This window comes from Pinus tabuliformis, chromosome 6 (genome assembly GCF_031772625.1).
Source record: "Pinus tabuliformis cultivar Carrire ecotype Pingquan chromosome 6, CPIR1, whole genome shotgun sequence".
Lineage (NCBI taxonomy): Eukaryota > Viridiplantae > Streptophyta > Pinopsida > Pinales > Pinaceae > Pinus > Pinus tabuliformis.
Window position 1 is genome coordinate 2,019,757,846 of NC_142292.1, and position 144,179 is coordinate 2,019,902,024.

The window sequence follows — 144,179 nt, forward strand, 5'->3', positions numbered from 1 at the left end:
GAATCTGTTTTATCGATAGTGTTGTGATCGGGATAAGTTTAGTTGCAATATCTGCGAAGCTATCCGGGAGATTTCACATGGCTTAAATTAGTTCTGATTTTATATTTTTACTTTTCTCAGTCAATCAGTTGTAACCATTTTTCATTTGTTGAACTCTTTAAAAAGCCTGATATTTTTTATGTAAAATTTACAAATGCATAGCCTTTTATAAGGAGATACGCTCAAGCTGAACTGGTGATTGTGGCGCAACTTCTTGATTATGCTCTATTAAGGTCGAACTTCTAAAATGATGTTTTATTGAAAATTTAATATAATTATTGTCTCAACTTCTATTTTCATGTAATTGTTATGTCTTTCAATTCATAAGGTATTGAATTAGCTTAAGACTTTCTCTAGGTAGTGGCAAGGGCCCACCACGACCTGGAATCGAGTCTTGTAACCATTATAGTATTTAGGAAGTGTGTTTTTCTTCAGTAACTAGATTCACATTTCATTTCCAAATTATTTTGTTAAATAGTTCTCATAATTTCAGTACTTCATTTCGTACTTAAGCTATTACTCTATTTTCATAAATCTGGAAAAGAACAAAAAGTATATTATTGCTGAGTCTTTGCAAGCTGGGGAACATTGTTATGAATACCTCGTGTACATGATAAATTTTCTGATTACAATTTTATAGTCATGAATGGTTAGCAAAGAGAACTTTTCAACTTAAAACGAATTCTTAAGAGAAGCAATTGTCTTGTTTCGAATTTAATCTCTAGTTTTAAACTGAAATGGGCCTTCATTGTTTATGATCATATATGTGTACCAGTGACACACGGCTCCTATAGCATTTTTCTCTACATGGAATATCCACAATCAATAGAGACAAAGTGTTATTTGTTAATGTAGGTTGCGTGTTAATATCTTCGGAATTGTGTGGAATTTACAACATCGTCATTCAATTTCCTGTGTGAGATTTATTTGAAGTATAGTGTAACTTGTTAACACCCAGGTTGTTCCCTATGACTCCCAAGGGAATACGGCCGGGGTAACCACTAACCAATCTTTTAATCACTGTTTCTAGCCAAACTGTGATCAGAGAGGGCTCTCTCTTTATGATTTTGTATCTACAATGATAGTATTTCAGGCTAGGTATTGAGCACAGGTTATGTTTATGTTTTGGTTGATGAAACTCCTTTTAGATTTCAGTGATGTAGTTTTCAAAGAGGTTGAATACCATTGGGCAATGGAGTCTGTGGCTATATGTGTTTGAAACTTTGAGATGAAAGGTGGAACTTACAGGGCCATTTGAGTGTTTAATAGAACAGTTTTTTGATTAAATAACTGGAAACAGGTAACACAAACAGTGAAAGCATTCAAGAATTTTCACTTATTGTTTAAATATTTCCAACAAACAGTTTTGAAAGAAAGGGACAGATGTCTCAGGGGCAAACTTGAATCCCTGGGAATGTCTATCACAGCAAAAGACACAGTTTTGAAATGCAGCAATTAAGAATTACAATTCTGTTACTGTATCTGAGGAAAACATGTATAATAGCTCAGTTTGAGTTCAGGGTAATCATAGATTAAGTCCTGGAACCATTCTTTCACCTTGCTATTAAGTGTAAAACGTTTAAACAACAAAAGAGAACAAAAGACTCGAAAACATATAACAAAGAGATTTGAGAATACTTATTGTTTTATGCAACACCCTGGAATCCTGTAACATTCATCATTCACCACAATACATCAAAGTACACCAAGCCTTGGAAATTCCATTCTTCCTTTGTATTACTTCTCTGAAAATATTACAGCAAGTGAGAGTTCTCAAAAGAAAATTACAACAACCCCTTCAGCGTCTGTGAAGGGTGTATATATACTTGCGGTGGTTTACAAAATATCTGAGTTCTGAGTTATCTCAGATTTAACATTCTCACCAACTTCTTAAGATATTATGACCAAAATTCAATACAGCATTGATTACAAAGTAAAGGCCTTTAATGTTCTGTCAGAAGATATTTTAGCCTTTGGGATCAGCTGAGTCGGTTGAGATACTCTGAGTAAATGCTGGAGAACCTGACTTTATGGCTTGTACGCTGTATTTTTTGGGCTCGTCACCTGTGATTGTGACTGCTGCTGTGATGAGTCAATGGTTCTGCTGAGTTGGCTCAGCATCTGCCTCTTCCTTGTAGATTTTGTTCATCAAAATTGTGCCTGCGCATGTCTGCTTATTTACTGGAGAAAATTAGCGCTACGGGTTCTGGCCTGACAAAATTATCTGTGTCAAATTCCTCCAGACATCCTGTGTGGGCAGTTGGTGTGCTAAGATTGCCCCTAAAGTTTCATCTGCTTCTGTGAACTTGAAGAAGTTAGGTGGTGTATCAAACAGATGCTCAATTTCATTCATAATGAAAAATAGGTTATCCACCCTATCATACATAGTCTGCCCTGTGGCTGGCCCTGCGTCTGCTGAAGTACTGGGCGGTTTTGCAATCTCTGCTCCTGCATGGGCATCAATCCTTTTATTGTAATTGTCTAGGGTGAGCAGTCTTCCTACACTGCTTAAAATGCTGGGGAGGCCTCTGTTCTGTAGTGCCAAAAATCTCTCCAGGAACTTGTTGACCTCTGTCTGCATATCCTGTGTCCTCCTTTCCAGTGTTCCAACCAGGTTCCTCAATGTTAAGACTCTTTTGACTACAGCGATTGTTTCAGTCCTGTTGGTGATTCCCATGACAGCTAATTGAGAGCTAGTCTTATGGTTCAGAATATTGATCATCCTGGTAGCAGCTTCTGGCATGTGTCCAAGGCTTGCCCTGGCTCTCTGTACTTCTCTGTTTGCCTTGGTGATGAGCACTATTTGCTCATCCATAGTCTCAATATATTGCCATTGGTTGGCAATGGACCGCCCAATGTTACTCCAGAGCACTGCTTTCATTTGAGCTGTCACCTTTTCTAGTGCAAGCTCTTTTTCTAGTTCAGCAATTCTCCTTTTAAGAGCTCTTACCTCTCTTTCCTTGGCTGCCTCATTCTGTTTGCTCTTGTCAAACTTTTCATTTACCTTAGCCAAGGTTTTCTTGACTTCATCCAGCTCTTTCATTTGAGATTCCATGACTTGGATCTCAGCTTGCAGCTTTTGCATGTCTAAACTAGGAGCCTGTTCCGATGTTGTAGTTGGTGCTGTGGATGGCGCTGTAGTTGGTGCTGTAACTTCTGTTTGCTGAGGAGGAGGAGTAGTTGTTGGAGGGACTTCCTCAAGATTTATTATCATAGGAGGAGGCTGGGAGGATTGACCCTCTTCTCTTTGCTTCAGGGCTGCTTCTAGTGATGCCTTTGCAGCTTCAGTTTGTCCTAGCTGGTCTTGGATCCTGACCAGCTCCTTGTATAGGGATACCAGTAGGTCTGTAGCATCCTTTTCTTGCCTCTGCTTGGCAACCTCATCTGTTTGTGGATGGATGGTGGCTGGTAGCTTGATTTTCTTCCTTAGGGCTGTCATGTCTGCATCCCTTATCTTCAGGAGTTCTTGGATGCCTTTGACATTTTGAGGATCATGCCCTATTTCTATAATCACATCCTCCAAGGACTTGATCCTGTTGTCCTTGGCTTGTGATGATGCTCGTTCCAATTCCAGCTGAGAGGCTGTGTTGTCCAGGCTGCTCTTTAACTTATAGTTCTCTAATGTCTCATCTGCCAGGGAGGCATACACCATTTCACCAGTTTGCTTATGTAATTCAATCTTATCCATAGGGTGTATGTCTTTGGCAAGAACCTCCATGTTGGTTCTTAGATAGTCCGAGGTGGACTGAGGATGCAGAGTTGTGGGCATGAAGTGGCTCATTATCATTTTGCCTTCACTCACATCGAAAGCAGACATGAGTCTCTGCTGGTTGCTAGGAGCCAGGTTTAACAAGTGATTATACAGCTGCACTTTAATGGGATCACTCCTCCTTTTGATGTCAATGAATTGCTGTTTTATACTTGACTGCCCTTCTCTATGTTGACCGGAGGAGCTGACCTCTCCTCCTATAGTCATGTCATGTTCACGCTGAGATGAGCTAGCCGAAACTTCTCCACTGGGTGGGCCCATGCCCATGGCTTGCCTTACTGCTATATCCTCCTCTTGGGAGTCATTCAGTCTTTGTCTCTTCTCTCCTCGATTGAAGGATGAGGTCTGGGGGGTCTCTCTCTCCCTTTTCCTGGTCAAATCCTCCTTCTGTGGTGTTTGGAGGACTGAGGTGTCAACACTGGTTTCTGTCCTGGGAGGCACCACTGTTTGAGGCTGCTGCTCAGTGGAGCTTGGTAAATCAGTCCCCTTTTCTTGCTGCAAGGGCTGCTGTTCACTAGACTGTGCCTGTTCTTGTTGCTGCCCAAGTTCTTGCTGTTCCATTTCTTCTTGCTGCTGTAGCAAGGTGTCCACTTGTTCTTCTGTCAATGTAGGTGGCTGTTCCACCTGTTTTCCTTTGTCTTTGCTTGCTGCCTGTGGTGTCTTTTCGGCACTTTGTTGCTGTGCTGCTGAGGATGTAGTGGCTGCTCCAATTTGCTTTCTGTAGGAGATGGGCACCTGTCCACAAGTTTCCAAGTCAGCTTCCTTTTGCACATTCCTAGCCTCTTTCTCAAGTAATTCTTCATTAGTGACTTGTTCTACTAGTGTACCCTCTTCCCAATCTGGTGCATTGGCATACTTTTCAATTTCAGGTTGTCTTTTATGTGCATAGTTGCCCAATTTGTATCTAATCCTCCTGAGGGAGATAGAGTGATTGGGGTCATAGGGAATCCACTCAAAACTGGTTTGCAATTTAAGTCCTTCCAGGATCCTGTCTGCCTCTTTCCACCCTTCCTCTTTCCTGTTATATAGGAAGGAACCTAGCTGGTTTCTTACCTTCAATTGTGACTTCTTGTTTCTACTCTGAAAGTGAAGGTAATCTGAGTTCCCAAACTGCCTGAAATATTCTAAGGCAAAAAGCCTCATGGGAACATACCTTGGCAACCTAAATGGGTCCAATTCACAGCCATATATCCTAATGACTGTATGGTTCTGGTAGAAGTACCAATTGCCAATGTTGTAAGACTTGTTCAAATGCAGAACTCTCTTCATATCATCGTTTAATCTAGGAGGAGGGGCACCTTGCAGCACTGTCAGGGCTGGATGAACAAATAGATCAATGAACTCGCAGTATGTATAGGGTGATACTGCAGTATGATGAAACAAGGGGGTCCAGAAAACAACTGATCTTGGACTTCCTTGGGCATTGAGTGGCCTCAAAGGAACAGAGAAGGTAGCTGGCTGGTTGAAAAGGAATAAATGGTATATATAGGAGGTGTACCTGAACAGTCTCTCCCTCCTCAAATTCATGAACTGCTCATGGATTTTCTCTGCTATGTAAGTTGCATAATCATACTGCACAGCTGGAGGCTTACCAGGGGCAAATATAGACAGCATTGCCATTATGCTGTCATCTACATCTTCCATCCCTTGAATCCTAGGACATAGCCAATCAGATCCACCAACATTCTGCCCAACTCATTTAGATATTGGTACCCAATAGGAGGGGTTCTGACTGTTTCAGAGCCTGGTGTGACAAACAATTGGTTGATTTTGATAACCTGGTCACTTGACAGTTTGCTCCCTCTGTTTATCAGATTCTGCATGGATAGAGGGGTCAATTTCTTGGCTGTATTGAAGCGCAGCATTTGATTTATGCTTTCTGGGGTAATCTGGAACAGGACTAGGCCTGTGGGGCTAATGACTGCTCTTTGGATGGGGTCATAGCATTCTTGGCAGCTATAAATGAGTTCTGGCATAGGATTGACTTGGGGAAGGTTGTATATGGGCAAATTTGACTCCCAAATCCCCAAGATATCTGCCCCACTCAGGTGCTGGGCTCTCAATTCATTCATCATTTGGATATTGTATTTGGTTCCCATGGGGAACCAGTCCATCATTTGGTAGTCCATGTCTCCCAGGGCTTTCCATGCTAATTCCTGGTGAGGAGCATTGAGGGGCTTAATGTTGAGAGCAATAGGGGTCTCCATAGTTCTTCAAGTTGCAAGAATTGCAGGTGAACAGGTAAAATGGTAGAAACACAGACTGGAGGTGGTTCTCTGTGGAAACAGTTGATGTTTTGAGTATCAAAGGGGAATTCACCAAATAGCAATTGAAATACTACTGGTGTTTAGTGACAGAACTTCTCTATGGTCTAACTGAACTCTTTGAGCGGGTGAATTGTGTCTACCAGGAAATCTGCCGGGAAACGCAGAATTACAGTGGTTTTACGTGAATTACAGGTTTTTAAAGCTCGGCAGGTACTTGTTGGCTTTCACAACTACAATGGTGGACGAGTAACTGGAAATGAACGGTGCAAATGTCGTTTTTACGGTTCCATTATCCCTCTGAGCAATTGCAAGCTTAATGACAGTGGTTTGGAGGGCGGAACAGTGTAAATACCTGTAATTCGATGAGCAGAGGTTGAACAGAGGTGCACAGTTGCTGCTGAGGAGGTCGCCCGGGCTAAATCAACAGGTTGGCGAAAATTCGGGTGCAAACGGTCATGCAGAGCGACCAATAGCAACAATGGTAAAAGTGAGAAAAAACACGGGATTTTTGGTAAATATGGGTTTTTTACCAACTTGGCGCTTTTTTGTGATGACGTCAGCATGACGTCATTGGTGGGTCACGGTGAGGTGACGTCAGCTGACGTCATCGGGCGACGTGGCAGTAGATAACTGGTCAAAGGGGCGGTGAGGTGGCAACCATGTCAGCGGTGAGGTGGACGAATCACGGAGGCAGGTACGAGCGGACTAGGACGTGGCGGTGGGTCAGCGGCAAACAGGTGGCAGTCAAACCGTAGCGGTCACGGTTAAAGCCTTAACCGCCACGGTTTCTCGGGGCGGTTTGGGTACGGCGCAGAGGCTGTCAGGCCCGGCTCCGAGATAGGTGAGCGCCCGACGCGTGGAGGAGGCGTGACATGCCGCAACGTCATCTTCTCGGGAGTTAACGTACCGCCACAGGATGCGCTCCGATATTGACGTGGACCGTCGGATCTGAGGAGCTTGATCCGACGGCAGGCGGAGTAGGAAGATGCGCGTTTGATATGCGGGCGGAAAATATTACAGTTTGTGGGTTTTGTATGGGTTTTTTCAAATGTTTTTATTCAACCAATCATGTGGTAGCATTTGGGAATGTGCCAGAGGCGGGTATTGACCTTAGTGACTTTTGCAAAGGATTTTATAGGCCAAAGGGGTTTTGATAGGGGTTTTATCAATGCAGAGGTGGTTTGAGGGGTGAATTAATCTTGCAGCAAAGGGGAAATGGGGTGGAATAGGTTCACCAAGGTGGCCAGATGCCATTTGGGTCCCTTCTGAAAATATATGGCTATTATGCCAAGGGGAGGGGATATATATAAGATTTGGGGCTTTATACACCTTAGTGTTAGTATTATTAGGGGAAAGGGTAAAATAGGGGGCTATATAGTAGAATTAGGAGTTAATATGAGTGAAGGAGGGGGATTTAAGAGTAGATCAAAATGAAAAGACTTCAGACCAAAAATGTGCATTCTGAATGAACTAGAACCACCATACAACCATGATCATTCTTCATAAATATCATCTAACAGAAAGGGGGTGTTAGTAATGGACTAGAGAGGGAAAAGAGAAGTTAGTGATGCTCTTTGCTGTGATTTCATGGAATTAACCACTTTGTTTGCTGATAGATTTTTTGCCTTGGCAAGACACCTCTTGATACCTGTGTAATGGTGATCATACCCTTTCTGCAACCACAACTGCCTACCCAACTATTTTGCCTAGCATTTTTTGTTTCTTCTTGGAGGGGCACTTGGACTTGCAACCCTCAATTGCCTTTTCTTTTCTTTGGCTTTTTCCTTTTTCTTTCTATCTACATCTACCCTTATCTCTTCCAAGGTCCCAGATTAAACTTTTGGGAACCTTTGCTTCTCTACCTGAACTACTTGTCTGCCAAGATTAAGCTGTTTGGACAGACTTGTTTCTCTATTCTATAACTCAAAATTGAAACATGGCATGATCCAGTTTAGACTGTTGAATCATCCACAAAATTTGAAATAAGGTCCTCAACATTTGGAACACTTCACACACCTCTGATTTCCTGGGAAATATGGGATCTTTGTAGTACCAAAGCAGAGCATATTTGGATTTTCTATAGTCAATCATGAAATATGAAACCTATTACTATAGGTATCCAACATAACTATTCCTTGAATAAATAACTAGTTATTGACTCCTTTCCATAGAAAGTTATTTACTTAGATTAAAGTTGTCTGAATTCATTTTGATTAGCTCTAAGTTAGAAAAACAAGCTCTATCTTTTGAAGTTGAGTGTGTTGAACCAGGTAGCATATAGGGATTGGTTTGAGTTATCATTGAATTTCCTTTGATTCATAGAACCCCGGGGATTATCTTGTGCAATGATTTTGAATTAGGTTACTGTTAGTTTGGTTTGAAAACATCAGTAATGATAACTATCTGTTTCATTTATGAATTAGTTCTTGAGTTAAATAAGCCATTATTAAAATAGAATAGTGATTTGAATCTTGAATGAAATAGATTAGATTATGGTAAATAGGTTTCTTCACTACAACTTTTCTAGATTAGATCATTAGATATAGGAATTGAGCATTTCATACTAGAACTGTTTAGGGCCTGAATCGGATTACAGTGCAATTCAAATTTTACGAACTCTAAATGGAAATTTAATTTAGGGAACCCAATGACATATAAAATCCCTAACATTTTTGTGCCATTGTCGGGGAGTTGCAAACTAGTACATGTAAAATTTTCTTTAAAGTATATATGTGGTGAGAATTTTGCGGGACAATCATAGGGCGGAGAATGTATAGTAAGATGTCATTGAAGAACCACACATCCACTATGGTGGGTTTTCTCCAAAGTCTGGTTGTCTTTAGTGAATTTTTGTTCTTAAGCGCAAAAGTAAAGGTAGGCCTAGGGATAGTGAGGGTAGATTTATTTCAAGAAAAAAATAATTGTTAGAATTATTTGGTCCCACAATGATCCAGGTGGATCTTCAGACACCATCGCATGGAAACGCTCGAAAATCAAAGTGTTTGGAATGATGTCGACACAGGACCAGATCGAAGACCTCGTCATCCTAATCATGGTGGTGCAAACGGTTCATCAAACCGAGCTCGTATCCGAAAGATAGAGCTCTTCAAAGTTTGACATGACAAGGGAAAAGTGGGGCCCACAACATTCCACATGGCATCCCAGTAAGCAAGTGGGACCCACGAGGCAACCCATCAACCATTGACACTTGGCATTTTCTCATTTGTCTCCTAAACTAGCATAAGAGACACAAAATCATGGAAAATGGTTAAATAAATAACCATATAACAAAATGTTGTTTAATATATATAGTTAAAAATAACTATATAAAAACAATCGAAGACATGGTTTCGGGATCGGCGGCAACAAACCCTGTCGAACCCTTTTAAACAACCTTATCGCATATATCACAACCATATTATAAATATATATAATGGGATTGGCGGCCACAACCTCCGCCAAACCCTCCCCAATGGTCGCACCCATATGTATATCGCATAACCATGTTATATGCCGCACATATCGCTGATTATATCACCGATAACAATATTGGCGAAAACCCCGATAAGGGCGCCAATACCTCCACCATGTCGACCACCAATAAGTGATGATCGCCGATATGGATATCGGCGAAGTCCCGACAGAAGCGCCAATATATATGCAACAGCTATAACCGATCGCCGATATTGGATAAGCGTTGATCTTTAAGGCGCCGACAGCAGTGGCACCGATATATATTTATGCCGACAGCGGTTTAAGTGATAAAGTGTTTGGTGCAGGGTTTAAGGGGCGGGCCGCCCAATGCGGACCTGACCCCCATTTATGCATCATTTTGGTTTAAAAGGATATATATATATATATATATATATATATATATATATATATATATATATATATATATATATATATATTATATATATATATATATTTGGAGAAGGCGGGATTTGATCCCCTGACCTCTCCTTAACCATATGCCGATATTAACCATTAGGCCAACGACCTATTTGTTGGTAAATCCGTCGATGAGATTTTATATAAACTTAGATTTTCACCTCTGCACGCAGTTCGAGGAGGAGGAGAGAGACTGTAGGCACAAATTTTGAGGCAGAATGCAGGCACGAATTTCAAGGCAGCAGATTAATTAATATTTTAATGCAGGAACCATGAATTTTGCAGGAGGGCAAAATTCTCACTTTGTCAGAATTTGACAAGTTTTATATGGTTTTTACACCTCTCATCGCCACAAACACAATGGTGTTGTTTGTTTCTTCATCAGAGGTCTGCATTTTCCAGTCAGTTCCAGAATGCACGTGGAACCATGATTTCAGCAAAAACAGGGAGCGAAACCATGAGCCATGAAATTTTCCCAAGGAGGTAAAATTTTGACATTTCAGAATATAGTCAAGTTTATACTTGTTTTTCATGGTTTTCCGCAAGGATCGCAATGGAGCAATCGGATTCGACATCTGGGTTGCAGATTTTCAGTGCATCCACGGAACAGAATCTTTGAGGAATCTCGGGGGAATCTAGAAGATTCCTTGAGCCCAGAATTCTCAACTTCTCAGAACTTGGATTTTGGATAGTCGATTCAGCACTACTCGACGCCACAAAACTGATCGTGGCTTCAGATTTCTTATTCTCTCATTTCTTCTTCTCTTCACTTTTCCAAGTGCTAGTGCGGATGTCCACATTCATGTGCGAGCAACCATCTTCATGAGATCGATGCCTTGAGAGCAATGGTCTGAGCAACTTCAGTAGTGAGACATCCACTTCTTCAGATGGCCCTTGGTTGTGAGGTATATGATGTGTTCATGTACTTCTTCTTTCTGCATTATGTTGTATAGATCCATGATTGATGTTGATGTAGGATCTTCTTTATTACATGTTGTCATGATTTCTTGCTTCATGTTATGCAGAATCTTTTATGTGATGTACTTTCTGTCATAACTTATCATGTTATTCTTTGAGATCCCTTGTTGTATGTTGTTGGGATACTCTTGTTGTCATCATGCATGTGTTTTTCTTTGACATCCCTTTTGTGCCATGTTGGCAAGATTCGCACCTTGTTTGTTTTTGTGTCATACTGATAGGAGTCTTTTGATTGAGAGTTCTAGCTGTGGAACATCTCTTAGAGCCATTCCTGCATGAGGGAATTCTTCCTTGTATGATTGAGACATCATCTCTATGTACATCATAATTATTGAGAACACATAATGAAGCGGCCTACACCATCTTGACATCGGGGCCTGGAGACGTAGTCCCTACTGGACGAACTTCGTTATCAACGACTTTTGTTTTCATGTGATGATGATTGTTATGTTCCTCCTCTTTACAGTCTGCAGCTGTATTTGTTAATGTTCTTTTAAAATGCAATTTTAACACATCACAAAAGTAAAAGGTCTTGGAAAGGTCCTTCTTCACACCCGGACCTGGATCAAGTGGTATCAGAGTAGGTCTTTACGTTGATGTGAATTGCAGTGAACAATGACAGAGGATGAAAGAGAAATGTACGAGACCATGCTCAACATTTCCAAAAAAATGGAAATTGTGTATGAAACTCTACAGAAAGAAACATAGGAAAAGGAGCGGTTACGGCTTCAGTTGAAAGCCACAGAAGAGGCCATGGAGGAACTGAAGCAAAACAAACATAATCTTCAAACAGAGAATGATGAATTGAAGATGCGCTCACATGAAGAGAAAGAGGAGAAGCAGAGTTTTCTACTAAAACTGCAAGCAAAGGACGAGGCCTTGGAAAAGCTGTAGCGAGACCCATGTGAGGTAAAAATTAGTTCTCCATCTTCATGTATGCTTCCTGATGATGATTTCGCCATGTTTGAAAATCACACCACAGGAATTGGCTCCAAACTATTGAAAAGGATGGGATATGAAGGGAACGACTTGGGCGTTAATGGCCAAGGCATTTTCAACCCCATCAAAGTAGAGGAATTACCCTGTCAGGTAGGACTTGGGTATGTCAGGAAAGAAGTTGGGGAATGCACTAAGACAGCAAGCGAACCACCAACGACGGACAGTGATCAACCCTCTTCGGGTCTTTCCAAATTTAAAGAGAAGGTAAAACATGTTGATTTCCTTTCAATTTCATCTTCTCATAGTATAATGTCTGTTGGAGATTTGGAGATCCCAATTACAGGGACAAACATGAGGCTCCTTACAAAGACAAGGCATGAGGAGAAAGAACTTGGTGTTAATAACCAAAGCATCACTCAAACTTTGGAGGTTGTGCATGAACATCCATTTGCAGGCTCAAGATACACTAAAGGAGAGTGCTCAAAGGTGTTAGATTCGTCCGAGACATCTTCAAGGAAAGAGAATGATGGGAAAACATTCCCATCATCCCATGGCAGTTTCCATTGCAGGGAGAGAGAGGAGGCAAGCTCTTATCACCATACTGACATCAGAAACAACAAAGGAAGGTATAACCATTTTCGATCTTTGAATGTTCCTTTTGATTATGATCATGTTGTTAATAATGAAGAAGGTCAAGGCATCGAAAACATGTACCTTTTGTGGTTTACCTAACCATATCTTTTCTAAGTGTTGGAAAAGAATCGCAACACTCGTGAGGCATGAAAGACCCTCTCAAAAGCATGAAAAGAAATAGGTTAGGCAGATATGGAGGAAGAAAGCCTACTACAGTCATTGCGACAGAAATGGCCATCAAAGAGCCACTTGCTGGAAGCTCCATCCAGAGTAGCACCTTAAAGACAAAGCGTTGGTGCGTGAACCAGGAAGAGCAGTTGTTCGACAAGTAAAACCACCTCAAGAGAGGATCTTGGATGAATGATTGGTAACCCCTTAAATGATTTGGGATGATTTTTAGGATGGGGATGGAAACCAAAGATGAAGGCTTTGTTAATCTGGGAAGTGGAGTACCCATTAGACTTAAAAGCTTTGGAGAGATGGGATTTTTCTTTGGGAAAGGCTTGGGAGGAGGAGATTTGAATGGTTCGGTTGATAAGGGTCTTGAGAAAGACATATTTTTTAGTAGGATGGTGGTGGGATTTAGCATGAAGGTACCTAGCGGTATGAGTATTCTTTTAGTAGACTTGGTGAGTTAGGGAACCATTTGAGAGGCGTGAGACAAGGACATCTAGAAAGGGAAGGGAATGGTTCTCTTCAAGCTCCATAGTGAATTGGATTTGGGGGGTGATGTTATTGAGATGGGAAAGAAAATCTTGGAGTGCAGGTATACCATGGGACCAAATGACAAAGGTTTCATCAAAAAAATGCTTCCAACATTTAGGTTTAAGGTGGAAGGTGTCAAGGGCCATGAATTCAAAGTGTTCCATAAAAATATTAGTGACAATAAGGGAAATGGATGAGCCCATGGCTATGCCCTCAATTTGTTCATAACAAACCTAGTCAAAGGTGAAAAAGGTTGTGGTAAGACAAATTTTGATAAGGTTGAGAGTAATATGAGGATCAACAAGTTTGGAAATGATATTAATGGCTTCGGGGACTGCAATTATGCTAAATAGGGAAGTGACATCAAAGTTGACCATGATGTCATTCTCATAAAGCTTTAGGTTTTGGATTTGTAGGATGAAATAATAGGAGTCTTTAATGAAGCAGGAAGAATGGCCAGAATAGGGAAGAAGCTTTTTAGCTAGGAATTTGGAATGGGCATGGGTGGGACCTCCTATAGTGCTGACAATAGGTCTAAGGGGGATATCTTGCTTATGAATTTTAGGTTGACCATAAATTCTAGGGTTAATGGAGTTAAGGGGGATAAGAATTTTTTGGATGGCAGGGTCAAGGGATGAGGTTTTAATGGCTTTGGTGACCCTGTTGGTAACAGATTGGAGGGTGTTCTTAGTTAAAGGTATGTAAGAAGAGTAGGAAATGAGATCAAGCATATTAGGATGTTAGTCCAAGGAATTCATGACAACTGATGCATTACTTTTATCATCTTTAAGAATGAGAATGTTGGGGTTGGAGTTGAGTTGACGAAGGGCTAAAAACTCTTCCTTAGTAAGGTTAGGTTTAGGGAGCTTGGAGTTTCGAAGAATGCAACCACATTCTTGCCAAAGCTCTTTCGTTGCATGGGAGGGAAGGCAGTGGGAGATGACTAGGGCTCTATTTAGAATAATAATTTGACTTTAGAATAGAAATAATATGGGTGAAGTGTTCACCCGAAACGTTCGGATCTTCAAACAATACACATAGGATTCCAGAAGTTCTCAACAACATTATGTTACTGACTGTGGAAACATACATGCTATAATTGAACTTAAGTTGTTTAGTATGTAGAATTCAAGTGTCCCGGGGTTTTTTTATGGTGTTGAATCCATTTATGCATTCAAAAATGCATTTTAAACAACAAAAAATCACATTCTTTATTGAAATTGTTTCTCCAGAATATAGTGAAAAAATCTATTTCCTCTATCAGTTAGACTACGTCATTATTTAATAATGATGTAAACATTAAGAATTCTATTAAAAATTAGACAAAATTATTATTAATAATTAAATTAAAAGAGAATAATGTAAAAAAAATATTATTAATTATTAAAATATAGGAGATTAATATGATGGAATTAATAAAATTTAGTTAAAATCTTTGATTATTTAAAATTATAAATATGAATTTTGAGTAAAATTTTGCAAAATAAAATTTCCAGTTAATTAAGTTAAAATACAAATGTGATGTGAAGAAATTAACTATAAAACATTTTATGTTTGAGGGTAGTAGGACAATTGGAAAAAAGCATGTTGGCAAACCCTTATATATATATATATATATATATATATATATATATATATATATATATATATATATATATATATATATATAATTTTATTTTATTTTTTAACTAAAATGTTAATTTTGCATTTATATGCAAGTTACTCCTAGATTATAGAAAATGCATCTAGTGGTACGTTGATATATCTTCAAAAAAAATTACAGAGACATCTTATGCAACAAATCTACAATTTTTTTGAGAGTGAGTCCACACTAGACAGCGAAAGACGATATTTTGTAGGTATATTCCTCACAAAACAAACACACCAAAGAAAAAAATTTGCATGTCATACTATAACTCATTAATAATGCAGTTCTTCATAATTATGTAATTCTAATCCATTTAGCAAGGAATAGTAAAGGACTTGATTCCACCATTGATTTTTAAATCTCTCCATCATAATTTACACTCTTCATTAGAACATAAATCTATACCTTTATTAAGATCACAGAGAACATGTAAATATGCTAATGAAGAAAAAAATTCATTATTTTCCTAATTCCCTTCATAAGACTTTTTAATGCTTTGTCCCTCAAAGAGGAGCCTTTCTCGAAACAATGAATGAAAAGGAGTAAGTCTCGCAAAACAATGATAGAAGTTACCTATTTTTCTTTGGCTAATTGAATTCCTTGGTAAAGGGCATGAACTAGAGCTTGGTTGTTTGTCATGCATCATGAACCCCATAAATACTCCACAACGTTAAATTTCTCAAGGTCATAAAGCACATGCACCCCTAATTAAAAACATTATTATGGATAATTTGATATAATGAATTATGTAATGTTAAGGATTATTAAGTGATTATTTGTGGAGCTTTGGGGTGGAGGGAGGAGAGAATTTAAAATCATTTAATGTATTAAAGGGATGAAAATTAGAAGGAAAGCATTAAAATGTTAGATTAAGAAAGAAAATAGGGTAGAAAATAAGAGGGCGAGAAGGGGAATGAGGTTTAAAAGCAATCAATGGAGTGAAGGTAGGGTCAAAGGAGGTAAAGGAAATTAAACAAGGATAAGATAACAAGGGTTAGAAGTTGTGGGGACACTAAGATTACTAGAGAGAAAATGGATAATCGATTTCTAGGATTGATTAAGCTTATTAGTTATCTTCTTATTTGAAAATGCTTGGTTGTTTTTCTATTTCAAGGGCTTCTTTAATGATCCGATGAGGGTAGAAGGGAGATGAAGCCAAAATTTGGAACTTATCAAAATTGATGAGGTGTTTAGTGTTGTGGGAATGCTCATATATAGTTGATTTTGAGTTTCGATTATGTTGGTTGTCAACTATATAATCTTTTAGTTCGGAATTAAAGACACTTCTTCTTTGGCCAATGTATGTTTTTCCATAGGTGCAGGAAATTTGATAAACCCTTGGGTTGAGTGTGGGATCTAACTTGTCTTTAGTGGATCTAAACAATTATTTAAGAGTGGTGTGGGGTTTAAATAAAGTTACAATATTCATTTTTGCTAAAATCTTGAGGATGTGATCAGTGATTCCTTGTATGTATGGGAAGGAGACCCTAGTGATGGGGTTAGATGTAGGGTATTTTTGAATTTGGGTTGGATTTCATAACAAAAAGATCTTTTGATATGAGGGAGGGAGTAACCATTGGAAAGGAGAGCTTTTGTAAGGCGGATTTTCTCATTTTTAAGGAATTGAGAGGTTGAGTTTCGAAAGGCGTGAATGGCTAAAGTATTGAGAATTGCCAACTTTTGGGCAAGTTGGTCATGACAATTGGCATGAAGGTATAGTATATCGGTGTGAGTTATCTTTCTATAGATCTGGTGGGAGGTGGCGTTACCAACCTGGATATGAGAAGAACATCAAGAAAAGGGAGTGAATTGGATTGCTAGATTTCTATAATTAACTGGATTTGGGGAAGGATGTTGTTGAGACATACTAGAAAGGACTCTAGGGCAAGAAGTCCATGGGGCAATATTACAAAGGTGTCATCAACAAACAAAAAGCAACATTTGGACTTTATTCCTAATTTTAATGAATTTATTGAATTTATCTTTACCTCACAATCTATTTATTCAAATCTTACACGCATTACTTTCATGAAAAATTTTAAGTGTCTATAATGATGAATAAAGCATCCACTCAAAACATCAAATATTTCATATAATCAACACAATTATTTAGAGATTAAGATTACTCAACCAAATAAACTTCAATTATAAAAATCTTCATATTTTGATTTATTCACTCTCATTTATTCTAATTCCTCGCACGGATATTACCTGTTCATCGTTAAAACATGATTAACCATTCACTAAACTAAAAAGAAAATGATGGAAGAATCTACATTTTGTTAAAACATGATAATGATTACCCGTTCCTAAAACATGAAAACGGTTACCCATTCCCTTTTCTAAAATTATAGAAAAATTAAAATATAAAAGAAAATGATGGAAGAATCTATGTTAATGAATGTTTTAGCACTAACCGACGATTCCTGCAATAAATCATCAATGTCGTTCTCTTGCCAATGCCAAAGACGATGCGGCAATTTTGAATCTTTGGCAAGCTCTCTTCCCAAGTCCCTAAGCTGATCATGCATTTTTATTTTATTCTCATCATTTACCTCTATAAGACATTTGTTCTCTATATTTTGAAGCCCACACAAATCATTATCCCATATCCCTCTCTGATCTAGTGAAAAAACAGGCAATATGTAAGAAGAGTGTTTGTTCGGTCACATCCAGTGCATCGTAGCTAATTTGAAGTCTTTGTTTTATCTCACTGGGAAGTGTTCTCCGAAGTTTATTCAATTGGGCTTCCCAGTAAGATGTGCTTTTTCCCTTCAGCAGTGCCCCAAACACTTTTAAAGATAATGATAACCCACCACAGGCTTCTACGAACTTTTGTACCAATGATTCAAGCGCTGAGGATGGATGTGGCCGATTGAAGGAATGCAGACAGAAGAGCTCAAGAGAATGTTGTGTAGGGAGGACAGTTAGGATATATATTGAGGACTCTTCAACTCCTGAGCCTATGAGAACATCTCTGTTCTGGGATGTAATGAGTACTAAGCTATCAGGGTGAAGTACAGTTTGATCCGGCAAAAGTTCATAAATTTGGTCTGCCTTATCTACATCATCTAAGATTAATAAAAGGTTAGGAGATGAAATATGCTCCTTCAAAATCCCTATTCCTTCATGGACGTTGGCTATTGGCTTATCCCATCTGCACAAGCTCTTAAGAAGTTCTGTCTGCAGCAAATTTAAAGAGCCCTTATCTGCATTATATCTAACATCATATAAAAATCATGATTTACTATAATGGGATCTGTTCCTATTATAGAATTCTTTGTTGAAATGATAATTTCAACTGCAGCAAAAATTAAACAGCGACAGCAAACTGTTTTTCTTTTCCTTTGCGATGTGATCTTATCGCATATCGCAAATCGCTGCATGCCCTATTGTTTTTTGTTACGACCTGTGTTTTCTGCGATTGCGATCTTGCGATGCGATCACATATCGCAACTTTCGCCCATTGAGCGTTAAGCCCTCCGCTTTTGTATCCGCTGATTGCGATACTGCGATGCGATATCATCGCACATCGCATATCGCCGCTTCTCACCTCACCTCATCCCCCGATAACATTTTCTTTTGCGATGAGATCCCGCTGTTCATCTGTAGATCTGACGACTGAGATGTGTTCTGGCTTGTGTTCGCCACCGCCATGCCTTATTTATGTTTTAACCTATTTTTTGTGTTCCCGAAGAAGAAAGGCGGCTTTGCACCATAACTGCTCACCAACAGCATTAAATAAGAGAATGGCTGAGAACAAGAGGGACGAGCCTCGAGTAGCCAAATGCATTGAAAGGTTATGGGTTTCAGTTACTTTTTACTTCGTCTACCCTAGAAGGACAACAGTGCACCAGAAAGTGCCGATTTGTATCAGAGGCCCATGTTTGATTGTAAATGTGGTTGGTGGTCCATTATGACACCTCCACGCATAACCTAGAAGAGATATTTTTTGTTATACAGACTACATATATACCCAGAACAACAATGTAAAAAAAAAAAAAGTTAGTGTGTTAGTGGTGAGTTGATGAGAGTTAGAGCACAGCAGTGCAGAACGCAGCAGCGTAAAGAAAAGTGTTACACTGTAGTGTTGTTGTAATTCCTCTGATAGAGGAAGACAAATCTTCTGTAACAGCAGTCTTTTAATGAATACAAGTTTTTATGTGTGTTGTTGAAAACTTTGTTCTCCAGCAAAACAATTTTTTTTGTTCCGCTGTGTTAAGATCCTGTGTTTAAAACAGAGCTTTTTGTTTTGTTCTCTGTTCAGTCATTTTGTTTTGGAATTTACCAGAAAATTCCCAACAGTGGTATCAGAGCTTGTCCAGGCTCTTTGAAGGTGTCAAAGAAGCTGAAGGAAGGATTCTTGCTGCAGCAGCTTCTCCAGCAGAGTGAAGACTCAGTCAAAAATCCAAGGTATTCCTCAAGCCAGTTATTTAAATACTTGACTGTATTTGAAGCCTAGTTTAGAGTGCAAGAATGGCCAGCACCAGCACTAGCATGGGTATCTTTAATACTCAGCTCCCACAATTTGATGGCAAAAATTATGACTATTGGGCAATAACAATGAAAGCCTTGTTTGCTTCCCAAGACTTATGGGAAATAGTTGAAGATGGTTTTAAAGAACCAGCAGATGAAAATGAGTTTAATAATCTAACTCAGGCAGAGAAGGATCTGTTGAAGAGCTACAAGAAGAAGGATTCAAAATCCCTCTTCTTCTTGTATCAAGCAGTGCATGGAAGCGTGTTTCCGAGGTTAGCAGCAGCTAAGACATCCAAAGAAGCATGGAAAACTCTCAAGACAGCCTATCAAGGCATGGAGAAAGTGAAGACAGCAAAACTACAGTTGCTAAGAAGAGATTTTGAGAATCTACACATGAAGGAGTTTGATAATATTGACTCATTCTTCACACATGTGATTGGTCTGGTCACACAGATAAGGTTTCATGGAGAGATTCTTGAAGAAAGGATGATTGTGGAGAAATTGTTGAGGATCCTACCCTCAAAGTTCGATGTGATTGTCACCACCATAGAAGAGACAAAGGATCTCTCAAATTTTTCAGTTGATGAACTACATGCATCACTGATAACACATGAGCAGAGGTTGAGTAGAAATGAAAACTCATCTCGGGAGCATGCCTTAAAGACCCAGATGTCCTTTGGAAGAGGAAGAGGTCAAGGCAGAGGAAACAAGAGAGGAAGAGGCAGAAGCCAAAACAGATGTGGAAGGAACAGTCGAGCAAATGCTCAAGGAAGAGGCAGCAATCCAAATTAGAACCAAGGCCAAGGCAGCAGCCAATAAAGTGGACAACATCATGCTGAAGGACAAAGGTATGAAAAATCCAATGTCCAATGTTATTATTGTAAAAAATATGGGCACTATGCAAATGAATGTAAGAAAAAACAGCATGATATGAACAATAGATCTAGTGCAAATATCACTAGAGAAAATATCGGCCAAGATAATGTGTTGTTATCTTGTAATATGGCTGAAACAAACAGTGAAGATATATGGTTTCTAGACTCCGGTTGCAGCAACCATATGACAGGAAACATAGCCCTGTTTTCTACTTTAGATCAGAGTGTGAAGTCACAAGTCACACTTGGGACTGATAGTAAAGTTTCTGTTATGGCTAAAGGAGAAGTTAAAATATTTACAAAGAAAGGAGAAAAGAAAACCATAACAGATGTCTATTATGTTCCTGGAATGAAGTGTAACCTCTTAAGTATTGGACAGCTTGTTTAAAAGGGTCACAATGTTTTCTTTGAAAATGATGTATGCACCATCATGGATAGAGCACCCAGCAAATGATGTATTGTTGAAGTGAAGATGACGAGGAACAGGATGTTCCCTCTCAGAATAAGGGCAGATTTGAAAAATAAAGAAGTAATTGCAACAGTTACACCAAGAGGCTTTCCAAAGTGTACCAAAGGATGAAAATTGGTTGTGGCACTTGAGATTTGGACATCTCAACTTTGGAGGTCTTAATTTGTTGAGTAGAAAAGGAATGGCAAGAGGATTACAATTGATAGAGAAACTGGACAGCCTTTGTGAAGGTTGTATCTTGGGGAAACAACACAGAGAAAGTTTTCTATCAGGGAAAAGCATAAGGGCAAAAGCACCCTTAGAAATTGTCCACTCAGATTTATGTGGACCAATGCAAACTCCATCACTTGCAGGCAGCCTTTATGTACTAACTTTTATTGATGATTTTACTAGAAAGACTTGGGCTTATTTCTTGAAGAACAAAAGTGAAGTGTTTGAAAAATTTCGAAATTTCAAAGCACTTGTGGAAATCAAAGTGGGTTGCGCATCAAAGTTTTGAGAACTGATAGAGGAGGTGAGTATATCTCCAAATAATTCCTACGGTTTTGTAGAGAAAATGGAATACATAAGCAATTTACAGCAAGGTACACTCCGCAGCAAAATGGAGTTGCCGAGAGGAAGAATAGGACCATCATGGATATGGCGAGGAGCATGCTAAAGGCAAAGCATTTGCCAAATGATTATTGGGCTGAAGCTGTACATTGTGCAGCGTACATTTTGAATAGATGCCCTACAAAAGCAGTGATGAAAAAAGTGTCAGAAGAAGCATGGAGTGGGAGAAAGCAAGGAGTCACCCACATGAAAGTTTTTGGATGTGTAGCTTATGCACACATTCTAGATTAGCTAAGAAAGAAGTTGGACAGCAAAGGGGAGAAATGTATTTTCTTTGGATACAGTGAGGAATCCAAAGCTTACAGGTTGTATATCCCATCTACCAAGAAGTTTTTTGTGAGCAGAGATGTTCAATTCATTGAGGAGGAAGCTTGGGATGGAAGTATAGAGAAAACAATGAATGTTAAAAACTATTTGTCTCATGATGAAGATGATGAGGAGATGGCTAAAATACATCCCCAAACAACAGTGCCAACACAAGGGAAGCAAGAGACACCCTTGAGGAGAAATGAGAGTGCTTCTCCAAGCAAACCACAAGGAGGAAATTCAAGTGCGTCTTCAAGCACTTGCACACCGAATGAAAGAGTTAAGAAATTCAAAAATTTAAGTGATATTTATGATGAAGGAATGAATTCCTTGTTTGCTTTGTATTGTCATGTTGATGACCCTATTCATTTCGAAGATGCAATTAAAGAGAATAAATGGATAGAAGCTATGGATGAGGAGATAAATGCCATAGAAAGAAACAAGACATGGGATTTGGTTGAACTACCAAAAGGAAAAGAAGTCATTGGAGTTAAATGGGTCTACAAGACCAAGAGTAATGCTGAAGGAAAAATAGAAAGACACAAGGCAAGACGTGTTCTCAAGGGATACAAGTAGAAGTATGGGAGAGACTATGAAGAAACTTTCGCACCGGTTGCAAGGATGGAGACAGTGAGAGAAGTGTTGTCCATAGCAGCACAAAACAAGTAGAAATTTTACCTAATGGACGTGAAGTCAGCATTCCTAAATGGAGTGTTAATGGAAGAGGTTTACATTGAACAACCTCTAGGCTATGAAAAGAAAGGCCAAGAGCACAAAGTATGCAGATTGAAGAAAGCTCTTTATGGGCTGAAGCAAGCACCAAGAGCATGGTACAGTAGGATAGATTCCTATCTACTGGAAAATGAATTTGCAAAGTGTGAGGGAGAACCCACCGTCTACATCAAAGAAAAGGATGGTAAAATTTTAATTGTAGTGTTGTATGTTGATGATGTGATTTTTACAGGTAATGATGACTACCTCATTAAAAATTTCAAATCAGTCATGAAAGAAGAATTTGAGATGACTGACATGGGTTTGCTGAGATACTTCTTAGGAATAGAAGTAGATCAAAATGAAAATGGAATTTTTATTTCGCAGGCAAAATATGTAAATGAAGTGTTGGGCAGATTTAATATGCAGGACAACAAGGCAACAATCACTCCCACGGTAATGGGATTAAAACTCAGCAAAGAGGAATGGAAAATCAAGACCTGATATTTCACATGCAGTTGGAGTTGTCAACAGGGTCATGGAAAATCAAGGAGAAGAACATTGATGAGCAGTGAAATGAGTGCTTTAGTATTTGAGAGGTAGAAGTGACCATTATATCATTTTTAATGGTGGTGAAGGTTTCGTCTGCAGATATGTGGATGTTGATTATGCAGGTGATTTGGACAAGAGGAGATCTACTATAAGATATGTCTTTACTCTTGTAGGTGGAGAAATAAGTTGGACGTCAAAGGTTCAAGAAACAGATGCATTTTCCACTACTGAGGCAAAGTATATAGCTGCTTCAGATACTTGTAAAGAGGCAATGTGGTTGAAAGGTCTACTTGATGAGATTGGAAGGACGTAGGAGAAAGTGAATGTATTTTGTGATAGTCATAGTGTTATTCATTTCGCTATAAATCTAGCTCATCACAACAAGACTAAGCACATTGATTTAAGGTAACATTTTGTAAGACAATGTGATTGATGGTGGCAAAATAGCTCTCAAGAAGGTCCACACACAAGAGAATCATACAAACATGTTCACGAAGCTAGTTTTAATAGAGAAGTTGCGATGGTGTTTTGCTTCTCTCGGCTTACAAAAGAGATGATGATTGGTCATGGGAAAGGGATTAGGAAAATTGTTGTCAAGGTGGAGATTGTTAGAAATGACAATAAATTATCATTAAATGTATTGATGTAATTAGTAAAACTAAGTTACCATTCAATCAATTTTGTTACTATAGGAAGTTATGTAATGAAATAGTCCATATTAATTGGTGATTACCCAAGAGGCTTGATGTAATGTTTTGCAAAGTCATTTCTAACATAGAAGTGGTGGGGGCACTGAGATTACTAGAGAGAAAATGGATAATGGGTTTCTAGGATTAACTGAGCTTATTAGCTATCTTCTTAGTTGAAATTGCTTGCATGTTTTTGTATTTCAAGGGCTTCTTTGATTATCTGATGAGGGTAGAAGGGAGATGAAGCCAAAATTTTGAACTCATCAAAATTGATGAGGTGTTTAGTATTGTGGGAATGCTCAAATATAGTTGATTTTAAGATTCGATTATGCTAGTTGTCAACTATATAATCTTTTAGTTCAGAATTAAAGGCACTTCTTGTTTGGCCAATGTATGCTTTTCCACAAGTGCAGGAAATTTGATAAACCCTTGGGTTGAGCATGGGATCTAACTTGTCTTTAGTGGATCTAAACAATTGTTTAAGAGTGGTGTGGGGTTTAAATAAAGTCATGATATTAATTTTTTCTAAAATCTCGGGGATGTGATGAATGATTCCTTGGATGTATGGGAAGGAGACCTAGTGATGGGGATATATGTAGGGCATTTTTGGATTTGGGTTGGACTGTGGAACAAAAACCTCTTTTGATCTAAGGGAGGGAGTAACCATTGGAAAGGAGAGCTTTTGTAAGGTGGATTTTCTCACTTTTAGGGAATTGGGGGGCTAAGTTTTGAAAGGCGTGAATGGCTAAAGTATTGAGAATTGCAAACTTTTGGGCAAGGTGGTCATGACAATTGGCATGAAGGTATGGTACCTATTAGTGTGAGTTTTCTTTCTATAGATCTGGTGGGAGGGGCGTTATCAAGCTGGATATGAGAAGAACATCAAGAAAATGGAGTGAATTGGATTGCTAAATTTCTATAATAAATTGGATTTGGGGAAAGATGTTGTTGAAACATACTGGAAAGGACTCTACAACGGGAAGTCCATGGGGCAAGATTACAAAGGTGTCATCAACAAATATAAAGATTACAAAGGTGTCATCAACGGGAAGTCCATGGGGCAAGATTACAAAGATTACATATCCAAATAAATATATTATATAATAAATGTTTTTTTAAGCCTTCAATATATCTCTTACCTTTTTAATAAAATATTTTAATTTTTTAATAATTAAATAAAAGCATAAATATAATTTTAATACCAAGTTACTTTATAACTCTTATCGTTACAGCTGTGAAACAAAGAAGAGCCATAAACTGTAACAATGCAACCAGCCATTGAAACGCTTTACATTTATTTATAATGGGTTGCGTTAAAATGCTTTACATTTATCTATAATAACAATCAAATGAACAACAGCCCTTCCCTAAATTATCGTTTATTATTAAACGCCCTACCCTTTAACTTCAAACCCTGTATTTGGCGCAATTGAACCACTACTCCCGCACTGCCCTGCAGTTTCGGACATTCTCGGGCATCAACGTGCTTCAACGACATACAATTCTGGATGCCTTCCAGCTCTTCTAACGCCGAGCACCTTCTCACATCTACTTCTCGAAGTTTTGTCAGCTGCCCCAATCCCCGTATGCTCTTCAATTGCAATCAAATTCTGTAACGACATACAATTTTGGATGCCTTCCAGCTCTTCAAACTCGGAACACCGTCGAACATCGAGCACGTGAAGATTTGTAAGCTGCCTTAATTCCCGTATGCTCTTCAACTTCACACATCCACTTACATCCAGCCGGCTCAAAGATTCCATTGCTTCAATTAGTGGCATCTTCTTCAATTCTCTGCAATTTATAAAGCTCAGCCTCTGAAGTTTTGCAAAACCATAAAGCTTTTTTATTTTCCTCAACTTATCACAACCCATAAATGATAAATTTATGATTGTATTTGGCAATGTTCCAACCTCCACCAAATTAGCACAGTTGCTGAAATACAGATTTCGAAGGGTCAAGCAAACACCTTCACCAAATGATACCTCTGATACTCCTGTTTGATAGATCCATAATGATTGTAGCCGCGGAAGTATGCAGTTCTCCAAATCACTAAATGCTTCTTTTTCTCCTTTAACCTCCTTTTTAAAAGGTAGTTCGCGTATCAAAGGAGAACCAGATACCCTCAACTCACTCAACTGTGTCAACCGTCCAAGGGAAGCCGGCAAACATTTCAATGCCTTGCTGCCCAAAATGTTCAATTTCTTCAAGTTCTTTAAGTCACCTAGAGAAGCCGGCAAACATTTCAACTCCTTACATGCGACGAAATGCAATTCTTTCAAATTCTTTAAGTCACCTACTGAATCCGGAAGTTTGTCCAGCAAAGGGCTTCCTATCTCTAGAACTTCCAAGTCGCTTAGCTCTCCAATTGCACCCGACAATTCTTTTAAACTTGTATCTTCCAAAATTAACAGTTTAAGCGACCTCTGATGCCCCACTTGGAGAGGGAATATTTCAATTTTCGTACAGCCAGCCAGATTTATGTACTCAAGCGTACTGATATTTCCTAGTGTTTCCTTTGACATGGTTATATTATTGCACGCTTTCAAATGAAGATATTGCAGTTTAACTAATTTACAGAAAGAATCTGGCAGCCTCTCCAAAGCGCTACAATCCTCCAGAGTGATCCGTTGCAGCTTGGTTAAATTGGCGCAGGAATCTGGCAGCCTCTTCAAACCCTGGCAGGAAAGCACGTTGATCCCTTGGAGGTTGCTTAAATTACCCAAGGAATCTGGCAGCCTCTCCAAGGCGTTGCAACTAATCAGAGAGATCTCTTGGAGGTTGGTTAAATTACCAAAGGAGTATGGCAGCCTCTCCAAGGATTTGCACCGATACAGCCGAATGTATCGGAGGTTTCTTAACTTACCAAAGCACTCCGGCAGTGACTTCAACTCCGAGCAGCTTATTAAGACCAAGGCCTTTAGTGACTGTAGAAAACAAAATTGTTCTGGCAATTTTGTGAATGAAGATTGTAATCCTTGGAATTTACGACCAATTACAATCCGTTCTAGCTGCTTCAACTTCCCTATAGACTTTGGAATGCTGGAAAGGGGTGCATTAACTTCCAACTCTCGCAACTGTAAAGGTGCCTGCAAAAAGTTCACGTTTTCAACTCTAAGAAAAATATAAATGGATTATTATTCTCTTCAAACGAAACCCTTAGAACATTTTGGAAACCCTTGTTGAAATCTAATTTCAACGCAACTGCCAGAAACCGGTCAGCTAATCCGCCGGAAAGCTCTCGGGTTGATTTCAGGCAGAAGGGATTTTCCGATGATCGAGCCCGAGAAATTTTGGAGCTGACACGTGGTTCAGCCCTGACGTAACGCAACGTAAGAATCTCGGGGGTTAATTTTCAGCACTTGTTGGCCTTCCGATATCATTTTCGCCGTTCGATCTGCTCCACTCCTTTCAACCGTTGATTGCCCAAACCTGCATACGAACATACATTAATGCTATTGCGTGGAGTAAATTAAAAGCATGGTTGACCGCAGTAAAATAATTATGGAATTAATTGTTACCGTAGAAGTATTGGTAAGGGTTTAAATTTTAATGTTTTTTTTATATATCGGGGGTCGACCATTTTGAGAAACGTGCGGCAGTAAAAAACCAATAGGCTGTAATGTTTTAGATATATGTTGGCCATCAAAAGAAACTGTGGTGCAGCGAAAACCATGTGTGGTATGTATTGAACACACAGCAGTGTGTAAAAAGATAAGAACCAGGTGATGTAATTTTTGGAGTTGTAAGAAAACCATGTGTGGTTTTTGCACAAGCAGTGCATAAAGAAAATGGTGAAGTTTTTTTTGTAAGTCTGTGTGAATTTTGTTTACAGCAGTAAACTTATGTAAACTTTTATTACAGCAGTAAGTTGTTTTCACTGCAGTGAATGTAAAAAGGGATTTACAGCAGTTAACCCAGTAATTTCTCAGAAATCTTTTATGGTGTTGAAATACTCTGTCTCTCAGTGATTTTTTTAAGTCTTCTGTGCACAAAAGGATCCTGGAGAAAAGTAAAAACAGAGCATTGCCTCTGTGTGTTTGAATGTTTGGTTTTTGGTATTTTCCCCATCAAAAATACCCAACAGTGGTATCAGAGCAGGCTTAGGCTCTTTGAAGGTGACAAAGAAGCTGAAGGGAGAAGGTTTGTAGCTGCAGCAAAACTTCTCAGGCAGACAGAAGACTCAGACATCAAAGGATTCAGGTATTTCAAAAGTTTTTTTTGTGTTGCTGAAGAAACAGTCAGTTGTTTTAAACACACAGTCAAGGATTTAGAGACATAGATCAGAATACAAGGAATGGCTAGCACAAGCACTGGTATGGGTTTGTTTAACACCCAGCTCCCACAGTTTAATGGGAAGAACTATGACTACTGGTCAATAACTATGACAGCCCTGCTTGCTTCCCAAGATTTATGGGAAATAGTTGAAGAAGGTTTTGAAGAACCAGTAGATGAAACTAAGTTCAATGCATTAACTCAGGGAGAGAAGGATCTGCTGAAGAACAATAGGAAGAAGGACTCAAAAGCCCGTGCGTTGTTGTATCTAGCAGTAGACCAGAGTATGTTTCCAAGGTTAGCAGCAGCTAAGACAGCCAATGAAGCATGGCAAACCCTCAAGACAGCCTATCAAGGCATGGAGAGAGTGAAGACAACAAAACTACAATTGCTGAGAAAGGATTTTGAGAACTTGAACATGAAGGAGTCAGATAACATTGACTCATTCTTCACTCATGTGATTGGTGTAATCACACAAATGAGAACTCATGGAGAAACCATTGAAGACAGAAGAATTGTGGAGAAAATATTGAGGGTCTTACCCTCAAGGTTTGATGCCATAGTCACCACCATTGAAGAGACAAAGGATCTCTCAAGCTATTCAGTTGATGAGCTACATGCATCACTGATAACACATGAGCAGAGGTTGAGTAGGAATGAAAACTCATCTCTTGAGCAAGCCTTCAAGACCCAGATGTCATTTGGAAGAGGCAGAGGTCAAGGCAGAGGAAACAAAAGAGGAAGAGGCAGAAGCCAGAATAGAGGTGGAAGGAACAACTCATCAAATGCACAAGGAAGAGGCAACAATCCAAATCAGAACCAAGGCCAAGGCAGCAGCCAACAAGGAGGACAACATCATGCTCAAGGACAAAGGTATGATAAATCTAATGTTCAATGCTATTATTGCAAAAAGTATGGACATTATGCTAGTGATTGTAGAAAGAAACAACATGATATGAACAGCAGACAAAATGCAAATGTTACAAGAGAAAACAGCAGTCAAGAAAATGTCCTGTTAGCTTGTAACATGGCTGAAACACATAGTGAGGACATATGGTTTTTAGACTCAGGTTGCAGCAACCATATGACCGGAAACATAGCCTTCTTTTCTGCCCTAGATAAAAATGTGAAATCAGAAGTCACACTAGGAACTGATAGTAAAGTGTCTGTTATGGGAAGAGGAGAAATAAAAATACTTTCAAAGCAAGGAGAAAGGAAAACCATAGCAGATGTATACTATGTCCCCGGAATGAGATGTAATCTCTTGAGTATTGGACAACTTGTCCATAAGGGCTACAATGTTTTCTTTAAAAATGATGTGTGCACCATCATGGATATACCACCCAGCAAAAGATGCATTGCTGAAGTGAAGATGACAAGGAACAGGATGTTCCCTCTCCGGATCAGGGCAGACATGAAGAACAAAAGGGAAATGGCAGCAGTCACCGAAGAGGCCTTCCAAAGCGTGCCAAAGGATGAGAACTGGTTATGGCACTTGAGATTTGGGCATCTAAATTTTGGAGGTCTAAACTTATTGAGCAGAAAAGGAATGGTAAGAGGATTACCATTGATAGAGAAACCGGACAGCCTATGTGAAGGCTGCATTTTGGGAAAACAACATAGAGAAAGTTTTCCATCAGGGAAGAGTATAAGGGCAAAGACACCCTTAGAGATTATCCACTCAGATTTGTGTGGACCAATGCAAGCTCCATCATTAGCAGGCAGCCTATATTTCTTGACATTCATTGATGATTTTACAAGAAAGACTTGGATATATTTCCTCAAGAACAAAAGTGAAGTCTTTGAGAAATTCCAAAACTTCAAAGCATTTGTTGAAAACCAAAGCGGGCTGCACATTAAAGTTTTGAGAACTGATAGAGGAGGTGAATATATCTCCAAGGAATTCCTAAGATTTTGTAGAGAAAATGGAATACATAAACAGTTTACAGCAAGGTACACTCCACAGCAAAATGGAGTTGCTGAAAGGAAGAACAGAACCATCATGGAGATGGCAAGGAGCATGTTGAAGGCAAAGCATTTGCCAAATGAGTATTGGGCTGAAGCTGTACATTGTGCAGTTTATATATTGAACAGGTGTCCTACAAAAGCAGTCATGAACAAAGTGCCAGAAGAGGCATGGAGTGGGAGAAAGCAAGGAGTCACCCACATGAGAGTTTTTGGATGTGTGGCCTATGCACACATTCCAGATCAGCTAAGGAGGAAGTTGGACAGCAAAGGGGAGAAATGCATCTTCATTGGATACAGTGATGAATCCAAAGCCTACAGGCTGTACATTCCATCTACCAAGAAGTTCTTTGTCAGCAGGGATGTTCAATTCATTGAAGAGGAAGCTTGGGATGGAAGCATAGAGAAAACAGTGAATGTTAAAAATTGTTTGTCTCATGATGAAGATGATGAGGAGGTGGTTGAGATACATCCCCAAACAGCAGCGCCAACACAAGGACAACAAGGGACACCATTGAGGACAACACAAGGACAGCAAGGTACACCATTGAGGATCAATGAGAGTGCTTCTCCAAGCACACCACAAGGAGGAAATTCAAGTGCATCCTCAAGCACTTGCACACCAAGTGAACGAGGTAAGAAGTTTAGAAATCTAAGTGAAATTTATGATGAAGGAATGAATTCCTTATTTGCCTTGTATTGTCATGTTGATGATCCCATTCATTTCGAGGATGCAATCAAAGATAGGAAATGGATAGAAGCTATGGATGAGGAGATGAATGCCATAGAGAGAAACAAAACATGGGATTTGGTTGAGCTACCGAAAGGCAAAGAAGTCATTGGTGTGAAATGGGTCTACAAGACCAAGAGCAATGCTGAAGGCAAGATTGAAAGGCATAAGGCAAGGCTGGTTGTCAAAGGGTACAAGCAGCAGTATGGGAGAGATTATGGGGGGACTTTCGCCCCGGTTGCAAGAATGGAAACCGTGAGAGCAGTGTTGTCCATGGCAGCACAAAACAAATGGAAAGTCTACCAAATGGATGTGAAATCAGCATTCCTAAATGGAGTGTTAATGGAAGAGGTCTATGTGGAACAGCCTCTCGGATATGAGAAGAAAGGTGAAGAGCACAAAGTGTGCAAATTGAAGAAAGCTCTTTATGGGCTGAAGCAAGCGCCAAGAGCATGGTACAGCCGGATAGATTCATATCTATTAGATAATGAATTTGACAAATGTGAAGGAGAACCCACAGTCTACATCAAAGAAAAGGATGGTAAAATTTTAATTGTTGTCTTGTATGTAGATGATGTTATTTTCACAGGTAATGATGATCAGCTTATTGAGAATTTTAAATCAGTCATGAAGAGTGAATTTGAAATGACTGACATGGGTTTCTTAAGATACTTCTTAGGCATAGAAGTAGATCAAAATGAAAAAGGAACTTTTATATCTCAAGCAAGATATGTAAATCAAGTTTTGGGCAGATTTAAGATGGAAGAATGCAAGGCAGCAATCACTCCCACAGTGATGGGATTAAAGCTCAGCAGAGAGGACAGCAGCAAGGATTTTGATCCTAGCCTGTACAAAAGCATTGTGGGCAGCCTTATGTATTTAACAGCAACTAGGCCTGATTTAATGTATGCTGTTAGTTTAATTTCCAGGTTCATGGAGAGGCCAAAGGAGGCACATTGGCAGGCAACAAAGAGAATTTTGAGGTATGTCAAAGGTACCAAAATGTTTGGAATTCTATATCATGCCTCAGAACATTCAGATTTGGTTGGGTACACAGATAGCGATTGGGCTGGAAGTGTAGATGATCGAAAGAGCACTTCCGGTTATGTATTTCATATGGGTTCAGGAGCCATTTCATGGGCTTCTAAGAAGCAGTCCATTGTAGCATTGTCTACAGCAGAGGCTGAATATGTGGCAGCTACAGCAGCAGCATGTCAAGCAGTGTGGATGAGAAGAATGTTGAGAAGCTTAGGCCAAGAGCAGGCAAAAGCGACAGTGATTTTTTGTGACAATAGCTCAGCTATTGCTTTGTCAAAGAATTCAGTGTTTCATAAGAGAACGAAACACATTGATACAAGGTTTCACTACATCAGAGAATTAGTGAACAATGGAGAAATTGTCCTAGAACATTGCAGGACTCAAGAACAGGTAGCAGACATCTTGACAAAGCCACTTGATCAGAAGAGCTTTGAATTTTTGAGAAAGTGTCTCGGTATGACCGAATGCCCAGCTGTTGAAATTAAAGGGGAGTGTTGAAATCTAATTTCAACGCAGCTGCCAGAAACCGGTCAGCTAATCCGCCGGAAAGCTCTCGGGTTGATTTCAGGCAGAAGGGATTTTCCGATGATCGAGCCCGAGAAATTTTGGAGCTGACACGTGGTTCAGCCCTGACGTAACGCAACGTAAGAATCTCGGGGGTTAATGTTCAGCACTTGTTGGCCTTCCGATATCATTTTCGCCGTTCGATCTGCTCCACTCCTTTCAACCGTTGATTGCCCAAACCTGCATACGAACATACATTAATGCTATTGCGTGGAGTAAATTAAAAGCATGGTTGACCGCAGTAAAATAATTATGGAATTAATTGTTACCGTAGAAGTATTGGTAAGGGTTTAAATTTTAATGTTTTTTTATATATCGGGGGTATGGGCGTATATGCTTATTACATAAATTTTGTATGGGATATGTGTATGTAATTTTTTTTAAGTGTTGACCATTTTGAGAAACGTGCGGCAGTAAAAAACCAATAGGCTGTAATGTTTTAGATATATGTTGGCCATCAAAAGAAACTGTGGTGCAGCGAAAACCATGTGTGGTATGTATTGAACACACAGCAGTGTGTAAAAAGATAAGAACCAGGTGATGTAATTTTTGGAGTTGTAAGAAAACCATGTGTGGTTTTTGCACAAGCAGTGCATAAAGAAAATGGTGAAGTTTTTTTTTGTAAGTCTGTGTGAATTTTGTTTACAGCAGTAAACTTATGTAAACTTTTATTACAGCAGTAAGTTGTTTTCACTGCAGTGAATGTAAAAAGGGATTTACAGCAGTTAACCCAGTAATTTCTCAGAATTCTTTTATGGTGTTGAAACACTCTGTCTCTCAGTGATTTTTTTAAGTCTTCTGTGCACAAAAGGATCCTGGAGAAAAGTAAAAACAGAGCATTGCCTCTGTGTGTTTGAATGTTTGGTTTTTGATATTTTCCCCATCAAAAATACCCAACAACCCTGTGCCACAATATTAATATAGCTCATAAACACAAACTTTAATTCAACCCATCGTAATTTACCTGGGATTCCTTTTCCCACAACGTTTCTAATTTTTTTCCTTCCACTCGCAGAATTCTTAAATTCTTCATTGAAGTCAAGGAGGAGAGCGAAGAGGAGGGACAATTTTTCCAACGCAGCAATATGAGATTTGAAGACTGCACCTTTGTCAAAATGCGTTCCACGAGAACACCTTCAGTGTCAAGAAGTTGCAACCTCCTCATACGGCCAAACACAGCATAGTCATCAATATTATTGTATTCACTCTCATTTATTCTAATTCCTCGCACGGATATTACCTGTTCATCGTTAAAACATGATTAACCATTCACTAAAATAAAAAGAAAATGATGGAAGAATCTACATTTTGTTAAAACATGATAATGATTACCCATTCCTAAAACATGAAAACGATTACCCATTCCCTTTTCTAAAATTATAGAACAATTAAAATTAAAAAGAAAATGATGGAAGAATCTATGTTAATGAATGTTTTAGCACTCACAGACGATTCCTGCAATAAATCATCAATGTCATTCTCTTGCCAACGCCAAAGACGACGCGGCAATTTTGAATCTTTGGCAAGCTCTCTTCCCAAGTCCCTAAGCTGATCATGCATTTTTATTTTATTCTCATCATTTACCTCTATAAGACATTTGTTCTCTATATTTTGAAGCCCACACAAATCATTATCCCATATCCTCATGACCATATCCCTCTCTGCTCCAATGAAAAAACAGGCAATATCTAAGAAGATTGCTTGTTCGGTCACATCCAGTGCATCGTAGCTAATTTGAAGTCTTTGTTTTATCTCACTGGGAAGTGTTCTCCGAAGTTTATTCCATTGGGCTTCCCAGTAAGATGTGCTTTTTCCCTTCAGCAGTGCCCCAAACACTTTCAAAGATAATGGTAACCCACCACAGGCTTCTACGAACTTCTGTACCAATGATTCAAATGCTGAGGGTGGATGTGGCCGATTGAAGGAATGCAGACAGAAGAGCTCAAGAGAATGTTGTGTAGGGAGGCCAGTTAGGACATATATTGAGGACTCTTCAACTCCTGAGCTTATGAGAACATCTCTGTTCCTGGATGTAATCAGTACTAAGCTATCAGGGTGAAGTACAGTTTGATCCGGCAAAAGTTCATAAATCTGGTCTGCCTTATCTACATCATCTAAGATTAATAAAAGGTTAGGAGATGAAATATGCTCCTTCAAAATCCCTATTCCTTCATGGACGCTGGCTATTGGCTTATCCCATCCGCACAAGCTCTTAAGAAGTTCTGTCTGCAGCAAATTTAAAGAGCCCTTATCTGCCTTTTCTCTAACATCATATAGAAAGCAGGATTTACTGTAAAGGGATGTCTCCCTCTTCCTATTATAGAATTCTTTTGCCAGCGTGGTCTTTCCCACACCACCCAACCCCACGATCCCCAAGATCCTAGGTTTTCGGCTCTGCTGTCGCTGAAAAGAGACTGTGTTTTCAAAGTCCATTACTTTATCATCCAAACCTGTTGGATGTTGAGCAACTACCAGGGCTGGTTTCTTCACCATTTTAAAGACCCCTTCAACTACCTTATCTACTAGCTCCCCCTCGTCTCTGGTTATTAACAAAAAAAAAACAGATAGAACTAATGAGACACAGAAGCCTAAAGTCTATGTATTTATCATGTAACATAAAATAATATAATAGCCAGAGGGGAGGGGAGTTTGAGTTCTCACCCGTTACACGAGTCGAGCTCAAAACCGCTTATTCCTGCAACTTGTGAAAGAGCATTTCTCCAATTTTCAATCGTACTGGAGTCATATCGCAGCTTCTCTTCACCAGTTTCAGGATCAAACGTAGTCTTCTTTTCTAATTTATTGAGGGCTTTAGCATACCCTCCCTCTTTTCCCCGTGTCCACCTAAGCTCAAGAGGCTCCACACGGTAAAATACTGGAATTATTGGAGATTTTGACTCCAACATTAGGACGAGTTCATTTAGGCACCAGATTGATTCGGCATATCCAGTGGAGAAAATGGCCACATGGACAGAGGCCGGATGGCGCCTTCAATCTGAGAAGTGAAATCGTCTCCTCGTTGCAGTTCAGGCTGATCCAGAAAGGCTCTCACTCCATATGAAGAAAGACGGCGGTAGAGATGGCTAGCAAAAGTTTTCTTTACGTCGGGACCACGATGGCTGATAAACACATCGTAGTCGGAATTAGCAGCGGTGGAAGAAGATGCAGACATTACCGATCGGAAAATAGAATGGAAGCGATGTAAAAGATGTTCGATGCTACTGAAGCAGGTTGTAACAGAGGAAATTAGCTGGGAGTGGGTGAAGAAAAGGAAAATTGGGAGAATTTACAATGACAAACGAAACGCTGAACTGGGAAATTTGAAAAGCAATGCATATGTTGTGCAGAGTAATTTAAAGACAATCGGTCGTCTTCGAGTTCGACGAGAAAGGGGAAGGTGCCGGAAACTCGGATATGGAGAAGACCAATTAATTAATTACCATTTCTCCTAGAAGGCGAGTATATAATTAATGAATATTTGTTGGGGGTCTCAAATACTGATTAATTATGTTCCTCTTCTTCTTCTGTAAATATTCTCTCGGCTTTAGAGTTCTAATTATGGAATTGCTTTCCTTGGTGATAGATCAATTAATTAATTACCATTTCTCCTGGCACAGAAGACGAGTATATAATTAATGAATATTTGTTGGGGTCTCAAACACTCATTAATTATGTTCCTCTTCTTTTTCGGTAAATATTCTCTCGGCTTTAGAGTTCTAATTATGGAATTGGTTTAGGAGATTTTTTTGAAAGTTTTTATGATTGGTTTTTTTGGTGGTATTTTTTTAAAACTGGTAGGAATTTATTGAAATCACAAATTTGATGAGTAATCTTGTGCAATCAAAATGTTTTAAGTTTAAATAACACAAATCAGATTTCACCTCAATTCTTTCAAATAGATTCCGGCAATAAAAAATCCAAAAAATCGCACTAAAAACAACTCCTATAATTATAACATATAAATGGTGAAAATCTACCACACCACTACCATTTTAAATAGATTATTAATGCTTTTTAAACCACTCCTATAATTATAACATATAAATAGTGAAAATCTACCGCACCGATACAATTTTGAATAGATTATTAATGCTTTTTAAACCACTCCTATAATTATAACATATAAATAGTGAAACTCTACCGCACCGATACAATTTTGAATAGATTATTAATGCTTTTCTTCAAAAAAATCTCCCACGCCGATACAATTTTGAATAGATTTTTAATGCTTTTCTTCAAGTTTTCTTTACCGTGTTTGGTTTTCTCTGAATTTAAAAAGTGCCTAGATCTATGATAGATTTCAAAGTTTATGATAGATTTTTCGGCGAAAATCACATGAGAAACTATTTGTCGACGCGTTTTGAACCAACCAGTGTGGTTCATCGTCACGACAAGTTTTTGTGTGTGTCATAAATCAATATGATAATGCTCAAACTGGTGAAAAATTTAGATAAGTCTTTAATATCTAAAATTTTATGTATTTTGTTTTTTCAAAATAAAATTTAAAAAATAGATAAAAATATTATTAATAATTTAAATAAATATATAGAGATTTTTATAATATAAATTTTATTAAATATCAAAATATATTTCTAAATTATTTAAATATAATTTTTTGAATTTAAATTTAAAAATAAAATTATTTGAGTGAAATTAATGTGTAAATTTATTTATTTTAATCTTTCATTTAAAATTGAAATAGGAAATATATACTTTTCATATTTAAAAGAGAAATCGCCAATTAAGATGACTTTGTCTTGGATTATAAATATTTATAATATTATTATTATTTTTAAAGTTTTATTTTCTGTTTTTTCATATTTTCAAGTTAAATTATTCAAATTATAAACCATGCATCTAACTAATTGTAAATGTGTTTATTATTATTGATGAAATTATTATTATTTTATTCTAAGAGCTAAGCAATGTAAACATTAGATGTTTACTGGATTATACATCTTTTTCTCCTAATGTAGTGAAATTTTGAAAAATAGTCAAAAGATTGGGAGGATTTTCAATACACTTCAAAGCCTAAAAAAGCATGAAAGACATAGATTGATCAAAGGTATAAAATTTAGTTTTATTAGGTTTCAATAAAAACTAGTTAAAAGGGTTGTATTGCATGACATCTTTGACCTTTTAAAGTTTGAATGAGATTTCGAAGTTTGAATGAGATTAATATGTATAAATTGTAATAATTATCTCTTCTTTACTCAATACATCGTAAGGATAGTCCAAGAACAACTGGCCTATACTCTGCCACATGATTGCTCCATAAAACTTAGAGAGAGTTGCTATAATTCAGAGTTTAATTCCGTTGAATCTCATGTTGATGCAAAACTATTGGGAAGGTGTCACAATGCTCTAGATGGAATGGAGTCACTCTAAAAATAAAGGATCGTCTCAAGTTTACAGTATGGGATCTGAAGCTCAAAGAGAAAGAAGATTAATATTTGAGGATGTTTTATTAGGCCTTAGAAATTCTCCACCTTCTAACAACATGGCAGAAGGGTGTTCTGAGAGTGAGTGTCTAACGGGTATCCCTAGAAATGATGAGATCTCCGCTGGCAGAACTGTGTAGTCATCTTCTAAGATTGTTGACTACAAGGATGTACTAATCATTTTTAAGTTTAATGATGCTTGGCTTTCATTTGAACTGAAAAAGGTGATTACATCTTACCTGCGGTTATCAAGATTACTGTAGTCTGGGTTGCTGTCTTGGGTTATATTTTTTCAATCCTATCCAATATTCTCCCAGATTTATTGTCCATGTATGCGTCCACTAGCAAGAATTCTTTACATCTTAATTTTTATCACTATTCTTGTCATTGGATTCTATGACTTGTATAAAAATGTACCTGTTCTCAAGGCAACAACAACACGGATTTTTGGTCCTCTGTTTGATTGGATAGAAGCCTGGGAGACGATTTCATGCCTTAAATATTTAGGCACAATGCTTTTTCTACAGAATTTTGAAAAGGCATTTGAGTGTTCATTGACTGTCATTCGTGTTGCTAAACAATTGGAATCTATACTGGTAAAACCCATGGTTGACCCACTTGTGGAACTTGGAGAATATATCTTACCACTTTAGGATCTTTGTCTTGACAAAGCCGAGGATTGTGTGAATATGATTTGGATTGGAATCTCCACTGGTAAGACCCATGGTTGAGCCACTTGTGGAACTTGGAGAATATATCTTACCATTCTAGGATCTTTGTCTTGACAAAGCTGACGATTGTCTGAATATGATTTGGATTGTCAAATCTTCAATATTAAGCTTTGTTGTATATTTACTTCAAATACTAATCTAGCCATTCTTAATTCTATTCTCCCTTTTATGGACTATGGTATGTTTCTACTCTCTGCAACTTAATATTAGAGTTTATTTTGGTCGCAGTATTCTTTTGACATTTTTATAAGTCAATATTCATAATATCTACATCTATAAATTTTCATTGGTATTTTTGTCATTCACATTTTAGGAACAAATTTTGGATTAATTATTGATGATTTTTTGTATGGATTATTTTGCAATAACAATTGTTGTGTACCTTATAGGTTCTGCCTTCTCGAAGTTGCATATCACTCCCATACAATCAGTCCTCAAGTTTCTCAATTTTGTACCTTTGATCTCATCTGAGATTTTTTATTTTGGAAAATGGACATACAAGTTTGTGAGTGGGACTTTCCAACATATATCTCTTATACCAATACAAATACATTTCCAATATGGTGTGCCTTTGGAATGATCTTTTCTCTCAAGTTCAATCTCTTTTTTACTCCTTAGTGGTTCGTTACTCTTCTAATACAAATCAAAATCAATTAACCTTATGTCTATTGAAATTGGGCGGAGGTAGCAACACCTATTTATCTATTTCGGCCATTAAAACACTTTCCTAGGTCATATCAGGACCCCCGGTATGCCTAGGCTCACCTCACTGAACTAAGCTACACATTGACATGCACAAAGATAAATTTGCATATCACATATATAATACAGGATCTTTTTGCAAAGATAGCGCATTCATCTTGATGCTCTACTCTTGCTCTCTTTCAATTTCTAACTCGAAGATCCATAAGGTTAGGGAATGTTGGCAAGCGGTAGAAATCATTAACTGTTACAACCTACTTTACTATATAATATCACATCGATACATCCTTTCCATGCAAAGTATAACTTCCACCTTATTCATTATCACTAGGAGAAAGCACACTTTCTCTAGATTTATATCAACCATTGATATATGAGCTGATCGCATGTAGATGTTTAACATTACGGGGTGGGTTGCATACCGGTAAAAAGAGGTTAGGTTCGGGTATTCCCTTCCTTATTTATTTGGCCCCTCAAAAATCTAGAAGGGTGGGTTATCCTTACGTTTCGCCCTTCTCTTAGTTGATTCGTTTCTTGATCGGACGTATAGTAGCTGCTCTTTACCGTATACCATTGTCCAACAACACAAATGTTCCAACTATCAATCACTATCAAACCCAACTCCAAGACTACACATATAATCCATGAACGAAAGACTTATTCAAAAGTGGGAAACCATATCTACCAAAGTTATTTTTTAACATCTTCTATAACTACAGCCTTTTTAAAACACAATCACAACAAAATAGATGTCTATGCCTATACAAACATCCTCAAACACATCAAGGATCTCAAAGAAAACTCAGAAAACACAACAGTGTCGCACATAATTTCCCTGAGAAATATTTGTGAAAGAAGTAAAATGTATTTAATGAAACGTTACAAATACAAGTGCGATATAAAGCACAAAGGTGATCATCTGTTGGTGGCTCAAATTACCCAAATTGAAAATTGTGTGACTCTGGCTAAGTCAACTCAAAAGGTTTACAATTCTTTGGCTCACAACAGTGTGTGATTCTGATGCTAGCAATGTACAACTTATTAACACAAAATTCTCTCGACTTATCATCCATGCATAACATATTAGCTAACCTAAAGGTACTACATCACACATATTGTTAGTTTAAATTTTATCACTAGGGTTTACTTTAACTTGGTCACTAAGTCTCTTTACATGTGTGCTCCATATTGTTCATGAATTAATATTATTTTATTTAGCTTATGTGATGTCATCTACTACCTGTATTTTTTAAAATCTATCAAATATTTGTTGTTGGAACTTGAAAGACCACCTTTTAAGATTAAGAGGCAATCTATGTTCAAAAAGTTATATAATCTGTCAATTTGACATAATGTAAGTGATTTCTCTTTATCTTCTACCTTTGAATGACATAGTGTTTCCTTTGCAACATTTGGTGCAATTGCTACTTTAAATATATTTAAATAGGTTTTAGATATATCATTCTTGACTCTAATTAAGAATGGTTTCTAAATGACATTTTTTATGTTCATATATATATATATATATTTATGAATTTGATAATATTTATATTTTTGAAATTATAAATTAGAAAAAATAATGATACAAAACTGTTTATCTAAACAAATAAGTAGTTATAAACTATCCTCACCCTACTTGCTAAGGCTAGATTTTCTTCATCATCTTGCTTTGATGAAGATCCATCTCTGGTGCTTCTTCTTATCTCCTCCTGCATCAGATCCGACCAAAGTCATTCCCAATCTAGCAGTTTCTCTCTTCCATTTACCGAGTCTTGGTAGCTATTCCAGCTCTTAGGAAGACCGAGGAGAGCAAGACTCACCATGTCATCATCGGCTATCGTGATCCCTACACTTCCAAGCTCATCCCTGTAGGTGGTGAGCTTGTTCAGATATGTAGAGATTGTGTCGCCCTTTTCACACTTGATTTTCCGAAGCTTGTCTTTCAGCGCCAGCTTCCTCTGATCGTTGTTGTTCTGATATAGATCCTTCAATGTTTTCCACATTGAAAACAGTGTCTCCTTCCCATGGAGACTCGAGACCATGTGGCCTATGTGGTCTCGAACTCCCTCCAGAAGGATCCTCCTCGCTCTAGCCACACATTTCTTCCATTCCGCCAATTCTTGGGCATTAGCAGTTGCTAGCTTGGGGACTTCTTGATCAATGAAGTCCTTCAAACCGTTGTCCTCTAATACCGCTTCCATGTGATCCTTCCAGGCTACATAATTCAAGCTGCCATCTAGGGCATACTCGAGTCTCAAACCGTTGAACGCCATTGGTGAAATTTAAGATGTGACAAGAATTCGATTTCTATAATCAGGAACTTCACACTTCGAACTTCGAACTTCTTTGTATATTGTTATTCGCTTTGATCACCTTAGCTCCGATACCATGTAGAATTTCCCACTATAGATCACCTGATAATGCAATATACTAAAGCAAAATACTTGATCTACTTCTACAAACAAACTTACGGAAGCTTAATCGATTTTGAGCAAGATCAAATAGAACACATATAACAAAGAATGAGAAATCAATCACACATGAACACAGAAGAATACTCTGGAGAAAGCCTCAGCTAAAAACCCCGATCTCTGTATTATCATACAAGTGGAAATATATCTGGATTACACAAAGCTTTAGCTCACAAGCTATCCAGCTCTCAGTACAATCCCTCAATTTTGTTCATAGACTGAATAGACACAACATATGCCTTCCTTCAGTCCTCCAAGCCTCCTATTTCCTTGCGCAGTTTCTCTTGGGTCCTCTCGCTGCCACCTATATGAATTAACCTCTCACACAACTCACCAAACTCAGAAGTAATTGTGCAATCTCCAAGGAATGAATTCCTTCTGCATGCAAGAGATATCCTCAATGGAATATTCCTGCAACTAATAGTACATTGTCCCATCATCTGATCTCAACTGGGTCTCTGACTGAATTGACATGCATGAGTTATTTATGAGAGAATATTCAGTTATCTGAAGTGCAGTAGTTACATGCATGCATGCATTAACTAACTAAACTCACAATCAGTTCCACAAACTGTTGGAACTAATCTAACTGGACTTAACTCAGTTAACTGAGCTAACTAATTACAACTCATCCTGATCTCCTTAATCAAGGGATAACTTCCTCAATCAAAGGGGAAACTGTTGCATGTCTTCACATAGACTTCATGTTTGATTTTCTCCAACTAATTAACTCAAGATGAATTAATTAATTATTTTTCAAACAGCTGCTAAGATCAAATTCGAATTTTAATTCTCAATTTTAGTTCAGGGACTAACTAAAATTGGAATGTATCCCAAAATGTTATTTATAGCAATGCTATTTTTAGCACTTCAATATTTAGCATTTCTTGTTGCTATTTTCAACAAACAGCACAGAGATAGTGAATAATAATGCTTCTTCAAGCGCATTGAAGCGAGTTCATGAGTCATCTTCTTTGAACTCTGGCAAGGATTCTACTTCAGCATGCAATGATAATATCCAGAACGCTTTGATAAACCCACCTTCAAAAGGCTAGGTCAAGGTGTCAAAAAAGAAATGAAAGAAAAGTCACTTCAAGGACCTGCCCAAAAAATAAATGAAAGAAAGGTCCCTTCAAGGACCTACTTAAATTTGGGTGATTCTCTTTTGTAATTGTTTCTTATAGTCTACTATGTCTCCTATTTCATTCTCCCATACATCTTAGCAATGTTCATGTTAGTATATGGCACTGTGCCAAAAAAAAGTCGTGATTGTATATGATTTATTTTTATTTATTTATTTGAAGCTCCACTTTATTATTCATTATTTTATTTATTTACTATGATTATCTTCTTCTTATTGTTTATTATTTTATTTATTTACTATGATTGTGTTCTTTTTATTGTTTATTGTTTTATGTAATTTATTATGTTTTCTTTATTATTTATTATTTTATTTAATTATTATTATTATCTACTGGGTTTTATTATTATTATTATTATTGGACATTACAAACACACAACATGAAATTCCTTCAATATGTGAGAAAGATTATGGTTACATTTGAATAAGAAAGGGCTACAAGGTCCTCGTAAGAAAAACAAATCTACCATATGGCCCCTTTGATACCATTAAAATGTATATTATCCTAATTTTTAACTAATGCGTTAGTTTAAGTGTGATTGAATTGATTGATTGCATTGATTTCAGTATATATTAATGGATTGGAGGGCGGAGAGAGTGGGGAGAGAGACAGACAGAGGTGGGAGAGAAAGGAAGGGGAGATGGAGTTGGAGGGGGAGAGATAGGGAGGGAAGATGTTCCAAAAAATCGGAAATATATATATATCTTAATGCACTCAATTCATGCATCATCATGTCAATCTCTATTTTTTTGTCTTATGTTTTCTTTAACTCAACATTTTTTTAATGACTTATTTTATTCATTTTTTTCTCTTTTTATTAACTTCACTTATTCTTATATATGAGAGGATTATGGAAAGAATGGAGTCAAATCCTAGCCATCGCTAAGGACTTGCAAAGGGTTTGAAGAAAATATGCAGCCTAACGCAAATCGATTGACATTTGAAAGAATAGAATCTTAACTAATGACTAGTAATGGTGGATACTCGTAGGTGAAGATATTCTTGTTCTCCTTCTCCAAAGCGCAAATATGAACAATTTTCTCATTCTAGGTTGGCATCTTAATCTTAATCCATGTATTGGTCTCATAATCTTGTGAGGAGGGATATTTGTTCAAGGAATGATGTGAGTAACCTGGAAACAACTTATATGTCACTGAACTCGTCGATCGTGTTATAGAGGCTGGTCTCGAAGAACCCTTTTCCCAAGTAGGCAAGGGAATTGAAGGTTGTCATGGAGATGGTGTTAAAAGCATACTACCCTACTTTTTTGCGGTCTAGAGTCCTTAGCCCCCAATTCCTCAAATTTATTTTCGTATCTTTGTCAAACATCTCTTTGGGCATTCATTGCTCCTTGGGGCTTGCTCCACTTATTTGTTATGAGACCTCAAGCTTTCCCTGGAGCTCTAGATGGGTATTCCCTCTAGCATGCAACACCTATTTCTTTAAGGTAAGTAGTTGGATGACTCATTCCCTATTTCAGTTTACAGTATTGGTAAAGATGTCACTGTTTTTATGGCCCTTCATTTATAACGGGGGGTTGTGGGCAAGCCTTCCTCATCTCGGGCTTTTTCTTATAAAGAAGTTGTCCAAGCTCAACCCTCCCCAAAGGCAACTCAATCTCAAGTAGCTGATAGGCCATTTCTAGTCGAAAAATCTGAGAAAGTTCCCTCCTTAGAAATATCTCACCCTGCACTTGAGAACCTCCATCAGCTCTACACAGATTCAACCCTAATCTATTGTTTTAATGGTTTATGGCCCCGCTCGACTAATGTTTACCAGTGGATCCATTTTTCATGGACCAAGAGTTGCAAGGTTATATTCTACTCCAAATGTTTTTTCATTGTGCTAACTCAAGAGACTACCAGAAAGTTTTATTGAAAGGGCCCTCGTTCTGGGGCAATGTTGTATTGTTCCTAAACCCCTTGGTTTCTAGATTTTGACCCCTCTACAGTATTCATTACCAAGTTACCAATATGGTTCCAGCTTCCTAATCTGTCTGTTCACTTGTGGCACTTGTGGATATTTCCTTGCAACTAATACTTCTCATGAGCAATTTGGTGTTTACACCTATGGGAAAATATGTATTGAAACCAATATCAATAAAGGGTTTCCAAACAAAATCAAGTTAGAAATAGATGATTTTCATTGGACCTAGGCATTGGACTATGAGACTACTACTTTTCACTGCCACTTTTAACATCAAAAGGGTTATTTACAAACTTATTCACCTCTTTTCAAATTTGACCAAAAGCGGGACATTTGAAATTCTAGAGCAAAAAGTTGGAAGCCCTGCAATCCACCTCCAATGGAGGATTAAGCTTCCTCTAGTTCGAACAAGGACACGGAGGGATCCAATGATGAAATGCATTCAGTGAACAAGGTTCAGGCTTCAGCTCCTCAAAATCCTCTTGAGGATCCTGTTGCAAACCATGCTCTGTTGGTCAGCACAGAGATAGTGAATAATAACGCTTATTCAAGCGCATTGAAGCGAGTTCATGAGTCATCTTCTTTGGACTCTGGCAAGGATTCTACTTCAACATGCAATGATAATATCCAAATCGCTTTGATAAACCCACCTTCAAAAGGCTAGGTCAAGGTGTCAAAAAAGAAATGAAAGAAAAGTCACTTCAAGGACCTACCCAAAAAATAAATGAAAGAAAGGTCCCTTCAAGGACCTACTTAAATTTGGGTGATTCTCTTTTGCAATTGTTTCTTATAGTCTACTATGTCTCCTATTTCATTCTCCCATACATCTTAGCGATGTTCATGTCAGTGTATGGCACTGTGCCAAAAAAAAATCGTGATTGTATATGATGTATTTTATTTATGATTTATTTTTATTTATTTATTTGAAACTCCACTTTATTATTCATTATTTTATTTATTTACTATGATTATCTTCTTTTTATTGTTTATTATTTTATTTATTTACTATGATTGTGTTCTTTTTATTGTTTATTGTTTTATGTAATTACTATTATTATATTTTCTTTATTATTTATTATTTTATTTAATTAATATTATTATCTACTCACTTTTATTATTACATTTGAATAATAAAGGGCTACAAGGCCCTCGTAAGAAAAACAAATCTACCATATGGCCCCTTTGATACACTAAAGAAGGTGGGATATAACCCTTATATATTCAATCTACTCTCATACATGCGCATTTACCTGGTGGTGAATGTAGAGAATCTAGAACTCTATGAGCCTTCCATGCTAGATTAAGAAGAAGAATAGGTCATATCTTTTATTATTAATATATTTTTAAGTATTCCGACTGCTGCTCATCCAAGAAAACAACGGGCAGAAGGAAGGAGTATACAGTGAGTGAATCAAAGGTCGAAGACACGGGTGGGTTTTCACCAACAGAGTGAGTTAGGTGAAGCCGCTGGAGAGATAAAGATTGATTGGATTTTATTTATGGCCAACATAGATATATCGATCCCTATACCGATACCCGATACTTCCATCTACCAATACCCTCTTCTCTACCGATCGAGACTCTAACCTCTTACCTCTCTAAATCGATATAGATCTCTAAATAGTCAATGTTAATTCTTATTAAAATATTTTATTAATAACCCACATTGAATATTTTTTATATACAATATTAAAATGTTATATTCTAACAATTTTTTTCTATATATAGATATATATGACATTGATATCGACATAAATTAGTTAACATAGATCTTCAAATGGTTTATTTAAATGTTTTGTTGAAATATTTTTGAAAAGTATAAGATTTAAACTTTTTACTCATACAAATTTTTTATTATAGTTGACATTATTTTTCTATTTAGAACACTTACACATCCCCCTCATATTGGGTTGTAGAATGAGTCTCTCGGCTCAATAATCTTTTTTCAAGCCACAAAGTCATAAATCATATAACACAGTTTTATCTTAACATGCAAAATTATGATCATTTAATAATTCAATAGTAATGGGTGAAAAAAAATGCTCTGGGAACTCGCAACATTTATAAATAACGCAAGATGGAGGAATAAAAATTTCAGTGCTGAAATGGTGCGGAAAATGGTTTAAATAAAAACTTTGATGGTAAAATGGTGTGGAAGATAACCTAATTTTCAAAGATTAAATTCAATACAAATTTAGAGCCCTTGCCCATCTAAAGCTAATCGAGAGGTTTGAAAGAACAAGTGAGGCAATTATGAAATTAAATAACTAAAAGGTGGAATGGAAAAGCATTGGATATGATTATCCATGTCATCCTACCACCAATCACTGCCTCTTTCTTTTTCAACAACCATGTTTCCCACTTCCAAAATATCTAGCATTGAATTGATGTTCTCTCCACCAAAGACAATGTGAGTTTTTTTTTTGTCAATTTAGGATCTTCTCTATTCATTGTGTAGTTCAATAGTCCAATCCAAGACCTTGCAGCTATCTAACAAACTTGCATATTCATTGCATAAATCACCCCAAGCTCTTTGACATTTTAATTTTGGAGTATTTACAGTGGTCAAATGACCTTGTGTCAAACTAGCCTAGACTTTTGACCTTGTGCCAAGCCAGCCTAAACTTCTGACTAGGCCATCCATGCATTTATCACTAGTATACTATAAAGATTCAAATGTCCTACTACATCATCTAATTTAAGTTGCCCTACTTTTCTCACATTAGTATCTTATCTTTCTAGTTGTATTCACACATTAATGATGTGTAGTGTTAACTTTTCTCTCACAAAAGTTCTCTTAATTGATATTGTAACAATGAACATATTCGTGTGTAATTTAATAGGCGCATTGGCATGTTAACCCATTCAATAATTGTGCTTGAGAATGGGCATTGCAAGGATGTTGCGGGAGTGAGACAAATACATTATAGTTAGAGTAACAAACCAGCGTATGCAAGGAGGGATGCTAATGAGTGAACAATAATGATTATCTTATCACAAATTAATCATTAATTTGAGTCTAATCACGCATTCCAATGGAGTTTTAATAGCTTTGCTATTGTGCAATGAGATGTATGATAAAACTAATCATGCCTTTCAGTTTTTGAAAGGTCACACATCTAAAAGTATAATTTCCAATAAAATAAGACTGGGACCACAAGCTTGGAATACAAGTACCAAAGCAAGTAAATTCATATCTTTCAAAAAGTTTAGTTTGAAACTGCCCAAAATTTTCATCAAACCAGCTTAGATCCATCTAACACCAGATCTATCGTGTGGCGAGAGGGATCAAATCCCTCGAAGTGCAAACCTTCTTTTTGGTGTGTAGAATTTGAAGAAAGCTTTGCACCTCAGTGATTTGACCCATATTGGTGCATGATAGATTCGGTATTTGATGGATCTAAGCTAGTTCCAATTGAGGGAAACAATATCACATTTTTAAATTATCATTATTATGTATATGTTTGAGATAAAATTCAAAATTCACATTATGTTTTCTTTGCTTTGCATGACCATATCATTCTCTTCTTTATTTTGGTTTGTGTTCCTTTCCTTGAATGGTTTGTACATCTGTGCTCAGATACTTTGAGTGGTTTGTGTTTGTGTTTGGATTTGGATGGTAATGCTTGTGAATGTTATAGTTGTTGTGTTATAATTGTGTATGAGTATGTAATTATTTATTAGTAAATAGTTGGTGATGAAGAAGTGAGACAATTTTGTCAATAGTTTGCAGGAGGATTGATATTTCACATCTATTTCATTTAATTTTAGGTATCACAACTTTTGACAACTAATTAATTCTAAAGAGTATTCCTCCAAATATTACAAAATATATCTTTAAGAGTAGTTTTAATAGATTTAAGAAATAATGTATTTATGATTTTTTTAAGTGACCTGATTTATAAAATCTTTACATTATTTGTTTCTCCAAACAATTATCACATCTCCTTCAAAAATATTATTTGTTTTGATATTTATAAATATATATTTTTCTCTTATAAATATTTTGAATACATTGTTGTATGCAATTACTCTATTAGTAATTTTGAATATATGTAATTGACTATTAGTAATTACTTGGTGATGAAGAAGGGAGACGATCTTGTCAACGATTAATTTGCACTTTGCACGAGGATTGATTTTGCACATCTTTTTCATTTTAATTCAGGTATCGCAACTTTTGACACCTAATTATTTATTAATAATGTCTCTACATATTACTAAATATATCTTGAAAAATATTTTTTTTAATAATCTACATCCTCAAGATTAAAAACATCTAATGCATCTAATACAAACAATCAAATAGTATTAGAAAATAACATCTACACTAAAATCAACGCATCTAATTCAAGCAATCAAATGAGAATAGAAATCAATATTTACATTGAAATCAACGCATCTAATGCAAGCGATCAAATGAGAATAGGAATCAACATCTACACTAAAATTAATGCATCTAGTACAAACAATCAAATAGGATTAATTCTAAATAGTATTCCTCCAAATATTACAAAATATATCTTTAAGAGTAGTTTTAATAATTTGCAAAGTCAAGAAATAATGTATTTATGATTTATTTTAGTGACCTGAATTATAAAATCTTTACATTATTTGTTTCTCCAAACAATTATCACCTCTCCTTCAAGAATACTCTGATTTGTTTTGATATTTATAAATATATGTTTTTCTCTTATAAATATTTTGAATACATTGTTGTATGCAATTACTCTATTAGTAATTTTGAATATATGTAATTGCCTATTAGTAATTACTTGGTGATGAAGAAGGGAGACGATCTTTTCGAGGATTAATTTTCACTTTGCACGAGAATTGATTTTGCACATCTTTTTCATTTTAATTCAGATATCGCAACTTTTGACAGCTAATTATTTCTTAATAATGACTCTCTAGATATTATTAAATATATCTTGAAAAATATTTTTTTAATAATCTACATCCTCAAGATTAAAAACATCTAATGCAAACAGTCAAATAGGATTAGAAAATAACATCTACACTGAAATCAACGCATCTAATGCAAACAATCAAATGAGAATAGAAATCAACATCTACACTGAAATCAACGCATCTAATGCAAGCAATTAAATGAGAATAGAAATCAACATCTACACTGAAATTAATGCATCTAGTGCAAGCAATCGATTAGAAATCCAATCTACACTAAAATACATGCATCTAGTGCAAGCAATGAAATAAGATTACAAATCCGCATCTAGATTGAAATCAATGAATCTAGTGCAAGAAATCAAATATAATTAGAAATCAACATCTACACTAAAATGAATGCATCTAGTGCAAGCAATCAGATAAGATTAGAAATCATCATCTACACTAAAATCAATGCATCTATTGCAAGGTATCTTCCTCCCTCTCTCCCCCATGCATCTAATCAACATCTACACTAAAATCAATACAACCAATGCAAGCAATCAAATATAATTAGAAATCAACATCTACACTAAAATCAATGCATCTAGCGCAAGCAATCAAATATAATTAGAAATCAACATCTACACTAAAATCAATGCATCTAGCGCAAGCAATCAAATAAGATTAGAAATCACCATGTATGTTGAAACCAATGCATATAGAGCAAGCAACCAAATAGGATTATAAATCATCTAAATTAAAATCAATGCATCTAGTGCAAGCAATCAAATATAATTAGAAATCGGCATCTACACTGAAATCAATGCATCTAGTGCAAGAAATCGGATATGATTAAAAATCATCATCTACACTAAAATCAATGCATATAGTACAAGAAATATTCTTCCCTCCCCCCTCCATATATATCTATATCTCCCTCCATCTCTCCTTCTTTGTCTCTCTATCTCACCCCGCCCCTCCCCCAAACACAAACTCTCTCTCTCTCCATACCTATCTACCTCTCCCTCCCTCTCTCTCTCTCTTTTCTTCCCTCTCTTCACCTCCCATCTATATCTCTATCTCCCTTTGCCTCTCCTTTGTCTCTCTGTATCACCCCCAAAACATACGCACTCTTTCTCCATATATATATATATATATATATATATACATCACTCCCTCTTCCTCTCCCTCTCTCTTCCCCTTCACTTTCTCTCCCTCGTCTATCTATCTTCCCTCCTGCTTTCCTCTCTCTTTATTTCTCTTATCACTCCCTTTCTCTCTCTCCACCTTTTTCTCTCTATGTATTTCTTCTTACCTCCCTCTCTCTTTCCCTCCAACTCCATCTCTCTCCCTCCTCTCTCTCACATTCTCTCTCTCTCCCTTTCTCTCACACCTTCCTCTATCTCCCCCCCACTCTCTCTTCACCCTACAAGCATGTCACTATCTCCCTCCCTCTCTCCTCTCTCCTTCTCTTCCCCCTTCCTTCCATCTCTCCTTCTGTCTCTCTATCTCACCCCAAAACATACTCACTCTCTCTTCATTTTCCCTTGTCACTCCCTCTCTCTCTCCACTCATCTCTCTATGTCATTCTTCTTAATTTTATCTCCATATCTCATTGTTCTTCCATCTTCTCTCTTTGTTCTTCCCTCTATATATATATATATATATAAAGAGAGTTAATATATATATCACGATATATTAATATATATTATAATATAACAAATTGAATATCATATTAAATTTAATATTGTATTAATTCAAAGTTATTAAATTTAATCATATTAATATTAGATTTAATAATGTTTTTTATGGCATAATAACAAAAATTATAATTAAGCTACATGAAATTAATATTTTCAAATATTAGAACTTTGATGTGGAAATATTTGTCTTTAAAGACTTTAATATATATTCATAGTATATGGGTTTTCCCTTTAAAGATTCATTTTTCAAATATTTAATCAAAAGAAATGTTGAATAAACATTTTTCCTTTGATTTAAGAGATGCTATTAACTTTAGTAAATTTGAGTAAAGATTTCTAATATTTTATCTCATTTGGAATTTTAATGTGATAAAAATTGTTGTTAAAAGTAAATTTATGATCCATTCAAATTCATATATATGATGAAAAAACTATTAAATGATATATCATTTAAGATTAAAAAAGTGATATATCATTTAAGATTCAAGCTAATGTTTTGGCGACATTAATAAAAATATTTTTATTATTTTTTGAGGGCGTGATATACTTACACATCTAGGTCACACTCGGCTGTAGAATAGTCTCTCAGCACAATAAATCCAAGATCTACACCTATATAAAATATATAGGTGGTTATTCCTGGCTTTCCCTGGCTTTCAATACGTGTAGCCTCAGATTTATTCCCCTCAAAGAGCATACCTCCACCTATAGAACGCATTATGGGCTTAAGCGGTTGATTGCTCGATCCTTTTTTCGATGGGAGGAATGAATAAACGCTGAATGCCTTACTTAGGTGAGCTTTTATGTTCTCTGTTTGCAATGAAGAACCCAACTAGAGCAACCAAACTTTAGCAACTGCTAAATTTGAAATCCTCGATACCCTGGCCTACAGCCAAAAAGAGTGATTTGTTGCCCCAGTCCCATCTGTGTAACCTTTTCTTCTGGCTTAAAAGAGACTAGGAAAACATTTCCAATGGAAATGAAAATCTAAATATGCAAAACAATTTGATTTTAGCCACCAACCAAAAAAAAATAACAAAATAGCAATTGCAACTCGTGAATGAAATATAACACTTAAACATAACGTTCACGAGGGAAAAGATAATAACCAATACTATGTACAGTAAATCATCCTTTGATTCTGGCCCTCAAACCAGGGTGAATGGTCAATGGTTCATGCCATTCCTAGTATTCCAATTAATGCAAAATACTGAATGAGACTTTTGTAGATAAACAGTTATTATTTTGTATCGAGTGCCAAAGGAGATTCTTTGTTATGAAATAGCGAGAGCTGCTACAAGACTTATAGAAACAAAAAAACAGAGGTTAGAATCATCCTTGCATGTTTGGCGCATTATTTCAAAAAAGCATGTTTACTTTAGAGAAAATAGAGTTCAGAAGATGCACCCTACAATTGAAGCCAATTCAGGCAAAGATCATGTAGTATATAATAATAATAATACAGTACAGAAATTTTGATAGATAAGTCACTTTGCCCCAACTAGAAATTATAATTAGCAAAACAGAAATCTATAGTGAACAACGTTGGGGATGATAATTACCCAAAGAGAAAAAAATCTCATTCTCTAAATCTTCAGAAATCCATCCCAGTCCAGTACCCTCAAACTCAGTTAAGTTAAAGACGTGTCATAACTGCTTAGATTAGTTTCTTCTTTTCAAAGTATCGCTTTAAGTGCCATAGTTGCCCCGCCGACACTACTAAGCAAACAGTAAGGGACATGATGCTGAACCATGCCACTCTGCCATTGGTTACCTCGCTCACCTCTCGCATCTCTGCCTCCCTGGATTTGAAAATAAAAAGCACCCATGTGATGTTTAGAAATTCTTTTTAGGCATTCAGAAACAGAAATAAGGAACGGCTGACGAAAACATGAGCTCCATTTCTCAAGTTTTCTGTCATTTTTTTATCAATGTTTTAATCTTGGTTGTCTAGGCTCAAAAGAATCTGAAGTGTTTTTCCATTTCCAATAATTCAACTGGTTTTTGAAATTTTAGAATTACCTGCTTCTCAAGTACACTAAATTCTCATGAATAGCTTCGACTGCTCCTTCGAGTTTTCTCAACTCAAGCTCAACGCCCTGCAGTTGTGACAATCAAAAAATTTACATAATTGCACTTTCTACCGTTTACAGGGACATCACAAATCAAATTAATAACAGTCAAGATTGCTTTTCTATAATGGAAAAAAATAACTTTGTACAAAAACATTTTTAATATAAATGCCACAATGAAAATGTTTACCTATACAATAAGGTTTTGCTACCTAAAGGCAACTGGATGAACTGAGTGAGCAATGAAATAACAAGACCAACCAGTGTCATGCAAGAAAACTAACTTGAAAGGCTAAAATATACATCTCTTATCAAAATGCACGTGATTTAGTCTTTCCAGCTAGCTTCATGCATGTTGAATATTATTATACGAGTTTGTTATCAATTCAATTCAATGTAATGAATTATGACTTTCATAGCTGTCTCGGTACCCACTACAACCCACTACATGATAAGGGGGATGAACTAATCATGCTCTTTACCGCATCGCCTAGTGACCTGTAGCACAACCAAGAGTCCTACGTTGCTTTTTTCCAAATGTGAGATGGTTTGTTACATGATTGAGGTGTTAGTTAGTGGGGCGCTCATCCTTTCGACCCATTTTGACCCTCATACATGTGAAGACAAGGTTTGTTACCTCAAAAAGAGGGGGGCGCACTAGTTATTGGACCTCTTTGACCCTCACATAAGTGAAATAAATTAGTTATTTGCTCATTGTAGAGGAGGAATGCCGTTTGGCCTTCATGCATATCCACAAGTGTGGGAGTTAGTTCTCATACATGTGAAGACAAGGTTTGTTACCTCAAAAAGAGGGGGGTGCACTAGTTATTGGACCTCTTTGACCCACACGTGTAAAATAAATTAGTTATTTACTCATTGTAGAGGGGGAATGCTATTTGGCCTTCATGCATGTCCATGGGTGTGGGAGTTAGTTCTCTCATGTTGAGGAGAATATTCCTTTTGAGGACATTTCATCTAACACATGGTGTTGAAATGTGTAACTAGGTTCGGTCTTCATAAATATGAAATGTACTCTTAATTCTTGTATATTGTAAAAAGAAAGAAAATTTATTATTGTTATTTTTGTAGCATGGGTTTCATGCTCAAGGGCTTTTATTTAGAGGTCAAGCATCCATTAAGTGCTTCTAGGATTTGTCCTAGGGTCAAAAAGTCAAATGAGTCATTGCCATATGAAAAAGATCCCATCAGGCACATTGTAACTTGTAAAAAGAATTATTTTTGTATTTAAAAATGTCAAAATACCCTCCAAGACCATGTTGGCCTGGCAACTAAGAAGTTGGCCTCATTAGGGCATGTAGTCCTCCTTGGAAGCCTCTATATATAGGAGGGAAATCGACCTCCTATGGTCACTCACTCATCTTCTCATCATCTAAGTGAAGGAGAAGCAAAAGAAAGCTAGTGAAGAAGGACGAAGGACGAACGTTTGGGTTATTTCTCTCTCTCTCTCACACACATGCAAAGAAGGAAGGCTAGGGTTTTGATGTTGCAAGGTCAAAGTTGAGGAAATTGCAGAAAGAAGGTGGAAGGGGTCTATTGGTGTTGGGTTGTGTTATATTCTTTCCACGACTAGCCCACGTAGTTAACCGGGGAGTTAGAGGGGGGGCGAAGCCCCTCCTTCGTTGCGTCGATTGTGTAGAGGGGGGAGTCACAGGGGGTTTGAGGGGTGCAGGTAACCCCACTCTATGTGGTCTGGTGCAGCACCCCGGAAAATTTTGGTATTGGACCCTATATTAGGTTGGGCGGACCTACCTATGGTTTTGTGCATGTTTTTCACACATGGTTTTGGACGCGATGGTTTTCGATCCATGGTTTTGGACGCAATGGTTTTCTTCGGCATGTATAAATATATATTGTAACATTAAAAGGAACATAATGAAAAATCAAGCTGGTAGTCTCGGTTTTGGAATCCAGGGAATATCTCTGTGTATATGTGTTTTAGGTGTTATGCTCTCACATTGTTTACTTTCTGTGTTTTAGAATTCGTATGCAGGTAATTTCTATACAGGGTTAAAACCTACATTTGGTATCGGAGTTGTTTTGGCTTCAACGGGATGCCTTTATTGTTGAAGGGTTTCGTTCAGGCCTGTGATAGACCCCGTTCAGTGGAAGATCTGCAGGATCCATTGCGAGCAGTTGGAAGATAGAGATCGAGAAATTTAATGGTTAGAGTTTTGAGTTGTGGAAACTCAAGATGGAGGATCTGTTGGTAGATAAAGATCAGGCGTTCACGGCAGATCTAGGTACTAAACCAACAGGAGTGTCCGATGAAGAATGGAAGAAGTTAGATCGGAGGGCGAAGAGCACAATACAATTGTGTGTCTCAGATTCAGTATCGCTGAATGTATCAGGGGAAGTTACGACTAAGGCTTTATGGAACAAGTTAGGGACTTTGTGCCAATCTAAATCTCTGGTAAATAAACTGTTCCTGCGGAAAAAGCTATATAACCTGAAGATAAAAGATGGAGACTCGGTGACAAAGCATCTGAATGCATTTAATATTGTGGTAAGTCAATTATTATCTGTTGATATTAAAATTTCAGATGAAGATAAGTGCATCAATTTGTTGTGTTCTCTACCAAATTCGTGGGATAGTCTGGTTATTGCAATAGGTAGCAATACAACTACCTTGCAGTTTGATGAAATAGTCTCATCCTTGCTGACAGAGGAGATGAGACAAAAAAATATGGAGAGCTAGAATGGTGATGCCTTGTCTGTACAAGGACGATTCCAGAACAGAAACAAAAATAAGTCATCGAGTGGGAGATCTAAATCTCCAAGAAAACCTATAAAGGTGGTGTGCTGAAAATGCGAAAAGGAAAGGCACTACAAAAGGCACTGTAAATCTAAAGCTCCTGATAAAATAAAGGGATCTAATGATGCTCCTTCTGCATAGGCGAAAACCACCTTAGATAAAGGTGGGGATGTGTACTTGGCTTCTTCAAGTACACATATAGATCATGAGGCATGGTTGATTGACTCAGGTGCATCCTTTCACTTCACTCCCCATAGAGAGTGGTTCTGCGAGTATGAGAAATATGATGGTGGTGATGTCTTCTTGGGGCATGACAAGAAGGCTAAAATCATTGGTCGCGGAAAAGTAAAGTTGAAGTTGCAAGGTGGAAGGGTTAGAACACTTCCGAGTGTTCTACATATTCCTGCATTAGCTAGCAATCTGATTTCTGTAAGTAAGCTGAATGATGCAGGTGTAAAAACAGTGTTCGAGAAGGACACTTGCAAGATGGTTCAGGAAGCACTAGTATTGATGCAGGGAGTTCAGATTGTAACTCTGTACAAGCTGCAAGGTATCACTGTTATTGATGGGTGCAACAATTTTGTGGTTCCTAAAAGTGGAGCAGAAAATCTAGTGGTCTCTCGAGAGAAAACCATGTTGTGGCATCAAAGGCTTGGACATATTGGAGAGAAGGGCCTTTGAATACTCCATGGTAAAGGTATGGTAGAAGGTATGAGTAATAGTTCTCTGCATTTTGATTTCTATGAAAATTATGTATATGGGAAACAGAATCGGGCGAGTTTTCCCTCTGGTGGTAAGAGGGCGAAACATATATTAGAACTTGTGCACAGTGATGTGTTTGGACCTGTGAAGCTTCCATCACTGGGTAAGTCTGTGTACTATGTATCATTTATAAATGACTTCTCAAGGAATACATGGATATATTTCCTTAAGAAGAAATCTGAAGTCTTTGACAGGTTTAAAGAATTTAAGGCTATGGTGGAAAACTAGACAGAGAAGAAGATAAAGGTGTTGAGGAGAGATAACGATGGAGAGTTTTGCAACAAGAAATTTGAAGAATTATGTAAGTGTGGTATAGCACAACAGAAGACTACTCCATTCACACCTGAGCAAAATGGAGTTGCAGAAAGAATGAACAAAACGTTGATGGAAAGGGCAAGAAGCATGCTCAGTGGTGCCGAGTTAGGACAGGCACTCTAAGCAGAGGCAGTGGAGACAGCATGTTACCTGGTCAACAGATCACCTTCATCAGCGTTGGAGGATAAGACTCCACAAGAGGTATGGACTGGTAAGAAACCCTCTCTTTCACATCTAAGGGTATTTGGATGTGATGCATATGTACATGTTCTAAAGGAGAAAAAAACCAAGTTGGATAGTAAATCTGAAAAGTGCATCTTTATGCAACCTTCCTTGGAACCCAGTAACAAGGAAGGTTGTGTACAGCCGAGATGTGGTGTTCAGGGAGGTGAAAGATGTTATTAAACATGAAGTCCAACCAAAAGAACCTGAGAAGATAGAATTTGAGCTAAAGGAGGAAGAATCAAAGTCTACAACAGAGGAGGAATCAGAATATGAAGGGCCACAAACTCTGGGTGTGAGAAGATCAGTTCGAGAAAGAAGGCAGTCAGAAAGGTATAGTCCATCTGCTTTCTGTTCAAATTTTGCTTTATCTATTATTGATGATGGTCCTAGAACTGTGAAGGAAACAATAGATTCAGAGGATGGAAAACTATGGAAAGAGGCCAAAAATGATGAAATGGCATCTTTGCACAAAGATGAGGCTTGGGGATCTGGTGGAGTTATCGGCTGGAAGGAAACCCATTGGCAACAAATGGGTGTTCAAGAAGAAGACAAATGCGGAATGAAAGGTGGAAAAATACAAAGCTCGGCTGGTAGCAAAAGGTTATTCCCAGGTGCCAGGAATTGATTTTGGTGATATTTTTTTCTCCTATTTGCCAAGGTAACTTCTATTATATTACTTTTATCTGTTGTTGCTGCTTTTGATTTTGAGGTAGAACAAATGGATGTGAAGACAGCATTTCTTCATGGAGATCTGGAAGTGGAAATCTACATGAAGCAACCTAAAGGCTTTGCGGTGAATGGTAAGAAAGCACTGGTATGCAAGTTAACGAAGTCTCTATATGGATTAAAACAGTCATCAAGGATGTGATAGCAGAAATTTGATACATTTATATAGGGACTTGGCTTCACCAAAAGCAAAGCAGATCACTGTATGTATTTTAAATGAATTGGTGACCGTGTTATTTATCTGGTCTTGTATGCGGATGATATGTTGCTGGTTGGAAATGACAAAGAAATTATCCAGGATTTGAAGACCCAATTGTCCTCCAAATTCGACGTGAAAGATCTTGGTGCTGCAAACTATATTTTGGGCATGGAAATTAAAAGAGATTAGGCAAAGAGAAAGCTCTGGTTAAACTAGAGGAAGTATGTCAAGACAATATTGCAGAGATTTAATATGCAAGATAGTAAATCGGTGAAGGTTCCTATTCATGTAGGTGTAAAGTTATCTGTTGAACAGTGTCCCAAGACACAAGAAGAGGAAGAAGACATGTCTCGTGTTCCATATGCAAGTGCAATCGGTAGCTTGATATATGCAATGGTCTATACTAGACCAAACATTGCACATGCAGTGGGAGTATCGAGCAAGTTTATGTCAAAACCAGGAAAGGAGCATTGGACAACAGTGAAGCGGGTTTTCAGGTATTTGTGTGGCACTAGTGATTATGGTTTGTGCTACCAAGGAAGACCAAGATTGGATAGAGTGTTGGATATCCGTGGCTTTGTTGATGTAGACTACGCTAGAGATCTATATCACAGAAGATCTACAAGTGGTTATGTGTTTAACCTATTTGGAAGTGCAGTCAGTTGCATGAGTAAGAAACAATCTGTAATGGCACTACCAACTACAGAGGCAAAATACATGGCAGCCACTCATGCAAGCAAGGAAGCAGTTTGGTTGCAGAGATTGTGTTCAAGTATGGGGTTAGTACAGGGAGCTATAACGATAGACTGTGACATTCAAAGTGCAATTTTCTTGGCAAAAAACCCTGCATATCATTCAAAGACACAACACATTGATGTTCAGTATCGCTTTGTGACGGATATGATAGAAGACTAAAAGGTGTTGCCGGTAAAAGGTGAACACTTTGAGAAATACTGCAGATGCATTGACAAAATCTATGAGCTCCGAGAAGTTCTCTTGGTGTAGAGAAACAATAAGTGTTGCAAAGTTGGATAAATGACTAAGCTCTCTTGTGGCCCCTTGTGGAAAGAAAACAACAAGTGGGAGAATGTTGGATTGTGTTATATTCTTTCCACGACTAGCCCACGTAGTTAACTGGCGGGTTAGAGGGGGGGGCGTAGCCCCCCCTTCGTTGCGTCGATTGCATAACGGGGGGAGTCACAAGGGGGTTTGAGGGGTGCAAGTAACCCCACTCTATGGGATCTGAGGGAACGCCCCGGAAAATTTTGGTTTTGGACCCTATATTAGGTTGGGCGGACCTACCTATAGTTTTGTGCATGTTTTTCACACATGGTTTTGGACGTAATGGTTTTCGGTCCATGGTATTGTATGCTTCGGCATATATAAATATGTATTGTAACATTGAAACGAACATAATGAAAAATCAAGCTGGTAGTCCCGGTTTTGGGATCCAAGGAAAATCTCTGTGTATGTGTGTTTTATGTGTTATGTTCTAGCATTGTTTATTTTCTATGTTTTAGAATTCGTATGCAGATAATTTATGTACGGGGTTAAAACCTACAATTGGATTACCTACAAGCCCTAGAAAGAGGAACCCAAGCGAAGGTCAAAAGAAGACTTGAAAGCCTAGAAATTTCTCAAACATGTGGAAGTAATAACTATTGCAGGGGCCAAAAATTTCAGACCTGCAGTGGAGGCCAAAACTCTGTAGCTGGGGGTCAAAGTTGTGCAGCTAGAAGAGATTTTACTAGGTTTAACTTGGACAGAGGAAGCACATCATCAAGAAGGTCTGACTTGGTCTTGGAAGGGGGTATTGATCTTGGTCTAGAGGTCTTAGAATTCATCATTTGAAGAATTTATAAGAAGAGAGATGTGAAAATCTGGAAATTCCAAATTCTACTGCAACAACTGATATATTTCTTCTATTTGTTAATTTACTAAAACAAATTATTCACAGTTGTCTACGACAAATATCGAAATACATACACTACAGTCTTCAAAAATTAATTACTGCTGAAAATAAATGTAAGGAAAACACTAACACAACAATAACACAATAACACAGTTGTTTTTGGCCAATTGTCCCCGAAAAAACCCAATGTGGGAAAATCAGTGCAGCAAATGAGGGTTTCTTTTATTATTCTTCGGCAAAATCTCGTGGACATTCTACAAATAGCAGAATAGAAGAATCACTAAGAGAAATTTTACAAACAAATTTCTCCACTCCACAGTGAATCTGACACCTGAGAGGACCCGCTGCCCTCACGCTAGCCACACTACATCACCCTCTACGCAATGACTGCGTTGCCCCTACGTCACTGCCTCTGCGTGGGTGATCTACATCCTTCTTCTGCTCTGCCTCTTCCTGCACTCTCAACTATTGTTGATACCCTCTCCCTCTCTCCTACAACTCACCCTTCGACTCGATTTCCTTTTGTCGAACTTCAATCAGTGAGAAAATCGATCTACTTGGGCAATTGAGTATCTACCTAGTGTATGTTCCAAATGCCCATCGAAGCCCTTTTAATCTTCTCGTTGAGTAATCAACAGCCCAGAGTTGATTATAATCAATGGCTCCAATCATTTTGACTTGATCCTCGTCTTTTTCTTGAATTTTCATCCCCCTAGTTAATTAATACCCTTTAATTATTTTAATTTCCTAAGTTTCGACTTAGACAACCATTAAAAATAATTAATTATTTTAATAAATTTATCTCCGGGTGGAACTTCCCAAAACGATTTATGAGTATTCTGGAATACATGTGTCCTAGCCTTCCTGCAAATTTTGAGGCTTAGAGCACATCTGATGCTACCAGAAATCAACAAGAGATATGCAGGTTTTCCTCTCAAGTGGAGAGGTTTTGGCCCTAGCTTGCAACCTACATCTTGTGTTCTTGTGCATTGTTGATTTTCTCATTTTGGTAGTTGTTTGATGATAAGAACAACATAATAATAAAAGAAGAAGCTAATAATCAAGAAAACAAAAAATACATCACAAGCAATTATCAAGTTGAAAAGAAATCATCTTAGTTGCAACCCTTTAGATTTCTCAACACATGGTACAATATTGATGGTTTAGGAGGCCCCTCTTTATATAAAAGAAGGGCACTCCCCATTTTTGGCTTGTTGGTTCTTACGTATTGTGAGTATGTCTTGCTTATTTTTGTATAAAATTTTGGCATTTGATGAGAAGAGAATAGAGTTGTCATTCAAAGAGAAAGAAGGTTGTTACTAAGAGAGTTTCAAAGCAAGCAAAGTATGATTTTGGTTTCTACCTTGTTTCTTTTGTAGATTTGGATTATATTTGATATGATTTTGGTTTCTACCTTGTTTCTTTCGTAGATTTGGATTATATTTGATAGTATTAGAGATGAATGTTTCTTTTCTTATTTTAACTAACCCCCCTTTGAAGTGTGAAGTTCCATTATTTTAGTTTGATGCTCCCTCCAATAGTTCTAGGAATATGGGACTTAAGCATATTAGGTGAAGGAGACATTACTAAGCAAGTTCAACACTCCATATGTTGAAAAACCAGATGTATAGTAGATTAGGGTTGATTTATCTTCATGATAATTACTTGTGAATGTTATTTGCCTTTTATTACTTATTATGTTCCCTTCATCAAGCAATTATACAAATGTTCACAACAAAAGGATCACAAAGAGACGAGTCACCATAAATTAGGATCCAAGCCAGGGCAAAATCCCACAAGGGGGAAAACCCAACAATAATCCTTCTCTTATAAAATCAGATCAATATGAGATATCCAAGTTCAAAACCGAGACCGAGACCAAGACCAAAACTACCACCAAAATGCCAAGACAAACCCTCCTCCAAGTCACCTCCAATGTCAAAGTCAATGATAATCAAATTGTTCCAAATTTGGTCAACTCCCGTAATTTTGGCCCTGAAATTTCGGGTCTGCAATAGCACTGAAAAATTCATCCTTCAATTCTGAAATTTGTCAAAGCAAAAATGATCTCTTCTTTGACTTCAATTCTCTCTCCTTTGACTTCTATTTTCTTGTCCTCCTTCACATGCTTTAGATGTACTTTTTGTGTGTGAATGAATGAGTTCTCAAATGAGTTGAACTGCCTCTTATATATAGTTGTCCAGGGGGGTCGAAGAGGTGGCTCTTGCAGGCCCAAGCTGACTTTGGCTTCATAAGAAAAATATGTTTCTTTTCTTTACAAAAAGTCCAAATGGGACTTGACTCAAATACATTTTCTTTTTGACTCTTCGACTCAATTGACCCTATAAGCATGAAGAACAAGCTTTGACTAAAAATAAAGTAATGATAATAAATATATCAATGATAGAAATTATATTTTATTACATTATGAAGACCGACACTAGTTACATTTTTCAGCACCATAACCCAATTGTAAGGGTCATTCCTCTCTTTTTTCTCTAACCACCCATTAATTATTTTCACATGTTTCAAATATTTTTTTTAGTGTTGTAGGGTTTCAAAACAAAGTTACTCTTTATACTAGATCGCTCCACTCAAGTTCTTTAGGCTAACCTTTATTGAAGATCGACATGTATCTAGGTGATTTTTCTCATCTCTTCTCTAAAAATGTGTATGATTTTGGCACTAACTCTCACTCAATGGATTAACACGCCATCTAAGTAAAATCTGAACACATTGTTAGATCTGTGGTAAATTTTCATTTGTGTATGTTTCGTGATTAAATCAATGTTATTATAACAGAACAGAATCGGTGAGAACCAACAGGTCCAACCAGTTGGAGGGCAAAACTGGTTTGGACTGGTGAACCAGATTGTTTTTGCCTGATTTGATACCAAACCAACCAGTTCTTGTATGAAACCAGTTGGTTCAATAAAGAACTGCCCTTTTTTCACTTAATCAACCAGTTCAGTACTGAACCGGCCTGTTTGTACTATGGTGCCAAGGACCCTTTGAACGCAAATTGTTTTTCAAAAAATGACTAATTTATGACAAGGAAAGACTAATATTTGACCATATTTCCCTACTAATGCTAAAGTAAAAGTGACATTCCCCTATATCTTTCATTTTCTTTATAATGGATGAAAATGAAAGACAAAGGAGAATGTCACATAATTAAATTTTTAACATTACCATGAATTGACTTAAGATGTTGGAGAGTCGTTCTCACCTCATTGGATTTCATATGGAGAAAGTAGAATTTTAGATCTCACTGAAAATCTAGTAGACTTAACAGTTTTCCAAGATTTCACGATTGGGGGGTTGCAATACTTCCATTGGATTGTCATGTATGAGAGTATCGAACTAATATTTAATCAAGAGCACCAAGCTCTCTATGTACCTTGATGTTAGTCGCATTGGTTTTCAAGCCCCTCTATCATGACCCTACTAAAAAAGTACACATCATTCAAACAAAATCTTGACTTGACATGCAATGTTTTTATAACTTATTTTAATGCTTAGAGGATGATATTGTTAATGAAGAACCCAACATAGGCAATGATTTTGATGAGATGTAGGTATTTGTCGTAGCATATTTTTTTTGGATGCTAGAGGCCATCTGGAGTTTGTTTGTTAATGCATTTTTGGTTTAAAGATGGATTGCACTTTATGTTATTTTGGTTACATGCACCTTAACATGTTATATAATGAGAACTTTTGCTTATTTGTGTATAAATGGTTTGGATTCATATGGATGCACGTGAATATATATGTTTTTCTTTAAATTTTGAATATTCTATTTGTACTTGGTCAACTGGTTTTTTGATCTGTTTATTTTACTGGTTCCGGTCCTATTTTAACTGGTTCCAGGCCCCCGGGGGGGGTGTCTACCAATTCAATGGCTAATCTAGTTCTGATAGCATTGGATTAAATCTGAGGTAGTCCATGGTTTAATTGCAAAATTGACTCAATCATGCTCCTAACTCACACATAAGAGGAATCATTGGCTGTAATGAAACAACCATCCTGTTAAAGCAAATCGTCACATTTTTATGCCAAATTTCAGTAGGGTCTGGTTAAATTCCTGTGCATTTTTTCAAGGCATAGGTATTTTTTTACTTCTCATCTTTGAAAATTAATTTGAATGGTGATATCACATAAGTAATTCATTCCTTGAATACACTTTCATATGAATTCCTGTGGAAACGTAACTTGCTGGTGCAATGTTGTACTCTGTTCACACATTTAAGTACAGCAACTTCTGGCTGGTAAATTAAATTGAAGTTTGGGTAAATTTAAGGATATTTGGGTTCTTGTGTTTTGCTCCTACTGATATTTTAATGGCACATAATTTGCACATAAAGCTGTTGTCCTAAAGATAACCAAAATATTGCACAATATTTCATTCAAATCTGAAACACAAATACATACTTTCCTGCTGCTGAAAGCCTGGCACCACCGATACACAGGGACTGAGTGTGGTAATCTCATCTGCTGTTTCCATTTACAGTCATGGAATCCTTATTCATGGTTCACAGACGTCTAATGTTCATAATACTAAGAGTGTAAATAACTCCAAATCTGAATGGTTGGTGATCCATGCTTTAACAGCACCAGCATTTGCACATCAAAGCACATCATCCTTTCACATGCTTCCTAAGTCATGGTGAATGGTCACTTTAACTTTAACAGCAATCTCCACCTTGGGAATCCATTTGGTTAGTGTTTCAAACTTTCATGATATCTTTGTGACAAATCCACATTTCTAATTATTTTATAACAGATCACGGTCAATGTTCATATTTGGCACTGCTGTAACAGTTCCAAGCACTGACTTTCATTTTTGAAGCACCAACGATTACACTAATAGTTGGGATCTCATAGTCACATTTCACAAAGTCACAAGGATAAAGAAAATTGAGAATATTTGGTCTTGAACAACCTCGCAATTTGCTCACTTTTCTACTTCAACACATCCAATTTGGGCACCTTGGACTATCAATGTTGAGAAGCTTGTGAATCTTGACACTAAGTTTTCTTATCTTTGAAACATTTGGGAACTTCACACTTAAAGTGAGTTGGTGATCCGGATTGGATCATTATATTGTTTTTCATCCATCTCGATGCATTCAGAGTGGAGAATGTAGAGGAATCACCTCACGGGACTGTTTTTACTGGCAGGACTCGATTTGGCAAAACAAGGTCTGAAACCTTCCGAAAACATCTTGAGGCATCTAACGACCTTTTTTGGGGGGGGGTAAAACTTTGCCGCTTTAGCGCCGCACCATTCCATGTTATTCTACACACAGAAACCTTTCCAACAGCATAAGAAGCGCATCAATCAAAGGTTGTATGCAAAAGTTATGTCACTCAGAAGTTGACCTTCATGTTTTCACACCCATAATTCAGGAGAAAGCCGCATCGGCCACCATTATTCATAGAAAAAGGGCTAGCCACGTGATTATGATGTAAAAGACTCTAGAAGAGCCTATATTGTAACTCTGGTTAAGATCTGAGGTAATCAAACTTAACCACTAGTAGGTTATCGAGTTGTGTTGTAACTGGGTCACTAGGAGGAAGAAGCAATATATTCTTTCGAGTGCATTTGTTCTATAGCTGAGCAAAAATAGCCAAGAGGGATAGGAGGTAGAGCACACAGAGAAGATTTGTGCAATGTAGCAACGCACGGGCCATAGGCCATACTTCTTTGTACTTGCAGCCATATTTCCAGACCGAGAGAGCGTGGAGCAGCCTCACCTTCTAGTTGGGTTTTTCTCCCGAAAGGGTTTCCCAGAGCAAACCTTGGGTCTAATGTGTTTGAACTTTTATCTTGCCATTTTATATTCTCTGCATAAGTTTTATTTGCATGCATGCACTATTTACAGTAAAATCTACAAATCTAGAAATCTAAGAAAATTGTAATAGTGTGGAATTTCAGATTTCAAATATAATATTATCAGATCTGTTGTGACAAACTATCCAGTGGAATATTCACAGCAGTTTACAGATCAGTGGGTTTCATTGAGCAACATCTACCTGAGTTAATTTCCTTTTACCCTACACTCAAGCGAATGAGCATAGGTTGATATAGAGATTCCCCCCCCCTTGGCTAGGATTTACTTAGCCTAAAGAGTGGAGCAGGTGATTTGCTTGATAGTACTCTTAGGCTCTCCCTAAATAAGGTTAGGACTTTCCTATGTGGAGAGATTGAATGACAACAAGCCCCTTTATTGGTTGAGAGTTATCATCATGAACAAAAGCATTCTTATATTATATTACAGATCACCTCCATCTCTGTTGATTGTAACTGCATATTGTATAGACTATGAATTTAATAAGAGCTTCACCAGAATTCCTGCATACTGTGGATGATGTTTGCAGTTGTTCCTTTATTTTTTCTTATTTATTTAAGCACGTACAAACACAAGATTATCTCTTGCTTAACACTATTGCATTGTTACTCCAAACTCACAAATTCAGGTGGACAGCACTATGAACACAATCTAGAAAAATGATCTTATACAGTGCAAAAACAAGGCAGAAATCTCACTGACTTCAATTTTCTCCTTCCTTGCAATTGTTGCCCAGTCTTTAGCTGCAATTCCAACCTTCCAGTCAAGATCAACAGTGGTAACTGCTCCATGAGAAGCATTTGGAATCCATAAACATGCTACATAGATGCCAGATTCATGTGTTGTGAATGTAAATTGACCCGATGAAACATCTTCTGTGGAGTATAACAAATTTCCATAAGGCGATGTCACCTGCACAAATCAAAATGGAAATAATTCAGTCAAAATAAGGGAATGTATAAGGAAGGAGGTAGACTACCATTAGGTTCTCAAACTTTACAATTCATCCTACATATAAGTTAAGAAAGACGGTAATGATAGACAGAACCTTATCAAATCTATTTGATCCTGATGTATATCATGAAGACTCTAAATATCATCGTTATTAATATTTAGTTATCTTCTAACTAAGAGACATGAGCAACAGCAAGTCACCATCATAATGGTGTTTTATCCATATTAAGCCACACAAAGTTACACAGGTTGCAATTCATACACAATGCTCTCTTTCATTTATTATCCATTTTCTCAAACTAAGAGACAGAAGAGCCAGAGCAAGTCACCATCATAATGGTGTTTTATCCATATTAAGCCACACAAAGTTACACAGGTTGCAATTTGTACACAATGTTCTCTTTTATTTATTATGCATTTTTTTTTGTTAAATTTGGCAACAAGGGCCAAACTTCACCTTGGACAGCTCATATGAGGCAGCTGATATTTTTATTGGATTCCTCTCTCTGAGAGGTGTAGGTTTGATCTAAAAATCATCCCATTCTAACATGTACAAATGGAATTATGAATTTATTTTGATTATGGAGAAATTGTCAAGGTCGGCCAGCCATCTAATTTGCACCCTCGAGCCCACAACGTTGCATATAAAATTATAAATACAAATAGCCTCCTTATTTTAGCATCTCATCTCACACCCCTTCTTCTTTCTCCTTCATTGATTGGGTATGAATTTCAGAGGCAGCTCTCCACAAGTGTGAAGGACTGTACTTTCTGTTCCAGCCATTGACCAGCGTTGACCAAAATTGCAAGAGGCTGTTTTGACTTGCATTGCGTTGAACTGTTTTGACTGTAGTTTTGTGTGGAGGGTCTCTGTTTGGGTAGGCCACATTTCTGGGCACATAAACCAGGGCTGTTTGACCAGCGTTGACTGCAGAAGGTTTTGCTGCAGCGTTGACTTTTGTTGACCAGATTTGACTGGACTTTTTCAAACTGTTTTTGGGCTGATTTCACTAGCTGTTGAAGGCTGAGTTACCGAGTTTGACCGAGCTGTTTTAGAGGTCAAAATCTGCCCTGTTGACCAGCATTGACTTTCTGGTTAGGGCTTTCTGTTACTGCTGTTTGATTGGTCAGATTTGACTTTGATTGGGCAAGAGAAAATTGTATATTGTATTCTCTTTCTCTGCTGAACTTTTGAAGAATAATAAGAAGAATTGATCAAGGGTTTCCCCACATTGGGGTTTGTCCCTAGCCGATGCCATATCTTGTGTCATCTTGTCTTGGCCTGTATTCTATTGTTATTGTTTATGTTCTATCTACATTTTACTATCATGTTGATGTGATTGCCAATCTAGATATTGATATTGGGCTAATAAGAAAATTGAAATAAAATAGCTCTTAAGCATATAGAACATACCATTGTTATCTAAAATTATCATGGTATCAGAACTGAGGTGAAGACAAAACCAAAGCAAGAGTGAGAGAGCAATCACTGATCAAGGACAAGATTCAATGGCCTCCACATCCTACTTCAAGTTTGATGATAAGCTTCATGATAACTCTGATTATCATGCATGGAAGATGTCTCTTAATTTGACTTTAGAAGAGCAAGATGTTATGGATTATGTGCAGGGAAAGATTTTGAAACCTCCTTCAAATGCACTGGTTGCTGCTAAGACAAAGTACATGAAGGGTGAAGTCAAAGCCAAGAAGATCATCAAGGATTCTATTCATAAGAATTTAGTGGCTTCCATCTCCGATTCGAACACATCAAAGGAGATATATGACAGATTGGTTGACATGTTCAAATCTAGCAATACAAACCAAATTCTTTTCCTCAAGAACAAGCTGAAGGATATAAAGAAGGGAAGAAATGAAGATATTCAATCCTACTTCATGAGGATTACTAAGATCAAAAATGATCTTCTTTCGATTGGAGAAGCTATTGTTGATAGAGAGCTTACTCTCATTGCCCTTGGAGGACTCCCTCGCGAATGGCACGTGTTCAACAACACTATTCTTAACAACGACAAGATTCCAGGTTTTGAAGAATCGTTGACTAGATGTTCTCAAGAAGAAACAAGGATGATAGAACTAAATATGCCTTCAAATAGAAATGAACCTACTGCATTCTTTGCTCATGCTAAAAAGAAGAACAATGTAGGTTCAAACGAGCAATGTCAAGGCATGTCGAGTTTCAAAAATGGAATGAAGGGAAGATGCTTCATTTGCAACAAGTTTGGCCACTATGCTAGGGAGTGTCCTAATAGAAGGGATACACCTCATCAGGATGGCAATCACAACAACAATTTCAAGGGAAACAAGAATCAAAAGAATGACAGATTCAACAACCGAGGAAAATGGAATGCTCCCGCTCCTCATCAAGGAAATGGTCGCCCTCCCAAGAGATCAAGAAACACCAGCTATGATGAATCTAATGTTGTTGATAACAAGCAAAAAGAAATTTATAGTATATCTACCCTCTCCACTGCATCTCCTCCGAACACTTTGGAAAATTGGTTGATTGATAGTGGTGCCTCAAGGCACTTCACTGGGTATAAGGAAACTCTTTCAAATCTAATTGAAAATGATACAAATTTGGAAATTATCCTTAGAAACAATGCCACCTATCCCGTGAAGGGAGTTGGGAATGTTACTCTTCAATTGAATCAAGGTAACACCATTCATCTATAAGAAGTACTATATGTACCTGATCTAAAGAAAAACCTGGTATCTATCTTGGTGATGGAGGACAAAGGATTCAAGGTGGCATTCATCGATGGAAAGGTACGTGTGTGGAATAAAAATTTCAAAGATGCATTTACACTTGGCTTCAAGGTTGATAGCCTATATAAAGTTGGAGGAAGTCCATTGGGAGCTATGACTTGAGACACATCACTTCAATCCGAATTATGGCAACGCGGGTTTGCTCATCTACACTATAAGGCTCTACCCGATGTGAGGAAGATGGTGACAGGTATGCCCGAATTTAAATTAGAACATGAAGGTGTTTGTTAGGGGTGTGTCGAAGGAATGTAGACAAGGGGACCATTCCCCTCAAGTGATAGCAAGACTACTGACGTATTGCAATTGGTTCATTCTAATCTATCTGGTATGATGTCCGTGAACTCAATGGGAGGATATTTATATTATGCTATCTTTATGAATGATTTCTCTCGCAAGACTTGGATATATTTCTTGAAGAAGAAGGACAAAGTATTCTCATGGTTCTGTTCTTTCAAAGCTTTGGTCGAAAATCAAACCAGGAAGAAGATCAAAATATTGAGGACTGATAATGGAACCAAATATGAATCAAATGTGTTCAATAATTATTGTAGAGAAGTTGCCATTAAGTGGGAGACTACTACCGCATATACTCCTAAGCAAAATGGTGTTGCCGAAAAGAAGAATCGTTCTATCGTAGAAGCCACTCGTGCCATACTTCATGATTAAGGCCTTCCAAAGTTCCTATGGGCCAAAGCTACAAACACCGTCGTGTATGTTCAAAATAGATGCCCTCATCAAGCGTTGGACTCCAAAACTCCCAAAGAAATTTTCACTGGTAAGAAACTTGATGTTTCTCACTTTAGAATTTTTGGTAGTCCCGTATATTTTCATGTGCCGAAAGAAAAGAGAAGCAAATTGGATGCTTTTTGGAAAAAAGGAACATTTGTGGGCTATAGTGAAACTTCTAAGGCATATAGAATCTATGTGTCTAGCCAAAGAGAAGTGGAGATAAGTCATGATGTCACCTTCGATGAGGATGTTGCCCTTAGGAAGATTAGTAACCTTCCTCTTCCAAGGAAGGACAAAGAAGCAGATTCAAGAAAGCAAGGAGAACTGCAGGATGAGCTAATGCCTGATGCTGAAGGACCAATGGATCCCATCGATCCACACCCTCATGAGCCCTCCTCCTCAAAAAAGAGACCCTCATGGCTTAAGGAGACTCTCGAAGATGTCGAGAGACATGTTGCACCTAGGGGGACATTTCATGAAAGCAAGTCGTCGAATAGGTACCAAAGGTACTTAACTGCAATGAGCACGAGCACCATTATTCAATCTGAGCCTTGCACATTCGAAGAAGCTGCAAAGCACCAAGTTTGGAAGGATGCAATGACCAATGAGTATGACTCGATTATGAAGAATGATGTTTGGGATGTGGTCCCTAAACCCAAGGACAAATCCGTTGTCACCTCGAAATGGCTCTACAAGATCAAGCATGGAGTTGATGGAAGTGCTAAAAAGTTCAAGTCCAGATTTGTTGCTCGAGGCTTCTCTCAAAAAGAAGGTGTAGATTATGATGAGATATTTGCACCAATTGCCCGCTACACCACCATCCGTTCGATTATAGCCCTTGTTGCCTCACAAGGATGGAATCTACACCAAATGGATGTAAAGGCTACCTTCTTGCATGGTTCACTTAAAGAGGAAGTCAATGTAGAACAACCTGAGGGGTTCAAAGTTCTAGATCGTCAAACACATGTATGCAAGTTGAAGAAATCCCTCTATGGGTTGAAGCAAGCACCCCAGGCTTGGTATGAGAGGATTGATAGCTATCTAATGAAGTTGGAATTTACAAGAAGTGAAGTTGATCCGAACCTTTACTTTAAGGTTCAAAATGATAAACCTCTCATCTTGGTACTCTATGTGGACGATCGCTTTCTGACAAGTGCAAACCCTCTTATTCATCAATGTAAGAGGGAGTTGGGTTCCGAATTTGAAATGAAGGACCTAGGATTGATGCATTATTTCCTAGGATTGGAGGTCTGCCAAAGCTAGGTGAGATTTTCCTTTCACAAGGGAAATATATTGTGAAGCTACTTGAAAGATTTGGGATGGTGGACTACAAGTCCATGACTACTCTGATGGAACTTAACTTCAAGAAGTTATGTGGATGTGTTGCTGGGCCTGATTTGGGAAATCCTTTTGAGTATCATCAACTCATGGGGGGCCTAATGCTCTTAGTGAACTCCCGTCCGAACATATGTTTTGCAGTGAATACATTGAGTCAGTTGATAGTCAAGCCAAATCACATACATTGGATTGTTGCCAAGAATCTCCTGAGATATCTCTGGCACAATCATTTATGGTCTGAGATACACTATTGGGAATGTGTGACTCCATGGTTACACTAATGCAAACTAAGTTGGCAATGTGGTGGATTGTAAAAGCACATCTGGATGTTGCTTCTCTCTAGGTTATGCTTTGATATCATGGATGAGCAAGAAGAAAAAGTCGGTTGCCTTGAGCACCACTGAGGCTGAATACATTGTTGCTAGTATGCCCTCCTGTGAAGTTGTTTGGTTGAGGAAGCTCTTTAGTGAGCTATTTGAACATGTGTTGGATGCCACCGTGATCTTCTGCGACAACCAAAGTGGGATTCGTCTTTCTAAGAATCTTGTGTTTCATGACCGCTCCAAGCATATTGATATTAGGACTAATGATCAGGTCGTCAATATTCTTACAAAGGCCCTGGGGAAGGTCAAATTCTTAACCTTCCATGAACGACTTGGAGTCATGGAGAGACCCTCTTATGAGAGTCCCGTATGAGATGGAGGTTGAGCTCTGGGAGCTTCGAGGGGATTGGGGTACTTCTTGGAGCGATGAGCGACCATAGGGTGAGTGGTTCACCTTCCCCTAATGGTGCGCGATGTACAGGGTGAGTGGTTCGCCTTCCCCTATGATACCCTATGGTGACATATGCATAGGTTGAGTGGTTCGCCTTCTCCTATGGCATATAAGCAGGATGAGTGGTTCACCTTCTCCTGCCAGCACATCCTAGCCATGCAGTCCGAGACTCATGGGAAGTACCTCTCATCTGGCCAATGAGTAGGGAAATGAGGATAGGGACCATAGTACTACCAATGGATGCATCGTGTACTACCGTACTCCCTATGCTAGGATGTTGATATTGATCTGGGATCAATGGAAACTAACTTCAGGTCAATTAAGAGTGGTATGACACACTCTCTATTATTGGAGGCTAACTTCGGGTCAGTGGAGAATGGTATGATACATTCTCGATCATTTCTTCTTTCTTCATGGTTTAGCAGAGCATAGACAGGGATGGTACAAATTGTCAGACAATTTGGCAGGTGAAGTTCTCCCTAATTGAGAGGGAGTGTTAAATTTGGCAACTAGGGCCAAACTTCACCTTGGACAACTTGTATGAGGCAACTGATATTTTTATTGGATTCCTCTCACTGAGAGGTGTAGGATTGATCTAAAGATCATCCCATTCTGACATGTACAAATGGAATTATGAATTTATGTTGATTATGGACAAATTGTCAAGGTCGGCCAGCGATCTAATTTGCACCCTCAAGCCCACAACATTGCATATAAATAAAAGGAGCCTCCTCATTTTGGCATCTCATCTCACACTCATTCTTCTCTCTCCTTCATTGATTGGGTATGAATTTCAGAGGCAGCTCTCCACACGTGCGAAGGACTGTACTTTTCAGTTCCAGTCGTTGACCAGCGTTGACTGAAATTGCAAGAGGCTGTTTTGACTTGCGTTGACCTGTTTTGACTATAATTTTGTGGAGGATCTCTGTTTGGGTAGGCCGCATTTCTGGTCATAGAAACCAAGGCTGTTTGACCAGAATTGACTGCAAAAGGGTTTGCTGCAGTGTTGACTTTTGTTGGCCAGATTTGACTGGACTTTTTCATACTGTTTTTGTCTGATTTGACTAGCTGTTGAAGGCTGAGTTGACTGAGTTTGACTGAGCTGTTTTGGAGGTCAAAATCTGCCCTGTTGACCAGAGTTGACTTTCTGGTTAGGGCTTTCTGTTATTGCTGTTTGACTGGTCAGATTTCACTTTGATTGGGCAAGTGAAAATTGTATATTGTATTCTCTCTCTCTGCTGAACTTTTGAAGAATTATAAGAAGAATTGATCAAGGGTTTCCCCACATTGGGGTTTGTCCCTAGCTGGTGCCATATCTTGTGTCCTCTTGTCTTGGCATGTCTTCTACTATTATTGTTTATGTTCTATATGCATTTTACTATCATGTTGATGTGATTGCTAATCTGGATATTGATATTGGGCTAATAAGAAAATTGAACTAAAATTGCTCTTAAGCATAGAACATACCATTGTTATCTAAAATTAACAATTCTCTTATTCTTTTCTATGTTGTATGTTGATCACCTTCTATCTGTGTGCTTGGTTTATTATCATCATTTTTCAATCATCACGTTTCAGAGTTTCAATAAAAATAATAGAATTCTTCAGGTAAATTTGGTTTCACGCTATCTTACAAATTCAAATTTCAATTTCGTACAACCAACATTTGATTGTTCTTAACACTTACATTCACCTTTAAATCTTGAAATATTGATTCTCTTGACCCATGATCCTTTCCTTTCCCACGCCTTACTTTTAAGTTTTAACAACAAAGTCTCCTGGAATTTTTGGTCTAAGGCTAACACTCTATATAACCATTCTATAAGTTAGGCGCGTTTGATATCCTAGGTTCCACCTGGTATTTACATTCTAACAAGTGGGTGGGCATAATTAGAGCATAGAAAGAACATCTCCCTTTTTTCATACAGGTTTCAAGTAATTCTTGGAGAGCATCGGTGAAATGTTCAATAACTCATTTGTATAAGTGAGTTAGCAACTGCTAAGCCGCCTCCCCCCGCCCCCAAGTATGGTCTCCTCATAAGGTCCACTCCTCCAGAAATTACTATGCTAATAAATAACCAACCATCCTTTCCGCTTGCCCAAAAAATGGCTCTAGTGCCAAATGTCATATACCAAAATATGTTTCAGATATATAAAGCCAAACCATGCTATTTAGGGACCTTGATAGATCTGATTTAGCAAAGGCCAGCACTGAAATTAGGACTATAATAAAGAAACGCACAAAATCTTCTGAGTTTAGTACAAACTGTTCACTAATTAGAAGCCTATAGGAACTTAGAAACTACTATAATTATTAGTAAGACTATATTCTATACGGCAGATTAAGAAGAGAGAAAAAAAAAATTGAAGCCCAGCTTAATCTACACAGGCTTTGGAAGAAAGGAAACTTGACAGAGAATTTAAAGGTATGGTTTACCAGAAGAGCACTAAAGGCTTTTCAGAGTGGTTCCTTACTTGGTGCTGTGGGGGCATCTGGATTACTCGGAACTCTTCCATTTTTCAAGGGCAACAAACATCAACCTTTCAAATCTTGGCTCAGATTATCACAATGATCCCTAATTTTAAGAGCTCCATCCCTTAACTGAGGAACACTGATTCCTTGGTGATAGACAGACCTACTCTCTGGAGCTTTTTCGATGGAGCTTGTCAAGACCTGACAAACTCTCATTACTACAAAGCAAGGGCAAATTCGGGTCAAGCTGTCAATAATATTGGCAAAGTCATGGCATTGTTGCATTTATTAAAGGCTGCTATTGTAGGAGGTATTCAAACAATATTGGTCTCCACTCTTTGACTCTGTACTTCAAGGAGGTTGTAGGCTCGTTTAAGAATATTACGTTCGCCCATGTCTATTCGGAACTGAATGTTGAGGACAATGCCCTATCAAAAGCAAGTCTTACTCTCGAGGGACATATGCTCATAGAAGATGACTACCTTGATGGCTCATTAATCTCTTCCGGAAACATTATTATTTACGACTGTTAATACTGGAGCAGTCCTGTTGTAATTATTTAATGAATTTGTTCTTTTTTTAACACAAGTTATTTTGACGCTGTATTGACTTTTTCCAGACACCTGCTTGGTCTTTGGTTTGTTTTTCGATAAAAACAGCCCAGAACCAGTTACAAGTTGTTGAGATTTTAAATTTATCAGTATATTATCGTTCCTATTTAAAAGGGTCAATCAGTAGCCAGGGTAGGTCTTTACTTGAGGATGAAATGATAGGTATGATAATAGACAAGAAGTTGAGGGGGAAGTGGTAAAGTTGAAATGGAAATATGCATCTTAAACCATTCGATAGATCTGAAGCTGGTACATTAAGTGAAAAACTTTTCAAAAATAACTTCCTTGTTTGTTGTATTTGTGGTTAATGCTTGGCACTTAAGAGGTATAAAGGAAGCACGTGCAGTATTCGGGCCCTAAATATCAATTGTTTTAATGTCATCGACTTAGAATTTGAAAACTACTTTACCTACAGTTTTCTGGTCTGCTAAAATTAATTTAATTATCAGAAGTCATACTATATGTGTTAAATAGATTCTGACAAAACTCAGGAGCAATGAAAACGGAATGAAAAAGCTACGGAATAGATTTTCAATGGGCAAGCTGCAAACAAACTATTAGTCCAACACATCTGCCACATACCAATCAGAAAACACTAATATATAATCAAGCAAGCAGTAGGTGACGGTTTAAAACTTTGAAATGGTAACTAGAAGGAACCAGAGCTTCCAATCCATGCTCCAAAAAAGGAATGGACGGATAGGAAGATCACGGATCAGCAGCACCAGGGGCATAGAGAGACTCGGGTACAGTTGGAACTTGGAAGAGATTGTAGGGCGTGCCAAACTTCTAAAAGACGAAATTGAAGCTGAATTGGCCAACTTCAACTGACCGAGTTGGGAAACTGGAGGACCAAAAAGGAAGTTAATAAATTCTGCAGAGCGTGGAATAGTAAACTTGAAGAGCTTGAAGTTCAGATCGAACGTCTGGAAGAGGGCAGGCAGCCCTCCCAATTGTTGTGATAGCTCTTTTAAGTCAACCTCTAGCACTCCAGGGGGCAAAGAAGAGAGATGAGAGAGTGATCTTCATCAACACAGATTCCATTATAGAAGAAACCAATCAACAGAAGAAAGGTTAGTATCCACTTTGAGTTTAGCCCCCTCTCTATCAATGGAACAATCATCTGGCTTATTTTTTTGGTTTGTAGTACTTTGTTGAGTTTCAGACCAGTCTAGGCCCAGTGTCACCGACACTCAATTTTGGTTTCACACTTTGTCATAAAGTTTATGAAAAATGTCACTAGTCAACGATCGGTTTTGGAAAGGCGTGTAGAACCTGTGGGCATATGAGAGGTTTCATTCTAAATGTATACTCTTGTAATATTAAACAACCCTTTGTTTGAGTTTTAAAGAAGGAAAAACAAATAGGTTGACCCAAATTATCGTCAAGTTGCATTCCTAATTTGTGAATCACGATGAAGAAGAGTAGATCAAGTTGATAAAGGCTGATAAAGAATTAAAAAAAAAAAACTTATATAGGCAAGTATGGCAGTTTACGAATTGGATCCAAAATATTCTTGAGAATTCTTCCATATCTTTCGAGGATTGGGCTACACTGGGGTAATTTCTAACACTTTAATCAATTTTCATTCCTTTTTCCCCAATAAAACGTATTAATATTATAGACTCCAAAAGTATCCTATACACTAATATGTAATCGCAGGTTTAGATTCTGTCTTCTAGCAACCAGAATTAATGACCCTTAACCGATCTTCTTTTGCTGCAAAGCATTTGAAACAAAAATGGAGTTTTAGGGCAAATAAAACGATCTATGAAAAAGGAAAGACTGTATCTGACCTTAACAGAGACATTGTGAGGCTGATGTCCATGATCATTATCGTGGTTCACAACCGAGAAATCACCAAGCACGAGGACGTTGGTCTGGATTTCCTCAGAGATGCACTTGGCACTTGCGGCCACATCGAATCGGATGCCGCGCACACATGAAACTGCCCACGAACACATCAGCGTCAAATGTAATATCATCACCCATCCTCTCTGAGCCATTTCAGAAAACCTCTGAAATCAATCTATGTGCTCTATTACAATACAGAGATGGTAAGCAGTGCGAAGTTCGAACAAGTGATCGAAACACTTGTGTGTCAAAAATATGTGCAGAGGCCTCATTGTGGGTTTATATATGTGGCTGTGACGTCATATACATACCGCAATTTTAAGGGGACAAAGCCATAGTACTTATGTTAAAAGAACCGGTCAGACCCCCTTCGGGGTGTTTCGTTGAGATGGTTTGTGATTAAATTCTCCTCTGTAGTTTAATAGTTTTAGTCTTTAATTTAAAATAATAAATTAAACGTGATTTTATCAAAATTGTATCATTAGATTAAACTAATTTAGTTTTTAATTTAATAATTTAAAATAATAAATTAAACGTGATTTTACCCCCCCTCCCCACCAAAATAAATAATTAGAAAAGTGAATGAGTGAATTTTGCCTAAGTCAAACAAGAATGTTGCGAGGAAGTTTCGTGTGACTATAACATGATTATGGTTTTTTGGCATATCGAAAAGAATAAGCATAGAATTTTGGGATGGAAAATGGAAATACCAAAATGAATGTAATAAAGAAGGTTGGAATATAGAAAATCTTTATGTTTAATTTAGTTATAATATTTGTTAAAAGAATAATATAAAGAATCATAATCTTAAATCAAATAATTAGTTTTTTTCTTTCTATCTTTTTTTTTCTTTTTTTGTATTTAAGTTATCCATAATGAATTAAGTAAAGGTTGTTTTGGTAAAAATTAAATAAGAGAAATTTTTGGTCGACCCGTTTCGAATCAACAAGTGTGGTTCATCATTTTGTTATGTTATTGAAAATGTGTTTATACAGTGAGTAAGTAAACACAATTAATGAATTGTCAAATTTAGAGTCCATTTAAGATCATAATTTAGTAAATCAATGAATTATTTATCTAAATTATTTATATGAAAGGAATTTAGGCGTTGTGAAAAAAAAAAAAAAATATATATATATATATATAAGATATCATTTTTGGGATTCAACTGCGTTAAGTAAGTCATTCACGTATGACCATTTCCATGAGAGGTAGTCGTAACGGACTAATTTCTCATGATTTTTGAATGGTTCACTTAGCACTCATTGCATCGGGTGATGCTCACAGGGGTGAAGAAGTGGGATTGAAACTAGTGAAATGAATCACATAGCGTCAATCATCGCTTCTTGCACCCGGTAACCAGGACTTCCCGGGAGGTCACCCATCCCAGAACGCCTCTGGCTCAAGCGCGCTTAACTGTGGAGTTTTTCCCCACAATCAAGCCCACTTAGCTTGCTACTCCATTTGCAAAACCTTAGCAAGTATTGTGCCTCATGAACCATTCAAGAAGAGATCCCTTCACTCTTTTTGAATTTAAGTATTAGGGGATTTACGCAGTGCATTATATTAGATATCATTTTTGGGATTCAACTGCGTTAAGTAAGTTATTCACATATGACCATTTCCATGAGAGGTAGTCGTAACTGACTAATTTCTCAGGATTTTTTAATGGTTCACTTAGCACTCATTGCATCGGGTGATGCTCACAGGGGTGAAGAAGTGGGATTGAAACCATATTGTCATTGGTCTGCTTTAATATCACAAGCATTAGTGCACACGTGTTGAGATATATAAACATAATGCAAACAATAATTTAAAAACAATGTCTCCTATGCTTGAATTTTTTAAGATGCAAATATTTTAAAAAATGTCATTGGTCCACTTCAAACATTTTAAAAAAATGTCACTAATGTCACTAGTCCACTTTCATATATGTATATGTCCCAACATGAAAATAGAAGCAAGGTTTCTATAAGCAAAAAACTTTGGGATTTTACAAGGTGCTAAATAGCAGCAATGAGGATTGATTGGTGACAAGGGACTTTGGAATCATTTGTAAACATGGAGGAGGAAGTCTTAAACTTCTCAAATGATTTGTTGGAGGACCAGTAAGAATGGTCAAGCTTGACATTTTTCCACCTAAAACCTTGTTAGATCCACGAAGTACCCTCCACCTAGGCTCAAATCCATTGGAAGAGGAGAGTGTAACAGCCTTAGTGAAAATTTCATGTAATAAAAGTTAATAAAGGCAAAATAATAACCATAGTTGATGGGACACTTATTCCAAGCTAAATGTTGGGCAAAATCCTAGTGATGGGGATCACTTGTGATTGATTAATGGCTAAGGAAATGGCTAAGACTTTGGAAAGACAAAATGGCATTTTTGGCACATTTATTTATGAAAATAATGGAAACTGAAGAAAATAGAGGCCTCATTAATTAAAAAGCCTTATGAAAATCAGTTGCTAACCTTTTGTCAGTTCAATTTTGGAGGTCTCTCATTATTCTCTCTTTGTCTCATACTCTTGGATACTTAGAGTTTTTCTTGGAGCACTCTTGGAGGGTGTGGCATACTTGGATTCTTGGAGAAAGAAGGCAAAGGAAGAACAAGAAAGCGTAAGAGGACATTGGGATCAACAGCTATAGCAGGATTTGCTTGCAGGTACCGAGTTGCATGTATGTTTTCCTCACTAGTTTTGGCATATGCATGTGGATTTTTGGTCATGATCTGTCACTAGCATGGAGGATTGCCTGGATTGACAGTGGATTGCCTAGCCTTTCCATTTCTTGGATAGCCATGGAGATTGTTGGTTTATTTCATTGTTTTGTTTTGGTTAGTTCTCATGTTTCCTTAGCTTGGGTTGAGTTATTAGTTCCTGGAAGATATGGTTGGACAAACTCTTTGGAAGCCTTGTAACAACTTGGGTTGAGTTACTAGTCCTAGAAGCCTTGGTTGGACAAATGCTTTCGAAGCCCTTAGTGGGTTGAGTTACTAATCCTAGTGGCCTTGGTTGGACAAACGCTCTAAAAGGCTGACACAGTTGTGGGTTGAGTTACTAGTCCTGGAAGCCTTGGTTGGAACAAATGCTCTGGAAACCTTGGAATGCTTGGATAAAGACCAATATGATGATGGTTTTGTGACGTCCGACCGTGAGGTGGAATCACTCTTTGATGGGTTGAGGTGGATGGCCTTTGGAAGCTCTCGATGGTTTTTTACTGATATGTTCTATGAGATCCCACATTCATGCTTGGAAGCCCTGATTTATCCTCCAAAGTGTCACTACAATAGGTTGTGGTGGGCGAAGGGAAGGCATTACGAAAAAACGATCACGACAGGTTTGGGTTGCGATGCGATATCGCAATCGCAAATCCCAACGGTACAAAGTCTCGCATATACAAACCCCGATTATTCATCGATTGCGAAATGCGAAAGGATCCCAGATGCGATGCAACTTTAGGTTCCGATTAATACTCTTGTTGGGTCCACCACATCGCAATTGCACATCACCCGCTGTGTTCACAAGACCATAAGACCGTCAGGTTTTTACGTCGATTGCGATTTGCAATAAAATGATCGAGCAACAAAATATGGCCCACTGCGCAGCGAAATTTTCGCCCATTTAGCGCATTTTTGGGGCTAATTTGTAGGATCATGCCAGAAATGGGGCAATTTGTGGAGCGAATAATGCGAAAACAAGGGGAAGTCATAACTTCTTCAGTTTTTCACCAAATTGGATGCAAAAAGAGGCTAAGTAGCTAATTTTGGACATTTTGGACTGAATAGAATAGGTTTCAGAAGCATTTGAGCATTGTAAACACATATTTTTACACTTTTGAGCATAATAGAGAAGCTCAAGCCATTGGAAGCTGGACCAAGGAGACGTAGCCCAGGAGGGGTGAACTCTTTTATCATGTGCTTGTTGTAATGTGATTTTTATTATATTTTGTACATGTTTATGTTGTTGTTCAGTTTCTGATTTATGTTAAATTGCTCATAAAATTAACATAAAATCTCTTCATTTCATGCAAAAATTCATGAATCCTTAAGCACAATGAAAGCATTTTGTTAATAATCTGAGGAAGATCTTAGCACTGTAAACTAATATTCTAAATCAGATCACTCTACCAGCTCAAGTGTGCTCATCCTGTAAGGTGATTTTGATGTCAGAGTTGCCCCTTGCACTAATTCAATAGAAAAGTCTAACTCCCTGTGAGGTGGAAACTCTGTAATGTCCTCAGAAAATACATCCTTGGACTGTTGTAGAACTAGGTACTTGCTCAACATATCTGCACCCTCAACTTCCTTTCCTTTGTCACTAGAAATGTGCATTGCAAATAACTGACACCCTTTCCTGCGACTACGCTTTACTTGCATAGCTGTCACCATCCTAACTGATGTGGCTTTCTTCTTTCCCTACATAATTCTTGGTTCTTCATTGCCATCCACACACTCAATTGATTTCTCATAACAATCTACCTTGATTCTATGAAGATATAACCAATACATGCCCAATAACATACTATATGATCCCAACAGTAACACATTCAAATGTGATGTGGTAAGCATACCATTCAAATCAAATGCACAAGCTCTTACCCAATGATGCACTCACTTGTTCGTACCTGTAGCCAACGTTCATATCAATGATAGATGCCTGATGGTCTGCCTGTTTGTTATCCAATGCTGCATAAATATGAGGAACACTCTGACCAATATCCCCAACAGTCTGTGCGTCCTGTGCACTATATATCTTAGGCCTGCCACCCTAATTCTGCGGACAATCTATCCTGCGATGATCTTTGCCACAAGTCCAACACTCTATAGGCTTCCAGCCTACACCCTTATTCTAGTCCTCATATTGATGCCCCTGTCCTCTATTTGATGCATTGAACTTCTTAGATGGTGCAACATTCTCTTTACTATATGTACCCTGATTTCTTGTTCATTTTATGTCCCATTTTCCTTTGTTCCTTGCATTACCTTTCCAAACTGCCTTAATCTCAGATTTGCCCTTCGATTGTTCATAGCAATGCCTTAACTTTTGAATGGCATCCTCCAATGATCTAGGCTCATCTAACTGATCTGATTTAGACTATTAGTTTTCAGTGCTAAGATCTTCCTTAGATTATTAACAAAATGCTTTCTTTGTGCTTAAGGATTCTTGAATTTTTGCAAGGCACATGAAGAGTTTTTATGTTAATTTTATGAGCAATTTAACATAAACCATAAACTGAATAGTAGCATAAACATGTACAGAACATCATCAAAAACACATTACAACAAGAACATGATAGAAGAGTTCACCCTCTTGGGATACGTCTCCTTGGTCCAAATTCTAATGGCTTGAGCCTCTCTATTATCTCAAAGGTGTAAAAATATGAGTTTACAATGCTCAAATGCTTCTAAAACATGCTCCAATGAGTCTAGAATGTCCAAAAATGGCTATCTAGACTCTTTTTCCATCCAATTTGGTGGAAAACTGAAGAATTTATGACTTCCCCTTGTTTTCCCACTATCAGTTCCACAAGTTGCTCCACATCCGATAGGAACCCACAATTTCGCTCCAAAAATCCACTAACTGAGCGAGAATTATACCGCATGGCGGGCCATAATCTATCGGCACCGACTGTCCATCGCAAATCGCAATCAACGTAAAAAATTCAGTTGTATTATGGTCTTGTGAACACAGCGGGTGATGTGCGATTGCAATGTGGTAGACCCGACTGGTGTATTAACTGGAACCTAAAGTCGCATCGCATCTGGGATCCTTTCGCATTTCAAAATCGGCAGATAACTCGGGTTTTGTATATTCGGGACTTTGCAACGTTATGATTTGCGATTGCAATATCACATCATAACCCAAACCTGTCGAGGCCGATTTTCTATAATGCCTTCCCTTCGTCGATGTGCTATTGCGATCTATCACATCACACCTCCAGCCGATTCTTGAAAGCCTTCCCGCCTACCTTATTGCATTGCAACCCTTCACTGCTCAAGGGCTGATTTTTAACATTGACCTGGCTATGATTTCTATTTGCAACACGCAGGCACCAATGGCGGCTTGCCACTTGGCGCCTCCTCATTCGTTGAAGGACCTTGCCACATCATCCAATCCTGCCATGTGAGCAAGTCAAACCTAAACTTTGACTTGCTATAACTTCTGCATACGAGCTCGGATTTGAGTGTTGTTCACACCGTTGGAATCAGAATGACGAGCTCTTCGATCTAAAGCTAAGTTTATCAATATTATGACACTTTGATTTTTGAGCCTAATTTTGAGCACCTAATCACTCATCCCAACTGGAAGTCTTTTGGACCCTAAAAGATCACTTTCAATTGACCAGCAGGTGGGGGTACAATTCCCTCACCTTTCTAATCTCAATCCATTGATCACTGAATTGGAACTCGTGATCTGCACGATTCTTGTCGTGCCTTTCTGTGTACTTGCTTTTAACCTTCTCAAGTTGTTCTTGCACTGTTTGATGTACCATTTGGAGTCGTTCAATGAAATCTTTGGCTTTGTCCATGTTACTATCAGTGGCAACATCCTTCTTACCAAGATGATACACTACATTATGATGCAAATGGTAAACAAATTCCTCCACTTGATTCCTTTGACTCAAGCTTGAATATACATCTTGAAAGTATGTATTTTTCTGAACATAACTTTCATTAAAACAAAATGATGCTTGAGGAAAATAGTTATACAAACTATAGGCATGGAAATTACATCAATAAACTTATCACTTATACCTTTCTTATACCTTTTGACCGCGTGGAATAGTAGAACAAAACCCTATAGGATTTCCCACTGTAGATCAACAGATTATGCAATATACTAAAGCAAAATACAAGATCTACTTCTACAACAAACTTTCCGGAAGCTAATCAAATATGAGCAAGATCAATAGAACACATATAACTGATAAAGAGAAATCAATCACACGTGAAAGTAGAAGAATAATCCTGGGGAAAGCCTCAGCCTAAAACCCTAATCTTTGTAATATCATACAAGTGGAAATATGTTCAGATTACAAAAAGAATCAGCTCTCAAGCTATCCTGCTCTCTCTGCAATAGAACAATACAGCTCACAGACTGAATAGACACAACATGTGTCTTCCTCCAGCCCTCCAAGCCTCCTATTTCCTTGCACAGTTTTTCTTGGGGTCCAGTGATGCCACCTGTGTGAATTGGCCTCATTCACACTCACTAAACTGAAGAAGTAACTGCGCAATCCTCAAGGAATGAATTCCTTCTGCATGCAAGAGATATCCTCCAAGGAATATTCCTGCAATTGATAGTACACTATCCCATCACCTGATCACAACTGGGTATCTGACTGAACTGACATGCATGAGTTATTTATGAGAGAATATTCAGTTATATAAAGTGCAGCAATTACATGCATGCATGCATTAACTAACTGAACTCACAATTAGTTCAACAAACTATTTGAACTAATCTAACTGGACTTGACTCAGTTAACTGAGCCAACTAATTACAACTCAATATTACAACTCATCCTTATCTCTTTAACTGATGGATAAATTCCTCAATCAATGGAGAAACTGTTGCATGTCCTCACATAGACTTCATGTTTGATTTTCCACAACTAATTAACTCATGGTGAATTAATTAATTATTTTACAAACAGCTGCTAAGATCAAATTCGAATTTTACTTCTCTATTTTAGTTTAGGGACTGACTAAAATAGGAAGGTATCCCGAAATGCTATTTATAGTAGTACTAAATTTAGCACTTCTATATTTAGCATTTCTTGTTGCTATTTTCAACACTCCCTCTCAATAAGAAAGGGATTATCAATAACCCCAATCCTGTCTCTGTGGAACTCGAACTTGCATTTTGACAATGCCTTCGTCAAAATATTTGCATCCTGTTCCTCGGTCGAAACATACAACAACAACATGATCCTCTTGACCACACAGTCTCGAAGATGGTGATACCGGATATCAATGTGCTTGGACCTGTCATGAAAAACTGGATTCTCAAAGAGTTTGATACAACTCTGGTTATCGTAGTAGATCATTGTAGGATCCATCCTCTAACCAAACAATCCCACTAGAATCTTCCGCATCCAAATGGCCTCACATGCAGCCTGACTAGCAGCCATGTATTCAGCCTCTGCTGAGCTAAGTGCAACTGATCTCTGTTTCCTGTTGTACCAGGAAACTGCAGTTGAACCAAGGTTGAAGATTCCTCTAGAAGTGCTCTTCCGGTCTGATGGACTCCGTGCACAATCCGCATCTGTGAAGCCCTAAAGCTTCACTCCCTCTGTCCGTCTGTACCACAATCAAAACTGAGATGTGCCTCTGAGGTATCTCAGCACATGCTTTGCTGCCTTCCAAAACAGCTTAGTAGGCTGAACCATAGCTTGACTCAGCTGGTTCACTGCAAAGCATAAGTCGGGTCATGTGTTCACCAGATACAAAAGTGAACCCACCAGCGGTCGATAAACAGTAGCAACTACTACCTCACCTAAAGTAGCATCCTCCTTCCTCCAGTTCCTAGCTAGAGGAGTTTGCATGGGTTTGCACTTCTCCATATGGAACCGCCTGAAGATCTCATTGGCATACTTGCCTTAAGACACAAAAACTTCTCCATTTCTCTGCCACACCTCCATGCCTAGAAAGTAGTGCATAAGGCCCATGTCTTTCATTTCGAACTCTCTTGCAAGGTCCTCCTTGCAAGACTGGATCATATGATCAGCACTTGTCAAAATCAGATCATCGACATAAAGAACAATGATCAATGGCTTACCTTCTACCATGATGTGGTAAAGGTTCGCATCTGCTTCACTCTTGGTGAAGCCCAACTCGGTGAAATAGTTGTCGATCCTAGTGTACCAAGCATGGGGTGCTTGCTTTATCCCATACAGAGCCCCCTTGAGTCTGCACACATGCGACTCACGATCAAAGGTCTCGAAACCTTCTGGCTGCTCAATGTACACCTCCTCCTCAATCTTCCCATTGAGGAATGTTGTCTTCACGTCTATCTCGTGGATCTTCCACCCCATCTGAGCTGATAGTGCCAACATCAATCTAATCGATGAGTACCTTGCTACAGGAGCAAAAGTCTCATCGTAGTCGATCCCCTTGACCTATGAGAAACCCCAGACAACAAACCTTTCCTTATGTTTCTCAACACTGCCATCAGTTGTCTGCTTTACCTTGTAAAGCCATCTGGAACTCACCGCTGACTTGCCCTGAGGTCTTGGGACAACATCCCAAACACAGTTCCGCACAATGGAGTCGTAATCCTCCACCATTGCATCAACCCAGACTGGTTGCTGCATTGCCTCCTCGAATGAAGAAGGCTCAGAATCTACACACTCCCCAACCAAGGCCATGTAACTAATGTACCGCTCGGGCGACCTCCTTTGTCTACGCTGAGAAGATGGTTGTCCCACATTCTCCCGTGCATCCAGCATCAACCTCTCAGCTTCCTTTGATCGTTTTAGCCCATATCTGGAAGTATTAGCATTAGTGGATGTATCCACTCCCAGATCCTCTGCATGCAGCTGCTCCGCATCAATCTGAGGCTCCTCCTCCTTAGGAACTGAAAGTTCCTCATCTGTGATAATCACATGGCTTTCTGCTCATCAAACTTCAAATCCCTACATACCACAGTCCTTTGACTGGTAGGCAAATACACCCGATAGTTGTGGGGTGTATCTGTACCCCACAAGTATTCCCAACTCAGTTGTGGGATCTAGATTTTTCCATGCATCTTTGGTCACATGACAGTAAACTGATGATCCAAATATTTGAAGTGACTCACATCCAGACGCTCCCCGGAAAAGGCCTCCATAGATGCTCCTATTCTACAAGTATACTGTTGTATTGCATGCCTCAGCCCACAAATGCAGTGGTAGGCTTTGGTCATGCAACATCGCTCGAGTTGCTCCCACAATCAATATGTTCTTCCTTTCGGCCACCCCATTCTGCTATGGGTTATGGGGTGCCGTCAACTCCTGTTTAATTCCTTCTGCAGCGCAGAAGTCCTTAAACTGTTGGGAGACATACTCTCCACCATTTTCATTGCGGAAGGCTTTTATTTTCTTTCCAAATTATTTCTCTACCAAGGCTTTAAACTCACAAAACCTCAAGAAGGTCTGATCCTTCTTTTGCATAAAGTAGATCCAACATCTACGAGAAAAATCATCAATAAAAATAGCATAGTACCTTTGTTTAGCGGTGGAGGCTGTAGAGAACGATCCACAAACATCTGAGTGAACTCGCTCTAGGATTTCTCCAGCTCTACTGTCTCGATCTGGAAAGGAAGATTTCGCATACTTACCCAAGGTACAACCTTTGCATGTATTCGTCTGCTCCAGTTTTCCCTTGGGTAATCTGGTAGAAATCTACTGCATGATCTTCAGGGCTCCATGGTGAAAGTGGCCCAATCTTCTATGCCATAGCTCGCCAAAATCTTGGCTCTGCACCATCTCAGATTTGGAACTCAAAGCAGCATAGTCGTCTACCTCCATCTTGTAGAGATTCTTAACTCAAATCCCTATTCGCTTTGTCTGTCCAGTGTCGATATGCCTCAAGAATACCTTTCCTTTGCTAAAGACTACATCATAGCCTTTATCTTCTAGCACAGCAACGGACACAAGATTCTTCTTCAGACCTGGTACATACTTTACATCAGTCAAGGTGAGGGGAGCTCCATCCTCCCTTTGAAACACAACCATACCTTCACCTAAAATATGGTACTTTCCATCATCGCCCATCTCGATCCACATCTGGAGATCCTTCTCTTCCAAGGTACTGAAAATATTCTTGTCACTTGACATGTGGAAGGAAGCTCCACTATTCAGGTACCAAACACATCCCACCATGGATGAAACCATGCATGCGATAACAGAGAAATCCAGCTCAAACTGTGAGGCCAATGCCTCACCATCAGATCCCTTTGAGGAACCCTTCTTGGATTTCTTATGTGGACAATTCGTAGCACAATGGCCCACTTCATGACAATGAAAGCATCACACTTTCGATTTGTCAAAATTCTTCCCACCATGGGAAGAACTGGATTTGGATTGGGACGCCTTCCCTTTCCCTTTCCTCGCCTTACTTGCTAAGGCTAGATTTTCCTCATCATCTTGCTTCGATGAGGATCCATCTCTGGTGCTTCTTCTTATCTCCTCTTGCATCAGATCTGACCAAAGTCGTTCCCAATTTGGCAGTTTTTCTCTTCCATTAACCGAGTCTTGGCAGTTATGCCAGCTCTTAGGAAGACCGAGGAGTGCAAGACTCACCATGTCATCATCGGCTGTCATGATCCCTACACTTCCAAGCTCATCCCTGTAGGTGGTGAGCTTGTTCATATACGTAGAGATCGTGTCACCCTTTTCACACTTGATTTTCTGAAGCTTGTCTTTCAACGCCAGCTTCCTCTGATCGTTGTTATTCTGATATAGATTTTTCAATGTTTTCCACATCGAAAACAGTGTCTCCTTCCCATGGAGACTCGAGACTATGTGGTCTCGGTCCCTCTAGAAGGATTCTCCTTGCTCTAGCCACACATTTCTTCCATTCCGCCAATTCAGTAACATCAGTCAGCTTAGGGACTTCTTGATCAATGAATTCCTTTAGACCGTTATCCTCTAATATTGCTTCCATGAGATCCTTCCAGGCTATATAATTTGAACTGCCATCAAGAGCATATTCGAGTCTTAAACCGTTGAACGCCATTAGTGAAATTGAGATGTGATAAGAATTCGATTTCTATATTCATGAACCACAAACTTTGAACTTCTCCCTTCTTGTATATTGTTCTCTCCTTGATCACCTTTGCTTTGATACCATGTAGAATTTTCCATTGTAGATCAAGAGATTATGCAATATACTAAAGCAAAATACAAGATCTACTTCTACAACAAACTTTGCGGAAGCTTAATCGAATATGAGCAAGATCAATAGAACACATATAACTGATAACAAGAAAGCAATCACACATGAACACAAAAGAATAATCCTGGGGAAAGCCTCAGCGTAAAACTCCAATCTCTGTAATATCATACAAGTGGAAATATGTTCAGATTACAAAAAGAAACAACTCTCAAGCTATCCTTCTCTCTTTGCAATAGAACAATACAACTCATAGACTGAATAGACACAACATATGTCTTCCTCCAACCCTCCAAGCCTCCTATTTCCTTGCGCAGCTTTTCTTGGGGTCCAATGATGCCACCTGTGTGAATTGGCCTCATTCACACTCACTAAAACTGAAGAAGTAACTGCGCAATCCTCAAGGAATGAATTCCTTTTGCATGTAAGAGATATCCTCCAAGGAATATTCCTACAACTAAGAGTACACTGTCCCATCACCTGATCTCAACTGGGTCTCTGACTGAACTGACATGCATGAGTTATTTATGAGAGAATATTCAGTTATCTGAAGTGCAGTAGTTACATGCATGCATGCATTATCTAACTGAACTCACAATTAGTTCAACAAACTATTTGAGCTAATCTAACTGGACTTGACTCAGTTAACTGAGGCAACTAATTACAACTCAATATTACAACTCACCCTTATCTCTTTAACTGATGGATAAATTCCTCAATCAATGGAGAAACTGTTGCATGTCCTCACATAGACTTCATGTTTGATTTTCCACAACTAATTAACTCATGGTGAATTAATTAATTATTTTACAAATAACTGCTAAGATCAAATTTGAATTTTACTTCTCTATTTTAGTTTAGGGACTGACTAAAATAGGAAGGTATCTCGAAATGCTATTTATAGCAGTACTAAATTTAGCAATTCTATATTTAGCATTTCTTGTTGCTATTTTAAACAAACCCATCCAATGGAAGTGCCTTTGTCACTGCAACTTAAACATTTTATCATTGAAAATTTCTGAATGAAAAGAAATGGACTTACCACATTGCAAAAAGGTTGCACCCATGGCATAGTCACATACATCAACCTGAAACTTAAATGGTTGTCTCAAGTCTAGAAAATCAAGTACTGGAGTTGTACTGATCTTTTGTTTTAAAGCATCAAATGCCTCTCGTTGTTTGCCTCCCCACTAAAATACCTTTTGCACAACTACCAACGAATGCAAATGAACTACAATAGAAGAAAAATTAACAAAATTTCTCCTCCAACATTGGGCTGCTCCGAAAAACCTCTTATCCAAATGACTATCTTAAGCCTACCTGCGTAAATTGCGAGCAGAGCAAAGGCATCTGCGGCTTCACCTATGTTTGCATGAATGGAGTCAATACCACCACAGACTGTTACGGCTTCAATCTTGGAGAGGTCTAGCTTCAACTCACCTTCTCCAAGTCACACGTAGACTGCCAAAAAGCCTTTGGGAACCTGAACATGCTTGGAAGAACCAATTTCACGGCTCAAGAACATCAAATAATTTTTATCCAGCATATACTTTGACATCTTCATAAACAAATGTTCTTCACATACGACATCAAGTATTTTTTTCTCATATGTGACATGTTCATAATGGAATTTTCTAAAAATGAAAATTTCATCCAAATAGACTATCATGTCTAGAAATGGCTTCAATACATATTTCTTCATATGCGTAAAAGTAGTAGGAGCATGGAAAAGAACGAAAATCATAACAAGTCATTCAAATAAACCTTTCCTAGTTTTGAATGTCATCTTCCCTATATCTCCTTCAACAACCCTACTTTGATTAAAACTACTTCTTGAATCCCATTCTTCTCGGGCGCCAAAACAAGAGGTGCACCACATGGTAAAGGAGTAGGCCAAATGATCCTTTTATTCAACGATCCCTAGATTTGCATCTTAATTTCTCCGCTTTCCTTCATTGACATCCTGTACATGCCAATGTTAGGAAGAAGACACTTTTGTTGCAACTGTAACTCAGGTTGGATTCCCCTCTTGGGAAGTAATCCCTTTGATTCCTGAAACATTTCATCAGATTGGTTAACAACGTTAACCAAATCAGTTTTCAAATTCGAATTACAACCATTAAACGCTTCATAATCAATATCATTCCCGGATTTGATCATGAGAAGCATAAAATTGTTGCTCGAATTCACCAGTATTTTCATCTTCCTTGCATTAACAAGTGAAAGATTTGTTTTCTTGTTGTGAGCTCTCACAATATATTCTACTCCATTTTTTGAATATGTGATATTTGTTTTCATGTCAATGGAAAATATATTTTATGTCATAAAGGTATGGGTTGCCCAAAACGATGCCACAGATATCTAACGACACAATGTCAAGCTCCACTTCATCTATGAATTTTGCAGTGATTAAAAATTTCAGTTTACACTTTCTCGTAACCTGCAATTGTGCATTGTCACATACCCATCCAAGTGGATACGGTTTATGATGTGGAATAGTTTCCAGATTTAAACTCTTGACAATGTTTTTTGAGATAAGATTGGCTTGAGAGTCGCTATCAAACAACGTATCAATCTTATTATGTTTTGAGATCACCCTTACGTGAAACAGTTTTATTCTCCTCTTTTCATTTGGAGTTTCATTTTTCGAGCCTGGAGAACTATTGCTGGCAATGGATTCCTTTCCTTGAAACCCCATGGTTTTGATTTTCGTTTCATCACCCAATTCGAAGCCCAAATCCTCTTCTTGAGTGATTGCAACTGTCTTTTCTTTTCCTTTGTTGTTGAATTTCTTTGGTTTCATTTCAGGATGATGCTTCCAATAGTGAGCTTCATCATGCCTCTCTGGAACAATGTTTACATATTGTTTTCTCTCCTTCCTTTTTAATGGATGCATTTTTATTTCCCTTGAAACCCTTTTCTTTCTCTTTACCCTTAAACAATTTTTTTTACTACCTTCTTTTGAGATGTTTTTCCCTTTTGCCTCAAGATGAGTGGCTTGCATACACACATCATCTAGATTATTTAGATTAAACATTAAGATAGTATGCCTAAGGTAACTGTGTAAACCCCCTATGTACTTTAGCAAAATGTCATGTGATTGCAAATCTACACCTAAAATAAAAAACATTCTTCTGAATTCTTGGGTGTAATCTTGCACATTTTGACCTTTAAGTTGTCTAAAGTTCTGCCAATTCATGATAGCTTTCTGCAAGTAAGCTAGAGGGTAGAATTGTCTTTTAATTGCAGCAATGAAATCATTCCAAGAAATTGAGATCTTACCATGTTTTTTAATCTCCTCTTGGGTCTTTGATTCCCACCATATTGATGTTGCACCCTCCATTCTCAAGGAAGCTAATTGAATCTTTATGTCATCCTCTTAAATGTTTTGAATCCCGCAATAGACCTCCAACTGAAGAATCCAATTATCAAGCTTCTCTGCATTCACTTCACCATTATACATGAGCAACTCGAATTTAACATCAAGTTTTAAAAAAGGTGATTTACCAGTTCCTTTTGAAGTATGATGATGAGTATGAGTAAGGGTTGTGTTAGTGGAAGAGGGTGAAGATTCTTTTGAAGAATAAGATGAAGAACATGGCGGAGAGGGTGGAAGTTTGTCTCCATTCCCATTACCTCCTTTTCCATTACGTCCTCCTGAAGAGCCTTCTCCTTTGGGAGGTTTGGAACTTTCCCCTTGCAACTTGGTATTCCTCTCTTCATAGAGGACCTTCACCATCTCTGTCATATCAAAGAAATCCTTTCTGAAGGTCTTCTCATCTTCTATCATTTTTGTAGGTTCTCCTTCATGAGACATGATCTTTGGAGTGTTAACTGCAACTTGAGGCTGAACTAGTGTTGGAGATTGTGGCAACCTTTCTCTTCTTCCCCTTGACCCAACTTCAGGACTTCCAACGAGCTTTCCTTCACCTCTTTTGAGTTTTAACCTTGTAAGCATGACATAAACTTGAAAACAATTAAATCCTCCTTTCACAAAGAAAAACCTAATGCTCTGATACCAAATTGATCTGATTTAGAATATTAGTTTAGAGTGCTAAGATGTTCCTCATATTATTAACAAAATGCTTTCATTGTGCTTAAGGATTCATGAATTTTTGCAAGTGAAATGAAGAGTTTTTATGTTAATTTTATGAGCAATTTAATATAAATCAGAAACTAAACAACAACATAAACATGTACAAAACATCATCAAAAACACATTACAACAAGCACATGATAAAGGAGTTCACCCTCTTGGGCTACATCTCCTTGGTCCAGCTTCTAATGGCTTGGACCTCTCTATTATGCTCAAAAGTGTAAAAGATTGTGTTTACAATGCTTAAATGCTTCTGAAACATGCTGCAATCAGTCCAGAATGTCCAAAAATGGCTATCTAGCCTCTTTTTGCATCCAATTTGGTGAAAAAATGAAGACTTTATGACTTCCCCTTGTTTTCCCATTATTTGCTCCACAAATTGCCCCATTTTCGGCATGATCCTACAAATTAGCCCCAAAAACGCACTAACTAGGCGAAAATTTCGCCACACAACAGACCATATTCTGTCAGCTAAATGTTTTATCACAAATCTCAATCAACGTAAAAACTTGGTGGTCTTATGGTCTTGTGAACATGGCAGGCGATGTGCGATTTCGATGTGGTGGACCCGACGGGAGTAATAACCGGAACCTAAAGTTGCATCACATCTTGGATCCTTTAGCATTTTGCAATCGACGGATAACCGGGGTTTTGTATATGCGGGACTTTGCACTGTTGCGATTTGAGATTGTGATATCGTATCGCAACCCAAACCTGTCGGGGCCAATTTTCCGTAATGCCTTCCCTTCGCCGATGTGCAATTGCGATCTATCACATTGTGCCTCCGGCCGATTCTTGAAAGCCTTCCCGCCTGCCTTATTGCATCATAACCCTTCCTTGCTTAGGGACCGATTTTAAATGACGACCTGTCTGCGATTACGATTTGCGACATGCGGGGTCCACTTGGCGCTTCCTCATTCGCTTAAGGACCTTGCCACATCATCCAATCCTACCATGTGAGCAAGCAAACTTGAACTTTGACTTTGTATAACTTCTGCATACGAGCTCGGATTTGAGTGCCATTCACACCATTGGAGTCAAAATGACGAGCTCTTTGATCTAAAGCTAAGTTTACCAAGATTCTGACACTTCTATTTTTGAGCATAATTTTGAGCACCTGATCATAGAGTTGAAGCTGCAATTGAAGGAAATGTTGGACAAGGGATACATTAGGCCAAGTGTATCAGCTTGGGGGCGCACCGGTATTGTTTGTGAAGAAGAAGGATGGCACTCTCAGATATTGCATTGACTACAAGTAGTTGAACAAAGTGACCATCAAGAATAGGTATCTGTTACCGAGGATTGATGACTTGTTCGATTAGTTGAAGGGCGAAACAATGTTCTCGAAGATTGCCCTGAGACCGGATATCATCAGGTACACATCAAAGAGGACATTTACAAGACAAAATTTTGGACCAGGTATGGGCATTATGAGTTTTTTGTAGTTCCATTTGGCTTAACTAATGTTTTAGCTACATTCATGTGCTTGATGAATAGTATATTGCGTCTGTACTTGGATAAATTTGTTATCGTGTTCATTGATGATATACTGGTATATTTTAAAAATAAGGAAGAGAATGTCAAGCATTTAGCAACAATGTTGAGGTTGTTGAGAGAGCATCAGTTATATGCTAATCTCAGCAAGTGTAGTTTCTTTCAGACTGAGGTACACTACTTGGGGCATGTTGTCTCCAATGAGGGAATTGCAGTAGATCCATAAAAGATAAGGGCCATCATGGAGTGGGTAGCTCCTAAGAATGTAGATGAGGTGAGATATTTCATGGGGTTGACAAGCTATTATCGAAGGTTCATCGGGAACTTCTCACAAATTGCTTATCATATGACATCATTGTAGAGGAAAGGTAAGAAGTTTGAATGGACAGAGGAGTGTGAGGCTAGTTTTAAGAAGCTCAAGCAGTTGCTGACACATGCACCAGTGTTAAAGATTGCTGATCCAGACAAAGAGTTTATAGTATACATAGATGTTTGCAAGAAGGGACTTGATGGAGTCCTTATGCAAGATGGACATGTGGTATACTATGAGTCTCAAAAACTGAATGAGCACGAGCAGAACTATCCTATGCATGATCTTGAGTTGGAAGCGATCATACATGGGTTGAAGATGTAAAGACACTACCTTTTGTTAGGATATTCCGACACATAGGAAATAGTTAAGTACAACTTGGTCTAGTGTAGAGTTAGGTATAGAGTTAGGTAAAGTATGTTTCTTTACCGTTGTACATTTTGTAACTTACAATCCGACGGTCACGATATGTAGTGATCCGACGGTTCATTCTCTCCTCGGTATTACTGACACTTGATCCGTGGCTTGACACCCGATTGGTCCATGAATTCTATTTAAAGCGCATGGAGGGTCATTTGTAGGGTAATCCGTGCATGAGAGAAACATATGTAAATTTTCATTCTTTTATTAATAAATTGCCTAAAGTGGCCGCGTTGGCTCAGGCCGTGGACTGTTTCCCTCTTTGAGGGTTTTAACCACGTCAAAATACTGGTGTATTGATCTGCGATCTGGTTGTGAGCGGTGTCCTTTTGGTGTTCTGTTTGAGGAACTTACCCTGTAAATTCCTACACCTTTTGGGCAAGTGATTTACATTGATGAGTGATCACAGTGGTTTTTGGTATCTATTTGACCAACCAAATTTGAATGGTAGGCAGGCTCGGTGGTTGGCTACGATCAGTGAGTTTGATTTTGAAATCAGGTATATCAAAGGAAAAGAGAATAGAGTGGAAGATGCTCTTAGTAGGCGGATATAGGTAAATCACTTAGCAACCATGAGCTCCTATGGGACAAACTTACAAGATAGGATATTGCAGGCAGGCCAACAGGATGTCAGATACATGGAGATTATGCACAGGTTGCAGCGGAGTATTGGTACATTTACATGTGGTGGTACATGTACAGGTATAGGCACATGTACAGGTGCACATGATGTGGACTATTGCCTTACAATAGATGGATTGGTTAGATTCATAGACAGGATATGTGTCAGACAATAGTGAGCTCAAGAAGGTGATCTTGAGAGAGTTTCATACGAAACCATATTCGGGTCACCCAAGTTATCAGAAGACACTGACAATAGTGAAGATATTTTATTATTGGTTGAACTTGTAGAGGGATGTAGCAGAGTTTGTGGCTAGGTGTTTTGATTGTCAGCGTGTGAAGGCAGAGTGTAAACATCCAGGTGTATTGCTATAGCCGATCAAAATTCCAGAGTGGAAATGGGAGATCATTTCTATGGACTTCATCACAGGTTTTCCAAGAACAGTGAGACAACATGATTCCATCATTGTTGTTGTGGACAGGTTGATAAAGTTTGAACAGTTCATTCCAGTGAAGTCTACATTCTCAGTTAGCGATGTAGCACAGGTATTCATTAGAGATGTGGTCAAATTGCATGGTGTTCCAAAGAAGATTGTGTCAGACAGGGATGAGAAGTTCACTTCCAAGTTTTGGAAGGAGTTATTTGCAGGTTCAGGCACAGAGTTGGCCTTCAATACAACTTATCATTCACAGACAGATGAACATATAGAGAGGGTCAACAAGATATTAGAGGACATGTTGAGGATGTATGTGATGCATCAACAATGAAAGTGGGAAGAGTGCCTTCTACTGGTATAGCTCGCTTACAACAACGTGTATCAGGAATCTTTGAAGATGAGTCTGTTTGAGGTGTTGTATGGGTGGAGTTGCAATACTCCTGTCAATTGGAGTGATCCAGCTAACAGGGTGTTGATTGGACCAAACATGTTGACAGACATGGAACAAGAAGTGCAGGCTATAAAGAAGAATATAAAGGCAACCCATGATAGGAAAAAGATATATGTAGACTGGAACAAGTTGTTCAAGGAGTTCCAGGTTGGGGAATAGGTGTACTTGTAGATCAAACCGAAGAAGAGCTCCTTACAGGTTGGATCATGTGCCAAGATGGCACCATGGTTTTTTGGACCCTTTAGTATTATCAAGAGGATTAGGCCAATAACATATTGACTTGCACTGCCTCCAGCAGTGAAATTCCATGATGTTTTCCATGTGTCATTTCTTAATACGTATGTTAGAGATGTTGGTCATATGATTGACTGGTTTGTATTGCAGGTGGAACCATATCGAGTATTCCAATCAGAGCCTTAGTGTATTCCAGAAAAAGGTTCTCATGCTCTAGAACCGAGCAATTGAGCAAGTTAAAGTGAAATGGAAGCACTTTGGGCCCGCTGAAGCTACATGGGAGATGACGGATCAGATGCGGGCTATGTATCCTTTGTTATTTGTCAGTTGAGGCAAAGTAGTTTTGGCATGGTGTTTTGGTATATGTCTTGGTATATGTTTGAGTACATGTTTTGATGATGTTTGGTATGTGTAAATATGTATATGGATGTAAATACCACCATGAGCTATGTTATAAAGCTCTAATATGTGGTATGGGTGTCATGTCATTATGATGTTATATTTGTTATTTTTTCATGTTGGTTTGTTTCTCAGCAAGTTGATCATTGTAAATACTGCAACAAGCTAAGTTATAAAGCTCCACCGATAGTATGTTTCACTTACAACAGTCTTGCGATTATAGGTGTTGTTGAACACCGAGGACGGTGTTCCCCCAAAGGGGAGGGTTCTGTAACAGCCGTAGTGAAAATTCCATGTAATAAAAGTTAATAAAGGAAAAATAATAACCACGGTCGATGGGAGACTTATTCCAAGCTGAATATTGGGAAAATCCTAGTGATGGGGATCATTTGTCATTGATTAATGGATAAGGAAATTGGCAAAGGCAATGGCTAAGGCTTTGGAAAGGCAAAATGACATTTTTGGCACATTTATTTATGAAAATAATGGAAATTAGGAGAAAATGGAGGTGAAAGGTCACAGGTTGCATGTGAGGAGGAAAATGAAGGCAAATAATGGAAAATGAAGAAACTAGAGGCCTCGTTAATAAAAAGGCTTCTGATGATCAGTTGGTAACCTTTTGTCAGCTAAATTTTGGAGCTCTCTCATTATTCTCTCTCTCTCTCTCTCATACTCTTGGATACTTAGATTTTTTCTTATAGCACTCTTGGAGGGTGTGGCATAATTGGATTCTTGGAGCAAGAAGGCAAAGGAAGAGTAGGAAAGTGCAAGAGGACATCAGGATCAACAACTACAATGGTATTTTCTTGCAGGTACTGTTATCACTCCAAGAAACTCTCCTAGGTTGTAGCTTGGAGATGCCTGGTAACATATAAATTCAACTTATTTGTTGCAATGGATGAATGGAAGGAATGATGCTTGTCCAAGCCAGATAGCCACTTCTACTTTGTTTCACTCCAGACATGCGTGAACACCCCCAGACTATAAGGCTTTAGACCACCAAATACTCACAGTTTAGAGATAAGGTGAATATGGAGAATACTGACCACACCAGCAGATGCACAAGACCATGTGATGGTCGGCTGCAACCAATAAGAAGCCTGTAAATATATTCTACTAATGCACATACAGGATGACAACTCTCTGGCACAAGATAGAAAGAAACCTGGATAACCTATTCAACGAGACATTCAACAATCTAACACATAGATAGGATGACAACTTTCTAGCGCTAAACCTTAAAGATCAAGAATACAACATATCAGGCACAACTTAGAATAGAGAGAAAGTGGAAAGTGAGCAGTTAACAACAAAAGAAGCTTGTATTAGATGAAAATGAAGACAAGACGCTGCAAGTGGAAAAATATCCACAATCTCTAGAAGTTGAACCTTACATCAAAACATCAACCATCAACCCTGATTACATCTTGTTTCTGGGTATCTATAGATTTTACATTACAGGGCACTTAGGCCATTTAGGTATGGAGGGGTTATAATTGACCACCAACTACATTTAACTGCCTGATGGAGTCTCTAAACATGCTTGCTTGTTTCAGTGAGTGAATCTGATCCTTTCAGGTGCTGTGCTGTCCTCTTAGGTAGTTGGAGAGTTCGTATCAGCGTAGCTCCATAACTAGTAAATGCAGTTATAGGGCATGCCTGTACTTTCTCTCCCTTAGCCGTGCTGTATGTTGAATGCAGTTGTTAGGGTTTGTCAGTGACTAGTAATGGCAAGCCGATCACCTTCTTCCTTTGGGTAAACAGAGTGGTCAAAGGACGTGGAGTGCATGGGTGAATGAACCGTCGATATTATAGGGAAGGATGACCGTCGGGTCAGGAGAATAGACGGCCGAAATGGTTCGGCGGAGTCTCTGGGACGATGTGGGAGCAGATTGATTTTGGGCTGTTAGATCTTGCGCGGCTAGATCTAACGGTGATCGGGCAGTGAAGATGCGCGAGAGTTTAACGGGCGGGCGGTTAGGTTAGGCAATAAATGGTATTGATCGCATCACCTTTGGGCATAGAGCAGTAAAAGGGCGGGGGTGTGCGATCCCACTCGGCGATCGACACGTAGCGGCGGATGAGAGAGAAAAAACGCTCTCATCGCGCGCTATTGTTCGATCGGGTTATGGGCGCGGGGAGAGTGAATGCCGTAGGATCTTTTTGGAGGTGATCGGACGGTTGGGAATGGTCGAGCGGGTCGCTTTATCGGGCGCGACGAGAGTCGTTCGATTTGTGGGAGGAAATCAATGACGGGGAAATGACAAAAGGCTTTAGAAAGCGTGCGAGGGCGTATGGCAGGGTTTTATGAGTGTTTGGGCTTTGCGCTTGGGGCTAAAGCTTAAAAGGGGTATTTTGCAGGGTTTAGGAGAAAAATAGAGGAAACAGAGGTGGAGGAGAATAGGCAGGGTAAAGGAAAAAGGAGGAAGTGATCAATATGAGCTTTCTTTTGAGCAGAACCAAGGGGACCAAGATCATCTCTGACCTTAGAAAATCATCGTTATATAGCATAGCTAACACTGGCTCCTTCTGGGGATGAGATCCTTCCTGTGAGGTCTCAAGAACCGTAGACCACTGCCTTCTACATAAAAGCAAGATTAAAAACATTGCCTAGAATTTCGTTGAGCATGGAGTCTAATTAAGTCTACACTAAAACTTGGAAAAGAAAATATTTACAACATTAAGGCCTGAAAGCCTTAAACAACATAACTTTTCAAAAATTGCCCATTTACTGGGTGATCAAAATTGTTTCGCCTTCTCTTGATCAATATGCATGTCAACCGATTCATCAAAGACTTTCAAAATCGGGTTGATTTGATCATCTACCTCAAAAATTTTAGGGCATTTGACCTTATCAGGTAGAGATGGTTTATATTTCACCCCCTCTCTGTATGCTCTCATCCTTGGATGTTCTTTGTGGAAGCTTTTGTACACTTGCTAAATAACCATGGTTGCTGTGTACTCGACTGTGTCATTTGTGGCCTGCACAATTAATATAAACGGTGGACCAATGTATTCTTGTGTGGGGGACACAAAGACTTCTCTTGCTCCTGCATCTTTCTTATAACAAGCCCCATCCAAGGAGGTGTCCCAAAATTGTGCACCTTCTTCCTCTGTGATATGGCAAACTACCCTTTCCAGCTGTGTGGAGGCCAACTAGGCAGGCTTTGGAATATCAAGACTGAGATCATCCATGTCAGCCTTGGGCATTGAATTATGGCTGGCTCCAGTGCCTAATGGGCAATTATGAGGGATTGTCTCTTGAACACACAGAGAAATATAAGATGATGAGGAATTGACTTCACCCTTTTTAATCACTGGGTTGGGAATAATAGCAGGTTGGTCAATTTGTAGGTTTGCATAGTCATTAGAAGCTTGGCTGGCTTTAGGCTCAGGCCCTTCAAGGATAGATTTCTTGAAGGACTCTTTCTTCACTGGCTCAATAAGAGGCATGGGTATTCTTGGCTTCTAAATTTCTGATTGAAACCTGAAAGAAGAAGGGGACCTATCAAGGCCTCTTACCTCGATGGCTGAAGCTTTGAGGATAATGGGATCTGCTGCTGGTTGCTTCTGCTGATAAGCTTGTTGTTCTGCAGGGACAATAAAATCATGAGCAGGGCCTTTGAATAATGACTTCTCATAGGCAACTTTGGTTAAGAAAGGGGCACTTCCCTTGTCTTCCATATCATGGACCTCATCCTCTTCTTCAAAGTGCTCTTCTTCCATGACTATATCTTGAAAAAGGGTCTTCACCCTTTGGTCTTCGTTTGTATCTTTGTTTCTTTGCAAAATCTGCAACTGCTCCTTTGCTCCTCTATATGGATTTCGATTTGAAAGAGCGAAGGCATAAGGAGCTTGTCCTTTTCCTAAATGCTGCTCAACTCTTAATTTGGAAACCTCAGAGTCTAATGACTCTATCATGCTAGCCATTTTATCGATCTTGGGATCTGAGGATGATGAGGACTCCCCCCTCTATCTTCTTCTATCAGCATTACCTTCGAGCCTTTCTGCAGCTATGATGTTTGATTCTACTTCCAGGGCTGCATCTTGCATATCGGCCAAAGAATCACATCTTCTCTCCCTTAGTAGTAGACAGAAATCAGAGTCAAAAGAATTGGCAGAGGTGGGGGTAGGCTTTACTTCAGCTGGTATCTTACTATACATACGATTGAATCTTTTATTAAAATCAGACAATGATTCCCCATTTTCCTCTTTAAGTTCCCAAACTCAGTATGATAGTAGAGCAGATCTTTCTTATCCCCCCAGTGCTTTAGGAACACATCATCTAAAGCCTCAATGTCTGTTATAGACCTAGGGGTTAATTCTCTGAACCACCTCCTAGCCTCTCCATCAAGGCTTTGGACAAAAACCCTCACCCACACATCATCTTCACTAATATCAAGGTTATTAGCATAGCTATAAAAAGACTCGAGGTGTTCTTCAGCTGTTACTCCCCCTGTACTAGTGAATTTAGGAATGTATTTCTGATATTCCCCTGCAGACATGGCATTCAAAGGAACAGGCAGGACTAGAGGTCCATAGCTAGTAGCTATGATTCTTTCCATCTTCGTGGGTGCTTGTTGCCCTGCCATGACTGGGGTAGATGGAGGGGTACTGGTTGTTTGGGTGATAGAAGGCCTAGAAATGAATTACAAGGAAAAAGGAAACTGCTGGACTATAAGGGAGGTTTTCTTTGGACTAATATCCAAAGGGGAACTTATTGAACAAGGGGCTTTGTGAATCTCTGGAAATGTTTCTTCGCTGATAGTACTAGGCTCTATACTCCCAACATATACATGCTCAGCTACAATCCTCTCTTACAGAGATACATAAGATTTTTTAGGCTTACCTGATCCTGATGATCCTTTCTGCGATGTTTTTCTTTGCTTGACAGTCTTCTCAGGGTTAGGCACTGGGTTAGCTGGTGATTTCCGAGGATTTCTCCGAGTATGCCTCACAAACTGAGCCAGAAATGTGATGCAGAGTCGCCAAAGGTTGGTCCTCCAGTAGAGTCACCAGATAGATGATTACAACCGAGAATGTGTCCAAACTTTGTCTATCATCAAAGCTAGATCTGTGTCGTTCTCCTAGGGAAGCTGAGCTTCGATCTCCTCTCCCCGACAACGACGCCAATTATGTTATCACTCCAAGAAACTCTCCTAAGTTGTAGCTCGGAGATGCCTGGTAACATATAAATTCAACTTATTTGTTGCAATGGATGAATGGAAGGAATGATGCTTGTCCAAGCCAGATAACCACTTCTACTTTGTTTCACTCCAGACATGCGTGAACACCCCCAGACTACAAGGCTTTAGACCACCAACTACTCACAATTTAGAGATAAGGTGAATATGGAGAATACTGACCACACCAGTAGATGCACAAGACCATGTGATGGCCAGCTGCAACCAGTAAGAATCCTGTAAATCTATTCTACTAATGCACAGAGAGGATGACAGCTCTCTGGCACTAGATAGAAAGAAACCTGGATAACCTATTCAACGATACATTCAACAATCTAACGCATAGATAGGATGAGAGCTTTATAGCGCTAAACCTTAAAGATCAAGAATACAACATATCAGGCACAACTTAGCACAGAGAGAAAGTGGAAAGTGATCAGTTAACAACAAAAGAAGCTTGTATTAGCTGAAATGAAGACGAGATGCTGCAAGTGGAAAAATATCCACAGTCTCTAGAAGTTGAACCTTACATCAAAACATCAACCATCAACCCTAATTACATCTTGTTTCTGGGTATTTATAGATTTTACATTACAGGGCACTTGGGCCATTTAGGTATGGAGGGGTCATAATTGACCACCAACTACATTTAACTGCCTGATGGAGTCTCTGAACATGCTTGCTTGCTTCAGTGAGTGAATCTGATCCTTTCAGGTGCTATGTTGTCCTCTTAGGTAGTTGGAGTGTTCGTACCAGCGTAGCTCCATAACTAGTAAATGCAGTTACAGGGTATGCCTGTACTTTCTCTCCCTTAGCCATGTTGTCTGTTGAATGCAGTTGTTAGGGTCTGTCAGTGATTGGTAATGGCAAGTTGATCACCTTCTTCCTTCGGGCAAATGGAGTGGTCAAAGGACGTGGAGTGCATGGGTGAATGGACGGTCGAGATGATAGGGAAGGATGACCATCGGATCAGGAGAATAAATGGCCGAAATGGCTCGATGGAGTCTCTCGGATGATGTGGGAGCAGATTGATTTTGGGCCGTTAGATCTTGGGTGGCTAGATCTAACGGTGATCGGGCAGTGAAGATGCGTAGGAGTTTAACGAGCGGGAGGTTAGGTTAGGCAGTAAATGGTATTGATCACACCGCCTTCAGGCATAGAGCGGTAAAAGGGTGGGGGCGTGCGATCCCACTCAGCAATCAACACGTAGCGGCGGATGATAGAGAAAAACTACTCTCATTGTGCGCTATTGTTCAATCAGGTTACGGACATGGGGAGAGCGAATGCCATCGAATCTTTTCGGAGGTGATCAAACGATTGACAATGGTCAAGCAGGTCGCTTTATCGAGCGCGATGGGAGCCGTTGGATCTGCGGGAGGAAATCAACGATGGGGAAACGACAAAAGGCTTTAGCAAGCGCATGAGGGCGTATGGCAGGGTTTTATGAGGGTTTGGGCTTTGCGCTTGGGGCTAAAGCTTAAAGGGGGTATTTTGCAGGGTTTAGGAGAAAAATAAAGGAAACAGAGGTGGAGGAGAATAGGCGGGGTAAAGGAAAAAGGAGGAAGTGACCATTATGAGCTTTCTTTTGAGCAGAACCAAGTGAACCAAGATCATCTCTGACCTTAGAAAATCATCGTTATATAGCAAAGCTAACAGGTACCGAGTTGCATGTATGCTTTCCTCACTAGTTTTGGCATGCATGGCATATGCATGTGGATTTTTGGTCATGATCTATCAGTGGCATGGAGGATTTCCTGGATTGATAGTGGATTGCCTAACCTTTCCATTTCCTGGATATCCATGGAGATTGTGGGTTTATTTCATTGTTTTGGTTTCGTTGGTTCTCATGTTTCCTTAGCTTGGGTTGAGTTATTAGTTCCTGGAAGCCCTGGTTGGAAAAAATATCTGGAAGCGCTATAACAACATGGGTTGAATTACTAGTCCAAGAAGCCTTGGTTGGATAAACGCTCTGGAACCCCTTGGTGGTTTGAGTTACTAGTCCTGGAAGCCTTGGTTGGAAAAACGCTCTGGAAGCCTAGCGACATTTGTGGGTTGAGTTACTAGCCCTAGAAGCCTTGGTTGGAATAAACACTTTGGAAGTCCTGGAAGGCTTGGATAAAGACCAATCTGATGATGGTTTTGTGATGTCCAACCGTGAGGTGGAATCATTATTTGATGGGTTGAGGTGGATGGCCTCTGGAAGCCCTGGATGGTTTTTTATTGATGTTTTCTATGAGATGCCATATTCATGCTTGGAATGTGGCATGGGGGTGAATGAATGAAGAGAGATTTGGCTTAGCCATTCTACAGTCGGGTGGAACGTGGAAATCCCATCGTGGGTTTGGGTTTTGCATCATCAATATGAGGTTAATTCTCCTTTTATTTCTATGAGTATTATACTGGATTATATGTGGTTTATATGGTTTTTATTTCATTGGTATTTCTGTTGCTATTATGTTGGTTATATATGTTTTTTTTTATGAAAGTAGATATGTATGGCTCTCACCATGTTTTTACTTGTAAATGAATGATTAATGTATCTATGACCTAATGGATGAAATGGCAGTGAATATGTTGAGGCATCAATGTGTCTTAGCAATTCTCAACTAAGTATGAGACCCCTATGCTCAGATCTATTATTTACACATGTAGATTACATATTCGTGATATGTTTGATGAAATGTATGTCATGGTTAGTAGTGGTCCAGTCAAGGTATCATTTAAGTGATTGCATTTATACTATCATTTTGTTGTTATTTTATTGTTCTAAAGATGTGATTCAATTATGGGCAGTGACCTGGGCTCTGGGATTGAAAAAGTGGCTCAAATCCCAGGGATGCTGGCACAACACTAACAAAAAGAGTCCTTGGACGCTAGCTTGCAGGCCAGTGAGAGCGTCCAGAGGTCCCCGGACGTTGGCATGCCCATAGCATGACAGTGTCTAGAGATCAAGTTGTCCAAAAGCTCAGTGGGACCCAGGGGATGGTTGGCATAAAGGTTGGATTGGTTCCTGAGGGTCCTAATGCTGATGTTGAATGTCAGTATGGTGTGTTTCTGTTGGTTCCACTTCCTTAACATGACTTAGGAGGTCAAATCATATCATAGTGGCCTCTCGTCGTATGTTTACCCTAGTTGGTCTGTTGCTTGGGTAGATGTGGGAGGAGGGTGTTACAGAGAGTGTGATCATCATCAATGAAATGGGATAAGCCGTCATAATCAGGTTGATGCTCTCTCATGGGAAGAGGTCATGGGACTCGTTGAAATTTCCGCCAAGGTTTATTAATGTGTGAAAAGTATATCACCGATCAAGCACAACTGGTTAGGTTCAACAAACTCATGGACTTTACTTCAAAGTCTAACATCAAATAGGAGTTCATAATTGTCATAAGATGGTGTTAACAATGTATATCCTCTAGATTTTATCAACTAATGTCTTGAAATCCCATTCCATGGAACATTCAAATGTAATGACTAAGCAAATAAATAGGGTTTATTGGATAAATTTTAGACTACGATCTTTTGAGTGGTTCTTTAAACCCTAATCCAAGAAGCATAGGGTTATAGAACATGGAGAGTGGGAAAAAGAAAAAACATCTTAAATGTGTCAAGAGGTTGCAGGATTTAGAGTCAATCAATATTTTGGGGAAAATACCAAGCTAAATAAAATAATGGAGATGGAAGATCTGGAGCTAGTAGATTATTTCCTAGGTAGAAGAATGAGTAACGAAACACTAAGAGAAATGGACTGCCTGAATCCAAAAATAAAAACTTGATCCATATCATTAAGAAATTTTTTCTTAATTAGCAAAGAAATTGGCATAATGCTTTAACAAATGTTCTGTAGAAATTCCTTGGAGATTCAAACTACTAATTGTAATATGCTAAAACAATAGACTTGAATCTACTCTACTCATCAGCGGAAACAATTAAACTATCACAAAATCATGGAGCATACAAGAGAAAGAATTCAATCAACACATTACACAAGATTTCCTAGGGAAAGCCATAATTAAAAACCTTTGATCTCCGTATATTGCATTAGGAAAAAAATAGGAGAATATTACAATTCTTTGCTCAAGCTCGAGAAACCTCTGCACTATCTCTGTCTGTCTCACTACTTCCTAGATAAGCCTTGGATGAATACAATATGCTTTGCTCAACCTACACAAGTATTTTATATCCTTTGCCTAATTGGCTGCCTTTGGAAATTATTTAGCCAAATTTCTACCCTTCCAAGCTCCTACTTCCTTGCGTTGTTCAATGAGGAATTAGGCCCATATTTAATAGGAAATTTCCTCCATTTGATTGCACAATTCCTTTAGGCTCTTCCTATGACTGCATGCACCATCTGTACAATTTAGATAATTATACAACTAATAGCACACTATCCCTGGACTCCAATCTCAACTGGGTATTTCTCTGATCTGACTTGCATGAGTTAATTATGAGTGAATATTCAGTTTATTAGTTGATCACTTCAAGCGGCACCACACTGTACTTCAGGTAGCATCACACTACTAGACCTCCTAGTAGTTCCTCCATCATTTGAAACTAGTTTAACTGATTTTAACTCAGTTAGATTGAATTAATTAATAACAACTCAAAATAAACTCAACCAAGGCTCCTATTATGTAGGAGGCATTCTACATGACTCTATTTAGACCCTCAACTCGAATTAGCGAAGCCAACTAAGTAAAATTAACTTAGTTAACTAATATAAGTTGTCATGAGATGTGGAATTACATTGTTTCTCCTAATTTAATTAAGGACAAAATTAATTTAGGAATTTCATGCTACATTTTCAACACTCCCTCTCAGCAAGAAAGGGATTCATCACTACCCGGATCCAACATCTTTGGAATGTATTTCATGCAACACTTATCATTTTTGTTGTTTCTACTACAACATCTGCAACTAAAAAGCATCCAAGATAATAAATAATAAATAATCATTGAATCAATCTACAATTGTCTATTGGGATAACTGTGTTGTCATTGACTCTACTACTGAGCCTCCTGCTTTGATGTCAATACTTCTCTGCACTCCTTAGTATCTGACTGACATTGATCCTCCTACTACTGAATATTGTGGGCCTCGTAACAAGGTAATGATACATGAGACAAAAAAAATGCCTCAATGGACCCTGCCCAAATTTCTACACTTCTGGGACTACTACTTCACATTACCCCACCTCACACATGGAGGTATGGATACATGTGCTCTCTTTGCCCACTTGGCTTGAAATTTCCCCCTATTGGAGGTATTTGCTTGAGTGGATCTCTCCACTTGGCCTCCTCTCCGCTTCCCCAATTGTGACTGCTTCTGAGGCTACATATTGAGAGGTAATACATGCTCCCTCTCAACCACCAAGTCTCTAACATTTGCCTTGCTCCTCAAGGCTTTGCATGCATGAGCTAAATCTGATCTACTCATATTGTTGTTGCTACTGCTCTGTTGCTACAACTACTGCAATAATGAGTATCATCTCCCCAGATCTTGAAGTACTAGCTTCCATATGGTTTCTCCCTCTTAAACTAGACTCCCTCTGAGTCTCGATATCCTTGTGGGAAATATCCATGCTCCTTAATATGCCAATATCGATGATCACAACTCATTCTTTGTGTCACTAAACATTAGCTCATTAATTTTCCCACTAGCATCCTTCTAGCTCCATTAAGAAGTCTGCACATAGGGTCTTTTGGATTTGCCCTGAACTAGGGCTCCATAACTCTTCTTCCTAACAACTCATTAGTTCTTCAATGATCACTGTACATGAGAACTTCAAGGACTGGTTCTAATGTGAATCCTGCTCTATAGTGATTCTAGCTCCGATACCATGTAGAAATTTCTACAAATCTTACTTTGATACCATGTATAAATTCCTTGTAGATTCAAACTAATAATTGTAATATGCTAAAACAATAAACTTGAATCTACTCTACTCATCAGTGGAAACAATTAAACGATCACGAAATCATGAAGCATACAAAAGAAATAATTCAATCAACACATTACACAATGATTTCCTGGGGAAAGCCAAAACTAAAAACCCCTGCTATCTGTATATTGCATTAGTCATAAAATATGAGAAGATTACAATGTTTTGCTCAAGCCCAAGCAACCTCTACACTATCTCTATTTATCTCACTTCTTCCTAGACAAGCCTTGGATGAATACAATATGCTCTGCTCAACCTTGAGCTCAACCTGCACAAGTATTTTCTATCCTCTGCCTAACTGAATACCTTTGTCCAATACTTAGACAAATTCCTAGCCTTTCAAGCTCTTACTTCCTTGCGTTGTTCAATGAGAAATTAGGCCCATATTTAATAGGAATTTTCCTCAATTGGATTGTGTGGTTCCTTTAGGCTCTTCCTCTTACTACATGCACCATCTGTACAATTTAGATAATTATACAACTAATAGTACATTGTCCTTGAACTCCGATCTCAAGTAGGTCTTTCTCTGATCTGACATGCATGCGTTAATTATGAGTGAATCTTCAGTTTACTGGTTAATCACTTAAGGAAGCACCACAATGCACTTCAGGAAACACCACACTATACTTCAGGCAACACCACACTGCACTTCAGGTAACACCACATTGTACTTCAGGTAGCACCACATTGCACTTCAAGTAGCACCAAACCACACTTCAAGCAACAACACACTGCACTTCAGGCAGCACCACGCTATACTTCAGGCAACACCACACTGTACTTCAAGTAGCACCACACTACTGGACCTCCCACTAGTTCCTCCATCAGTTGGAACTAAGTTAACTGACTTTAACTCAATTAGACTGAATTAATTAATTACAACTCAAAATAAACTCAACGAGGGCTCCTATAATGTAGGATATGATCTACATAGCTCTATTTAGACTCTCAACTTGAATTAACTAAGCCAACAAAGTCAAATTAACTTAGTTAACTAATACAAATTGTCATGAGACATGGAATTACAATTTTTCTCCTAATTTAATTAAGGACAAAATTAATTTAGGAATTTCTTATTGCATTTTCAACATGATCTCTGGGTTAATCATGTCACTCTCAAGCCTTCTCTTGGTACTTCTCCTTACTTCCTTGTATACATAAAGGAAGCAATCCTGCCACCCCATATGTGCCTACTTGCTTTACAGTTATCCCAAGAGTTTGGGTATGTCATTCCCAATTATGCAAAGTAGGTTTGACACGTTATTAAAACTTAAGGAAGAGAAGCAAAAGGCTTGTGAAAAATTTTCCTCCCATAAAAAAATGGATTAGAAGATGGTTCGAAAAAAAAGTTCTATAGGTGATAGGGAATTAGTGTGGGATATCTTGTCTTGGAGTGGGATAAATTCCACAAAGACAAAGGAAATCACACCAAGTTCTAATCCCTGTGGATCGGTCCCTACCAAATCCAAGAGAAACTTGGCCTACATACTTACCGTTTGCAAACCTTGTACGGGAAGATTGAGTCCCTTCTTGTGAATGATCAAGATATGATGTTCTATTTCCATTAGTAGCTCTTGCAACTGCTATCCTCTTTGTACATATTACTTTTATGTCATTATTCATTTCATGCTTTTATTTCATGTCATTTCCTTATGCATTTGCTTTTCATCCTTGCCAAAAAGTCTATGTACATTTTTAAATTTCACTGGGACATTGTTAATAAGTTTAATGTTATAAAAAGATTGTGGTAATTGCTCATCCATTGGCTGTCATTAGATCTCTTTCCACTACTTAGTCTTGAATATCTTCTAAGGTCAATGATATCCATAAAGGGAATATGAATTAGACTGTGGAGAACTCTAGCTAGTTGGACCACCCCATATCCTTATTAGGATAGTTGTTGCCCAAATTGGATTTTAAACTCAAATTGTGTTTTAATTGAGTTGACTTAGTGGTTAGAGAAGGGAACAGGAGAAAACACATAATGATAAAGCCCATCATGGAAAATCTTAAAGTCTTTGAAACAGAAGGAACAACCTCTCTGATCGTAAAATAAGTCGAGATCCCTCATCCACCCTAGTGCAATGAATGCTCAAATATGAAAATTGCATAAAAGGAAAATAAAATAAAGGGTAAACAAATGAGAAAGTCTTCCTGCATAGAGAGGTGATGCAAGCAACTCCATTGGGACTATGAACGCTCGCAGGCAACGAAGCAATGCAAGTGATTTCTTGAGTGACTTCAATGGGGCTATGGATGCTTGTTGGCAGTGGAGCGAAACCATAGACTTACACTGGATTCCAAACATTTTTAGCTCACACATTCATTATCCTGATCTCCTATCAAAGCCATTAGTGTTGACTCCTAACTAAAGTGATAGAGTGGCTACACCTGCAACTAGGTTTGAACAAATAAACTTGTGGGATCCATAAGTCTAATACAATACTTCCTAGAGATTAGACTTCACCTTAAGTAAGGCCTAAATATAGATTTTGAGGTTCTACTTGTAAATTGCCAATTGTTGTAGCTACCACAACAACTCCAAATTGCCGAAAATTTCAAAATTTGGAGCTCCCCCCCTACCTAGCACTTTCTCAGACTTTTTTTGATGAACCCCTAAAACTTCACCTCTCCTTTAACTTGACTCTAATCACATATCATCTTTTTAGGATCAACTATAAGGCTTAAAATACTTGTGCCTCTAGTCATAAGTCGTAATCGCAACTTACAGTTATACCCCACCTATCTTCTAGAGTTGTGACTTATGACCAAGACTATAGAGCTAACTCCCAAACTGAAAATCACAAAAATAGTTCCTAATGACATATCCATTGACTTCTAGAACCCTAACTTGTGACTTGTGACCCCCTCCTGTCCTCATCGCGCTCTGGAAACCCAACCTAGGATTATCGCACTTGACTCAATCTTCTAATGTGACTTTCTCACACGTGTGCTTTGGTTATATAATGAAAACAACCCCCTTTCTCATTTCATTATTCAAATTTCCCTCAGACGATAGAGACATTCCTTCAAGAAAAGATTGTGATTATGACTAAGCCTAGTAAGTAACGCATCTCTTGCTAATCATTTCATTTTGCTTCATTCTTAGGGAACCCAATCATTTCAGCTACCCTCTACCCTCAAATATTTATACACTTTTATGCTCTTTCTCCTATTCATCTTTATGCTCAGTTGTGATATGAATCTACCCGCTCTTTATATTGACCATTTAAGGCGTGCTCTTGCATAAGCCTCTTCATTCTCTATGTGACTCTCAGATCTAGTATCCATTTTTCTCAAACCCTCACACGTCACCTCTTATGTCATGTATTGTCCGCAAAATCTCAAGGGCCTCTGTCATGAATTCGACTCTCATATCATTGGCTACGTGTTTTGGTATTCTAATCATGAACCAAAGCCTCACAGGCTCTTCAAATTTCACACCATAGCTTCTAAGAGAATGTTCACAAGTTGAAATCATATTAGCCATTTAGATTATTTTCACCCAATTGCATAGTGTGATCTTAGTCTTCACGCCATTCTTTCGATCCATGAATATGTGATTCGTGACAACAGAGAAGACACACTCATCTTAAGTCACAAATCATGATTTCAATTGATACTAAAATCCCTTGCGATGTGGAAATGTGATTTGCGACTAGTATGGGAGTCATAACTTGTTGAAGTTGCAAATCGCATTTAGAAACCTCATCGACACTAGAGTCTCAATTTGTGACTGCGCTAGAGTTTGTATCTGTGACTAAGCTAGGATTTGGATGTGCGACTATATTATCCTTAGCCTATGATTATGTGATTTGCAACTAACCTCGCCCTCTTAAATTGCCACTTAAACAACTATGTTTCTGCATTATGGATTTGCAATTTCACAAAAATAAGTAATTAACTTTGGAACAATCTAACATTTGATTCATTGATGAATATTTTTAAGATGCCAAGCACTATCGATTTGAATGATCTCAACATATCTTCGTCTTCTGGTGAAATGGCTCCACGCATTATAAGAGGATTTGACATAAGTTATAAGAGAATAGAGAGTAGTATAGAATGAGTTATGGGAAACCCTCCTAAACTACCCATATACATAGATACCTCTTGCTACATTGACAAGACAACTTAGTTAACTTGGGGTGTTATATATGCAAAATTATCCAAGAAATATATTCGGCAAGATGAAGAAGACTTTTAGGTCTACATTAATGTGAAGAAGTCCTAGCTACATAAAGCTTCTGCACACCCTCCAATCTTCTCTTGTGCATAAACTATAGAATGGATTCTTCAACATGATGAAGAGGATCAACCTACAATTGAAAATGATCAAGGGGAACTAGTGGCATCATTCACAACAACTGACATGGTGAATTATTACAAGCTTCTCAAACCTCAAGAGACCTTCAATACAAGGTGGTTGGCTAGCTTTGATGGATCAACAAAAGACATTTTGAAGTCTTGGTGGCAAGAACCAAGCAAGTTTAGGTAAAGAGCAAATGAAATTTATAAGACCAAGTCACTTAGAAAGGTCTATAAAATTCTAGTACCTACATTATGCAGGTTGTATGGTAAATCAAATATGGAGTCCTTTTAGGAAAGTTGGCTTCCCTTGATTCATGCCTCTGCCACCAAAGGAACCATGTTATTTAGGCAAACATGTTGGCATCCTCCATCATTTCTAATTTCCAAGCAACAAAGAATTCGCTAGAGAGGGAGCAGTCACAATTTTATTTGTTATCTTATCTATTGGACGTTGAGTGTGCAAATTGTGATTTTGAAGGGTTGGGTTTAAAATGGAGCTCTAATCAAGATTTCTTGTGCATATCTATTATAAGAGTTTATGGAATATGGGGTGTCTGGGAATGTATGAGAAGATTGTTGAATATTTAATCTCTCCCATATATCATATACTCTTTGGCACAAATCCTACATGCATGTTTGATAAAGCCAAAGCTTCTATACATGATATTGCAGATTGGTTTCCCCTTAGTGACTCTACTTACATCAAAGTGTATGTTGCCTACAAACCTCCACATGCTCTGCCCACATTCATTACAAACAAAGGAGTGTTGTAGGAGGTAGCTTACCAACTTACTATAGGATTGTCCATGACACTAGTCAAGTCCAAGAAATCCACATGGCCTATCTTACCATTAGGTATCGGGCACCAAGGAGACAAAAAAAGAGGTTGAATAATCACAACATCTCAAATTTGGTAATTGAGTTTCCATAAACATGATCTGAGGGGCATTGACATCATACATTGAAAAGAAACTGAGTATAGTTGGATATATACTTTAGCCATCAATGAAGAGGAGGAAAAGTAAATACTTATTACAATACTTCCAAGGCTTTAGAATCAACTCTTCAAGCTGAAAAAGGATAACATTCGATACATGACACTCAAGAGAGCATGAGCTTGGAAGAGAGAAAAGTTATTATTAAAAGAAAACAAGGACAAGAGGCCAACAAAGAGCGAAAGAAACAAACAATTGATAAAGAAATTAAAAAGAAGTAGCAAGAGGAAGAAGCTAAACGAAAGTAGGAAGAGGAAGAAATAAGAAGAAAACAAAAAGATGAAGAAAACATGAAGAAACAAGAAGAAGAAGGTGGAAACGAGAAGTTATAAAAAAGAAGAATGTAGAGGTTGCAAAGAGAAAGAAAGAGGAAGAAGCATAGAAAAGGAAAGAAGAAGAAGCACAAAAGAAGAGAGAAGAAGAGCAACAAAAAAATGCAAAAAGAAGAAGAGAAGAGAAGAAAGGAAGCCAACGAAGCTAAAATGCAAGAAGAAGTGATAGCGAAGCAACTTGAATAAGAATTGATCGACAAGTAGCATGAAGATAAGGTAATAAAAGATAACAGGTTGAAAGGTCCAAAGAGACAAGTAGAGTTGCCTACTTTGAATGTCCCACCACCCCCTACTGTCACTGGTGGACATTTTGCAACTCAGGAATTAGACATTATAGTGGAAGAAGAAGAAACATTGTTGGATCTCTCCATACTCACTTTTGATCAATTTAAATATAAAATGATACAAGGGAGGCACAGATGTTGGGCCAAGAACCCAGGAATGCCCATATTGGTCACCACAAAAGAGAAATAGTGGTTGACACTCCAATGAATCATGGGGTGATATCTTCTGTCGAAACCACCTTCATAGCAACAACAGAAAAGAACATAGAACAACTATCTTAAGAACTTGATGATTGGAAAGATAATTGGCCATTTCAGAGTAGAAGAATCTCCAGCTACAAACAAAGAACCAAACTTTGTTGATCACATACTCTTAGGGTGAATATTTGTAGGGATCAATTCTTGAAGAAGTTAAAGTGTTAGAAGAAGGTATGGGTTGGGTCTATGATGAAATTAAGACCTTGCATCAAGTAATGGCTCCATTTCCTCACATGTTGAGTGAATTAAAGAGGACTACTAATTAAGCTATCATCATCAACAATAGATCTCATATGTGAATGGAGCTTGAAATACCCTAATGTGCCTGAAGAACCGCCTATGAAAGATTGGATAACTACATAAAAGGATAAAGAAGATATTAGGATCAAAATGAAATCCCATGAGAATTTAAGCAGGGACATGGACAAGACAATGGTCACTTATCAAACTTTTCACAATGAGCTTGAATTCGTAACAACCTCGGGTTAAAAGTTCATGTAATAAAGTTAATAAAGGAAAAATAAGACCAAGTTCACGGGACACGTATTCCAAGATGAAGGTTGGGCAAAACATCCTAGTCGTTGTTCATTTCGGTTTATTATGGCTAAGGAAATTGGAAAAGGCATTGAAAAGGCAAAGATGCATTAATTGATATTTTATTTATGAAAATAAAGGAAATTAGGAGGAAAGGGAGATAAAGGTCATAGGTTTGCATGAGAGGGAAATTGAAGAAAATAGAGGCCTCAATAATAAAAAGGCTTCTGAGGATAAATTCACAACTTTTTGTCAGTTTAGTTTTGGAGCCTCTATTCTCTCATACTCTTGCAAACTTAGAGAATTCTTGGAGCACTCAAGCATTGGATAAAGGAAGGAAACGGAAGGACAAGGAAGCAAATGAAAGCAAAGGACAAGTAAGGAAAAGTTGGATCAAGTAACTTCAGCAGGAATACTTATAGTTAACAAGTTGCATGTGTGATTTCCTAGCTGGTTGGTGGATGCATGGTACATGCATGTATGTATTTGGTTCTTTTACTGTCATTGGCATGTGTTTTTCCAGGTGTGACGGTGGTTTTAGCCTTGCCTTGCCATTTCCATATAGCCATGGTATGATGGGGTTAGTTTATTTGGTTGAGATTTGTATTTCTAGATGGTTTTGGAACCGAGTGAGGTGGTCTTAGGAAAATTCCCAAGGGTTGAGGAATCCCTTAACCAATTTTGGCGGGATCACAGTAAAACCCTGGGGTGGAGATGAGAAAAATATTCAAGGTATTGGTGAAGAAATTCTGAGGCATCTAAGCTTGTTTTGGGCCTAGTGATCCCTTGACCGGTTTTGGCGAGATTGCAGTAAAGCCTAACGATGGATGTGGTTTTATCTCCAAAAAGACTTGGTTGTTTATGTTCTTATTTTGGGCCTAGTGTTCCCTTGACCGGTTTTGGCAGGATTGCGATAAATATTGAGGGTGGAGATGGGAAAATTCCTCAAGGTATTAGTGAAGAAATTCTGAGGCATCCAAGCTTGTTTTGGGCCTAGTGATCTCTTAACCAGTTTTAGCAGGATTGCGGTAAAGCCTAAGGGTGGAGGTGGTTTAATATCCGGAAAACCCTGGTTGCTTATGTTCTTGTTTTGGGCCTAGTGATCCCGTGACCAGTTTTGGTGGGATTGCGGTAAAGCCTGAGAGTGGAGGTGACTTAATCTTCGAGAATCCCTGGTTATTTTTGCCTTGAGTCCCACATTCATGCTTGGAATATGGCATGTGGGTGATTGGTTGAAAGAAATATTTGGTTCAACCCAATCTATGGTCGGGCGGTATTTGGAAGTCCCTCACTTGGTTGGCTTTTGCATATGTTAATAAGATCTCTCCTCCTCTTGTATTTCACGAGTACTTGTACTTATTATGTGGCTTTGATGGTTGTTCTATCACGCTTATTATTTTGGTTATATGCTGGTTATAATTATGGTTTCATAACAGGTTCTAGTTATGGCTCTTGACATGTTTTAATTAGTTGATGAATGGTTAATGAATGCATGAGCTAAAAAATGTTATTACGATTATTATGAGAGGGCATTAGACCTTCTTGATGGTTCTCAAATAAGTATCAAACCCCTATATTTAGATATGAATTCATGACCTGTAGATTACATGTTCTCAATATGTTTGATGAAATTCCTGTCATGTTCTAAGCAGTCTAGGTCAAGTATTGCCTTCAATTTTGTATGTCTATCATTGTTGTCATGTCATTATTGACTTTGAGAAGTTGCAGAAGTTTTCGGCAGTGGTTTAGAGGCTAACCTGGAATTTAGGCTCAGAATCTGGGACTGCATGCTCCTAGTTGGAAATTTTGTGTTGCAACCACATGGATGCAAGCTTGTGCATGAGGTTAGAGACTTCCAATTGCATGAAGGCCTTGTTGTGGGTGCGGTTGAGGGTCCAGGGCAAAGAAGGAGAGGTCCAGCTCAGGGTTTGGCCACTTGGGATGGTTTCTTAGCCTCTGAGGGTCCTGTAGCCCTTGCAGGATGTTTTGGAAGGTCATTAAAGTATCAGTTTGCCGATTCCACTTCCTTAACTGTATTTAGGAGGTTGAGTCATGTCATAGTAGCCCTCAAATCATGTTTACCTCGGTAGGTCATTGAAAGTGGGTAAATGTGGGATGGGTGGTTACAAAATCTCTTGTTAAAGTGCATAGAATACCTTCCATTAGCACACCTAAAGAAATAAGATTGTAGGAAGAAGTCAAGCAAGAGATTCAAGGAATTTTGGATCTGATAAAGCAAGCTACTACAAGAGGTGATATAGAGGCTACAAATGAGGTGATCTCATGATGTGTTGTGGAGCCCCTGAAGTTGCACATGAAGCTCACAATGTTATTGAACTGGGTGCAAGCTAAAAAGAGAACCTTTCTACCTGATGCATTGGAGTGTCTTACAAGGTACGAAGATGAGCTACAACATAAGATCATGGTAATAACTTTTGAATACAAAGCATGGCAAGCATATTGAGTCAAATATTTACATGCGAAGGCTCTCGATCTTTCCAGCACCAATTTGGCTAAAGGAGAATGTTTTGTTTCTTTAATTTCATTATAATTTACATTTTATTTAAAGTAAATGGAATTTAGATTAAAGAGTCATGAGTGCAGGTGAAAGGTCATAGTAGGTAAAAGGTCACCTCACTTTGTATAAATATACCCTTTTGGCTAGATGTAAGGGACTCTTAGTTTTGGACTTCATTTGACCATATTCTTTTGAGAACTTATAGATCCTTTTGAGAATTCAAGTGGTAGCTTTGCATCTCCATTAATAGATTCCATGGGTGCTTCATGTGATAGTGTTATTGACATTTCAACTTAATTTTGAGAAAACAAAGTTACAATTCAAACAAAAACTATTACCTCAAAATGAGAACTCTAGCAAAAAAAACCCCAAATAAACATGAAAAAACAAAAAACAAAAAACAAAAAGTGTTGACGTTGTATCAACACCTTTTTAAATGGTAGTAAAAGCCAATTTTTTTGGTGCAAAAACAACCCTAAAAACGAAGATCTCTGATGTTGAATAATTTTTTTTTGGTAAAATTTCAATATTTTTTAGCAATGGCGTTAAAGACAAAATATCATAACTCTTAAAAAACCTTTAAATTCCAACAATTTTCAGTCATGGTATTAAAAATCAAATATTATGTCTCTCAAAAGCCTTAAAATTCCAACAATAACAATATAAAATTTGAAATGGGAACTATAAACTCAAAACGGGAACTCTGGCCAAAAAACCCCCAAAAAAGGTCAAAAACAGTGCTAAAAACGAAAAGTGTGTATACTGGAACGATGGTTCCTTTTTAGGGTCAATTTTGAACATGTTTTAAAAATGGCAGTGAAAACGAATTTTTTGTGCAAAAACTATGCAAAAAACACCCTGAAAACAAAAAGTGTTAATACTAGAACGATGGTTTTTTTTTTAGGGTCAATTTTCAACATTTTTAAAAAATGCCAGTAAAACTGGATTTTTATGTGCAAAAAAACAAATTTTTTTAAAGAAAAAGAAACACTAATGTTTTTGGTAGAATAACATTTTTTTTTCCTAAGTATAATTTCAACATGTTTTAGTAATGCCGATAAAGATAAAATAATGGGATCTGAAACACATTAAAATTCTATTAGTTTTCATCCATGTTGTTACATATAATAACATCACACTAAAGATCACTATAATTCTAATTGTTTTTAGCCATAACATTAAAGATAAAAAAAAAATAGGAAAATTTTCAACCATAAAATTAAAATTCCATGACATTATGAACAAATTACATGACTAAATTAATCAAAATGTCATTATTTGTAGATTGAATGAAACATACATTATATCTCTAATTTATTGTTGCATTGTAGATATTCTAAACAATAAAAATCATCATAATTAAAACATATAATCCAACAACATAAAAATGACTCATAACTTCTGATTTAACACCATATGGAAATCAAAATTTTTATTTCAAGATACGATGCAAACATCAGTTATATAAATTGTCTTAGACAATTATTCAAAATCACTCATATTTTCTTGCACACCATCAGAATTCATATCTTCAGATGAATGGCTGGATGCAGACGAAGATGCTCCATATTCTTCTCTTTCATCAACTAGTGCCCCATCTGAGTCCACATGCATGCCCACCATTTCAAGTTTCAAAATTCTTCTAGATCTATGACTGGTTTCAGCAGACTCCCATCTCAACACTGTTCCTTTTGGTAACAACCTTTTCAGAATCTCTATCGTCTTGAAGCGAAGAGTTCCTCTCTTTTAAGAGGTCTGTGCGGCGACGATTTATATTTGTACCCTTTCTTTTCTCTTTCCACCAATTTTTTTACCAGCTACCATCTCTGGCTTATACACACCATTGAATGGGTGTGTATTTGTGGCATACCAATGTACTTCAACACCTGTAACATCTTCATTTTCTGTAAATACCTTTATAACCTTAGCAACCCAGAATGGATATTGGGATCTCCATCTGTTAGCACTGTGATCATGCAACCCTCCTTAATATCATGTACTGAACCCTTGTAAAGGTCTTCCATGGCTTCACGTTGTGCACGAGAACTTCTGGAACCAATATACATCTCTCTTTCCTTTGCCCGTGAAGAATTAATAATACCTTGAGATTGTTGTTGTTCAACAATGTTTCTTTCCTCATGTTCATTTGACACATTTTGTGGCCAAATAAATGGATTTTTCAAACGTATATCTTCATTTGTTGTTCTTGAAATGATATCACTTTGATTATTGAAAAATGACTCCCATGAAACTGAATCAACAATGTCAAAGTACTCATATGTATATCTAATCCAATTTTTAGTTTCTTCTAAGCAATCATAATAATTTATATGTCTATTCTGTTTGCGTACATTATGAACTTCACCAACTAGTTGTAATAACAATATATTTGATGCAAATATTGGATGATCTGGAATGAACTTCAAAAATTTCAAACCTGATGACGGTGCCCATTCTACAGTAGTTGAATACTTCTTGCCCCATATTAGTGTTTTCCCATCAATTTTTTTGATACAAAATTGATGTTGGCAGCTAATGTAATTAAGTTGTTCAATGCATTTCTCCTCACCATGGGATCCCAAAATAAACCTTCGCATGTCAACAGTTTCTTCCAACACATCAATAGTAGGCTCCGACATGTATGATTTCTTAATAAATTCAATTAATGATGGCAAGCTCCCAGCTTCCTTCATCCTCAATGTGACTAAAAAAAGACTAAACATCTGATCAATATGGTCATGAGTGTGCCCAACAAGAAGGAAACCAACCTTTACCTTCTGAAAACTTCTCAATTCAATAAGCATGTTTAGATATCCAAAAACAACCTGATTTTTGTTTCCACGGCAAGTGTTGTCCAATTGTAGATACAAAATTTCAGGAAGGTTACCAGACCAATGAGAAATCACATCATGAATTATGGTTATTGTCAGATTTGCATCATTATGAATATTTGGAGCTGTGAAGTACACCCTTGGAAACTGTTGTAGTGGCTACAACCACCCTCTAAAAATTTTCCTTAGCTTGTTTTGGAGCCTCCCTACCAACCTTGCACAACACTTTGTCTTACTTCGTCAAGTACTCAAGCTTCATGAGTTTTCCTCACACAAAGGCAGCTTTTCGATCACAGTTGATCTACTCCCCTCACAACCTACTCAACAGGACTTGGTCCAGCTGCAGGCTGAGCAGCTTCCCCTTGAAAATTGTGCATTCCTGGAGGGTAACTAACCTTCCCTCTAGGAATTGTGCAATCCTCTCTGACAACCTGCTGGGTTCCACAATTGTGCAATCTTGACAACCAACCCTCCCAGCAGGATTTACGCAAATTTTCCTAGCAGCAGGTTGTTCAGCCTAGGATTTTCGCAAATCTCGACAGCAGTCAACTGCTTTGCCCAGAAATTATGCAAACCTCCTAGGCAGTCAACCCAACTCCCAGCCAGAAATGTGCATTTTTCTCCAGCAATTGAGCAGTCTCTTGCATGTGCAACTAAGTTGATCGGTTCCCTCCGGGACTGAGAAAAACATACTTGCATGCATGGGCTGCTTGCCCCAAGGCAACATGCAAAGGCATCCCTTGTTTCAGGGATCAATGTTTAGCAGTTGGAGGTTACATGCAAGGAGCAATTCAAAAACATCCCACCAAGTGTCGCTTCCCCTGGATTTGTGGCATGCGCATCACAACCTCGATGTTATCAAAACTCATCAATCGAATGCTCCAAAGCTCATTCCTCACATCAACCTTGCAGCTATAACATCCCACATCACATCTAGGAGTAATTAGCACATTCATCTCAGCTGTTTTGGGGTAGTCTCACTTCCCATGCCTTGTGCTTCATTTCTGTCACTTTTTGTGTTTTTGCTTGTGGGAGTACATTTTTGCTTGATTTATTTGAATGCTTTCTATCATTTACATGTATACTAGCTTGTCCTAGCTCTGTTTCAGTTTTCGTTGCTATCTCACTACTGTCGCGTGCATGAAACTGCTTTGCACGAACGTTCGCCTAACCGACAAACTGCCTCACCGACATGCATGTTGATCTATTTGCTAAATCTTTCATTCATGTTTTGCATGCACTGTTAATCACTTCTGCTATCACTTAGTGTCGCCATGAAGTCATTGACTTACTTTTAGTTTCTCGTCGGCGAGTTGGGCCAACCTTGGCTCGAGCTCTGACTTCACCAAGGCTGCATTGCACAATTTTGGAAAGGAAGGTTCACCTTCCTCTCCAGATTTGTGCATTCCTGCCCAACACTGACCTCCAGGACTGTTTTGCGCATTTCTAGAGGACAATGGCTGCTTTGCCCAAGAAATTGCGCAAATATGTCCCTAGGCTAGCAATCCTTCCCAACTAGAACATTGTGCAATCCCAACAGTCAACAACTAGACTGGATTATGCATTGCACAGTTCTAGCAGTCAGTCAGTCTCTGAGCAGCTCGGATTGTGCCTTGTGCAGTCTTGGCAGTCGGTCTCTCGACCTCCCGGCTGAAATTGCGCAACCTTCATGATCATTCACCCAGGTATGTTACAAGTTAGTTATCATGTTCATTTTGGTTTTCAACTGACGGATTGCTTGCCATGAGTGTTGCCATATCTCCAAGTATCGCAGGTGTTCATCTACCTCTTAGCAGTGCAGGTACAATGGTTTCCAAGAGAGCAGAGACGAAGATACTGTTCAGAGCATGCTTGGGGATGCATTCGATCAAGTGTCTATGAGCTTGCCTACTCACGAAGACATCAAGTTGTTCATAGACAAGGACATCAAGCAACAACAACACAACAAGCAACATCATGAATAGCAGCTGAAGGCAGATTACCGAATGTAGCGAACGCAATGAATGCAAGAGGAAGGTTATGGACAACACAGGGGCAGAACAAAGTTGCAAGATCAAGCCGATCCACTCATAATGAAAGCAAATTTGGAGACTCAGGCTATGAGGTGACAGCGCGACATGAAGGTCACGCGAATACAGAGAATGGAACGAAGAAGGAGTTGCATGTGCCGAAGCAGCAACTCAAGGAAGAACATGAAGCTACACAGACAGACGAATGAGTTGCAGTAGGATCAGGCACAACAATAGGCGCAACGTGCACTCACGGATGAAATTGTGCTCGTACAAGTTAAAGATCCATCCCATTAGCTAATACGGAGCAAACATGGTGAGCAGTGTTGTTGACCACATGCAAGGGACTCAACAACATGCATTTCATTGTCCGCACGCATGCAACCCAACCCATTCAGCACACTCACCAAGGCGAAGAAAAGAAGCAAGTCCAACAGGAGCTGAACATGTACTTCGGCAAGTGGATGCGCATGACCACCAGCACACACTCAAAGATCAACATGGACACTATGCATCAGAGTGTTGCTGGTTCAACCACACCCAAGAAGACCATGCACATGTTAGCAAATGAGTTAGATGAAGGGGTTGAACCAATGCGCTGGTTGCAACGAAGGCAAGAGTTCGCTTCAACAAGATGTCACCATGAGGTGCATGCACACCATCACAGATGACCAAGCTTGGCATCATCTCATCACCTTCACAATCACAAGCATGTCAAAGAGTTGCTCTCATCACAGTGGACCGAGTGTCAGTGATGTCTTACAAGGCTTGCTCAAGACATGTTGTATCACATGAGTACATGTGCATTGTAATGTTGAGTCATGTCAAGTGTAATTCAGGTGTCAATAGTTGGATGTAAGAGTCATAGAGTAGGTGAAGAGTCATGAGGGTGGTTGAACTGTCACAAAGGGGAATGTCAAGGGTCACCCCACCCTTTGCTATAAATAGTCCCTCATAACTCATTGTATAGGCTTTTGGTCAGCCAAGCTTCTACTGAGACTATTTTGAAGAAGGCTTGGATAGTATTGTAACACACCTTGGCTTCTCCACTGCATGGAGCTAGTATGTCTCTTTGGAGGAGCAGGCGGATGTGGCTGTAACATTCCACTATTGGGGCTAGCAGTTTTACATGGATGTATTGTACGATTGCGACTTACACTTCTTTATAAAATAAGTGCCAACACATTTTCATGCATAAGTTGTTATTGTAGTTGGACTGCTCCGGTTGCTTTAATGATATGTGTTTTTTAACTTACATACTTGTTTATGAACTAATTCACGTGCAATTATATGAATCTTGTTGTTAATGAGTTGCATATGTTGTTAATGTTGTCATTGTCCATGTCGACTACTCTGTCGGACATCAGACAAACCTTTCATTTGAACCTTGCTATAACAACCGTCACACTCGTCTTAGACTGATCTGTGAGTGTTGTATGTGTTATCTTACCTTGTATGATGTGACTTCCACATTTGAATGGACTGCTCTGCCAGAAGCTGTGCATGTCCTTTGTGTTGTGTGTTCCTAGCCGAGTTGGGACTGATCCCTTTCAACCTGGAACCCACCTTCACCTCCTTCCCCTTTCGAAGTGTTTGAACCTCTCATACACCTTCCTTGACTCACTACACCAGTCACACCCTTGCTACTGACAGAGTTATTCTACTTGCCTCTGTGCGACACTGCGGTCAAGGCATTACCTTACAACCCACTGCTGGACTCCTACACCAAACGGTCTGAGGTCTAATTGGGACTTCTTACCTGGGATATCTCCTTGAAATGTTGGTGGGTCCAACACCATCAAAATTTATGGTGCTAGAAGGAGGGCCTGATGACAAGCAGTGTCCTTTCATCCAGTTTTGAACCTTTGCAAATCTTTCATGGAGTCTTGCATTCTTCTTCCCCCGAGGTGTTTTTTGAATCATGAAGATGTCTCCATCTCAGGGAATCTTTTCAATCTCTTGTCTACTCACACATATGATGGTGAAGGCGAAGTGGCCTAGCCTGAGCACTTACATAACTTTCTTTCCATGATTTATGAGGAAGATGAGTTTACTAATGAGCATGCCGGTTCGCTGCTTGCATACACACTTTGCGAATCTCCATTTTGTTGGGTGCTCAACCTACTGGCTGACACCATGCACTCATGTGAGCACTTCTGTGATCTTATTGAGGACATGTTCTATCATTTTGATCCAGATGATCTTGACTAGAAACTGTTACAACAAAGGAGGGCTTCGCATGAATCCGTTATTGATTTTTGGCAGCGCTTTTGTGACTTGTCGTTTCAAGCTCTGAGGAGTCAGATGAAGTTTTCTTATCTCTGGGACCGGTTCGAGTACTGCCTTAAGAAATCTGCTTGGCCCAAGAGGAAGATTGATATCAAGCCTCGCTCAACATTCTTCGTTCATGGAACTGTGCAATCTCATGTGGGAGTGAGCATTGTCTCAATGACTATCTGCATCCCTCTCATTCAACAGCTCCACCATTGCCTAGTGATGTTGAGGTTCATGTTTGTACACCTGTTCATACTTTACATTCTTCCAACATCACTCCACTCAATTTTCATGTAGATTTGGTTGTGATTCCTTCGGGTTCTCATATGCATTCTTTTCTACGACCTCCGTCTTCGCAACCGGGTTTTCCTTCGGATGATGTTGTCTTGTGTTCGTCCATTCCGAACTCTTCATTTGTTGTGAACAAGGAACAACCCATTGACGGAGTTGGCGTTGTACAACCAACATGCATTGTCATTCATGAAGAGTATGAGTGGGAGCTTGAGCATCAACACTCAACGAAGGATGACTCCCTTCCGTCCAAGCCCCCTTCGTTCTTTCCTAACATCGTTAGTGAACTTTCCATCCATGATTTTTCATGTGTGTCTTCATCCACATATGCACCCATTGTTGATCTTTTGCAGGACACACCGTATGTTAGCCCATCATCTAACAACGGAGAGGACCAATCATTCATTGGAAATCCAGTTGATCTTTCATCTACTTTTTTCTGGAAACGTAGAGGGTGACATCCTTCCTCCTCATCTACCCCTCTATGTGATTCATCAAACCATGAGGATGCCAACTAGCATCCTGAATTTTCTAATCTTGGTTGTCGTGATCTCTTCACCTCATCATCCAATCATGATGTTGATTCACTCGTTGTTTATCCGTCTAAGCCATTGGTCTACGAAGATCCATCTGTCAACGAAGTCGAAACCCCACAGACCGTCGAGGCACTGCAGCCCGAGCTGATGGTTATGTCAGGCCCTCGCTGTCCTGAGGTTGGTTTCACTTCAGATCAAGAAATTTTTCAAACACTCAAGGCTCCTCATAACTCAGCTGTATACACTCAAGACCAATCTAACACTCATATTTTACTTCCTCCACTTGAACTACACGATCCCATTGCTCATGCATTAGAGGAGTCTTACATTGCAAGCACTCGTGCACGACGCAAGTTATCTTTGTTTCTTTCATTTTCTTGCATGTCACAGTCAAGAGTGTGCTTATGCTTCAAAGTTACACGTAGTTTCACACAGCACCACGATAAGTCTGCTGACTAACCGTCATGCACATGCACTCACTTATGTCCCGTGGACACTTTAAAACATGAAGTGTGGTTGTGTTCATTGTTATATCTATCTTGGTTGCTGGTCCGGACAACTGGGTTGCTCACGGACCAAGCCTTCACCAACATGGGTCTACCAATGTGCCGGTGGCTGCATTGGAAGTATCACTTCACGTGATCAGGCCCATGCACCGTTAGTGTAGGAGTAGGAGTAGTGTTTGCTTTCAGTTGTTTGCTTGCATGCTTGTTTGCTTACATGCTTTGTTTGCTTGTTTGTTTACTTGCTTCAATTTCATTTTTGCTTCTGCTCTTGCTTTTCTTTGTTGATTGTTAGTTCATTCGCTTGTTTCATTCATAGGTTAGTTTGCATGTAACCATGCATGACTCATGAAACGAGTTGGGTAAAGTGAAAGAGCACTTGTACAAATATCACTACTTGGTTATCAGTCATCTTGCCTCTGTATGATGAGATTGTTACTTTTAGTCCATGATACGTCAAAGGAAAATACGTATTGCTCAAAGTAAACCTTGGTGAAAACACAACACTTGCGCGCTAAATAGTGTCACCTTCTCTAGTCGATTGTTTTTGGGTTAACCCTTGTCAGCTCAGTCAAGTAGAGTAAGGTGAGAGGGAAAACCTTAACAAGCACATCAAAGATACAATAAACTACTTCTCTTTTGGAAAAACCTCTTCTGCTCTCAATAAGTTAGGATCCCTCTTCTGCCTCTGAAATGAATAAGTTCCATGCACAGTGAAAAATGAAAAAAATCAAAAATCAAAAAATTCAAAAATGAAAAATGAATAAGGCAAAAGAAGAGAAAGGCTTCCTACACAGGGAGGTGATGCAAGTAACTCCGTCGGGGTATTGACCAGGCTTGCTGACAGCGGAGCCATGCTTGTGTTCCTATGTGACTCCAGCGTGGTACTGTCGAGGCCTGCTGGTAGTGGAGCAACACCAGAGATGAAACTAAGACTCTGACAACTATACTGCTTGTGCACCTATATACCCCTCAACCCCAATCGAAACAACTGTGTTGCCTTGGCTTGGAATGTGCATCAATCGACCAAGAGTCTGGCAGATGTTACATCTTACATCAAGCTAGTGTGAAGCCAAAATGAGCAAAGGTTTGAATAATACTTCTAGAGGTGTTAGACTTGTTTTTCACGAACAAGGTCCATTCAGAGAGCCGGAGTTCTACCAATGTGTTGCCAAGTGTTGTAGCAGCTACAACCACCCTCCAAAATTTTTCCTTAACCTGTTTTGGAGCCTCCCTACCAACCTTGCACAATGCTTTGTCTTGCTTTGTCAAGTACTTAAGCTTCATGAGTTTTCCTCGCACAGAGGTAGCCTGTCGATCACAATTGATCCACTCCCTCACAGGCTGCTCACTAGGACTTGGTCCAGCTACAAGCTGAGTAGCTTCCCCTTGAAAATTGCACATTCCTGGAGGGCAACCAGCCTTCCCTCCAAGAATTACGCAATCCTCTCTAACAACCTACTGGGCTCCAGGATTGCGCAATCCCGCCAGCCAACCCTCCCAGCAGGATTTGCGCAAATTTTCCCAGCAGCAGGTTGTTCAGCCTAGGATTTGTGAAAATTTGGGCAGCAGTCAGTTGTTCTACCCAGAAATTACACAAACCTCCTGGGCAGTCAGCCCAGCTCCCAACTAGAAATGCACATTTTTCTCCAGCAGTTGAGCAGTCTCTTGCATGTGCAATTGAGTTGATCGGTTCCCTCTGAGACTGAGAAAAACAAACTTTCATGCATGGGTTGCTTCTCCCAAGGCAACATGCAAAGACATCCCTTGTTTCAGGGATCAATGTTTAGCAGTTGGAGGTTACATGCAAGGAGACATTCATAAACCTCCCACCAAGTGTCGCTTCCCCTAGATTTGTGGCATGCGCGTCACAACCTCAATGTTATCAAAACTCATCAATCAGACCTATAGAGCTCATTTCTCACATCAACCTTGCATCTCTGACATCCCACATCACATTTAGGAGTAGTCGGCACATTCAACTCCATTGTTTTGGGGTAATCTCGCTTCCCATGCCTTGTGCTTTATTTTTGTCGCTTTTTGTGTTTTTGCTTGTGGGAGTACTGTTTGCTTGATTTCTTTGAACACTTGCTGTTGTTTACATGTGTACTAGTTTGTCCTAGCTCCATTTCAGTTTTTGTTGCTATCTCATTACTGTCACATGCATGAAATTGTTTTACACGGACGTTCACCCAACGGGTAAACTGCCTCACCCGCATGCATGTTGATCTATTTGTTGAATATTTCATTCATGTTTTGCATGCACTGTTAATCACTTCTTCTATCACTTAGTGTCACCATGCATTCATTGACTTACTTACTTTAAGTTGCCTGTCGGCGAGTCGGGCCAACCTTGGCCCGGGCTTTGCCTTCACCAAGGCTGCATTGCGCAATCTGGGAAAGGATGACTCACCTTCCTCTCCACATTTCCGTATTCATGCCCAGCCCTAGCCTCCAGGATTGTTTTGCGCATTTCTGGAGGACAATGGCTGCTTGGCCCAACAAATTTCACAAATCTGTCCTTGGGCCAACAGTCCTTCCCAGATAGAATTACGCATTGCGCAATCCCAGCAATCAACAACCAGATTGGACTATGCATTGCACAGTTCTAGTATTCAGTTAGTCTCTGAGTAGCTCGGACTGTGCCTTGTGCAGTCTTGGCAGTCGGTCTCCCAACTTCCCGGCAGAAATTGCGCAACCTTCATGATCATTCACCCAGGTATGTTACAAGTTAGTTCTCATGTTCATTTTGGTTTTCAACTGACAAATTGCTTGCCATGAGTGTTGCCATATATCCAAGTATCACAACTGTTCATCTGCCTCTCAGTAGTACAGGTACAATGGTTTCTGGGAGAGTAGAGACAAAGACACCATTCAGAGCACGCTTGGGGATGTAGTCGATTAAGTGTCTATGAGCTTCCCTACTCACGAAGACATCAAGTTGTTCATGAACAAGGACATCAAGCAACAACATCACAACAAGCAACATCATGAACAACAGCTAAATGCACCATACCGAATGCAACGAACACAATGAATGTAAGAGGAAGGTTATGGAAAACACAGAGGCAGAACAAAGTTGCAAGATCAAGCAGATCCACTGATAATGAAATTAACTTTAGAGACTCAGGCTATGAGGTGATGGCACGACATGAAGGTTGCACAAATACATAGAATGGAACGAAGAGGAGTTGCATGTGCTGAAGCAGCAACTCCAGGAAGAACATGAAGTTGCATAGACAGATGAATGAGTTGCAGCAGGAGCAAGAGCAACATTAGGCGCAACGTGCACTCACGGATGAAACCGCGCCCTTACAAGTTAAAGATCCATCGCAACAACTAATACGGAGCAAACATGGTGAGTAGTGTTGTTGGCCACATGCAAGGGATTCATCAACATGCATGTCATTGTGCGCACGCATGCAACCCAACCCATTCAGCGCACTCACCAAGGCGAGGACAAGAAGCAAGTCCAAATGGAACTGAACATGTACTTCAGAAAGTGGATGTGCATGACCACCAACACACACTTGAAGATCATCATGGACACTATACATCAGTTTTGTCGGTTCAGCCACATCAAAGAAGACCATGCGCATGTTAGTAGATGAGTTGGATGAAGGGGCCGAATGAATGCACCGGTTGCAACGGAGTCAATAGTTCGCTTTAGAAAGATGTCACCATGAGGTGCATGCACACCATCAAGGACAACCAAGCTTGGCATCAACTCACCACCTTCACCATCACAAGCATGTCAAAGAGTTGGTCTCATCACAGTGGATCGAGTGTCCGTGATGTCTTGCGAGGCTTGCTCAAGCCATGTTGTCTCACATGAGTACATGTGCATTGTAATGTTGAGTCATGTCAAGTGTAAGTCAAGTGTCAATAGTTGGCTGTAACAGTCATAGAGTAGGTGAAGAGTCATGAGGGTAGTTGAACTGTCACAAAGGGGAATGTTAAGGGTCACCCCACCCTTTGCTATAAAAAGTCCCTCATAACTCATTGTATAGGCTTTTGGTCAGCTAAGCTTCTACAGAGACTATTTTGAAGAAGGCTTGGACAGTATTGTAATGCGCCTTGGCTTCTCCACTGCATGAAGCTAGTACATCTCTTTGGAGGAGCAGGAGGATGTGGCTGTAACGTTTCACTATTGGGGCTAGCAGGTTTACATGGATGTATTGTATGCTTGTGACTTACACTTCTTTATATAATAAGAGGCAAAACATTTTCATGCATATGTTGTTATTGTAGTTGGACTGCTCCGATTGCTTTAATGATATGTGTTGTTTAACTTACATACTTGTGTATGGTTTGATTCACATGCAATTATATGAATCTTGTTGTTAATGTGTTGATATGTTGTTAATGTTGTCACCGTCCGTGTCGGCTACTCTGCCAGACATGAGACAAACCTTTCACTTGAACCTTGCTATAACAACAGTCACACTCATCTTGGACTACTCTGTGAGTGTTGTACGTGTTATCTTACCCTGTATTATGATTGCTACATCTGAGTGGACTGCTCCGCCGGAAGTTGTGCATGTCCTTTATGTTGTGTGTTCCTAGTTGAGTTGGGACTGATCCCTTTCAATCTAGAACTCACCTTCACCTCCTTCCCCTTTCGAATGTTTGAACCTCTCATACACCTTCCTTGACTCACTGCATCGGTCACACCCTTGCTGCTGACAAATTTATTCTACTTGCCTCTGTACGACACCGCGGTCAAGGCATTACCTTACGACCCAATGTTGGGACTCCTACACCAAATGGTTTGAGGTCTAATTGGGTCTTCTTACCGGCGAGATCCCCTTGACATGTTGGTGGGTCTAGCATCGTCAACAACAACATTTTCCCTTTGAAGACCATACAACCGACCAAGTGATACTGAATAAAATTTTCCTCATGTAAATTTTTGGGTGTGCGAACAAAATGTGATAAAAGTGTTTTCTTCTAGTCCATTCTAATTCCGAGAATCGGACCGCCACCCCAGCGGGCAATTGGGCCCCGGCCAGCCACCTGTCCCACCCCGACACCAGCCCCCCTGCCCCACCCCAACGGCCGAGCGAGGCTGGGGGTGGGTAGGGGGGTCAGTGGTTGGGCCGCTAGGGTAGCATAGGGGGATTGGGCCCAACTACCGGCCCGGGTGGCCGGCTGATTTTCGGGGTGGGGTGGTAGGGCACTGTATTTTTTAAATTTTTTTTTTTTTTTTTATTGTTATGTTTTACAAAATTAATTATCATTTATCATTTTGTTTGTTAATTTAAGCTATAATTTTTTTGTAATTTATTAATTTATATATGTGGTTTTTTCTCCAAGAAAATGGCATCAAAGAAGATTTTTGTGAATCTTTCTGGACCAAAGACTGTTAAAGGTGAATTTTCAAAAAACACTGTTGAACGAACCAAACCTAAGCTAATAGCTACAAATCTTTCAAGTGCCTCAAACGATAAGAAGATTTCATACTGGAAGAAATCAAAAGAAGTAAAACTTCCACCAAATGTCTGGTATGTGAAAGAAAGAGAAAACTAAGCTGTATATATATATATATATATATGTTGATATACCTAATGATAATGGAATTTATGAGGTGTTGGGAAAGGTCATAGACATGTGTTCGGTACCGGACGGTGAAGCTGTTTACACACTGTTATAGACATTTTTGGCACTGCAACCCCAATCATAAATGTCCATAAACCAAGGGCTCCTAAGTCCCTAAAGGTGTTGTTCCAACCCCTAAAAGAACAAGGTCAACTGATTACAGCATCTCCCAGAAGTTCTCCATAAAAAACTACTCAGAACTGGTCAAAGCTGGACCATTTCAACTGCTCCATGGTCAAAGTGTGTTGCATCCCACCTTCCTACACACAGTAGGTGCGATGCATGTTGAAAAGCCCTTCTATGGGGTGCGATGGGTGAGAGTGGACAAATGGCAGGGTCAATCCGCAAGGTGGAGGATCATGGAATCTTCCAGAAACTTCTCCTGTGACACTTGCCTCTCTGCATTCGCCCAGGGATGAGTAAGAGATCATCAATCTCCAAGTGGAATCAATAACTATCAGAGAGAGGACACTAATCAAATCTCAAAAGCTGACTCACCTCCCTTGCAAACATCTATATATGGATCCCTCATCCCAGAGATCCAGAGGCTGGAATTTTGTATTTTGTAAGGAAGTGCTGCTGGTTTCTTGGTGCAACATCATAGTGTTGGGTGATCTAAGCTTTTCGTGAGGTGAAGAAGGGCTTTTTTGCTGAGAGGATGATGCTGGGTCAGAACAATTGGTTGTAATCCTCTTTGCTCTTTCTTGATTATTAATAAAGCTATTCAAGTTTTCCTCCACATTCTTGTATGATTGATGATTTATGCATTTGTGTGGTCAATATATATCTAGTCCTATATTGTTTATGATAATAGATCTCTGTTCTTGGATAGTGTTATGCTGCTTTGATTCTACAGGTGCTCTTTGAAGCTGGGTAGACAAGGAAGCAAGTGGCAAAGATCTGTCAGAAGGGAAAGGAATCGAGCAAGGAACCAAGCGCAAGACTGAGGTTGGTCTCCTTTATCCTTCTCTCATCTACTTCTCATAAATGAAAACGAAAGTGGTTTTAGTTTGTTTATTTCTAAGGTAGCTACAAGCCTTAGTGGGACTAGCAGCTCTGCATAAACACTAGTTTTCCCGATAACACATACTTACAAAACGACCCGAGTCACATGAAAGGATTAAATATCAGTTATTATATTCATTGTATGACACAAGAGAGGTATCTACAAAGTTGTGTAAACAAATCGTAAATGAGATGACACAAAATATCGTAAGTATTGTTATTTATATTTGTGTTTTTCGTTCTTGTAACTGTCTCATTATATTTTTATAACTTTGTTTTTATTGACATATGATATTTTGTTTGGCAGAATTTTGTTGAAAGTGTTTCAATTATGTTGGGAGGCATTCATTTCATAGAGCATGATATTATGAAAGTTGTCAACAGTTTCTACTCAGTGTCAGAAGAAGATATGGCAAACAAGCAAAAGGTAGTAATTCATGATGCTACAAAACTACATCCAAGGGATCAGAAAAAAATGCCTCTAGTGGATAAATCTAGCAAAGGTAGACAGATTACTTTTGAAGATGAGGAAGTTGAAACTAACACTGAAGAATATGTTGTCGTTACTGAGGATGACATTGGAACTGATGTTAAAAAGGAGAAGTGCCGTAAAAGACCAAAAGTAACAATGCCTAAGAATAATTTTTTTCTCGTTAATGATGAGAATGTTATGAGGAAGAAAAGTAAAGTTGAACATTCTCAAGTAGTCATTACCAACAGTGAAGATCATAGTGAAACTTCAAAAGAAAGTAGAGAAATCATTACACCAAATCCTAATTTAGAGGATGGCATTATTAAAACTAAAATGCCATTCGACAGAACTTGACAAAGAGAAACTTAATTGAGGGTGGTACAATCCATATGCTCATGTGATTAGCTATATGCTTCTTATTAATCCAGTTCAAGTTCCCAACAAAGAAACATTTGATAAGTCAAAATGTTTTGAACACAATTGTTATGTGCTTAGGGGGAACCATTCCGTAGAAGCTCAAAGACAATTGATGGAGGAATATCCCAATAACCCATGTTTTGAAACAATGAAATGTATTATTTATGTTGGTTTATCAAATACAAAAGCAAAGTTAGTGGCACAGGATTATAATTCAGATAATGAATATATGATGTCTATGACTTTCATCCAAAGGGTTAAATTTATTCAGATTGAATTTGAAGAAAAATGTGGCGGGGATAAGATAAATGTTACTGTAGATTTCCGAAAAGAATGTTGTATGGAAATAGGCTATCAAATTGAGGAAAAAAATCAATTCCAAATACGACAGTGTAAATATTGATTTATTCAGAGGTATTGATAAATTTTTCTAGTTGGAATTTAGAACTGGAGAGATATGGGAATTGATTAATGAGATTTTTAGCATGTGGGAGAACATTAGCATTAAAAACTAGAAGGTCAAAAGGTCTAAACCATTGATATGTAGCAACAGTAAATCAGGTCTGAAATGAAGCGGCTTCCAGAAGATATGACTATAACACCTTGGAGAGCATTGCAAAGAGTGAAGGATGAAAACCTTGTCAAAGAAATATTATCTCATGTGAGGTCAGGGTTATTATCATTAGAGAAAATGTTTGAGGAATTTCAAAAGTAAATTTGTTGAATTATTTTTACTTATTTCTAGATTATAATTTTATTTTAAATATAACATATTGTTCTTGGTAGTATTTGTTATACATATCATTATATGAACTTTTTAAACTTATCTATGCAGTCATAAAGTTAAGAACAAATGGTTAAATTGTTGAATGAAGATAGTTGGGATGATGTTGTACGCAACTATCCAGATTCAAGTTCTACATCAACATTAATTTTCTTTTTTTAAGGTATGTTGATTTATACATTCATTTTTATTGACCTGTATACTATTTTTATTTTATAACTTATACATATATTTGTTTATTTTATTAAAGATGAGGTAGGATGCAAATGGAGCACCAGATAGTTTCAGAACCTTTATTGAAAAAAATAAGATCGAGAAACTGAAAAAGCAACGTCTTAAGAATGTTGAACTTAATCCAAATCTTACTCATTTCATTTGGAATGGGCTTGACATTATTCAATATCAAATAATACAAGGCGACTGTGAATACATTGCTAAAATCACACCTAAAAGGGATTATGCCATAGTTATTGTAGATATTCCCCATGGTTTCAATATTCCAAACATTGACTATGATAGTGACCCTTATACTTATCAAGCTCTTAGTAAAGTGGCTGCAAGATTTCTAAAAGTCACATCATCACCATTATAGAGATTTGTGACATTTCATTCAACACACAGTTGGCAATGTTATTGTCAAGCTTCAAGGGGAAAACAAAATCAAGGATGCAGTTTACATGGTCAGATGTTGAAAATGTATATTTGATTAATGTTAAAAAATTCATTTATGTACAAGTTAATTGAACTTTTACTATTTCATGTTACAAGTTAATTGAACTTTTACTATTTCATGTTACAGGCAAAAGTCAAATCTTCTTAACGTAAAGATCAACCATTTATAAATGATTGTGAGTTCATCCATATTGATAGTTCGAAAAAAGATGATAGCTATATGTCTATGATTTTTAATCGGCTAGATGGAAAGATTCATAGCCGAGTACTTGTTTATGATGTTGTTGTGAGAAAACTAACATATGAAGACAAAGAAGCAAAATGAGATATAGTTAACATTTATCAAAAACCACAGTTATTGATTAACTATCTTATAGACATATGTTCAAATAAAGGAGATTGGGTTCTGGATTTATTTTCTAGCTCAGGTAAGTTTTATTATATGGAATTGAATTTCAATATCTTCTTTCTTAATTTATATGTCATTGTACTAATTTACTTCATTATTTCTTTTGTGCTTGATAATTAGGTACAACACTAACATGTTGCCTTCAAAAAGAAAGAAATTGCATTGCCATTGAAAAAGATCCAATACAGTGCAATTTTATTTAGCAAAGAATTAATGTTCTTCAATTTCTTCTAGATGCAATGCAAGAAATTAGGTTGAAGAAAGGGGACTTTAGTGAATCACGTGTGGCAAAAAAGGCAAAGGAACCTCAACCACCATTACATGGAATGATTGGAAAGACATACATTGGGAGATTCGCAGACATCAAAGATCCATTAGAAGAGGAAAATGAGGAAAATGAAGCAGAAAGTATTGTGGAACAAGACAATGATGAAACTCTAGAGAATGAAGAGTTTGGATTACGTGATATTGTTGATTAAATTTAAGTTATGCTCGGAAATTAAGGTCATTTTTTGTAACTATTAATTAGTTATAGTTGTAATGTTTTGACTATGAGATTTTATGAGAAGAATAAGCGTTCAATTAACGTTGTTATGTATTCAATATTTGTATTATGTGATTTTTACGTTAATTTTTATGTTAATCATTATTTTTTTGAAAAAAATAATGATTATTATTATTTTTTTGACATGAAATTCATAAAAAATAAAAATAAAAACAAAACAAAACAAAAAACAAAAACAACAACAACAACAAAAACTATTATTTAACCATTTTTAGTTAAAATTTTCCTATAAAAATTGTGATTTTGACATGTCATTTTTAACAAAAAAAAATACAAAAAATTATCAAAATGCGTAATTTTTTAGTAATATTTATGTTGAAAATGGTTATTTTTATGTCAATTGTAAAAAATTATTGTTTCTTAGAGACAATTATTTCATGTGCATTGAAAAATTAATTAACGATGTATAAATGTGTAGAATATCGAAACTTCAAAATATCGACACTCTTCTTTAAATATGCAAAACAATAAAAACCTCACTACAAAAAAAAATAAAATAAAAAACAAGAAAATATGAAGAAGAAGACCATTTCAAAAATTGTTAAATTTAGAAAATAATTGTTTACATTTCATACATTAGAAATTTAAATAGGTCTTTTAAAAAAAGGGTCTGATGCAGAATCACCACTTTTTTTAATCAACATGCAAATCACTAACATTCTAAAACGTAATGTACATAAAAAAATTTAAAGTGCCAAAAACTATGCTCTAAAAAAAATATGTGTTCCGCATCGCCCCTTTTTAAAATCGGGTCATTTTTTTTGCTATCTCTATGAAACAGGTAACAATATTAGTTCTCGTTTCAAAGTTTACATTGTTAATTGTTAGTCATGACATTAAAGATCAAATACTTATTATTGCTTTCAACCATAGCATTAAAAATAAAATACTGTGACCAAAAAAAAAAAAAAAAACTTAAAATTTTGACAAATTTTCAACCATGAAATTAAGACCAAATATCACGACTATAAAAAACCTCAAGTTTTCCATATATTTCAACCATGGAATTATGGAAAAAAATATATGACTAATTTTTTTTTAAATGAACACCTGAATGAAAGAGTCATTATACCAAGAGTAATTTCTTTTTAAATGCTAAAAATATAACTATTTTAAAATCTTACCCTAAGACAACTTGATACATTGCAATGAAAATTTAAAAATATACTATCAAATTGGCATGCAGCGTAGGCGAACTCAACCTATTGCAATGAAATCTAAATAATGAACCATCAAATTGACATATTGTGGGGACAAACTTGATCCATTATTATAGAAACTTTAAAATCAACTATCAAATTGACACACTGTGGGGTCAGGTTGCTAGTCAAGGATCGACACGGACCCTGGAAAAAATTAAAATAATAATAATAATAATAATAATAAATAGATAAATAAATGAAAATGGAAAATACAAAAAAAAAAGAGTGAAATTCAAAAAACAAAAACAAAAAGTTTAGAAAAATAGTAACTAATAAATAAAATAAATAAAAAAGATGGAAAATCACCAAAAAAATCAAACATAAAAAATATATATAAAAAATATCTTTCGGAGAAATCACAAAGTAGTTTTCGGGTAGACCATAAAAACACACACTAAAAATTATATAAAAAACACTCACAAAACTATATAAAAAACACAGAAAAAATCAAACATGAAAATCGTTTAAATTTTTTAAACTCTAAATAATAATAATAATAAATAAAAAATGAAAAACAAGAAAATAGTTAAAAAAAAAATTAATGAGAAAATTTAAAATTTAGCACTAAAGAAAAAACAACAAAAAATTGGATACTTAAAAAATAAACAAATAAAAACGCAAACAAATTAGTGTGATAAATCCGAAAGACTTTATAAAAATTAATGTATTCATTAAATGCCATATAGTCTCAATATTGCTATAATTGTGATTTTAATGGTCGCATGGAATTCTCTTAAGTGGAGTTGAGCTTAAGGCTTCTTTCCTTTGAACCATAGTTCTTGCCCTGATTGAATCATGTTGAAGAAAGTGTAACTAGGTTCGGTATTTGCAAATGTAATTTCGATCTTTGTACTTATCAAGAAAAATAAATATTATTTTTATAAATTATAAGAATGAGTTTCTTGCTCATTCCACAGGTCTAGGAAAGTCAAAGAGTCAAAGACATGTGTAAAGAGCTCTTCTTGAGCATATATGTAATGTATATGAGTCTACCTAGTGACTAGATTAGCCCTCCAAGACCAAGCACAATCCTCCAAGACAAGCACAAAGAAGTCTGCCTGCAAAACGATGAAGAGAACAGTTAAAGTTGACCTCAAAATGAATATTAACATCAAGTCGGCTCACATATGAAGACACATCTTTTCGGTAGACATTTCGACTTAAATACCCCTGCAAACCACTATATATACCCAGTCAGGGTCTGTGCAGAAAAAAAGAAACAAGATCTCAGATATCTTTGAAATTGCGGATGAAGTTCAAGGTACATTATTTCGGATAAGGTACAGGGTTACAATATTTCGAATAAGTACAAAAGTACAATATTTCGGATGGGTGCAGTGAACACAATGTCTCTGAAATTTTGGGTGTAATCATGGTGTAAGAAATTACTGTCATAAGAAATTTGATCAAGCATATTTGTGTCTTAGCTTCCTCATAGTAGTAATGATCATTGTCTCAACATAATTGTGATCCCACAATAAGATGCTCTCGGAATACTAGACACAATGATAATGGCAACCATGATCTCGATTATAACCCTAGTGAAGGAAGGGTCATGATGCAGACCACGGTTCATTGATAAAGACATGTTATCAAATTTATGATGAAGACAAGGTAGAGACCTCGTTGACATAGTGATAACCTCAATAGAAGTGCAATTATGATCTCGAGGAATGCACAACTATGATGAAACAGTCATGATCTCGATGGATCTAAGAGAAGCTCTCATTCATATGGAGATCTCGTGAAGACCTCGGTGAAGGTGCAACAATGATGTTGTAGCAGTAATGAAGATCTCGGTGGTGTAGTGGTAATGGCCTTAGTGGTGCAGCGATGATGATGATCTCAACAGTGACAAAGAAGAAGATTGGTGTCTTGGTCTTGGAGTGGCGTATAAGGTCAAATGTCATGGTCTTGGTATTCGTCAATTGGAATCTCTTCAAGAAGAATTATGTGTGTGTTTTCCTCTCCAAGAGGGAGAGGTTTTGGCCCTAGCAGAATGCCAACATATTGTGTTCTTGTCTCTTTGTTTTTGGCAGCTATTTGATGAAATAAGAAACACAAATAAGAAACACACACTCTAATAATGTCAAAAAGAAGATAGTGCTAATAAGAAAATTAAAAAGGCCTCACAAATATGTAGGTTTTAACCCCGCATAGAAATTACCTGCATGCGAATTCTAAAACACAGAAAATAAACAATGCGAGATCATAACACATATACATAGAGATTTTCCCCTGGATCCCAAAACCGGGACTACCAGCTTGATTTTTCATTATGTTCCTTTCAATGTTACAATACATATTTATACATGCCGAAGCATCTAATACCATGGACCAAAAACCACGCGTCCAAAAAACATGTGCGAAAATCATGCACAAAACCATAGTTGGGTCCACCCAACCTAACATAGGGTCCAAAACCATAATTTTCCGGGGCGCTACCCCGGACCCCATAAAGTGGGCTACGAGTGCCCTTCAAACCCCCAGTTAACTACGTGGAAAGAATACAACACAACCCAACATTCTCCCACTTGTTGTTTTCTTTCCACAGGGGGCCACAAGAGAGCTTAGTCATTTTCCCAACCCTGAAATGCCCATTGTCTCTCTACACTAAGAGAACTTCTCAGAGCTCACAGATTTTTTCAATGCATCTGCAGTATTCTTCAAAGTGTCCACCTTTACCAGCAACACCTTTTTGTCTTTTATCATATCCTTCACAAAGTGATACTCAACATCAATGTGCTTTGTCTTTGAATGATATGCAGGGTTCTTTGCCAAGAAAATTGCACTTTGGCTGTCACAATCTATCCTTATAGCTTCCTGTACTAACCCCATACTTGAACACAATCTCTGCAACCAAACTGCTTCCTTGCTTGCATGAGTGGCTGCCATATATTCTGCCTCTGTAGTTGATAGTGCCACTACAGATTGTTTTTTACTCATCCAACTGACTGCACCTCCAAATAGGTTAAACACATACCCACTTGTAGATTTTCTCTGATCCAAATCTCCAGCCCAGTCTGCATCAACAAAGCCACGAATATCCAACAGTCTGTCCAATCCCGGTCTTCCTTGGTAGCACAGACCATAATCACTAGTGCCATGCAAATACCTGAAAACCCGCTTCACTGCTGTCCAGTGCTCCTTTCTTGGTTTTGACATAAACCTGCTCAATACTCCCACTGCATGTGCAATGTCTGGTCTAGTGCAGACCATTGCATACATCAAGATACCGACTACACTTGCATATGGAACACGGGACATGCCCTCTTCCTCTTCTTGTGTCTTGGGACATTGTTCAGTAGATAACCTCACACCTACAAGAATAGGAACCTTCACTGGTTTACTATCCTGCATGTTAAAACTCTGCAGTATTGTTTCGACATACTTCCTCTGGTTAACTAGAGCTTCCTCTTTGCCCGATCTCTTTTAATTTCCATGCCCAAAATATAGTTTGCAGCACCAAGATATTTCATGTCGAATTTGGAGGACAATTAGGTCTTCAAATCCTGGATAATTTCTTTGTCATTTCCAATCAGCAACATATCATCCACATACAAGACCAGATAAATAACACAGTCACCAATTAATTTAAAATACACACAGTGATCTGCTTTGCTTCTAGTGAAGCCAAGTCCCCATATAAATGTATCAAATTTCTGATACCACATCCTTGGTGACTGTTTTAACCATACAGAGACTTCTTTAACTTGCATACTAGTTCTTTCTTACCCTTCGCTGCAAAGCCTTCAGGTTGCTTCATGTAGATTTCCTCTTCCAGATCCCCATGAAGAAATGTTGTCTTCACACCCATCTGTTCTACCTCAAAATTAAAAGCAGCAACAACAGATAAAAGTAATCTAATAGAAGTTACCTTGGCAACAGGAGAAAAAATATCACCAAAATCAATTCCCGGCACCTGAGAATAACCTTTTGCTACCAACCGAGCTTTGTATTTCTCCACTTTTCCTTCTGCATTTGTCTTCTTTTTGAACACCCATTTGCTGCCAATGGGTTTCCTTCCAGCTGTCAACTCCATCAGATCCCAAGCCTCATTTTTGTGCAAAGATGTCATTTCATCAACCATGGCTTCTTTCGAGAGTTTTCCATCCTCTGAATCTACTGCTTCCTTCACAGTTCTGGGGATCATCGTCAGTAATAGATAAAGCAAAGTTAGAACAGAAAGCAGATGGACTATACCTTTCAGGCTGCCTTCTTTCTCGAACTGATCTTCTCACAGCTGGAGTTTTTGGTTCTTCATCTTCTGATTCGTCCTCTGCTGTAGAGTCTGATTCTTCCTCCTTTAGATCAAACTCTATCTTCTCAGGTCCTTTCGTTGGACTTCATGTTTAATAACATCTTTCACCTCTTTGAACACCACATCTCAGCTGTACACAACCTTCTGTGTTACTAAGTTCCAAAGCTTATAACCCTTTAAACCATCCTTATACCCAATAAAGATGCACTTTTCAGATTTACTATCCAACTTGGTTCGTTTCTCCTTTGGAACATGTACATATGCATCACATCCAAATACCCTCAGATGTGAAAGAGAGGGTTTCTTACCAGTCCATATGTCTTGTGGAGTCTTATCCTCCAACGCTGATGAAGATGACTTGTTGACCAGGTAACATGCAGTATCCACCGCCTCTGCCCAGAATTCCTGTCCTAACCCGGCACCATTGAGCATGCTTCTTGCCCTTTCCATCAACGTCTTATTCATTCTTTCTGCAACTCCATTTTGCTAACGTGTATATGGAGTAGTGTTCTGTCGTGCTATACCACACTTCTTACAGAATTATTAAAATTCCTTACTGCAAAACTCTCCACCATTATCTGTCCTCAACACCTTTATCTTCTTCTCTATCTAGTTTTCCACCAGAGCCTTAAATTCTTTAAACCTGTCAAAGACTTCAAATTTCTTCTTAAGGAAATATATCCATGTATTCCGTGAGAAGTCATCTATAGATGATACATAGTACATAGACTTACCCAGTGATGGAACCTTCACAGGTCCAAACACGTCACTATGCACAAGTTCTAATATCTATTTCGCTCTCTTACTACCAGAGGGGAAACTCACCCTATTCTGCTTCCCATATACACAATTTTCACAGAAATCAAAATCCAGAGAGCTATTACTCATACCTTCTACCATACCTTTACCATGAAATATCCGAAGGACCTTTTCTCCAATATCTCCAAGCCTTTGATTCAACAACATGGTCTTCTCTCCAGAGACCACTAGATTTTCTGTTCCACTTTCAGGAACCACAGAACTATTGCACCCATCAATAACAGTGCTACCTTGCAGCTTATACAGAATTCCAATCCGAACTCCCCGCATCATTACCAGTGCTCCCCGAACCATCTTGCAGGTATCCTTCTCGAACACTGTTTTTACACCTGCATCATCCAACTTGCTAACAGAAATCAGATTTCTGGATAATGCAAGAATATGTAGAACACCTGGAAGCGTTCTAACCCTTCCACCTTGCAACTTCAACTTTACTTTTCCGCGACCAACTATTCGAGCCTTCCTGTCATCCCCCAAGAAGACATCACCACCATCATATTTCTCATACTTGTAGAACCACTCTCTATGGGGAGTGAAGTGAAAGGATGCACCTGAGTCAATCAACCATGCCTCATGATCTACATGTGTACTTGAAGAAGCCAAGTACACATCCCCACCTTCATCTGAGGTGGTTTTCACCTCTGCGGAAGGAGCCTCATCATATCCCTTTCCTTTGTCAAGAGCTTTAGATTTACAGTCCCTTTTGTAGTGCCCTTCCTTTCCACATTTCCAGCACACCACCTTTACAGGTTTTCCTAGAGATTTAGATCTCCCACTCGATGACTTATTTTTGTTTCTGTTCTGGGTCCGCCCTCGTACAGACAAGGCATCACCATTTTGGCTCTCTATATTTTTCCGTCTCATCTCCTCTGTCAGCAAGGATGAGACTATTTCATCAAAATGCAAGGCAGTTGCATTGTTACCTATTGCAATAACCAGACTATCCCACGAATTTGGTGAAGAACACAACAAACTGATGCACTTACCTTCATCTAAAATTTTAATATCAACCGATGCTAACTGACTTACCACAGTATTAAATGCATTCAGATGCTCTGTCACCGAGTTTTTATCTTTCATCCTTAGGTTATATAACTTTTTCCACAGGAACATTTTATTCACCAAAGACTTAGATTAGTACAAAGTCCCTAACTTGTCCCACAAAGCCTTTGCCATAGCTTCCCCTGATACATTTAGCAATACTGAATCTGAGACACACAATCGTATTGTGTTCTTTGCCTTCCGATCCAACTTCTTCCATTCTTCATCGGACACTCCTGTTGGTTTAGTACCCGGATCTACCGCGATCCACTGGTCTTTATCCACCAACAGATCCTCCATCTTG

The 144,179-nt window shown here is 38.3% G+C and overlaps 3 protein-coding genes across 3 annotated transcripts; all 3 read right to left on the reverse strand.

The window, feature by feature from the left end:
* Nucleotides 1-25,040: 25,040 nt before the first annotated feature.
* LOC149267357 (uncharacterized) lies at nucleotides 25,041-33,497 on the reverse strand. The gene is made up of 3 exons (XM_089411180.1): nucleotides 33,480-33,497; nucleotides 33,099-33,374; nucleotides 25,041-26,651 (listed from the first exon to the last, which is right to left on the reverse strand). Exons 1-3 carry the CDS (start codon nucleotides 33,495-33,497, stop codon nucleotides 25,041-25,043), a joined length of 1,905 nt encoding a protein of 634 aa, XP_089267306.1.
* LOC149267358 (disease resistance protein L6-like) lies at nucleotides 33,350-35,070 on the reverse strand. Its single transcript, XM_089398609.1, has 2 exons — nucleotides 34,796-35,070; nucleotides 33,350-34,673 (listed from the first exon to the last, which is right to left on the reverse strand). The coding sequence occupies exons 1-2, from the start codon at nucleotides 35,038-35,040 to the stop codon at nucleotides 33,512-33,514; spliced, it is 1,407 nt and encodes a 468-aa protein (XP_089254735.1). The 5' UTR covers nucleotides 35,041-35,070; the 3' UTR covers nucleotides 33,350-33,511.
* Nucleotides 35,071-52,467: 17,397 nt separating this feature from the next.
* Nucleotides 52,468-77,796, reverse strand: LOC149267359 (transmembrane emp24 domain-containing protein p24delta3-like). Its single transcript, XM_089432321.1, has 4 exons — nucleotides 77,439-77,796; nucleotides 66,682-66,891; nucleotides 53,166-53,242; nucleotides 52,468-52,945 (listed from the first exon to the last, which is right to left on the reverse strand). Exons 1-4 carry the CDS (start codon nucleotides 77,646-77,648, stop codon nucleotides 52,801-52,803), a joined length of 642 nt encoding a protein of 213 aa, XP_089288447.1. The 5' UTR covers nucleotides 77,649-77,796; the 3' UTR covers nucleotides 52,468-52,800.
* Between the last annotated feature and the right edge of the window lie 66,383 nt (nucleotides 77,797-144,179).

Excerpts from the sequence above, each read along its gene's own strand:
- LOC149267359 (XM_089432321.1), bottom strand. The coding sequence starts at position 77,648 with ATGGCTCAGAGAGGATGGGTGATGATATTACATTTGACGCTGATGTGT. Across the intron at positions 53,243-66,681 it reads CAAGGAAGGAGAAAATTGAA|GGCGTTGAGCTTGAGTTGAG; the intron begins GTCAGTGAGATT and ends TCACAACTGCAG. Across the intron at positions 52,946-53,165 it reads TTAGTGTACTTGAGAAGCAG|GGAGGCAGAGATGCGAGAGG; the intron begins GTAATTCTAAAA and ends TTTCAAATCCAG.
- LOC149267357 (XM_089411180.1), bottom strand. Across the intron at positions 26,652-33,098 it reads TGTGGGAAAAGGAATCCCAG|GCACCTTTACAGTTGCGAGA; the intron begins GTAAATTACGAT and ends AACTTTTTGCAG.
- LOC149267358 (XM_089398609.1), bottom strand. The coding sequence starts at position 35,040 with ATGTTGGAGTCAAAATCTCCAATAATTCCAGTATTTTACCGTGTGGAG. Across the intron at positions 34,674-34,795 it reads GAGCTCGACTCGTGTAACGG|AGACGAGGGGGAGCTAGTAG; the intron begins GTGAGAACTCAA and ends GTTAATAACCAG.